This window comes from Nematostella vectensis, chromosome 6, assembly GCF_932526225.1.
Source record: "Nematostella vectensis chromosome 6, jaNemVect1.1, whole genome shotgun sequence".
Classification (NCBI taxonomy): domain Eukaryota; kingdom Metazoa; phylum Cnidaria; class Anthozoa; order Actiniaria; family Edwardsiidae; genus Nematostella; species Nematostella vectensis.
The window spans coordinates 10,635,991-10,770,372 of NC_064039.1; the positions used below are offsets into that span (position 1 = coordinate 10,635,991).

Consider the following 134,382-nt stretch of genomic DNA (forward strand, 5'->3'; position numbering starts at 1 on the left):
CAGACATGTATTGGAAATGAATAGGGAGGAGTAGGGTAAAGGGAACGAAAGACTGGCGTGAAACACACTTATCATATAAATAAATAGTGTGATTCCAGAAAAGTCCCATAAACCCTGGGGACTTAGGGATGGAGAGTCTATCAATTCCCATTTCCGTTATAATAAATGTTTTTTTCAAACAAACACTTGGGAGCTTTGTGTGGGGATGGCGTAGGGCATGGCCCCTTTTCTGACCCGATCTGCCTCATCTCCATACCCTCAGAAACCCTCTTACTCCTCCCCCCCCCCCCCCCCCCCCCCAAACCCTCCCATAGTTTTTTTTAGATCCTCGCCCAAAGATGCATCATCCCACTTGGCCGAGGACTTTTAAGATGCCCGGTAATCGGCGTTAACTATTAATTTTCCAAGTTAAAATCTTGCCGTCCTACCACTGGAGTCGAAAGAGATGACTACGTATTAATTTGGCATAGATTAAAGTTTATTTGATTTTATACTCTGAAGCAGTACTGAAATATTCCTAGTAGAGAGGCATTAAGGGTTTCGCGAAAATCAGTTTTTAAAAATGCGTACACGAAGAAGTTTACAGCCGAGTTAGCGAAGATTAAAATAAGTGATACATCTTTCGTGATTTGGGATACAACGCAAAGTGAATATACACTACAAAACGAGACGTACATGTTGTACGTGTAGCAGACGACAAAAAACGCCACCACGACACCGAGAACTCGAATGGAAGACTTGATCAGCGGAGATCGGCTTTCCCTTTCCCTCGCTAAATTAATCCGACTGTTGTTACCGTTAAAACGCACGTGGGCTATCAGAGATTTTGTCTGTACATGGATCTTATGAACGGTTAGTAGAATATACGCGTACGATGTCACAATAATCACGCAAGGTAGCGCCCCTAGAGCAACATCCATGAATGGCTTGTATACCTTCTCAACATTCCGAGTACTTTCTCTGTCCGAATACAGCCAGGCCAGCCGGACGGCGCACACGACAAAGGGTATAACCCAAGCGGCCGCCACGCCCACAGCCATCCGGAAACCAGTTACGAGTGTCCGGTACCGGAGTGGGTACGTGACGGCTAATAAACGGTCTATAGTCAATGTGAGGAGATTTGCCATGGACGCGTGAAGAAGCGCATTGAAGAACACAGCTTGAATGCGAGGGTCGCACTGTACGAGTCGCAAACAGATAAATCCCGTCGGTGTGATGAACAAACCGACGGAAAAGTCAGCGATTGCCAGAGAAAGAATGAACATGTTTGGTTGATTCCTCAAGCGGCGAGAACAAGAGATGACGGCGATGACGACGCCGTTACCAATAACGGTAATCACAGCGATGATCATTCTAGTTGCCCAGTACCACGGGTGTGGAGACTCTAGATCTGGCGAAGGCTGCGTGGAATTCTCCATCTGGCAGCTATGTACGGACAACCGCAAAATGGCGTGTCCGCTCAGTTCGTATTCGATCAAGTCTGATGATTCAAAGATTGGAGAGACTATAGTTCAATTTGCATACACGTCTAATAAGTGAAATTCTTTAAAGCACCCTGGTGAAGATTAGGCCACTATCAAGCCTATTACGCTGGTAACTCGAGGCGGGATTACTAGATCTCCGAGGTCTGTACGCGAATATGATACTAAGATGCAGCAGGCATTCTTGACGCGATGGATAAATAGCTTCTTGCTCGTGCTAGATCAAGTGTTCTATTTATGCACGTGTCAAAGATTTGTCAAGACTATTTTCAGTTAGAATAATAGAAGCGGAAAAATCTTACTTAAACATTAATTCGATAAAACCCTTTTCCGTTTATTACGGTGGTGTCAGTTTACTAGACTAAAAACTAATCTAGTTATTCCATATCCACTTACAGAATCAGGAATAAAAGCAAGATGACAGAGCTGTGGCATATGGTTCTGGACGTACATACTGATCGTCCTATCCCATTTCTCGCTTTTCATGATATGTATACACAGGAAAAAGGCTGATGTTGTGTGTGCTAACAACTGGAAACTCCATTAATTGAGCTTTACTCAGCTGTCTTCAGTAGTCATAAGTAGGGAGAGGAAAGCTTTTCAAATATCTTAGTGCTGTTATGAGAAACAAGGTTGAGAACAGCGTGTTAGTTAATACTAAAAGAATAAAAAATTAAACCGCACCCTTGGGCTTATTTCCTTTGATTAAGGCTATTGAATATACAGGATTCGGTAGATTTCTCTTTCACTTGGTATCGATATGGGTTGACGCCGCTATACAAAAATTAATTGATGTATATTTACTTTATTTAAATCCACGCAATGTTATCTTTGATGTATGTAAAATTTTACTCTACGAAGATCAATTTTGCAAAGAAATAAAACCAAACATTTTGGACACATCCAAATTACTCTCTTGAATGAATTGCTCTTTCTTGTCTCTAAGCACAGCCTCAGTATACATAGAAGGTTTAAACAGGATATACATAACTTATAGCGTTTAATTAGTGCTAACAACTGGTATACAGAATAATAGCGACTGCCAGTATGCCAGAGTCTCAACCCAAAACAAGGTTACAGTAGCTCGGATTATTTAGCTGGATATTCACAATGGCACATCTGAGATTTCTGTATATTCATGAAAATTTTAAAACAAGGGGTTTGATTTGATGTCAAATGATCTAGAGTATCGGATGATTCGGATAATCTACTGGCATATTTCAAAACAATGAATAAATTTCTTCAAAAGCAGATATTTAATTTCTGTTTGTACAAGAAAAAAGCTAGTGAGCGCTTTTATGCGTTCCTTCGGTTCGTTCTACTTTTATTTAACACATTGACCCCTCAACCGGCCTGTACCGGCCTTGAGAAGTACCCACAACCCAAAAAAACTTATAAATGCAAAATAAACACAACAAGATGAAGATACTCAGGAATCCGTCTAAGGGATAAATAGTCTTGAAGATATGCATCCAAACAAAGGTGATAGCAACTACTTTTTAGCCAAATAATAGCTCAGGTTCTTTGATAAACTTCAAATCGAACAAGGAAAAAAACAGCAGAATCACCCCTCTCAACAAAACGCTCAAAATACCACACAAGGGAGCGAGATACAAGACACAGATACCTTTATTCTGATCCTCCAGGTTCATTTCCAGGGCCTTAAAACACAATGTCCACTCCTTAAGCTTGTGAAACCACTTGGATGCCATTACGGATAGCAAAGCATTCTGGGAGATCCTGGGAAAAATTCACGAGGAAAGGGCCAGTCACAATCCTCTCCCCAAAGTCAGTTTTTTTTATAAGTCTTTTCACCCTGAAGCCAAACAAATCAATTCCAAATCATACAGGCCCAGTAAACAATTTTGGGATCAATTTTGTTTCAGAAAAGACAGCATTCAGGAGAGCTGTGGGGATTCATTAGAAAATTATTTTCTCACCCAGGCAAGACCAAACAAGAAAAAAAGATCACCATGAATTCAACTTTGCTTGCGAATATCCAATCATCAACTTGTGCTCGCATTAACACAACGACAAGGGATTAAAAAAGGGGACCACAAAGCACTGTTGGAAATCAAGGATACCGCTGACAAGGTGCAGCGGTGTTTGACTTTGACGGGCTGTATAAAACTTAAAATAGGGGGAAGGTATCTGTTTTAAGTCTGTTTTTTGTAAATTAAGCTAAAAAATAGCCAGGAGTCAATGGGTTGACAGAGTCGCTATGTCAGATAAAGAAACGTGAGAATGTGGTAATAAATTAGACCCCTTAAATGAGATTCTAGTCAAACATACTGTTTTACACTCTGTTTACGCTCTCTTTCTCAATTTTCATGTCAAGATGATTTAATTGAACAAAAATTGTGTATTTTAAAATATGATGAAACAAACCAATACACAATTAGCAAAGTGAAATTGCCTTTATTGTCTTTATTGTGGTGTTACTGTAGAACATAAGTGATTTGATGTTACATCAGATGATCTACAAAGAAGTATAGCATAGAAATAAACCATCAAACGATTTGGATATCCTATCTGCAAAAAAAAAAAAAAAAGACTCAGAAGTGCCATTGCTGGTTTGTTGATCTACTAAACGATCTGACGTTTATTGAAATTTTTGACAACTTAGTTAGGGTGTTGAAGCGAGGACTGTTTCAAAGTTTAACAGCACCAGCAAATTGCACTGTGGGCAATATTGTAGACATATGGTTATTCATTGTGATTTTTTTTTCTTTAAGTGAGATTTATCTAATGTTCTATAAGTTTTACAGCATGTTCACAGCTTTGGTTAAAATTAAGTACAATGCGAGCAATTGCTTGTTTTTGGATAAGCCAAATAAAAAATGAAACCATCTTGACACCTTCTCTGTCCATTCATGACAATATACAAAAGAAATATAATACACCAAATAAGAAACCCCCAATATGAGCAGCATGCCCTATACCATCACTTGAATAGGCAACAAGGGTCCTTAGAATGCCTTTATCACTACTGGTACTGTCAATCAACCGTGATGCATCTTCGTAAACCACCAAGGTAGTTAAGAACAGGTGAGATAGCTGGTATAGGGATTCCATATATAGTATGTGCTCCCTGTGACGATCATGTACTCCGGTCCTTCTCATAATCCTAAGTTCTTGTAGGTTACTGATGAGAGATCTGATGTTGGCACATGCTTGTATAGCAACAAGTCCAGATAATGCGGCACTTGCCCCTATGCTTGCTCTCCAGGCATTCACACTTGTGTAAACGCTACCAAGTGCTCCTTTTTGCCAGGACTCAATAGTAGAGTTAAAGGATTCTCCAAATATGCTCCATGTGTAAGGCGATGGCAACACCTCTTGCCATTGAAGCTGTTGATAAACATACTCTGCAAGTTGGGCTAAATTCCCAGCAACCCCTCCACCGATGAATGCCGCTAGAAAGTGCTTGCGACCAAATCGGCGGTGGACATCATGTCCAACAGGAATTAATATGCTCATGTTACCAATAAAATGGTCCATCCCTAAAAGTGAGACAAATATTATGTCCAAGACCTTAGTTTTAGGTTTTTCTAAAAACCTATAAACTAGGCAATCAAACAAACCCACATGATGTGTTGCATAACAAAGTGGTTTATTTTCGTAACAATATCAATCGTGTGTTCAAATAGAACACATTCTGCCGTGCTCCCTTGGGCATATGTGTGTGGCAAGCTTTGGGATCTTAGTCACTCAAATTCTGGTTTTTAGCCACTTATACTTTTATACATGTATTAAGCATGTAATCACATAATGTTATCTGGTAATTTGCTTGAAGACCAAAATCATTTTTTTAGTTGCATTGAAAAATTAAAAAAAAGGTAGTGGTACCTATTATCAGACAGTGCCCTATTATCAGACACTCGAAAAAAATTGTAAATATCTCAAACAATAGGAAAACACACCGAAAAATTACCCATTGAGTCGAAAAAGCAACATCCAGAAAACATGTATTCATAAGCTTTTCACGAGTGTTTATTGTTTCGCAAAACTAGAAATAATTTTCTCTCACGCACCGCAAAATGGCGATTGAAATCCTCTCTTTGACTTGAATACGCAAGGACGAAAAGAAGCTGTAAAAAAGCGACTGTGATAAAAGTCGCTCGGGGAATCCACCATTTTGTTGTTGATCTCCCAGGATGCCATTTGGCCTCTGTTTCCATAGACACTTCGGGATAGCTCGAATTGTTTGTAACCAAGCCTAAGTGCCCTATTATCGGACAGTCGAGCAATCATCAAACGATTCAACATAAATTTGAGCGATGGATGAGCAAACTCACATTTCGCCGTGCAGTTTGTCACACGTGCGATGCATGTGTTTTGAATCACTTGCTATGGAGAAGAAAGACTATCAAACTAAAAACTATTGTGAGTTTTGCAAAGTACATATGTCAACAATTATTGTCTGCAGTATTTTAATGAAAATGAAGCATGATTTTCCCTATGTTTTTTGAGAAGAAATCTGTTGTACGATAATAGGGCTAGGGTGTCCGATAATAGGGCTAGGTATCCGATAATAGGGCTTTACAACAAGGCTTACGAACGATTGTTTTCTCCCAAATTTAACCATCGAATTTTTGTTAAATTGGTCGAATTATTATGTTTAATAGTCAGTGATTTCTAGCTGTAAAACCTAAGACTCAATTGTGTTTTGAACGCAAGATATTTTAGCGTAAATCTAAAAAGTCTGATAATAGGTACCATTACCTTAAAGAATAGTAATGCAACTGTTTGATCAATACCTTTGAGCTCTGTTTTATTGATGACTTGATATGCTTGAATTATTTATTGTACGTTTTCATTTCCAATAACTCCCCTCCCTCCCCCCTCCCCCTACCCCCAACGAAGAACAGAGATAAAGTAACTTATAATTGTCTTACCACCATGGTTAAAAATGCTTGTCACAAGCGTGTACAATCGTCCATCTTCGAGATTTCTAGGAGAGAAGGCGAAATGTTTGCCAAGAGTCTCTTTTCGCATCGCAAATGGTCCTCCAAGACTTTGCAAACCGGACAACGGATTGTCCGAGTCGGACGGAAGTCTGGACGCCAGGCATGGTAAACTGAGAGTAAATATCCCTCCTAAAGTGAAGAACGATTCTTTAACTTGCTCCGATATCCCTAACCAAGCCATTTAGAGCCAGAATCGAGTAACAAACCCAAATATTCCAATAATGCAATAAACTTCATTACAACATGGTGGCTCACAAGAGTATAAATAAAACAATCTATAGGATTGGCTGCCCTAGCTGTCCAATCAAAGAACATGTTGTGTACATGACTAGTCACTAGTCTTCCGGTTCTATCCCGTGACAATACTTCACAAAACACAGAAAGTACAAAAGCAATTCTCCGAAGTTTACGTTCCCACGAGGTTTGAATAAAGCTGCGCCGTTGTATTAGGTAAAGCTACGTTGTGCTATGAGCGATTTTTTCTGGCGTTGGCCAAGCTTGTTCCTTGGAAAAAAACAAACTGCCGGCTTTCTCAAAGGTTTGTACCGAGTGTTGTGTAAATGTACAGCCTTCCAATCGGCAATCAAAATCAACTTTCTTGATTGGTTCAAAGTGTTTCTTATCTGTGGTATTTTATTTTATTCTTTTATAGATTAGGAAGGTGTTTCGTTTGCTTAATTTGCTTGTATTGATTTTTAGTGAAGCATTGCAAATTTATCCAACATTGGTATATTATATTTCTTGTGCATAAAATGGGGATTCCCTTGTTTTGTAATAAAAGCATTGGATTTCCTACCTTTATCTCATAAATCCATAGACAGTTGAAGGAAAGGTCTTTAAGGGTGGGGTTCTTTGTCAAGAAACAAATTTGGGAGGGTGCACTCCATCCTCTATATATTGAAGAACCGTTTTCTCTTTTTCACCCAGCGAATTATTGAGTGGGTGGGACAGGGTTGGTACGGGGGGGGGGGGGGGGGGGAGAGGTGAGCAACATAAGGCTCTATCGTCCGTAGAATTTTAACCTACATCAAGCACTTAGTAACATGTTGTTTTCTGTGAATAGTTGATGGACAATGAATGAGATGCAGCACCCAGCGGAAACGTCACCTTTACTGAATGAAGTGGGCCGTCACTACTCACGCCAAGTTTCCAATCAGAATGAAGAGATCCTTAAACGTCAGCAGCTCAAGGATCAACATGCGAAGTATAGGGTTTATACCAGGCGCTGGTTGATGCTTCTTGTCTTGTGTGTGCTTAACTTCTCAAACGCCATGGTAAAGTGAACATCTTTATATCTTTGCATAATATATAGTACCTAGCAAGATGATAATTGGCTTACAGCGGCCTATGGTTTCAATAACCAGGCACAGATCTAGGTGCAGTGGTTGTCGCTAATATCTCCACTGCATGTCTCTCAAGAATATTTAAAAAAATACAAGGAAATGACTACCTAGTAGGGACGAGGTTGTACCCCCAAATATTTCCTAAATGTTTCTGTATTGTACCCCCAATATATATCTAGGTGCAGTGGTTGTCGCTTATACCCCCACTGCATATCTCTCCAGAATATTTATACCTTTGCAAAAGCCTTGGCAAATCCTAGCTACTGTAAGCAGGAGCGTATCTAACATTTTGCCAAAGGGGGGGGGATGGGTTAACCCAAAACTTTTGTCATTATTTTACCTCCGTAACAATTTTGGGATAAACAGACACAATAAAAAAATCAATAAAAAATCTGTCTATGTTAAGCATCTGATACTACAGACCCAAAAAAGTTTCTAAAATAAATTACCGTACTTGTGGTAAGAACAACAAAGTCCTGGGTGCAGAGTCCGCCTTTTGCTACAGAGCTAAGCACTCATGCTTTCAGGCCCATACCCAGGGGGGCTGCAGGGGGTGCGAACACTACCCTCCCCCCCCCTCCCCCCCCCCACAACGACCGAAAGTCCACTTTTGGTTGTCAATTTGGTTGTAGACAAAACTATAAAGTATAAACTAGTTCACTCCGGTATGTCATCAATACATAAGTTAGACTTTTTTTTGGAGCCAAATCTGACAATAAGATATAAAAAAATCCTTTTTTGTTTTTTCCAGGCTGGTAAGATTTTTATCAGAGAATTCCCCCCCCCCCCCCCCCCCGGAAAATTAGGTCCACTTTTTCTGGTTTTGCACCCCCCAAGAAAAATCCTGGGTATGGGCTGATGGGCCTGGTTGTTGTATTTCTGTGCTCTTCTCACATCTTGAAACAAAAAGGATAAAGAATAACTGTTTTTTTGCTAAAACACAGTTTGTAATATGATAAATAAGAGAAAAACATGTTTTCCTTTTTAGATATGGCTGACATTTGCCCCCATTGCTGATAAGTCTGCAAAGTTCTACAACACATCACTAAGTGGTATCAACTGGCTGTCCATCATCTATCTGGTTGTGTGCATGTGCTTTGGTCTTTGTGCCTCATGGATGCTGGACACGTGGGGACTCCGTGCAGGGGTAGGGATAGCATGGTTTATAACTCTTACTTCGGGTGGCTTAGAACCATAGCACTGGCAACAGACACTTGACGCATGACACAGATGCATTTCCAATTTCTCACATGAGCCTTGTATCATGATCAAGACATAATGCCAGCAAAAACCTTGGTAGAATGCATGTGTGTCCGCATCCTTTAGCAACTGTTTAGATATAAAAAAACATTGATTTTTGGTGCTTGATACATTAGCTAAGCTTGGATGCTGGGGCAGGTACAATGTACTTATATAATGCCATTGATTCTTGGAACATGTTACATAAACCCCTGTGCAAAAAAAAGTGCAGTTGTGGTGATGGTCCATATTGGGGGGGGGGGGGGAGCGCAAGGGTTTGTGGTGATGCAGTCTTGCCTTGAATCTGGCACGGTTCTCCGATTTTATGTATTTTATTCCGTGATATTGCGGTTCCTCTAAAGTGTGCAGTTTACAGTTATTGACTTATTTTGACTCAGTCTTATGGATTTTTTACTTTTAGAGCGCTATGTTATGGTGTGAAGAGAGTCCACTGTTTAGGGTTTATGACAATTCGTCTCGCCGTCTAAATCTCTCAATTAGATGAATTTCATTGTGCTTTCGGGTTTCTGGTGTTTTTCTGTGCAGTTTTGCTGTTTTTTGTACCCCGCTTAAGCCCCCCCCCCTCCTTATACTAGACTTGAAAGGAATGTAGAAAACCTATTCTTAAATAGCTTTCATGGGTAGTTCCACATAGGGTTAATGGAGTGGGTGTAGGCAGTTACTCTTAACTTCTTGGTACTGCAAAGTTCGGATAACCCTCCTTTCGTGCAGGTGTTGACAGGGGCGTGGTTGAATGGCACTGGTGCAGGTGTGCGCATCATTGGTAGTCTTCACTTTGTTCCATCCAAGTATAGATTTGCTGTTGTGATGGTTGGACAAGGCCTTGCTTCTCTTGCCCAGCCCTTTATTCTTAACTCTCCCACCAAACTGGCAGCGACATGGTTTGCAGCTAATGAGAGAGCCACTGCCAATATGTTTGCATCCCTTGGTAAGCAGAGCAAATACAGGGTGGGAGGGGGTGGGGTAGTGCAGATATCCACCCTCTTTGAATAGCCTGTTAGGCCTTTGTAATAACATGAGTAGTTTTTTTTTAACAAACAAATTATCTAAACCTATGTTTTATCTTCTCCACCTCCACCCCCTTCCCTCTTAATAAATCTGGGTCGGCTTCAGGTAAGTATTTATTCATAGGATCAAGCCCACCACCCCTACCCCCCTTAAATAGAGTTTCTAGATTCATGAGTGTTTAGCATGCATTTTATGTAATGGAATTCTCCACTATGTATAACACTATTTACGTAAATGATCTTATAACTGTTAATACTTGTTTTTACAGCTAATCCACTGGGAGTATTAGTTGCAAGTGCCATTGCTCCTATTATTGAAAAGAAATTTGATATTGTTTTAGTGGTAAGTTGAGCAGTGGAGACTAAATTGTGCCAATATCTCTCAGCCTAGTCATAGGTACAGTTTTTGATAAGTATTTGTTGATTCTTCAAAAGAAACAATAGACTTTTTTGTGGTCAAAGGGTGGGTGTGTACACATCCTACGCACCCCTCCCCCCAGGTACATGTCTATCTCTGTTTATAATGGCGCACTGTTGTTCTAAACGTAATGCACCTCATATTTATATATAATATATTTTGCGCTACAGGTTGAAGTCTTTGCAATACCAGCTTTTCTTGGTGTTACCATGGCAACATTCGGGTTTTGTAACAGTCTTCCACCAAGTCCACCTACTATGTCTGCAGCAAGCAAGTCTGAACCTTTTTTCTCTGGCTTGAAACAGGTGCTGTTCACTGTGTAGCCTTAATTCTGTTTTGCCACTAGAAATAGATATGTTGATAGATGAGGAGAGTGGGTAGCTTGCTTGTAGAAGATGGTTGATGGTGTCTTGATCGATAGGCCTTTCATACACCATTTTGAATTGAGGCAATGTTTCATCCCACAGGAAAACATTTACAACAAAAAGATATTGATGGGGGCAGAAAAAAATGTACAAGCAGGTGCGATGGCACCCAATTTCACCATCGTAAAATAATGAGTAATTGTATATCACACTGGCCATTCAGGGGCATATAAAGGGGGGGATGGAGAGTCGGTTTGGTGGATATTCACCACATTCCACTCACTCTGATCCACTCTGGATCTGTACCATGCTTTGATGTGCTTACATATGTGGCATTTTTATCTGCAGGTTTTAAAAAATAAGACCTTCTTGATTCTTATGGTAGCATTTGGAGGTGGGATAGGGCTGTTCTCCTGTTTGTCCACACTACTGCAGCAGGTTATCTGTCCTCATGGATACACTGATGTGAGTAATGTGCCACATGTTGACAGGTTAACACAACAGGTTAACACAACAGGTTAACACAACAGGTTAACACAACAGGTTAACACAACAGGTTAACACAACAGGTTAACACAACAGGTTAACACAGTGATTCCTGATTACTGTAATAGGGAGTTTGCCTGATCGATTGTTAGACCTGCCTTTAAAACCAGCAGAAAAGAATTGTTTCAAAAAGAAGAAGTTCAGGAGAAGCCTGAATCTTAGATGTAAATGAATGGAAGGAAGAATAAATAAAAGGTTCTTGAAAAAAAAACGGAAATATGGAAGTTTGCAGTTTTATACTTTCCAATATAAATCTTATCCAATATGAAACTTGGCCTCTGCTGGTCATTGTTTTTTTAAGAATTCATTGAAATTGACACCTGTTTAGTAGCATACATAATGTTTTTAGGGTTTGGTTGATCTGATCAACTTTATTTGCAAACCACTTAGCAAAATGTAGTGGTTTGCACCTAGTTTTTTTTTTGTATCAAAACCCCTAAAATGAGGTTTCATTTGCATGTGCATCGCACTTCCCCAACACTATAAAACACTAGGGGCATTAGAGGCACGTGTCCCCCCTCCCCCAAATTATTTCATCAATTACAAGGAAATGACTACCTAGTAGGGGTGAGGTTGTGCCCCCAAATATTTTCTAAATGTTTCTGTATTGTGCCCCCCAACATTTCAAGGCCTGCTACGGCACTGCCCCAACGCTTTGAAGTTGCTTTTGGATTGGTTTTAATTTGACCGAATTCTTAAAAGCAATTAACCATGAGAGACCTAAAGGCAATAGGTCCAAGTCATTCTAAATCCAGTGTTTTTAGGGGGCACCATTTGAGTCCTCCACACAATTTGAAGAATCTAGAAAGTGTTGAACTCCCTTCGTTTGAAAACCTATCCCTAGACCTGTATCAAATCTAAGATGCTTCTCTGAGTATGTACGCAGCTGCTTTGTCTCCTATTATCTTTGCTCTACAAAGGAGTTCTTTTGTCTCTATTCTTCTCGTTCTTTGTGTCGAGGTGCGGATATTGTTCATTTGCCCAATCAAATTGCAGCTTGTAAGGGCTACGTACTGACCCGCTTCTCTTGTCCTCAGACTCAGGCTGGTGTAGCTGGAGCTGTACTTATTGGCACTGGTCTTGTGGGCGGAGCCATTACAGGCTCGTATGTCGATGCCACCAAGAAGTTTGAGGCAACAGCCAAAGTGTCTTACGGATTTGCAGCAATTGCTTGTATCTTCTTTGCACTGGTAAGGTACAAATTGCCTCTCCATTGATCTCTATCAAACTAACGAGGGACAGCAGAAATGAGATTGGGTCATGCAAGTAGTTCACATCCTTAAAGGGGCTACTTTCGGGAAATGGTCCGGGGTATAATTACTTAATTTGAATAAAAGAGGGAAGGATTGAGATAATGGTAATTTGTATCGTAGACAAAATTGTTAAAATGCAAAGATAGAATCGGATTATTGAGCTTCCCTTTGACCCACAAAATAGTTTCCTACAATTCCTTTGATAACTTTTCCTCTATGCGTCTCAGGTGACAGAGACTACCTAGGACTTTTTGACATTGGGGAAAGTTTGCTTTTCCACCATCTTCCTATGCGTTGACTAGAAATAGATGTTGGGTTTGAAACCATCCTTGTCAGACTGTAGAAATGACAGTCGAATCCATACGTTTGCAGGCATCTCGTGAGAATCACCACGTGGCCGAAGTTATGATCACCTCTGCTGTGTTTGGCTTTTTTGCTTTCTCGCTGATGCCGGTGTGTCTGGAACTTGGCGTTGAGTGCACGTACCCCGCCGCAGAGGCGACGAGTGCCGGGCTTCAGTGGATTTTCGGGTGAGTCATACACTAGAATGGCCAAGCGGGCGCACAGTCATCCACATGGGGATAACTCGCGGGTGAGTCTCACTGTGGAATGATGACCAGTGCATCCACATGGGGATAACTCGCGGGTGATTCTCACCGTGGAATAATCAGGGCATCCACACAGGGATAATTCGCGGGTGAGTCACACTGTGGAATGATCAGGGCATCCACACGGGGATAATTCGCGGGTGAGTCACACTGTGGCATGATCAGGGCATCCACACGGGGATAATTCGCGGGTGAGTCACACTGTGGAATGATCAGGGCATCCACACAGGGATAACTCGTGGGTTTGTCACACTGAGAAATAGTCAGGGCATCCACACAGGGATAACTCGTGGGTGAGTCACACTGTGGAATGATCAGGGCATCCACATAGGGATAACGGGTGGGTGAGTCACACTGTGGAATAGTCAGGGCATCCAAACAGGGATAACGGGTGGGTGAGTCACACTGTGGAATGGCCAGGGCATCCACACAGGGATAACTCGTGGATGAGTCACACACTGTGGGATAGTCAGGGCATCCAAACAGGGATAACTGGTGGGTGAGTCACACTGTTGAATGGCCAGGGCATCCACATAGGTATAACCGGGGGGTGAGTCACTCGTGAGTCGTGGAATGACCAGGGGATACACACGGACACAGAGATGACTAGGTGGGTCACACACTAGGATACCCAGGGCACGAGTGTTTTCTTTACCCTACCATTGGCCTTAAGATCACGTGTTTTCTTTACCCTACCATTGGCCTTTAAGATCACGTGTTTTCTTTACCCTACCATTGACCCTAAAGATCACGTGTTTTCTTTACCCTACCATTGGCCCTAAAGATCACGTGTTTTATTTACCCTCCATTGGCCCTAAAGATCACGTGTTTTCTTTACCCTACCATTGGACCTAAAGATCACGTGATTCCTTAACCTACTAGCCCTGAAGATCACGCGTTGTCTTTTCTCTGCAGACAATTCTCAGGGATCGTTCTCATCCTTGTTTGCCAAGCGCTAGCGACGTACAAACTCCCCGCAGAGTTACCCGACTCACAATGCGACAACAAAGACAAAGAAACTGGTAAAATCCAGGATCTAACGTACTCGATGTACGCGCTTGCCATCCTTGCCGCCGCCATCGCTATCATGTTCATCACGCTGTTCAAACCGACATACAAACGCTTAACCGCCGAGCGGAAAGACGCAATTGAGAGAATTGGGCACATCAATAGTCCGCTGACCAGGGGGCCGACGAGCCCGCCGCTCAACAGACCGGGAAAGCAGACGACCGTAGCCATAGCATAGTGAACCATTTTAAGGCGGGCAATTCCACCACAATTCCCATGATGCATTGTTATGCAGCGAAGGGCAAAACATTTTCTCAAATTCATAGAAGTCTGTTAGTATAAATGTAGTGGCAGAAAATTGTTCCTACGTCTTCTAGGCCAATCACGCCGCCATTTTATGCTCCCGGTCAATGCCGAGTAACACATTTTCATCGGCTATTTCAAGCGATATTTACAATCAAATACCGTCAATAACGTATCAGTCTTGTAGACTGATGTCATTTAGTAGACTGTTTGAGTTTGAGTTTCTGTTTTACGGGTTTAACTGCGGATAAACCGGTTTATTTTCAATGATAATAACAAAGGAGTGGCTGATCGACATTCTTTAAAACGACAATTCAATGCACCATTGGTAGGATGATTTTTTTATGGCGTGGCGTGGAATTAAGTAAAAGGATTTATAAAAGTAGAAATTTTAAAAATATTATTATATACATTATTTTGTGGCCGTCACAGGGACAAAATACAGAAGATATATATTTTATTATTAAAATAATTCGATACAAACTATAAAATTTATAACCTTCAAATTTTGGCTGAGGTTATCTGTGTTGATTATGTAATTATATTTAACATTACAAATGAATGTTACACACTTAATTTCACTGCTATATTATTCCTTTTCTTTCCTTCTGTGTATTAGCACCCTATTTGCCCAGAGGTAATATCCCAGCATATTGGATAAGTGTGCGTCCTTCCCCATTTCCTACGTGACATTTCCCGCTTCTACCGAGCAAATGAGGGGGCATTGAGCGTCACTTAGCAACCGTATGGGTCACTAAGCAACCTGGTGCGTCACTGGGCAACCTGCGTCACTGGGAAACCTTGTGCGTCACTAAGAAGCCTTCTACGTCACTAAGAAGCCTTCTGCGTCATAAGCAACTTTGTGCGTCACTAGGCAGTCTTGTGGGTCACTAAGCAACCAAGTGCGTCACTAAGCAACCTAGTGCGCAACTTTGTGCGTCACTAGGCAGTCTTGTGGGTCACTAACCAACCTAGTGCGTCACTGAGCAACCAAGTTCGGAACCGCCACGTGACTTACTACCTCTCTAAGGGGAGGGTCCCATAGATAGTATTCTTGGGCGGGTTTCTATGCTTGCTCTGTAAACTACCCTTGGACTACCTATGACCTCCCTTGCTCTATGACCTATCCTTTGACTACCCATGTACGTACACCGGACATGGCACTGCTAGCCTCGTTGTTCCTCCAGCTTTAAGGTTTACGTTGTTTTGACGATAATAATTAACTAGGTCCACGATGGTGTTAAATTTCTGTAAAACAACAAAAACAAAAATACTTAGACGATTGAATCGCTTTCATGATGTCAAATTCGATAAAGAGCACTTGAACTAACCTCTAAACCGCTGTCACCAAGGATGTATTTCCCATCTTTTTCAGGAATTCTATAAATGCAAGTTAACGATTAGATTAATACGCGCTCTTGTGCAGATAATAAGATAGACAAAAGAGAGCATTGCGCGTAGATAAGACGCGCGTGAACAATCAGAATTATGAGAAAACAAAGAACAGTGCGCGTAGATAATAAGACGCGCGTGAACAATCAGAATTATGAGAAACAAAGAACAGTGCGCGTATATAATAAGACGCGCGTGAACAATCATAATTATGATGAAACAGAAGTATGCGTAGATAATAAGACGTGCTTGAACAATCGAATTATGACAAAACAAAGAACGGTACGCGTACATAATAAGACGCGCGTGAGCAATCAGAATTATGAGAAAAACAATGAAGCATTGTGCGTAGATAATAAGACGCGCGTAAGCAATCAAGTCAAGACAAAACAGAGCACACGTAAACAAAAAGAATAATGAGAAAACAAAGAGCGCTGCGCGTAGATAATACGACGCGCGTAAACAATCAGAATTATGGGAAAAACAATGAAGCATTGCGCGTAGATAATAAGACGCGCGTGAACAATCAGAATTATGAGAAAAACAATGAAGCATTGCGCGTATATAATACGACGCGGTGAGCAATCAGAATTATGAGAAAAACAATGAAGCATTGCGCGTAGATAATACGACGCGCGTGAGCAATCAGAATTATGAGAAAACAAAGAGCATTGCGCGTAGATAATACGACGCGCGTGAACAATCAGAATTATGAGAAAAACAATGAAGCATTGCGCGTAGATAATACGACGCGCGTGAACAATCAGAATTATGAGAAAACAAAGAGCATTGCGCGTAGATAATACGACGCGCGTGAACAATCAGAATTATGAGAAAAACAATGAAGCATTGCGCGTAGATAATACGACGCGCGTGAACAATCAGAATTATGAGAAAAACAATGAAGCATTGCGCGTAGATAATACGACGCGCTTGAACAATCAGAATTATGAGAAAAACAATGAAGCATTGCGCGTAGATAATACGACGCGCGTGAACAATCAGAATTATGAGAAAAACAATGAAGCATTGCGCGTAGATAATACGACGCGCGTGAACAATCAGAATTATGAGAAAACAAAGAGCATTGTGCGTAGATAATACGACGCGCGTGAACAATCAGAATTATGAGAAAAACAATGAAGCATTGCGCGTAGATAATACGACGCGCGTGAACAATCAGAATTATGAGAAAAACAATGAAGCATTGCGCGTAGATAATAAGACGCGCGTGAGCAATCAGAATTATGAGAAAACAAAGAGCATTGCGCGTAGATAATAAGACGCGCGTAAGCAATCAGAATTATGAGAAAAACAATGAAGCATTGCGCGTAGATAATAAGACGGGCGTGAACAATCAGAATTATGAGAAAAACAATGAAGCATTGCGCGTAGATAATACGACGCGCGTGAACAATCAGAATTATGAGAAAAACAATGAAGCATTGCGCGTAGATAATACGACGCGCTTGAACAATCAGAATTATGAGAAAAACAATGAAGCATTGCACGTAGATAATACGACGCGCGTGAACAATCAGAATTATGAGAAAAAGAATGAAGCATTGCGCGTAGATAATACGACGCGCTTGAACAATCAGAATTATGAGAAAAACAATGAAGCATTGCGCGTAGATAATAAGACGTGCGTGAACAATCAGAATTATGAGAAAAGCAATGAAGCATTGCGCGTAGATAATAAGACGCGCGTGAGCAATCAGAATTATGAGAAAACAAAGAGCATTGCGCGTATATAATAAGACGCGCTTGAACAATCAGAATTAAAACAAAACAAAGCGCAGTGCTCGTAGACAATAAAACAACACACGTAAACAAAGAATTATGAGAAAACAAAGAGCACTGCCCGTAGACAATAAGACGTGCTTGAACAGTTAGTGGAAAAGTGGAGAAAGTTAGATAGACTTACTTTAGATGCCGGACGTCGCCTTTATACAGCAGCGACATGGAATAATCGTTAGGATGTCTCGTGCTGTTTCGCACCAAAAATGCGCCATCCTGGAAATTAAAGATGCCTTTATGTTTCCGTTCTTCTAGTGACTTCACTTGGCACTTTATCATATGAAACCGACAATGTTATAATCGAATGCACAACCTATATTAAAATTAGTAATGGTTGTTCCCTACTCAAACGCAAGTGAAAAACAAGCGAAAATTTGTCAAGCGCAAGTTGATTATAAGCAGTTGCCTTTCACTTGCGTTCCAAAGAGAATCGGAACATTATTTGCGTTGCGCTTGCGTCATAGTAATTTTGCCTAAGCGTCTGCTGACTATGTTTGTTTAAGCGTCAGGTAGAAGTACATAAATTTGGTTTTACTCCATTAAATTGCTAACTATCTATGCCTAAGCGTTACTTACATGCCTTTAGATTGGCCTCTGCCTTTTTGATTAAACTGGTTTCATTACTTGCTTACATTCCTTCAGACTGGCCTATGCCTTTTGATTAAACAGGTCTCATTCCACTTAATTGCTTACATGCCTTCAGACTGGCCTCTGCCCTTTTTATTAAACCGGTCTCATTCCACTTACTTGCTTACATGCCTTCAGACTGGCCTCTGCCTTTTTGATTTAACTGGTTGCATTCTACTTACTTGCTTACATGCCTTCAGACTGGCCTCTGCCTTTTTGATTTAACTGGTTTCATTCTACTTACTTGCTTACATGCCTTCAGACTGGCCTCTGCCTTTTTGATTTAACTGGTCTCATTCCACTTACTTGCTTACATGCCTTTAGACTGGCCTCTGCCTTTTTTATTTAACTGGTTTCATTCTACTTACTTGCTTACATGCCTTCAGACTGGCCTCTGCCTTTTTGATTTAACTGGTCTCATTCCACTTACTTGCTTACATGCCTTCAGACTGGCCTCGGCTTTTTTGATTTAACTGGTCTCATTCCACTTACTTGCTTACATGCCTTCAGACTGGCCTCTGCCTTTTTTAGTAAACTGGTTTCATTCTACTTACTTGCTTACATGCCTTCAGACTGGCCTCTGCCTTTTTGCGGTCGACGGCACCCTGGAACCACGGTGCCTCCTTCATGACATCCAAAGGCGTCTGACACGACATCGGAAAAACAAAATTTGACACTTACAACGCTTACAGCAATGAGAGAGAAAAGAATGAAATGTCAAATTATCTTCAGCGATAATTATCACCAAAAGTTTACCTACAAAATTACCGTATTGTAACCATCAACATTTTCAATAACTGCAAGCCACAAGGGCCGAAAGTCCACTTATAGTTCTCAATAAAAATAAAAAAGCTAGGTCACTCTGGTATGTCATCAATCCATATGTCAGACATTTTGGTAGCCAAATCCGACAATAAACGTCCCTTGGAGATAACTAACCTCCCCCCTCCAAGAAAGATTAGGTCCATTTTTTTGGATTTCGCCCCCCCTCCTCCCCAAGAAAAATCCTGGGTATGGGCCTGTCAACATTATCATAAGAGTTGTTACTATAACCATCATAATCATTATCATCATCATTTTTTTACATAATCAACAGCAACAAATCAGTCATGGTTATGGTATTAATCGTTACCACGCTTGGTTGAAAAACAAAGTTACAGTATGTCTATATAAACGCGAGAATGACAAACACCGCCTATTACCTTTGCCGGGGCAGGAGGCGGAGGGAGAATGCGTTGGCCATGTGAGCCTACGATTTGTGGCAGTGGTATCAGCGGCTCATCCGCAGAACCAGACTCTAAAATACAATCGATTACGTCACTTTTTCTCGACAGCTAATTTGAGAGGAATTGTGTACTTTGATGAGAATACGGAACCTACACTCACCTATACTAGACGCAGAAGACTGTTCGGAACTGCAACAAACATGTGTGACAGTTTAGCTATAAATCAACACAAGCTTGAAAAAGTATGTAGTAAGCCTTTGTGAAACAGCGTAGTTGCGCTGACGTTTCGAGTGTTAGCCCTTCGTTGGGAACTTTTTCCACTCTATATTTGACTACGTGCTCTGAGTGTTTCTTGATTGACTTGGAGTCGGCATTGTAATGAATCACCGCGACAAGCGTAAGAGTTAGGTTAGTTGTTGCATTCACAATAAAACTTTGCAAGTGTAGGGAGTGCGGAGAGGGGTTTGTGTATCTAGGGGGACATGCGGCAGTAAATCTATACAAAAATAATGTACCAATAATGGTGAGTACTCACACTGAGCTGGTCGGGGGTGCGGGGAGTGGGACGCCCTGAAAAACAACGAATTCATAGATAAGGTTCCTGATTGGCCGAGCTGGCATGTGATTGACAGACACGCGCACCGTAACAGCGCAGTCATGGTAAATGCTCCAGTCATCATCATCAAGACCTGCGAATGACGTGCGCCAGATTCGTGACGCAATAGGTGACGACAGCCCGTTCAAGATTCATGAACAACGCCACGATGTAAAATATAATGCATTATACATACGAATTAAAGAAGCTATAAAAAGATCTAGGTTCCAGGACCGTAGCCAGGGGGGTTCGGAAGAACCACCCCACTCGACTGAAAGGTCCGCTCTAATGATGGAAAATTAAGTACCACTACGAGGTAGGACGAGCTACCTAATGCCTAGTGCACACTAGCAACATAACAACATAACGACATGGGCGCATGGGACATGTCCATGTCGTTATGTCGGAGATAACAGTGCGTGCACCCATGTCGTTATGTCGATATGTCGCTAGTGTGCACTAGGCATAAGAGACAATGGTCCGCTTTATGGATAAACGAAACCCCCCACCCCCACCCGCCGATCAAAATCCTGGCTACTGGCCTGGGTTCTTCGTACTTTTTGTCATCATGTTGGGATTGGAATTTTTGCCACCTTGATTCTGTTGGCAGAGCGTAAATTGCACCTTTTTCACATTTCATTTTTACTTATTTGAATAAAGCCACAAAAGCAGTTAGACACAAGGACACAGGAATACGTACATGTTTACCGCCGGAGATTTTCCTTGAAGGGAGTAACTTGTTGGCTGGTGGTAGCCTCGGTGGGGCCTCACTCGGGCAAGGGTTCTGGACAGGAGTGGAGGGCATCGGTCGCTTGGCGGCAACGGGTCTCGAGTGCGGCGGTGCCTGGGCCGGGGTGGGAGAGGGGTGCGGCTTGGAGGGTGGGGTCTGTTTACGAATGGGTGGTGTATGTTGAGGGGTAGGGTGCTGGGGCGTGGTCGAGGGAAGGGTTTTGGTACCAGGAGAGGAGGGGAGTGAGAAATGGGGTTCAGGGGCGGCGCCTTGTTTTGGTGGGCGTGGTGGTGGCGCTGGCTCAGAGACAGGCTCGGGTGGAATTTCTCGATGAAGCCTTCTGCAAAGCGCAAAAGTATAAAATTATACAAATAAAAAATAAAAGGAATAATGAAAATATTAAATATAAAAATATTTTATAAACTTTAAAGGGATTTGCTATTCCCTAAAGTTAGCAGTTCTTCTTTCACAAGTCTGTTCCATGAAATTTCGTGGATTGCAAATCCGTAGTTTCAAAGTAAACCTGATTTTCCTGCGGGGGTTTTTGGTCTATGGCTCATAAAATATAAACCCCCGCTTTATGCGTCATAAAATCATTATCACCTTTGAGGAGTAGGCTAAGCGCTTTATGCGTCATATAATCATTATCACCTTTGAGGAGTAGGCTGAGTGCTTTATGCGTCATATAATCATAATCACCTTTAAGGAGTATGCTCAGCACTTTATGCGTCATATAATCATTATCACCTTTAAGAGTAGACTCAGCGCTTTATGCGTCATATAATCATAATCACCTTTAAGGAGTAGGCTCAGCGCTTTATGCGTCATATAATCATTATCACCTTTAAGAGTAGACTCAGCGCTTTACGCGTCATATAATCATAATCACTTTTAAGGAGTAGGCTCAGCGCTTTATGCGTCATATAAGCATAATCACCTTTAAGGAGTAGGCTCAGCACTTTATGCGTCATATAATCATTACCACCTTTAAGAGTCGACTCAGCGCTTTATGCGTCATATAATCATAATCACCTTTAAGGAGTAGGTTCAGCGCTTTATTCGTCATAAAATCATTATCACCTTTAAGGAGTAGACTCAGCGCTTTATGCGTCATATAATCATAATCACCTTTAAGGAGTAGGCTCAGCGCTTTATGCGTCATATAATCATTATCACCTTTAAGAGTAGACTCAGCGCTTTATGCGTCATATAATCATTATCACCTTTAAGAGTCGACTCAGCGCTTTATGCGTCATATAATCATAATCACCTTTAAGGAGTAGGCTCAGCGCTTTATTCGTCATAAAATCATTATCACCTTTAAGGAGTAGAATCAGCGCTTTATGCGTCATATAATCATAATCACCTTTAAGGAGTAGGCTCAGCGCTTTATGCGTCATATAATCATTATCAGCTTTAAGAGTAGACTCAGCGCTTTATGTGTCATATAATCATAATCACCTTTAAGGAGTAGGCTCATCGCTTTATGTGTCATATAATCATTATCACCTTTAAGAGTAGACTCAGCGCTTTACGCGTCATATAATCATAATCACTTTTAAGGAGTAGGCTCAGCGCTTTATGCGTCATATAATCATTATCACCTTTAAGGAGTAGGCTCAGCACTTTATGCGTCATATAATCATTATCACCTTTAAGAGTAGACTCAGCGCTTTATGCGTCATATAATCATAATCACCTTTAAGGAGTAGGCTCAGCGCTTTATGCGTCATATAATCATTATCACCTTTAAGAGTAGACTCAGCGCTTTATGCGTCATATAATCATAATCACCTTTAAGGAGTAGGCTCAGCGCTTTATGCGTCATATAATCATTATCACCTTAAAGGAGTAGGCTCAGCGGTTTACGCGTCATATAATCATAATCACCTTTGAGGAGTAGGAGGGCTTTCGTCCGATGCACGAGGAGGCTTAGGGGGGCCAGGCAGAGGCGTTTCTGACGGAATCGGCGCGCCCCTTGATGCCCCTTTGCTTTGGGGTGAAGGAAGCGGTTCTCTATTTGCGGGAGAGGAGGCCGGTGTTTTGCCTGATGGAGAGGGTGTCGGCTTTCTGCTTGAGGGTGGAAGGGCTGGGCCTCTGTTGGCCGGCGAGGGCGTTGGTCCTCTGCTCGAAGGAGGACGGACGGGACCCTTACCGGTTGGTGACTGTGTCGAGTGACTACTAGATGGTGGGGATGCCACCCCCCTGCTTGATGGGGTGGCCACTGCGCCCATGTTGGACGGCGAGGGTGTTGGTCCTCTGCTTGATGGGGAAGGCACCGCGCCCCTATTAGACGGCGAGGGTGTTGGTCCTCTACTTGATGGGGAAGTCACCGCGCCCCTATTAGACGGCGAGGGTGTTGGTCCTCTACTTGATGGAGATGGCATCGCGCCCCTATTAGATGGGAACGGCATAGGTCCTCTGTCAGATTGTGGATTTGCTGGTTCTTTGTTCGAGAGAGAAGGTGATGGTGTTGGTTTCCTAACTCCTGGTTGAGCACCAGGAATAGGGCGTGTCCCTAGGGATGGTTTAGGGGCCATACTAGGTGGCTTCCCTGTCCGGTTAGTTGCCCCTGCCGGTATAACGGGCTTGTTAGCGGTAGGACAGGGCTTGCTAGAACCAGGTACTTTACTTGGAAGAGACGATCGGGGTGCTTGGGCTGGTTGATTTGGAGACGGTTGCGCTGGTTGTTATATAAAAAATTGCATATAATATAATTAATAACAACTGCAAAAAATGATCAAGATTGACGAGTAGGACTTTACCTCGGGGCGGTGTAAAGCTGTTAGAGTTCTGTACTCCGCCTCCTCCTTTGGGGGGTCGGGGTGGGGGCGCTGTAGATGTAGAGCAGCGCTGTAAAACTCAACATTCTCTCAATGGCGTTCATTCACGATTGACAGTATTAACACATTCAAACCATTTTTATTTTGTTAGCGTCACATGGCTTATAGCAAGTCATTAATCAAATGAGATTGAAATAATCGTCCACCGAGGGCAAGGAATTTGGAATATTTAAATATGTTTCAGCATGATTGTATCTAATACGATTTCAATACGATGAGCTTTTCTTTACTCGTATTCTAAAACAAGCTGTTTGCACTAATGAAACGTGTGCGTGCTCTTTATAATCATCTTTAGGTGGCACAAAATAAGGGTATCTTTCCCGACCAATCAATGCGCGATACCTTATACATCATTCGCGACAAATCAGCGAGCTATTGCCAAATGGCAGTTATACGACCAAAAGGTGTTTATGTGTAGTAATTATTTGGAAAAATAAAGGTGATAATTAAACTCCAGCGATGTCAGAGCCATATATTAATTAATGGATATTTGTAAATATTATTCGTATTTTTCTGAATTTGGAACAAATATTCTGGGATCCATGGGTCCTGGATTTGTCAATCGCCGTTTGCCATTTGTAATTACAACGTTTTTTTAAATAGGTGTACGTAATTCCAGAACAATGTACGAACGATAAATACGATATATATTTATATCTAATTATCGACCAATCAAAGCACGCTGAATTACCTGGCTCAATATCCGGGACCTCGTAGTTCTGCTCGGCTTGCGGCTCGTCGGATTGCGGGATTTCGTACATGTCATCACTATGCACCTGAGGGGGGAGGCCACGGGAAATTGTTGGCGGCTGAAACAAGATGGTAAGTGTTGTAATCCCTTTTAGTAAATAATTAAATTAAGCTTCAAATCGCTGCCTTGTGCTGGAACCAAGATGGCACAGGCCTCGATTTGAAAGTTATCTATGAGAGTAGCAAATTATTTCCCGAAATTCGGTTATTCAGAAACTTATCATTAGGTAGTCGAAATGTGTCGACATGACACCTTGAGAACAGACGAGACACTAGACACCATATTTGGCAATATTTGGACAGTCGCACGCGCGCGTCGACCCTTTGATTCTGGGTTTTTATTGGCTGGACTCGAAAGCATTCATTTTTCCATATGGTGTTTAGTTGTTAGCATGTTGCCCCATCGCCATCCTTCGTCCGTCACGTTTTAATCAAATTCCTTGTTTTTTGTTTTTTTTTAAATTATAATTAAGACGAGGGGTATTGTATGAAGGAAAGAGGAGCGACACGGGTGAAGAGAAAATAAAAAGATACGGAGCAGCGAATAATGACATGTCATGTCGATTCACCTGAACAACTTCTGTGGCAATAAACGGCCTCTGCATTCCCTGGGAAGGTGACGATATTTCTGCAAGTCAGATTGAGAATATGTGAACGGGATGCATCTAGAAATATAAAAGCTTATTACGTCATCGTTACTTACCTTCGCCCTCCAAGGGCTGCTCGTAAAGCTCGTCGTCACTCCCCTAAACACAACATAAATAACGTATAGATAGACATCAGCACCTTTAGAATTTCTTTATCTATATGTCTATCGTCTCTCTATACGTCTATCTATAACGTATAGACATCAGCACCTTTAGAATTTCTTTATCTATATGTCTATCGTCTCTCTATACGTCTATCTATAACGTATAGACATCAGCACCTTTAGAATTTCTTTATCTATATGTCTATCGTCTCTCTATACGTCTACCTATAACGTATAGACATCAGCACCTTTAGAATTTCTTTATCTATATGTCTATCGTCTCTCTATACGTCTATCTATAACGTATAGACATCAGCACCTTTAGAATTTCTTTATCTATATGTCTATCGTCTCTCTATACGTCTATCTATAACGTATAGACATCAGCACCTTTAGAATTTCTTTATCTATATGTCTATCGTCTCTCTATACGTCTATCTATAACGTATAAACATCAGCACCTTTAGAATTTCTTTATCTATATGTCTATCGTCTCTCTATACGTCTATCTATAACGTATAGACATCAGCAGCTTGAGTCTCGACGAGTGGAAATGGGGGACGGCGTATGGGGGGACGGCGAATGGGGGGACGGCGTATGGGGGGACGGCGAATGGGGGAGGGGCGAGGGGAATAGAAGAGGAGAAAAACAAATGTTTTGGGTCAAGGGCTTGGGGATTGGGGAGGGGCGAAGGGGGAAAAAGGAGGAACGAGAGGGGATGGAGGGGGAGGGGAATAGAAGAGGAGAACAACGAATGTTTTGGGTCAAGGGATTGGGGATTGGGGAGGGGCGAAGAGGGAAAAACGGAGGAACGAGAGGGGATGGCGGGGGAGGGGGAGGGGGAATTTGAGAACGGAGAAAGGGGTATCATTTGCATCAAGGGGTTTGTTTCGTTGCGTGACAAACCTTCCTCTGTCGCGCCTCAATGTACTCGCCGGGTTCTGTCTCTGATGTTCTGATGGTTTTGTCCATGCTTGGCGGCCTGATAACCATGGCTGACACACAAAGATACAAATAAGAACTCGTCAGTGCGAACTCATGGCTCAACCTGCTATTTCTTATTATCTTATCCTTTTATAAGCTTATCCTACTTATTATCTTATCCTATTTATTATCAATTATAGTGTTTTTTTTATGTTTATGATTATTGAATGGCTTATTTCAGTTATTTTTGTTGGTTGAATAAATTCAAGTTAGGCAGCTTCAATGAGTCTGTACATATATCTTTTTCTACACAAGCGTACAATCCTGTTTTTTTTTTATTCCGAGGTTGATTTATAAAGAATATCATTTACTGATATCGACCTTTGGCGCACAACTTAAATATTTAAATATATTTAAATATTTTTTCTTATTAACAAAGATCACATGTTTTTTATTTGATTATTACAACGTAATGTACGACACCATTTAGAACGTCCACTGCAAAATATATATACATATTTGTTTCCACCATAAAAATGTGCTTTGAATAAATTATATGTAATTGACCTTTGGTTAGCCACCTGAATCAACTTCCTGTGAAAAAATATTCTAAAACTTTCTACTTGTACCCGGTATTGGAAAAAGCTTTAACTTTAACATGCGATGCAAAGATGAAAGATCTAGCACTACACTGACTTTTACTTTTAACTGTTCTGAGATTGATCTCAAAAGACAAGCTCGCATGTCCTCAAGAAAGAATTATCGGTTAAAACTCACCGTTTCCCGAACTGTCACTTGGTTCTTCGTACATGTCTGTGAATCGAGACATTTTACCGGAAAAAGAAAATATATTAATTTAGTAATACGGCGAAAATTACCGAAATGATGCCGGTTAACGCCGGCCTGAGTGAGGCGGAGAGAGACAGGTCTCTGCCTGTTTGTTTAATAAAAATGCAAGTGAAAGAATTGAAATCAGATATATTTTAAACAGGTATATCAAATGTCAGTGCGATATTGGTGCGTTGAAGGATGGGGGAGGATAGAAGAACCAAACAAACACTAAAAGAGAGTGTCCATAGAGGGGGAAGAGGGGTCCGGACCCCGCCCTGCTCATGTATGTGATGGTAACCACTGAAAATATTTGACGGTTGACAAATTCGTCGATTAATTTTCGGTGTATGCTCTGATAGAAAAAGTTTTTAGATGGATCTAGCCACATATTATCGGAGATAAGGACGCCACTTTATGAGCATAACAGTTCCGCTAAAAATAATTTACTGCTTTGGACCCCTCCCTGCGTTTTTCTCTAGACACGCCTCTGTACTACGCCTAGTTCTAGCTCGAGACACAAGAGACGATGGGATCTTCTAGTATTTGCTACCCTGATTTATTTAAGTCTGTGGTTGACTCGTTATGATTTACTGTGAGGTTAAGGGAAAAGGTGTGTGTCATACCGTCTTCTTCGGGCGGAACGTCGTAAATGTCATCGATGTGCTCCTCTTGCTCAATAGGCGCTGGCTTCATCTAGTGAGAGAAATACGAGAACATTAACCTACACATAAAACACAGGGCCTAACTGTAAAGGACAAGAAAGCAAGTTGTTCATGCAACTCACGAGCAACAAGAGATAAAACACGAGAAGACAAATACCTAACTTAATGAAAAAGTCATACAAAATACTAAATAAAAGACTCGCGCAAGACACGAATGAAAAGTACAAGATAAGAGATTCTCGCAAGACACGAGTGAAAAGTACAAGATAAGAGACTCGCGCAAGACACGAGTGAAAAGTACAAGATAAGAGACTCGCGCAAGACACGAGTGAAAAGTACAAGATAAGAGACTCTCGCAAGACACGAGTGAAAAGTACAAGATAAGAGACTCACGCAAGACACGAATGAAAAGTACAAGATAAGAGACTCTCGCAAGACACGAGTGAAAAGTACAAGATAAGAGACTCACGCAAGACACGAGTGAAAAGTACAAGATAAGAGGCTCGCGCAAGACAGAGTGAAAAGTACAAGATAAGAGGCTCGCGCAAGACACGAGTGAAAAGTACAAGATAAGAGACTCTCGCAAGACACGAGTGAAAAGTACAAGATTAGAGACTCTCAAAGACACGAGTGAAAAGTACAAGATAAGAGGCTCGCGCAAGACAGAGTGAAAAGTACAAGATAAGAGGCTCGCGCAAGACACGAGTGAAAAGTACAAAATAAGAGGCTCTCGCAAGACACGAATGAAAAGTACAAGATAAAAGACTCTCGCAAGACACGAGTGAAAAGTACAAGATAAGAGACTCTCGCAAGACACGAGTGAAAAGTACAAGATAAGAGACTCTCGCAAGACACGAGAGAAAAGTACAAGATAAGAGACTCGCGCAAGACACAAGGGAAAAGTACAAAATAAGAGGCTCTCGCAAGACACGAATGAAAAGTACAAGATAAAAGACTCTCGCAAGACACGAGTGAAAAGTACAAGATAAGAGACTCGCGCAAGACACGAGTGAAAAGTACAAGATAAGAGGCTCTCGCAAGACAGAGTGAAAAGTACAAGATAAGAGACTCGCGCAAGACACGAATGAAAAGTACAAGATAAGAGACTCGCGCAAGACAGAGTGAAAAGTACAAGATAATAGGCTCGCGCAAGACACGAGTGAAAAGTACAAGGAAATAGGCTCGCGCAAGACACGAATGAAAAGTACAAGATAAGAGGCTCGCGCAAGACACGAGTGAAAAGTACAAGATAAGAGACTCGCGCAAGACAGAGTGAAAAGTACAAGATAATAGGCTCGCGCAAGACAGAGTGAAAAGTACAAGATAAGAGCCTTTCGCAAGACACGAGTGAAAAGTACAAGATAAGAGGCTCGCGCAAGACAGAGTGAAAAGTACAAGATAAGAGGCTCGCGCAAGACACGAGTGAAAAGTACAAGATAAGAGACTCTCGCAAGACACGAGAGAAAAGTACAAGATAAGAGACTCGCGCAAGACACAAGGGAAAAGTACAAAATAAGAGGCTCTCGCAAGACACGAATGAAAAGTACAAGATAAAAGACTCTCGCAAGACACGAGTGAAAAGTACAAGATAAGAGACTCTCGCAAGACACGAGTGAAAAGTACAAGATAAGAGACTCTCGCAAGACACAAGTGAAAAGTACAAGATAAGAGACTCGCGCAAGACACGAGCGAAAAGTACAAGATAAGAGACTCTCGCAAGATACGAATGAAAAGTACAAGATAAGAGGCTCGCGCAAGACACGAGTGAAAAGTACAAGATAAGAGACTCGCGCAAGACACTTGTGAAAAGTACAAGATGAGAGACTCTCGCAAGACACTAGTGAAAAGTACAAGATAATAGGCTCACGCAAGACACGAGTGAAAAGTACAAGATAATAGGCTCGCGCAAGACACGAGTGAAAAGTACAAGATAATAGGCTCGCGCAAGACACGAGTGAAAATTACAGGATAAGAGGCTCGCGCAAGACAGAGTGAAAAGTACAAGATAAGAGACTCTCGCAAGACACAAGGGAAAAGTACAAAATAAGAGGCTCTCGCAAGACACGAATGAAAAGTACAAGATAAAAGACTCTCGCAAGACACGAGTGAAAAGTACAAGATAAGAGGCTCGCGCAAGACAGAGTGAAAAGTACAAGATAAGAGCCTCTCGCAAGACACGAGTGAAAAGTACAAGATAAGAGGCTCACGCAAGACAGAGTGAAAAGTACAAGATAAGAGGCTCGCGCAAGACACGGGTGAAAAGTACAAGATAAGAGACTCTCGCAAGACACGAGAGAAAAGTACAAGATAAGAGACTCGCGCAAGACACAAGGGAAAAGTACAAAATAAGAGGCTCTCGCAAGACACGAATGAAAAGTACAAGATAAAAGACTCTCGCAAGACACGAGTGAAAAGTACAAGATAAGAGGCTCACGCAAGACAGAGTGAAAAGTACAAGATAAGAGGCTCGCGCAAGACACGGGTGAAAAGTACAAGATAAGAGACTCTCGCAAGACACGAGAGAAAAGTACAAGATAAGAGACTCGCGCAAGACACAAGGGAAAAGTACAAAATAAGAGGCTCTCGCAAGACACGAATGAAAAGTACAAGATAATAGGCTCACGCAAGACACGAGTGAAAAGTACAAGATAATAGGCTCGCGCAAGACACGAGTGAAAAGTACAAGATAATAGGCTCGCGCAAGACACGAGTGAAAATTACAGGATAAGAGGCTCGCGCAAGACAGAGTGAAAAGTACAAGATAAGAGACTCGCGCAAGACACAAGGGAAAAGTACAAAATAAGAGGCTCTCGCAAGACACGAATGAAAAGTACAAGATAATAGGCTCGCGCAAGACACGAGTGAAAAGTACAAGATAAGAGGCTCGCGCAAGACAGAGTGAAAAGTACAAGATAAGAGCCTCTCGCAAGACACGAGTGAAAAGTACAAGATAAGAGGCTCGCGCAAGACAGAGTGAAAAGTACAAGATAAGAGGCTCGCGCAAGACACGGGTGAAAAGTACAAGATAAGAGACTCTCGCAAGACACGAGAGAAAAGTACAAGATAAGAGACTCGCGCAAGACACAAGGGAAAAGTACAAAATAAGAGGCTCTCGCAAGACACGAATGAAAAGTACAAGATAAAAGACTCTCGCAAGACACGAGTGAAAAGTACAAGATAAGAGACTCGCGCAAGACACGAGTGAAAAGTACAAGATAAGAGCCTCTCGCAAGACACGAGTGAAAAGTACAAGATAAGAGGCTCGCGCAAGACAGAGTGAAAAGTACAAGATAAGAGGCTCGCGCAAGACACGAGTGAAAAGTACAAGATAAGAGACTCTCGCAAGACACGAGAGAAAAGTACAAGATAAGAGACTCGCGCAAGACACAAGGGAAAAGTACAAAATAAGAGGCTCTCGCAAGACACGAATGAAAAGTACAAGATAAAAGACTCTCGCAAGACACGAGTGAAAAGTACAAGATAAGAGACTCTCGCAAGACACGAGTGAAAAGTACAAGATAAGAGACTCTCGCAAGACACAAGTGAAAAGTACAAGATAAGAGACTCGCGCAAGACACGAGCGAAAAGTACAAGATAAGAGACTCTCGCAAGATACGAATGAAAAGTACAAGATAAGAGGCTCGCGCAAGACACGAGTGAAAAGTACAAGATAAGAGACTCGCGCAAGACACTTGTGAAAAGTACAAGATGAGAGACTCTCGCAAGACACGAGTGAAAAGTACAAGATAATAGGCTCACGCAAGACACGAGTGAAAAGTACAAGATAATAGGCTCGCGCAAGACACGAGTGAAAAGTACAAGATAATAGGCTCGCGCAAGACACGAGTGAAAATTACAGGATAAGAGGCTCGCGCAAGACACGAGTGAAAAGTACAAGATAAGAGGCTCGCGCAAGACAGAGTGAAAAGTACAAGATAAGAGCCTCTCGCAAGACACGAGTGAAAAGTACAAGATAAGAGGCTCGCGCAAGACAGAGTGAAAAGTACAAGATAAGAGGCTCGCGCAAGACACGAGTGAAAAGTACAAGATAAGAGACTCTCGCAAGACACGAGAGAAAAGTACAAGATAAGAGACTCGCGCAAGACACAAGGGAAAAGTACAAAATAAGAGGCTCTCGCAAGACACGAATGAAAAGTACAAGATAAAAGACTCTCGCAAGACACGAGTGAAAAGTACAAGATAAGAGGCTCGCGCAAGACAGAGTGAAAAGTACAAGATAAGAGGCTCTCGCAAGACAGAGTGAAAAGTACAAGATAAGAGACTCGCGCAAGACACGAATGAAAAGTACAAGATAAGAGACTCGCGCAAGACAGAGTGAAAAGTACAAGATAATAGGCTCGCGCAAGACACGAGTGAAAAGTACAAGGAAATAGGCTCGCGCAAGACACGAATGAAAAGTACAAGATAAGAGGCTCGCGCAAGACACGAGTGAAAAGTACAAGATAAGAGACTCGCGCAAGACAGAGTGAAAAGTACAAGATAATAGGCTCGCGCAAGACACGAGTGAAAAGTACAAGATAAGAGACTCTAGCAAGACACGAGTGAAAAGTACAAGATAAGAGACTCGTGCAAGACACGAATGAAAAGAACAAGATAAGAGGCTCGCGCAAGACACGAGTGAAAAGTACAAGATAAGAGACTCGCGCAAGACACGAATGAAAAGTACAAGATAATAGGCTCGCGCAAGACACGAGTGAAAAGTACAAGATAAGAGGCTCGCGCAAGACACGAATGAAAAGTACAAGATAATAGGCTCGCGCAAGACACGAGTGAAAAGTACAAGATAAGAGGCTGGCGCAAGACACGAGTGAAAAGTACAAGATAATAGGCTCGCGCAAGACACGAGTGAAAAGTACAAGATAAGAGGCTGGCGCAAGACACGAATGAAAAGTACAAGATAAGAGGCTCGCGCAAGACACGAGTGAAAAGTACAAGATAAGAGACTCGCGCAAGACAGAGTGAAAAGTACAAGATAATAGGCTCGCGCAAGACACGAGTGAAAAGTACAAGATAAGAGACTCTAGCAAGACACGAGTGAAAAGTACAAGATAAGAGACTCGTGCAAGACACGAATGAAAAGAACAAGATAAGAGGCTCGCGCAAGACACGAGTGAAAAGTACAAGATAAGAGACTCGTGCAAGACACGAATGAAAAGTACAAGATAATAGGCTCGCGCAAGACACGAGTGAAAAGTACAAGATAAGAGGCTCTCGCAAGACACGAATGAAAAGTACAAGATAAGAGGCTCTCGCAAGACACGAATGAAAAGTACAAGATAAGAGACTCGCGCAAGACACGAATGAAAAGTACAAGATAAGAGGCTGGCGCAAGACACGAATGAAAAGTACAAGATAAGAGACTCGCGCAAGACATGAGTGAAAAGTACAAGATAAGAGACTCGCGCAAGACAGAGTGAAAAGTACAAGATAAGAGGCTCGCGCAAGACACGAGTGAAAAGTACAAGATAAGAGGCTCTCGCAAGACACGAATGAAAAGTACAAGATAAGAGACTCGCGCAAGACACGAATGAAAAGTACAAGATAAGAGGCTCGCGCAAGACACGAGTGAAAAGTACAAGATAAGAGACTCGTGCAAGACACGAATGAAAAGTACAAGATAATAGGCTCGCGCAAGACACGAGTGAAAAGTACAAGATAAGAGGCTGGCGCAAGACACGAATGAAAAGTACAAGATAAGAGGCTCGCGCAAGACACGAATGAAAAGTACAAGATAAGAGACTCTCGCAAGACACAAGTGTAAAGTACAAGATAAGAGACTCTCGCAAGACACGAGTGAAAAGTACAAAATAAGAGACTCTCGCAAGACACGAGTGAAGAGTACAAGATAAGAGACTCTCGCAAGACACGAGTGAAAAGTACAAGATAAGAGACTCTCAAAGACACGAGTGAAAAGTACAAGATAAGAGACTCGCGCAAGACACGAGTGAAAAGTACAAGATAAGAGACACTCGCAAGACATGAGTGAAAAGTACAAGATAAGAGACTCGCGCAAGACAGAGTGAAAAGTAGAAGATAATAGGCTCGCGCAAGACACGAGTGAAAAGTACAAGGAAATAGGCTCGCGCAAGACACGAATGAAAAGTACAAGATAAGAGGCTCGCGCAAGACACGAGTGAAAAGTACAAGATAAGAGACTCGCGCAAGACAGAGTGAAAAGTACAAGATAAGAGACTCTCGCAAGACACGAGTGAAAAGTACAAAATAAGAGACTCGGGCAAGACACGAATGAAAAGTACAAGATAAGAGGCTCGCGCAAGACACGAGTGAAACGTACAAGATGAGAGACTCTCGCAAGACACGAGTGAAAAGTACAAGATAAGAGACTCTCGCAAGACACAAGTGAAAAGTACAAGATAAGAGACTCGCGCAAGACACGAGTGAAAAGTACAAAATAAGAGACTCTCGCAAGACACGAGGAAGAGTACAAGATAAGAGACTCTCGCAAGACACGAGTAAAAAGTACAAGATAAGAGACTCTCGCAAGACACGAGTGAAAAGTACAAGATAAGAGACTTTCGCAAGACACGAGTGAAAAGTACAAGATAAGAGACTCTCGCAAGACACGAGTGAAAAGTACAAGATAAGAGACTCTCGCAAGACACGAGTGAAAAGTACAAGATAAGAGACTCGCGCAAGACACGTGTCATGCTTCTTGCTATCGCCCATTTTCTTACCTGTTTCAGGGGGGACGGAATTTCACGTCCTAGGCTCTGCGCAATTCCAGCTCTCAACTCTTCGACCTTTAAAAAAACGGAAAGCTATTAGACCAACAAACACAGCCAAAACAATAAACAAATGGACTTTTGGAATAAGAATCTCGGCCTATCACCCTTTTGGGTACAAGCAACAATCAACGTTAGATTGTCTCTTGTCATATGTCGTTATATCGAAGTTCCACTGTTAGACTTATTATGTTAGGTCTAAGTATCCATATAAAATAACGGTCATCCCTCACAAGTACCCAAGTGCACGTTGATAGAGCGAGATTAGAATGTCGCTACAACATTATTTTGACATAACATTTTGAAGTGCAAATGTCACGGCACACTCGCAATAGGAGGTCTCCCGACCAGATCAAACAGAAACAACTTGTAACCCCAGTTTAAAGCGGAAATGGATGCTTTTGAAAAATATAGCGTAGCGCAACAGGATATTACAGAAGAATTTAGGGAAAGACAATAAGATCCTAAGACACTTTTTTAAGGCGGAGCAGCTGTGTCTGATTCCTTTTTTTGGCGGGTATCTAAATTGCTCGATTTGTTTTTTGCTTTCGGAGCCGTACTCGATATATTTATGGGAGGTGTAGTAGCGCTGTGAGGTTATTTTTAACGTCTCAAAGAGCTTCACACTTTGCTACGCTGAAAAATGTTGTTTTACTGCATAGCTGTATATTGGGTTATTTTTCTGTTTTATTCTTAGAGATCTACACTATCAACCTCGCAAAGAAGGTGATTATCTCTTGGTACAGGACGTAAGGCATAGAGCGTAAGAGAACATAGCGAAGAAGAATATCGTGACGAACAGGACGGACAAACGGACGGGTGGGCGGAGAGAAGATAGTGATGCTAACATATAGGACATAAAATTATCTTGTGCTGTGAATTAGTACCACAATAAGCGGTGAATACTTACCAATCCTTTTCTTACGACCGGCGTCTCCTTGATATGTCGAGCTAGAACGAAACCATACATATAATCATGCTATTATCGATTAAAAATAACAGCCTCTACTTTTTGGGGTAACGGATTCGATATGTACAGCAGCGGATGTGACGCCCAAATATTGGCTCGCGCCACAACCAAAAGCAACTTATTTAGCGCATACAAAAGTTATTATGGGATTATTTTCATTGAAAGATTGTATTTTTTTCGTCGCTGTTTGAAGTGACGGCCGCAGCTATTTATGTGTCTATTCTGGCGTGAATTTGCTACTCCACCAAAAATGTTGTGTGATTTCTTACTCAGTCCGGCAGGCGAGGCCTTCTGGCATATGATGTTAAAGCCGCATTATGAAGAGTTTACTTCTGGAGGTCCGACGGAAACCTCAACCGTTAAAAGACAAAAGAATCTATTAAACCCGAGATATTAAACAGGCCATCCGCTCTAAATTATCAATCACATCCTCAAAGAAACTTCCAATAAACACACTGCTTTCAATATTTTGAAATATTTGTAGCATCGGAGATTGTTACGTAATCGACCGGAAGTAAACTGGTGACAAGCATCGACAAAGAAATGTTTCTCGGATAGATGAAAAAGCTTTTCGTGTCGCGCTCTACAAAATTAGTCGCGCACTACATGTTTTTGGTAGTGGCTTTACTAGGAAACACTTAGGAGACATGTCGCACGCTATATGTCCCCTAGTTTAGCCAGGCTTTAAGTGTCTGGATTGTCAGTCACGTGGGTGGTCAAGGTATGTAATAGTGGCACACAATTCCTACCTGGCTCTTCTGATTCCGGCTCGACGTACTCCCCGACTTCGTCATCGGAGCTAGACTCCTGAATCAAAGCAGTGACATGTAAAAACTATACTAATTAGGAAAAATCTAAAAACATATACAAAATGGGTTGAATGTAGCTGGAGACTCAATACATTACCGGAAATTCGACACTTCTCAGCACACATTTCTTTTCTTTAAAATTTTTTCCTGACTTTTTTGTTGTTGCAAATTGCAATTTTTTAAACGTCGAATGCAAAGGCTTACCAACACCTCAGTCAGTCTACAGTCAATCTCAGTACCTAGCTCGGACTTACTTGATCAAGTGTCGCAAAACTCCCCAACTGCCTAATTATACCGCTTATTCTGAATAACCACAAAGCATTGACAGTATTTTGTGGCCTTTATTTTAGGATTTAAGACAATTACCAGCTACCAGGTACTGAGAATGACTGGAGACTGACTGAGAGGTTGGTAAGTCTGTGGTCAATGTAATGGCGGACATCTTTACCTTTGGGGGACATCTTGGAATTAAAACAAAATAGCTATTCCTGCCAGAAGCATTATAGCTGAAACTCTTACTTACTAGTGTGTAATGTTATTCTAGTTTAATGGTACTATTTATAAATCGCAGCACACTGCCTTTTTTGCATATTTAAGGGAATTAAAGTATGTTGGCCAACTTGGAATTTTTGGGTGGGTAGTCGGTGCAGCTCACAAAATTGCTGACATGACATTCTTTGTGTTCTTGTAGGTCAAAATTACAAAACTAGATAGTCGGTACGCTTTCGCCAGGAAAATCCACGGGATTCAATTTCAGGGTGTTTTTCACTTCTGGCTCCGATCAGTTTGTTTAAAAACACGAACAACTCCAAGAAATAGTTCAGTAGAAGGCGTCTTTCATTGTTCAATAATAAAAAAAAGAGAAACTTGTCGTAGTTTTGTTTTGTTGCGCTTTGTTTTGTTTTGTTTGCTCCCCCCTCGTGGGGCGGGGAGAATTTTTGCGTGACTCCGACCTCGGGCGGCTGCAAAGAAGACTAGGGTTAAAGGGGAGGGCGCTTATTTGAAGGGGCGCTTATTTTATATTTTGCGTCTTAGGGGGCGCTATTAGGAAGGCTGGCGCTAAAACGAGCATTTGGGGTATTTGATACTTTTTAATATAAAACCTACATCACCAGCATCATCATCAAACTCATCAGATTCCCACCCGTGATAGTCATAAGCTGCAAGAAAAAAAAAACACGCCTCATTTTAGCTACAAATCACAACACATGCAGCACAAAAATATGTTATTAGAATTTTTGAATCGTGTACCTGTTTGAAGACTTTTTTTTTCTTTGGCAAATTATCTTTAACATCGTTTTGAAAACGCTTCCTTTTCATTTTATACCTCTGTCTTTAATGATTATCTGCCATCTGTAGACCCAAAATAGAGTACTTACGGTCCTCCTCTTCTTCCTCCACCTGCTCGTCATCATCTTGACAAATGGATGGTTTCTTAGTGGTTGTTATTCTCTGAACTTGAGTGCCATCATTGAATTCCTGGAACATCCTAACAATAACATGAAAGTGTTCAATTAATTCTAGTTTTTTGGGGCTCCATCAAAAAATGGTGCAGTTTTTGGGCTCCCATTGTGTTGTGCTAAGTAAAACACTGAGTTACAGATAGCCATTGCAAGTGTTTTTTTCAACCCTTCTCATGGTATATTGCACCTCTCTTGTTGCGCTATGGGAGTAGTCTAGCTTTTAATGATATAAGAATTCTATGATATAAGAATTTAAGTCATATTAAGGCACTAACCTAAAAAAGATTAAATTTTTAAAAAGGTGGAGAATTAGGCCACGGAATTAATCTATAAGACTTTTTCCTGATTGGAATAATAATGTAATAATAAGAGATGTCAGAGAAAAAACTGAATATCTTACCTGTTTACCATTCCCTTCCTCTTGTTGCGATACTGTGTAATTGCCTTTAAAAGTTTTCTGTAAAAAAATTAGTGCAGAGATGTAGATCCAACCTAAAACATCTTTCTAGCCGTTGGTTTCTTCAAATATGGTATACCCTAACATGGCACATCAGCCACTAGTCTCTCAATATATGGTATACTCCACCATAGCACATAAGCCTCTGGTCTGTCCATATATGGTATACCCTACCATGACACATCAGCCTCTGGTCTCTCCATATATGGTATACTCTACCATGACACATCAGCCCCTGGTCTCTCCATATATGGTATACTCTACCATGACACATCAGCCCCTGGTCTGTCCATATATGGTATACCCTAACATGGCACATCAGCCCCTGGTCTCTCCATATATGGTATACTCTACCATGACACATCAGCCCCTGGTCTCTCCATATATGGTATACTCTACCATGACACATCAGCCCCTGGTCTCTCCATATATGGTATACTCTACCATGACACATAAGCCTCTGGTCTCTCCATATATGGTATACTCTACCATGACACATCAGCCCCTGGTCTATCCATATATGGAATACTCTACCATGACACATAAGCCTCTGGTCTCTCCATATATGGTATACTCTACCATGACACATCAGCCCCTGGTCTCTCCATATATGGTATACTCTACCATGACACATCAGCCCCTGGTCTGTCCATATATGGTATACCCTAACATGGCACATCAGCCCCTGGTCTCTCCATATATGGTATACTCTACCATGACACATCAGCCCCTGGTCTCTCCATATATGGTATACTCTACCATGACACATCAGCCCCTGGTCTCTCCATATATGGTATACTCTACCATGACACATAAGCCTCTGGTCTCTCCATATATGGTATACTCTACCATGACACATCAGCCCCTGGTCTATCCATATATGGAATACTCTACCATGACACATAAGCCTCTGGTCTCTCCATATATGGTATACTCTACCATGACACATCAGCCCCTGGTCTGTCCATATATGGTATACCCTACCATGGCACATCAGCCCCTGGTCTCTCCATATATGGTATACTCTACCATGGCACATCAGCCCCTGGTCTGTCCATATATGGTATACTCTACCATGACACATCAGCCCCTGGTCTGTCCATATATGGTATACCCTACCATGGCACATCAGCCCCTGGTCTCTCCATATATGGTATACTCTACCATGGCACATCAGCCCCTGGTCTGTCCATATATGGTATACTCTACCATGACATATCAGCCCCTGGTCTATCCATATATGGTATACCCCACCATAGCACATCAGCCCCTGGTCTCACCATATATGGTATACTCTACCATGACACATCAGCCCCTGGTCTGTCCATATATGGTATACTCTACCATGGCACATCAGCCCCTGGTCTCTCCATATATGGTATACCCTACCATGACACATCAGCCCCTGGTCTCTCCATATATGGTATACTCTACCATGACACATCAGCCCCTGGTCCTTTCATATATGGTATACTCTACCATGGCACATCAGCCCCTTGTCTCTCAATATATGGTATACTCTACCATGACATATCAGCCTCTGGTCTCACCATATATGGTATACTCTACCATGACATATCAGCCTCTGGTCTCTCCATATATGGTATACTCTACCATGACACATCAGCCCCTTGTCTCTCCATATATGGTATACTCTACCATGACATATCAGCCCCTGGTCTCTCCATATATGGTATACTCTACCAATGGCACATCAGCCTCTGGTCTCTCCATATATGGTATACTCTACCATGACACATAAGCCTCTGGTCTGTCCATATATGGTATACCCTACCATGACACATCAGCCTCTGGTCTCTCCATATATGGTATACTCTACCATGGCACATCAGCCCCTGGTCTGTCCATATATGGTATACCCTACCATGACACATCAGCCCCTGGTCTCTCCATATATGGTATACTCTACCAATGGCACATCAGCCCCTGGTTTCTCCATATGGTATACCTGGTCTGATATGGTATATCAGACCAAGGAAAGTCTTTGGAGCCAACCACATCCAAATGTACCTTTTGCTTTCTTGGGAAATGTGAAGAGATTTAATTTCAACTTCTGAGAAGTTCTACAAAATAATATCATGAAATCAGATAAATTAATCTTAGAATGTTACTAGAATTACATTAGTAAAACCAAGTTTGCTGTACCACCAAGTGATTCCCCTTTATATTCTTGAGTTTGAATGTTCTTATGCAATCATGCATACCCATCTGGAATGAAAAAGAGCACATTTAGCATACCATTCTCAGGGCTGTAATGGGCCTGGTGGGGGTGGGGGGGGGGGGGTTGTGTTACAGAGACATTAAGAAAATTGAAGGTGGGGAGGCACAATCACTCTCGTACCAGCATTTGTATAATTTTAGAAAAAACTAGTGACCCGTCCCCTATAGTTAGTATTTCACTAATCATAAAAGTTAACTCCTTCTCGCAACTATTCATAATGCTAGGCTTAGTAGGTACTACGGTTAATGTTTACAGTGTAAAATAGTGTAATGCAACATGGCATCCAATTCCATCTAGTAGGTCAGACCCTCCAGGCTTTGTTTCACAGTTGCACCCATTTTATAGCAAATTATATAGAAATATAACAGAAAATTATCAGTCTACCAATAAGGAAAAATAATATCAAAATCAAACTATGGCCCTATACATTGAAAGCATTACCCTAGATTATATGTAATAGCAAAGCAGCTGATTGCAATTACATTCAAACATCTCTCTAAGATGTGGTCCCAACGAATTCACAAAATTCAGTGATTGACAGCTACATTATAAATTGACATAATTTATTATTCGACATGTTTAAGATTGAAGCATGTAATCTAATGAATAAGATAAGATACATGATAAGATACATGAAAAACACTTATTTTCCGTATTATATCATAGAGCGAAGCAAACATTCCTGTGCATTACATGGTTGTCCGTGTTTACATACAAATTTACTCAGGGTGCATTTATGTTTGATATATGCATATGGCTGAAAGTCATTCAGCGCAATACATTTTTGCAATTTAAAGGTAAATGAAGCTATGAGTTTATTTCTTTTTTACCTAGTCAAAAAGCAAATAACATTATTTTATTGGACGTGATGTAAAACTACAAAAAGCCTGTGGATCATATCAAAACTAAGTATCTTGCTTATTCATGCAAAGCAGCACGAAAGAAGTCAAGGATACAAAATGCGGTGTGTTATACACACTGAATAATGATTCTAAAGACCAATAAAATCTTAAGACTAGTTTGCAAACCTTTTTATGTACTACAAAATCTGTTCGGTCTGGCGCCTGTTATTTTAGGTTAAACAATAGCGGTGCATTTACGACCAAAACATGGCGAAGATAAAACACATACCTCTTCAAGCCATTCTGCAACCCGATCTACACTCCATTCTATCACATCATCGCCAATCTTTGCCATAATTCACAAGCACTACTGCAAATTTGTTATTTTTTTCTGTAGTTTATAGCATCAGCCAGACAATATTTGCTTTGTCCATCTCTCGTTCCAGCCCAACTCACCCGGAAGTTGTAAGAGAAACTAGTCAGGGTCACGTGACATTGGGGCCTTCGTGCATTCCTGAGCAGACATGGAGAACTAGATACAATAAATGCTATAAGGACCGCTACAACGGTTTATTAATTTGAGCGCATCCGGATAAATGTTCGCATCTGATCTTACCTAGAGCACGGAAAACCATCGTCATCCGAAGGGAGGGGGAGGAGGTGCGAAGTGGTTTGCCGTGATTAGCGGCCCGACCATTTGACTTTCGAGGGGGGTGGGTTATTTTGAAAAAAAAATATCCTGCACCAATTAGTTGACGAGAAAATCATCCTGCACCAATTAGTGGACGAGAAAAAATATCCTGCATCGGTAAAAAAATTCTTGCACACCAAATGCTTTGAAAGAAAATACCCTGCGCACCCAAAAAAGCGCCCTCCCCCCCTCAAAAGTCAAATGGTCGGTCGGTATGGTAAAACGAGCAGCAAAATCGTACAACTTTTGTGTCAGCATTGCCGCAAATCTGTTTCGACAAAAGTTTGATCGCCGGTGGTAAAACGCGAAACATCGCTCAAGTACTTTTTTTGAAGCAACGCTGCCAAAAAAAACCTTACAATTTTGCTGTTTCGTATTACCGTACCTTGGGACAAATTTAATGCTTTGTTTATTCGTGATAACAGTAAAATTGTGGCCGTGATGTGAAATCATGTCATGTGACCTGGATCGTGGTTTTAGACCTTGAAACTCTAAAAAGCATGTGCAAGACTTGAAACTCTAAAAAACTTGTGTTAGACATCGTTGGAAGGAAGTTGAATCAAGGAATCAAAGGGACGTAAAAGAACCACTTGGAAAACACCCCTCTGGCAGTGACCTCACTCAGTGAATAGAGTTGTTTTCAAGATCCCGCTGCAACAAAATGTAATTTTTAATGTGCAATAGCCAAGCCAGAACAAAAGAGAACAAATACATTACAGTGTATTGGTACTAAATAAACTAAACAGTATTTCACGGGTTTTTGAAAACCACTCTAACAATACACACACTGCTTTGAAGCGTAGCTCTGTTGTGCCTTCCGCACCATAGTAGAACTGGTCAACCATACCCAATACCCAAATAGCCGAGCTCGTTAACCAGATTTTGGTGAACAGGGTGCAGTATTATTGTCTATTGCCCTGTCTTAGGAGTGTAAATGCTTTATTAATTTTATGACAATTTTATTCGGGTTCGAAATAGCTGGAGGTTCAAGTTTTCAGCATGCAACCAGCATTTATAATATACACTTTCATCTATATTTTATCTGTACTCAATGACAAAAGTATTATATGTACATATACATTATATAATATAAATATAAAATTCTATGTTTAAAATATCCAATATTATTCAAAATTGTCAAAATTGAATTATTTCAATTATCAAACATTTATGGCCGGCTCTGTGCCGTACGGTTGTGTGGACGTGGTTGTAAGGTCTTCAATCTCTTGAGTCTGAAATCTCTTTAATTGTTTCTCCTGCTCGCGGATCTTCGACGCTAACATTTTAGTCGCTACTTTTTGATGTGCCAAGGCCTCGCTTTTGTCACTCAGCTAAAACGGCAGAGCCAATAAAATTAGTAAGTCACGCACATGTAGCCCCAAAGATAAGCTCCGTAGCTACTCTACCACAAGTGCTCCACTAAATACCGGGCAAAGCACTTATTCAGGGAGGTGCTTTTTTCAAAATCCTACCTATTTCTAAATAAAATCTGCTTTTTTGCAGAACGTTCAATATTCATAATCTATATCAAAGTGACGACTGAAATTATTGAAATATTCTTCTAACAGTAAACCTCATTCGAGAGAGGCGCTTTTTAGAGGGAGGAAATCACGGTATCAGTAAAATCACTATAGTTCAACAACAAATCCATTCATTGGTTAACCACGCACAAATATATCTATCCCAGCCCAAACATTCTTCTTTTATATGGGGGATGGGGGGGGGGGGCATTTCCGAAACCATACCCTCTCAGCCTTCGGGCCTGACTAACCGGGGGATCTGGGATCTAAGAGATCTGGGACTTACCATATCCACAAGCTTCTGTACGAGCTCGTCATTTCTGTCACGCATGCGCTGTAGAAAGTCCTCCTCCGTACCAGTGTCGCTGGTCTGATGTGACGTCAACTGCAGTTTCCGCTTCCAGGGCAAGTGAACAGACTTGTGCAAGAGTTCGTGAATCAGGGAAGAATTCCGCGTCAGCTGCTGCTCGAAGGCTACGCGATAAGCGTCCGCTGACAGGAGCGCGTCTTCCTCGTTTCGGCGCGCGGATTCCAGCTAAGGACGATAAGAAGGACAACAACATCAAGAATTTGACAAGTCTCATTAACAGCGTGAAGGTAGTGTGTGAAGGTAGTTTGAGGGCTGTGGTGCCGTGGCCGCGCCCGAAGGGGAATGAGGAGGAGGTGGATCAGCCACATGGACCGTCCCCCTCGCACACACTCCCCTTTTCCATTTGGGTGTGCAAATTCTACCGATGCCCTGTATTGCTCAGTCCAACTTAGTTCTATTTCGTCCCATACTACCGTGGTCGTGGCTTAAACGTTTTACTACATACTACCCATGGCGCCTATGATGCTGAATCAATTTAACTAACGAGCAAGTGTGTATGCTGTGGCTTTTATCTTTATCTCAATGATTTTTTAATTAGCTTGTGCGTGTTGATTTTTATTGCTGAAACTCCCGTTTGCGTAACTGATTTTTTAGTCTATTTAACGCCCGTTTGCGCAACTGATTTTTGAGCCTAAACGCCGGTTTTTATCTGATTTTTGAGTCTGCTTAACTCCCGTTTGTGTACCTGATTTTTGAGTCTGCTTAACTCCCGTTTGCGCGACTGAGTTTTGAGTCTGCTTAACTCCCGTTTGCGCAACTGATTTTTGAGTCTGCTTAACTCCCGTTTGCGCGACTGATTTTTGAGTCTGCTTGACCCCTGTTTGCGGAACTGATTTTTGAGTCTGCTTGACCCCTGTTTGCGCAACTGATTTTTGAGTCTGCTTAACTCCCGTTTGCGCAACTGATTTTTGAGTCTGCTTTACTCCCGTTTGCGCGACTGATTTTTGAGTCTGCTTAACTCCCGTTTGCGCAACTGATTTTTGAGTCTGCTTTACTCCCGTTTGCGCAACTGATTTTTGAGTCTATTTAACGCCCGTTTGCGCAACTGATTTTTGAGTCTGTTTAACGCCCGTTTGCGCAACTGATTTTTGAGTCTGCTTGACCTCTGTTTGCGCAACTGATTTTTTGAGTCTGCTTGATTCCTGTTTGCGCAACTGATTTTTGAGTCTGCTTGACCCCTGTTTGCGCAACTGATTTTTGAGTCTGCTTTACTCCCGTTTGCGCAACTGATTTTTGAGTCTGCTTTACTCCCGTTTGCGCAACTGATTTTTGAGTGTATTTAACGCCCGTTTGCGCAACTGATTTTTGAGTCTGTTTAACGCCCGTTTGCGCAACTGATTTTTGAGTCTGCTTGACCCCTGTTTGCGCAACTGATTTTTGAGTCTGCTTGACCCCTGTTTGCGCAACTGATTTTTGAGTATGCTTAACTCCCGTTTGCGCAACTGATTTTTGAGTCTGCTTAACTCCCGTTTGCGCAACTGATTTTTGAGTCTGCTTAACTCCCGTTTGCGCAACTGATTTTTGAGTCTGCTTAACTCCCGTTTGCGCAACTGATTTTTGAGTCTGCTTTACTCCCGTTTGCGCAACTGATTTTTGAGTCTATTTAACGCCCGTTTGCGCAACTGATTTTTGAGTCTGTTTAACGCCCGTTTGCGCAACTGATTTTTGAGTCTGCTTGACCCCTGTTTGCGCAACTGATTTTTGAGTCTGCTTAACTCCCGTTTGCGCAACTGATTTTTGAGTCTGCTTTACTCCCGTTTGCGCGACTGATTTTTGAGTCTGCTTAACTCCCGTTTGCGCAACTGATTTTTGAGTCTGCTTTACTCCCGTTTGCGCAACTGATTTTTGAGTCTATTTAACGCCCGTTTGCGCAACTGATTTTTGAGTCTGTTTAACGCCCGTTTGCGCAACTGATTTTTGAGTCTGCTTGACCTCTGTTTGCGCAACTGATTTTTTGAGTCTGCTTGATCCCTGTTTGCGCAACTGATTTTTGAGTCTGCTTGACCCCTGTTTGCGCAACTGATTTTTGAGTCTGCTTTACTCCCGTTTGCGCAACTGATTTTTGAGTCTGCTTTACTCCCGTTTGCGCAACTGATTTTTGAGTGTATTTAACGCCCGTTTGCGCAACTGATTTTTGAGTCTGTTTAACGCCCGTTTGCGCAACTGATTTTTGAGTCTGCTTGACCCCTGTTTGCGCAACTGATTTTTGAGTCTGCTTGACCCCTGTTTGCGCAACTGATTTTTGAGTCTGCTTAACTCCCGTTTGCGCAACTGATTTTTGAGTCTGCTTAACTCCCGTTTGCGCAACTGATTTTTGAGTCTGCTTAACTCCCGTTTGCGCAACTGATTTTTGAGTCTGCTTAACTCCCGTTTGCGCAACTGATTTTTGAGTCTGCTTTACTCCCGTTTGCGCAACTGATTTTTGAGTCTATTTAACGCCCGTTTGCGGAACTGATTTTTGAGTCTGTTTAACGCCCGTTTGCGCAACTGATTTTTGAGTCTGCTTGACCTCTGTTTGCGCAACTGATTTTTGAGTCTGTTTAACGCCCGTTTGCGCAACTTATTTTTGAGTCTGCTTTACTCCCGTTTGCGCAACTGATTTTTGAGTCTATTTAACGCCCGTTTGCGGAACTGATTTTTGAGTCTGTTTAACGCCCGTTTGCGCAACTGATTTTTGAGTCTGCTTGACCTCTGTTTGCGCAACTGATTTTTGAGTCTGTTTAACGCCCGTTTGCGCAACTTATTTTTGAGTCTGCTTGACCCCTGTTTGCGCAACTGATTTTTGAGTCTGCTTGACCCCTGTTTGCGCAACTGATTTTTGAGTCTGCTTGACCCCTGTTTGCGCAACTGATTTTTGAGTCTGCTCAACTCCCGTTTGCGTACCTGATTTCTGAGTTTACTAAACGCCCGTTTGAGAACCTTATTTTTGAGTCTGCTTAACTCCCGTTGGCGTACCTGCTTTTTTTAAGTTTGCCAAATTCCCGTTTGTGTACCTGATTTTTTGGCCTGCCAAACGCCCGTTTGCCCCTCTGATATTGGAGTCCCCCCAACTCCCGTTTCCGAACCTATTTTTGGAGTCTGTTTAGTGTACCTGTTTTTTGATTCTGCCAAACTCCCTTTTTGCGTCCACAGCCGCTCTTGCGCACCCACATGGCTCTTGCTTGTGCCCTCTGCACTGACAGGCTCCCAGTGTGGCAAGCTGCCAACAGATAAGCGCTCTAGTTATCACCATTCTTCACTAGTAGCTCAACTAAAGACAGTTACCTAGGCATGTAATAGACAGTTACCTAGGCATGTAATAGAATGTTACCAAAATGCGATCCCAGAAATATTTGACTAGACAACTCCTCCATGGAGCAGTAAGTTTGAATCTAGTTTCCTCACCTCTACAATCATTTCTTCGCTGGAACATGGACCGTCATCATCAGGGGTGCAAGCTTCGCCTTGAATCCGGTCTTTGACTTCTAAGGCTGCAGCCAGCTCATCACGCTCCCGTATCAAGGCTAAAGGATCAAAATCTTAGAGCTCGTGGCTGTGATGGGAGGGGATGGTGAGGCCCTCCCTAGTATTTTCAAAATCTTTAGGAAAATGACTAGTATAATGACCAGAATAAAATGACCAAGCGTTGCTGTGCTTCAAGTTTTTACAATGTTTCTATATCGCCATCCCCCTGCTCCTCCCCCTCTCAATACTTCTAGGCCAGCTACGGCCCGGCAATTAGAAAGACTACAGACAGCTGCAGTACAACTAGGTGGTCTGTATGGAAAATAAAAGAAATAAAACAAAACAAAGTGGTATGTCATACACTGCTACTACATACTGTTTGCTACATGTAAACAGATTGGTTTTGCTGACATTTTAAACATGAACCATTTTTTCGAGCAAAAAAGGTTTCCAGGGGTGGCTCTAGGGGTGAGCCAAGCGGGCCCCGCCCCCCTAATTTTGGCTTAAAATCAATAAGAAATATAAGGAAATTTAATGGCAGAACAATGAAACTGCCCCCCCCCCCCTTTCATGAAGCCCTTTGGAACTCCATCACTGGTTCTCCACCACTGATGTGCTAACACTTGAGTTGTTAAAGAAACACTCTGTTTTCCCAGTTGCAAAACAAAACTCTTCAACCTTGTGCTGGTTAATTTCCCTAAAGGATTAAAAACATGCCATCTTCTTTCAGTTTAAACTCTCTTTTCTAGACAACAATAAGCAGAGAGCTAAGTACAGAAAAACGTACCCATTTTTTCAATTGCTAGCTTGCGTAGCTCATCTGAGCGGGCATGAAGAGCAACCAGAAGTGCAGCATTCTCTGTAGCCACCCGGTCAAACCTCTCAGCCCACGTCTGCTCACTGTCTAGCAAGTAGCTCTGCTTCAATTCAAGTTCCCATTGGAGCATGTTCACTTCCTACACAAAACATTACCCAAATGTTGTGAAGAAAGACATGTGTCACATGAAACCTTTTTTATCCAAACAAATGACGGATGCCAAATGACATGCACCTTATGCTGCCGAGAAAGACATGGGTCCTATGAAATGCCTTTCTCATTATATGTCATAACTGAAACGTTTACATATGCCACTGTGGGTGCTAAGAGCAGCTTTATGAAGGGTTTCTGATGAGTGTTTATGGGTTTATAATGATTGACTAGTTTCATATGGGTGTCCCCACCCACTTCAGACTGAAACATTAGAAGATAATGTATGGGAGCTTAAATCTGCAAATTCACCTTTTACACTTATTTGAATAAAATGGAAGTTCAGTGACCTGCAGGTGCCATTATATTTCTTCCAATCGAGAGAATATGGATCAATCACACAATAATTCATCCAGATGCCAGGCCATCAATGTCTGGCTCTGGCATCGCTTGAGCTCATTTATAACCTTTATATTTGCAGATAATTTGTACCCCAAAAACACTTTTTTATATTGAATCACCATTTTCTGTTTGCTCGTCCCCTCTTCCCATATGAAAACTAACCTGCTCCAGCTTCTTGCTTGCCTCAAGTGCTTTCCGTGTCATCTCTCTGCTACAAGCCTTTTCCAGGCGGGACTGTATATGAATGCTCTTAATGGTGCCATATTTGTACTGAAGCGCTTCCTGGCAGTGTTCCAGATCAGAATTCAGAGTCTCAATCTCCTGTAAAATAAAAGCCATTGTAAACCTTTCTTGGTCTTATAAGACAAGCACAACAGGATAAACACAGACAGAAAGACAGATTACTTTATTGGTACAGTGTAAAGACTTTTACATCAGTGTGAATCCAATAAATTCAAAATTATAGGCCTTTCAAATTTTCAAAAAAAAAATATTAAATACAGACAAAAGAACATAGAGAAGATACAACACATGGGCCATGCATGGGCCAAGCCCAAGATAAGGCGCATGCTAGGGAGGGAGAAAGTAATGAAGGGCCTGCCACTGACCCTGTTTTTTCTGGTGTGCACTAGTTACAAAATGACATAACATTATGGGTGCAAGCACTCTTATCTTCGTATGTATAAGGGTGAATGGTTTGACATTTTGACATAAACCCGACATAACGACATGAACATAAGAGAAAAAACTATGTCATGCCCATGTTATGTCACTAGTGTGCACTAGGCATAATTGAACATCGTATGCTAATGAGGTACATCATATTTTGATCAGCTGAGAAGCCTTGCGCATGCTAGTTGAGGTATCAATCATTTTCGAGCTATTGTCGGTAAGTTTAGCAGGAAGCATTTCTGGCATTTTCAATGAAAAGCATTATCAGTATCCGTTCTTATTGAAATTTAATTAGCTCCGGAAGCTGAGTAATTTTCCCATTTAAAGTGATTTTTATTGCCTATTCTAAGGGCACAAATAAACCTTTTAGAAACATGATAACACGTGCGAACGGCAATCTTGAGCAAGCCAGGGTGAACAGTAGAAAAACATTAGGTCGGCTGCAAGCACTCCCTTTTTCAACATTCACTCCATCGGGTGCTTGGTCTATATCTTATCTCCATCGGGTGCTTGGTCTATCCCTTATCTCCATCGGGTGCTTGGTCTATCCCTTATCTCCATCGGGTGCTTGGTCTATCCCTTATCTCCATCGGGTGCTTGGTCTATCCCTTATCTCCATCGGGTGCTTGGTCTATCCCTTATCTCCATAGGTGCTTGGTCTATCCCTTATCTCCATAGGTGCTTGGTCTATCCCTTATCTCCATAGGTGCTTGGTCTATCCCTTATCTCCATCGGGTGCTTGGTCTATCCCTTATCTCCATAGGTGCTTGGTCTATCCCTTATCTCCATAGGTGCTTGGTCTATCCCTTATCTCCATCGGGTGCTTGGTCTATCCCTTATCTCCATCGGGTGCTTGGTCTATCCCTTATCTCCATCGGGTGCTTGGTCTATCCCTTATCTCCATAGGTGCTTGGTCTATCCCTTATCTCCATAGGTGCTTGGTCTATCCCTTATCTCCATCGGGTGCTTGGTCTATCCCTTATCTCCATCGGGTGCTTGGTCTATCCCTTATCTCCATCGGGTGCTTGGTCTATCCCTTATCTCCATCGGGTGCTTGGTCTATCCCTTATCTCCATCGGGTGCTTGGTCTATCCCTTATCTCCATCGGGTGCTTGGTCTATCCCTTATCTCCATAGGTGCTTGGTCTATCCCTTATCTCCATCGGGTGCTTGGTCTATCCCTTATCTCCATAGGTGCTTGGTCTATCCCTTATCTCCATCGGGTGCTTGGTCTATCCCTTATCTCCATCGGGTGCTTGGTCTATCCCTTATCTCCATAGGTGCTTGGTCTATCCCTTATCTCCATCGGGTGCTTGGTCTATCCCTTATCTCCATAGGTGCTTATCTCCATAGGTGCTTGGTCTATCCCTTATCTCCATAGGTGCTTGGTCTATCCCTTATCTCCATAGGTGCTTGGTCTATCCCTTATCTCCATCGGGTGCTTGGTCTATCCCTTATCTCCATCGGGTGCTTGGTCTATCCCTTATCTCCATCGGGTGCTTGGTCTATCCCTTATCTCCATCGGGTGCTTGGTCTATCCCTTATCTCCATCGGGTGCTTGGTCTATCCCTTATCTCCATCGGGTGCTTGGTCTATCCCTTATCTCCATCGGGTGCTTGGTCTATCCCTTATCTCCATCGGGTGCTTGGTCTATCCCTTATCTCCATAGGTGCTTGGTCTATCCCTTATCTCCATAGGTGCTTGGTCTATCCCTTATCTCCATCGGGTGCTTGGTCTATCCCTTATCTCCATCGGGTGCTTGGTCTATCCCTTATCTCCATAGGTGCTTGGTCTATCCCTTATCTCCATCGGGTGCTTGGTCTATCCCTTATCTCCATCGGGTGCTTGGTCTATCCCTTATCTCCATAGGTGCTTGGTCTATCCCTTATCTCCATAGGTGCTTGGTCTATCCCTTATCTCCATCGGGTGCTTGGTCTATCCCTTATCTCCATCGGGTGCTTGGTCTATCCCTTATCTCCATCGGGTGCTTGGTCTATCCCTTATCTCCATCGGGTGCTTGGTCTATCCCTTATCTCCATCGGGTGCTTGGTCTATCCCTTATCTCCATAGGTGCTTGGTCTATCCCTTATCTCCATCGGGTGCTTGGTCTATCCCTTATCTCCATAGGTGCTTGGTCTATCCCTTATCTCCATCGGGTGCTTGGTCTATCCCTTATCTCCATAGGTGCTTGGTCTATCCCTTATCTCCATCGGGTGCTTGGTCTATCCCTTATCTCCATAGGTGCTTGGTCTATCCCTTATCTCCATAGGTGCTTGGTCTATCCCTTATCTCCATCGGGTGCTTGGTCTATCCCTTATCTCCATCGGGTGCTTGGTCTATCCCTTATCTCCATCGGGTGCTTGGTCTATCCCTTATCTCCATCGGGTGCTTGGTCTATCCCTTATCTCCATCGGGTGCTTGGTCTATCCCTTATCTCCATCGGGTGCTTGGTCTATCCCTTATCTCCATCGGGTGCTTGGTCTATCCCTTATCTCCATCGGGTGCTTGGTCTATCCCTTATCTCCATCGGGTGCTTGGTCTATCCCTTATCTCCATAGGTGCTTGGTCTATCCCTTATCTCCATAGGTGCTTGGTCTATCCCTTATCTCCATCGGGTGCTTGGTCTATCCCTTATCTCCATAAGGTGCTTGGTCTATCCCTTATCTCCATAGGTGCTTGGTCTATCCCTTATCTCCATCGGGTGCTTGGTCTATCCCTTATCTCCATCGGGTGCTTGCTCTATCCCTTATCTCCATAGGTGCTTGGTCTATCCCTTATCTCCATCAGGTGCTTGGTCTATCCCTTATCTCCATAGGTGCTTGGTCTATCCCTTATCTCTATAGGTGCTTGGTCTATCCCTTATCTCCATAGGTGCTTGGTCTATCCCTTATCTCCATCGGGTGCTTGGTCTATCCCTTATCTCCATCGGGTGCTTGGTCTATCCCTTATCTCCATAGGTGCTTGGTCTATCCCTTATCTCCATAGGTGCTTGGTCTATCCCTTATCTCCATCGGGTGCTTGGTCTATCCCTTATCTCCATCGGGTGCTTGGTCTATCCCTTATCTCCATAGGTGCTTGGTCTATCCCTTATCTCCATCGGGTGCTTGGTCTATCCCTTATCTCCATAGGTGCTTGGTCTATCCCTTATCTCCATCGGGTGCTTGGTCTATCCCTTATCTCCATCGGGTGCTTGGTCTATCCCTTATCTCCATAGGTGCTTGGTCTATCCCTTATCTCCATCGGGTGCTTGGTCTATCCCTTATCTCCATCGGGTGCTTGGTCTATCCCTTATCTCCATAGGTGCTTGGTCTATCCCTTATCTCCATAGGTGCTTGGTCTATCCCTTATCTCCATAGGTGCTTGGTCTATCCCTTATCTCCATAGGTGCTTGGTCTATCCCTTATCTCCATCGGGTGCTTGGTCTATCCCTTATCTCCATCGGGTGCTTGGTCTATCCCTTATCTCCATCGGGTGCTTGGTCTATCCCTTATCTCCATCGGGTGCTTGGTCTATCCCTTATCTCCATCGGGTGCTTGGTCTATCCCTTATCTCCATCGGGTGCTTGGTCTATCCCTTATCTCCATCGGGTGCTTGGTCTATCCCTTATCTCCATCGGGTGCTTGGTCTATCCCTTATCTCCATAGGTGCTTGGTCTATCCCTTATCTCCATAGGTGCTTGGTCTATCCCTTATCTCCATCGGGTGCTTGGTCTATCCCTTATCTCCATCGGGTGCTTGGTCTATCCCTTATCTCCATAGGTGCTTGGTCTATCCCTTATCTCCATCGGGTGCTTGGTCTATCCCTTATCTCCATCGGGTGCTTGCTCTATCCCTTATCTCCATAGGTGCTTGGTCTATCCCTTATCTCCATCGGGTGCTTGGTCTATCCCTTATCTCCATAGGTGCTTGGTCTATCCCTTATCCCTATAGGTGCTTGGTCTATCCCTTATCTCCATAGGTGCTTGGTCTATCCCTTATCTCCATCGGGTGCTTGGTCTATCCCTTATCTCCATCGGGTGCTTGGTCTATCCCTTATCTCCATAGGTGCTTGGTCTATCCCTTATCTCCATCGGGTGCTTGGTCTATCCCTTATCTCCATAGGTGCTTGGTCTATCCCTTATCTCCATCGGGTGCTTGGTCTATCCCTTATCTCCATCGGGTGCTTGGTCTATCCCTTATCTCCATCGGGTGCTTGGTCTATCCCTTATCTCCATCGGGTGCTTGGTCTATCCCTTATCTCCATCGGGTGCTTGGTCTATCCCTTATCTCCATAGGTGCTTGTTCTATCCATCATCTTCCCCAGCTAGCTGCACTTGCTATGTACGCAGACTACATTCCTTCCCCCTGTATGTCAGACTTCTACAAAGAATTCTATGAATTCTTCGTAGATCATGACACACTCTCAATTTTAGCCCTCCAACCAATATATGCTGCATGGTGAAAGTTTTTGCATTATTACAATATAACAATATTGTAATTAGTCATATGATAAAAGAAAAGTGATATGGCACAGATTCCAACTATACATCAACTCTATAGCGATAGAAGTAATAATGGTGATGATTACGATTAAGATGACAATTGAGAAGATAAAGAAATGAGAGTGATGATAATCATGCTGTGATATGATGACAGTGATGACATGGTGATACTGCACTATCAAATTCCTCACAAACCTCTTTTGCTTTCTGTAGCTTCATTTGAAGGGATCTATAATCTTCATCTTGAAAGTAGTTCCATGGTTTGGCTGAAGTGTGTTATACATAAAAGGGTAATCTCTTAATATATTTTTTTTAGTTTGTTAATTTATCTATTTTATTTCATAATAGCATCATCACTTCAAAAAGCATTTAGTTAGCTCAGTGAGTAAATTTCTTTGAATTAAGTTTAATTTCGAAGAAAAGGGGGAAACGTATAACAGAATTAGCCCCACCCGCAAGATGACATTCCAAAACAATAACAAATAAAATTACTTATACATCATTTAAAAACAACAACATAATTCAATGAATATCACAAACCTTTGAGCGACTTAGATCGCTGTAAAGACTCTTTATTTTTGGCATTCTTCTCGTCCAGTATAGTATCGCTGTTTCGTCTTGTCCTGTGTTTTGTCCTTGGGAGGGAATTCTGGCATTTCCCGCAAGAACCCTGACAATGGTCACCCGTCGTCGCGCAGCCAAACAATATGTCCTTTGATTCACCTCTCAAAATATTTGGCGCTAGTTTACGAAATAATTTTGCTAGATTCCAATGTCCTGAATCCTCGAATAACTGCTCTATTTGTTCCTTCCCGGTGGAGTAGTCTTCAAGAACAGTTGTTACTGGACTACCAGGCGAAGATGGCAACGACAAGGATTTTCGTGGGGAGACGGGTGAAAGTTTCGGGAGTCCACCTGGTTTTAGACCTTGTCCTAGGCCTAAATCACATGAATCTAAATCGTCGGAAACGACAACATCCTCCCCTTCCATGACAGTAACCCTTGTAGTCACCAGCCCACTATGATATACAGCTATGTCCACGCAAATAGACGGGAAACGACCTGCGAACAGCCGCCATATTGTTTGTTGTAAAAACTACGTAACCTCGCCAGGGGTATCGATGCGCTTCCCTGGGACGATTGTTTTGGCGCCTTTTTTAACTCGGGAATAAGACGCATGTAAAAGTTTTTGTGGAGACTCCGATGTCCCTCCATCATTGGATCACTAATCCGTAAACTTTTTAAGGTCTTTCTGTGCTTTTGCAACACAAAACCTTAGGTCATCCCGTAAACTTTCGGTGTTCAACTTCCGGTTAAAGCTTAGTACATAAAATGGCTATGGCATCGACCTGTATCCGCTAAGATCATTTATTTGTATTGCCGTAAATATATATAAGCTAGTATTTTCAGAGAAGTCTTCCATGTGGGTTGAGCATGCGCATGCGTCACCGACGTCAATCGATCTTCTACGGTTCATTCCAATTCAAGTTATTATTTTGCAAACAAAACAAGTAAAATGCTAGCAAAGCTTTTTGAATTCTCTTTCTTATATGAATTAGAAGAATCGGTAAAATACTTTTTATGTGGCTAAGGGAAAGTTCATTTATTATCTCGAGGAGGGGGGCGTGAGGATACTGTGGGGGTGGGCTTGAGAAATTTTTGAGGTCTAAAGGAGGGTTTGGATTTTAAAAGAGGGGTCACTGATTCCTTTGGGTGTTGTCTCTACTATATAATTTGACGAAGTTTCTAATCAGACTTCTTGGTTTATGTCTATTATAAAGCGCTTATGTTCCATAATTATCTAAAATATAAACAGAACATTTTAATGCTATAAGCGCTTATTCTCCATCATCAAAATCCTCGCTCATATCTGATTCCCGCCTTGTTTCCTTGCTCTATTTCTTTTCTCTTTTCTCATGCTGCGCTTTTCTTGCAAGGAGAAGATCGAAAAGCCTTTTTGCTTCTTTTACGTCATCTACATATAGCATCAACCATTATCAGGTTGCTATTATTTTGCTCTCTCAAAGCTTTTGTTAAAAACGTCACTAGATTTACTAGATGACACTTTAAAAGCTAACAATATGCATTTATCATTACTATGAGCAGTAATACATACATGCAAATACTTTTTTTTGTAATAATTACAGATTTTTTTTTTTTTTTGCAAAAATCATAAGAATCCAAGATGGCGGACCAAAGATGGCGGGAATTCTTCCCAATCAAAATGATTATAAACGTTTTTATGGCCTTTTCTCATTGTAATCCGTTTAAAGGTTGATTTTAACATATCTAAATGATGTAAAATGATTCAACCCGATATCTGATAATTTAGGCAATATTCGAAAGAATATCTACACATATTCTTACACATATATCTTACACATATATTTTGATTCGACCTCACCCAAAATAGGGCGTGGCGATTCTTTGCATGCTGGTGCTCATTGTCTGTAAGATTGATGGTCATAGCCTAAGATGTTCATGAAATACAGGGGGCCCTTTGAGCCCCCCACCCCCCCCCCCCCCCCCCAGACAGCTAAAAATAGCCCAGGTCTGAATAGGGAATGTTTTCAGCCAATTTCTTTCCCTCCACTTTCTGTCTAGCTTGCAGCTAATCTGTTCGCTCGAAACTCCACAGAAACGATTGCTACGCAGGCTATCGTTCATCGTAAGGCAGCCATTTGCCGAGTGCAAATGGCTGCCTGAACTGAAAACTGAGTGTTCATCATGTCTGGTGAACACTCAGTTTTCAGTTCCTTACCAGTGCATTGACGGGGCTTTTTCGCCCCTCCCGCCACCCCCTAAGTATATGTAAGAATTCCACTGACAACAGTGTGACAGGTTGCAGTGTGGGACAGTGACCTCTGGATGACACTCGTAGGCCCACTTTGAACCTAGCCGCCAACTGATCTAGTGTTAATGAGTTTAAGCATCGGATAAGGTACCGGGAGAGTCTCCGGATACTGTACTTTTCCGGGCGAGTAAGAGCAGGGGGCTCCAGATGATAGCAGCGAGGCTTTTACACTCTCTGAATGGACTACCCTGGGAGAGCAATATGCTTAATTTATTCCGCTGAAAATATTAGGGAAAACATTGTTTTGGGGTGTTTTTCTTTTCCAAAAAAGTTTACTGGAGTTATTGAGCTCCCGTAAGTTAGACGGCAAGTTACCAAACTGAGCGGGAGACGAGAAAAAGTTGGGTGGTACTGTATGGCCGCCGACTCTAGGGTTGAGATCGCATAGGTAACGTCCACCATCCTCTGTGAAGATTGCCAGATGGTGACGCACCAAAGTAACCATTCTCGTGTAGGTAGTCTATCTCCTTGGAACAAGCGTTTGTTTTTCTCCCCTCACCCCTAAACAAGGAAATCTGTTCACAACAGGAAACCCACAGCTGTTTCTATTCACTCTCGAGCTTTTAACGTCTGCGCTTTCGGAGGAAGCTACTGTAAAAGTGAAAAACTATATTGTATAATCTGGGCTCCTAATCCTGCAGCATGCGCACAGTTCCTAGCTAGCTGAAACCTAGAGCTAATGGGAACTAATTCATAATTCATTTTCTCATCCAATTGGCCTAGGTGAACAGTTAAGTCCATAAAAGCAATCTATTTCAATTTACTTTATTGAATTTTAAGTTTACTTTAAGTTTACTTTTTATTCAACACTATATAGTCAATAACCCAGAAACGTATGTGAGTACTTTAAAATGTCAATTAAAATATGACCCCCCTCAAAATTCTTTGTCATCACACCTTTTCAAATTACCGTTATCTTGTTTTTTTTTTGTTGTTCCATAAAGTATTCTCGAGCGATCACTAAAAAAAGTATTATTTAGAAAAAAAAAAAAACATCACACCCTCTCAAACTAGGGAGGGTAGGTTGCACAGTACATACAAGGGAAAAAAGGAAACTAGGGGGCACAGCCACGCCACTCTTGGTCATTTCACTAAGATTTAAGGAAAAAACTGGAAGGGAAAAAGCCCCTTGGCCCCTATAGGAATTGGCACTGAACCTTTTTTAAAATTACGAAATATTTATAGCCTATTTACAACAATAATAAATAATTGACCCTTACTGATATTTTTAAGGTCGAAATATAATACCAAGAAGTTCGTTCACACTGTCTACAACAACATCAGAGTCCTTCTCAAGTGACTTTCTGGACCCAGCACCTGAAAGAACCCCAACTGTAAGCCCCAGTCCTGCAGATCGGCCCATACCTGTGTCAGCAGTGGTATCTCCGATTACTACAGTTTTTGTGGGGCACACGTTAAGGTTCCTGCAGATGTTAAGGGCATTATCAGGGGCTGGTTTAGGTTTAGAGATCTCATCATCACCACACACAACCATGTCAACCATTGAGGTTAGGCCCAGCCGATCCAGTGCTGACATGGTGCCACTTCTCGAGTCTGCAGTGCACACCGCAATCTTCACATTGTTGGATTTGAGGGTGGAGAAAATGTTGTTTAGGTCACCAAGAGGTTCAAGCATCTCTTCATTCCCAGTGTCAAAATCATTACAGCAGTTTTCCACCAGAACATGAGCTTCCATGCTGTCTAACCCACACTTGACCAGAACCTCTTTCACTTTATTCTTGATGTCGGCAATAACAGCATGAGCTAGGAGTGCATCTTCATGGTATTCATTCTTCACTGGGCAGTAGCCAACAGCTTCGTAGAGCTTATCTGCTAAATCCATCCCAGTCGACCTTTCAATCTCATCAACGTGTGCCTTGAACCAGGGTATCCACACTGAGTTGCAGTTGATCAGGGTGCCGTCTTTGTCAAATATGACAAGGGAGGTGGGGATGTCCTTGCCCTTAGAGCTGTAACCATCACCGGCGAGGCTGGAGAAGGTAGCAGCACCAGCAAACTGTGGCCCACGCCTAGGAACCACTGGCCTATACCAAGGGGTACCACCTAGGACAGTGGCATTCATTAGAACCTAAATATGGGGGCCCTCCCAGGGATGCGAATTCCCTCTGGTTTGATATCCTTACCAGAAAAAAGTGACCTCAGAGATACTTAACAATTTGAACAAGTTATGCTTCTCACAAAAGGATGTGGACAAAAATGGAATTTGATTTCCATGTGTTCTTAATTGACAGATAGGAGGAAATTGAACAGTATCTCAAAAACAAAAATCTAATTCTCAATAACCAAAAAAAGATAACAAGCCCCATTACAAACAGATCAGCCATCATCAGCACAAGAATGCTGATTGTTGTACAACTCTACCTCGTGTTTTTGTGTGCCCTTCAACCCAGAGATCATGATCTCTGATGGGCTTAAGCAGTAGATCTGTAGATGTCTCTGAAACATCAGGTTTGTTGAACAGCAAACCATAATTGTGCCCATTGACAATCACCCTGCAGATGGACTACATTTAGCACATCATAATCATCACATATGATGTTAAAATCTAAATTCTTAATTTTTTTGAGTCACCTAACTTCAAATTAAGATGTCTTTAACATTTTACAGTGCCTATTTTACAGTGCCCATTTTACAAATCTCATTCTGCTGATTTTACATTGGAATCTGATAACGAGATCATAAATTTTATAATGACTTCCAGTAAAAAGCTTCTAAATGAGACATTGCACAAATATATAATACTATAATGAACAATATATATTCAGCAGCTACAAAACATGCCACGATGAACGTACATACCAGGTTTACCTAAAAGAATGTCAAACAAAGCAGTCCTGTGAGATTTTATCTTCACAGAAAACAAGAATATTATAGTATTTATTGAAGATAGTGCATAATAAAGCTTCGCTGTTGAAATTAGCTGAGTGGTCAGTTGAAAGGATATAAAGTAAATCAATCACATGAAATCACAGAAACAATGTAAGTTTTGTTAAACAAAGATAAAATATATCTCCCACCTTTCCTCTGGTATTAATAATAACAACTTAAGTTCACTTTGCATTTTATAAACATGGAAGTGTAGAGTAAGTGAGTAACAGCATGCATAATATTGATCAATTTCATGTTTTCTCACCCTTTTCTTTGAGGTCCCACAATAACTATCTCCCCCTTTCCATTATAGCCAAATCCAAGGTTACTATCATACACAGCAGCTGCTCTCAAACCTGCCAATGAAAAAAATATTAGAATTAAAAAATAAATAAAATGTATATTATAATAATCTCCAAGGTTAGTCCCTCAACGTTCTTTTTACCTTTGTTTTCGTAAAATTATGTTATTATATCTCATAACATTAGACTTGTTGAAATAATTTATATGCATATGGATAAATGTTTGTGAGGCCTGAAGGACGAGCTATGACCTCTTTTGAATTTACATGGTTGAAAATTAGTCACGTGAATCCAAAGCCCTTGAAACCATGTTGGCCTAGCTCCCGCCACTGACTTCTATGAACTTTTCAAATGAAATTGTAACGATACAGTGCTAAAATTAAAAAGGTTAATGATTCTGTCGCCTTTGGTCAATTTTGAACTTTTAGTCACACAACAAATCATAAAAGCTTAGAGTGCTATGTATACCTGAAAAGTCAGCTTGGGTGTTAATCCCTCGTAAAAGCTTCAACTTGCTTGCACTACCGGCGAACAACCTTCTTGTAGATATATTCACAGCCATTCTGAGGTTCTGTTGACAAATAATATGTCGGGCACTGGAAATAAAAGCCTAAGTTCATAGCAAATAAATTTATTGATCGAAGTGCGTCAATACCAACGTCAAGATATTGATAAACAAAATCCCACACAGGAAGAGTGAGGCGAACAAATGCTTAAAACGCAAATACGATCGAATAAATTTCAACGAATATTTTGTAAACAAACCGCGAAATGGGTTCTGCAAAACACCATAATATGCCGTAAAACCTAAAAATACAGCCGAATTAAAAGCATAATAACTTTAATGTTATTAAACGAAAAGACGCTGTAAAACCATATAGGGGTTCTCAAAGCAGGATTTAGATTCCGTCAAAAAATTTCGGCGAGAAAAGGAACCGAAATACCCAGGCTTTGGCGGTAAAACCCCAAGAAGGTGAAAGAATGACCGTGGACTGACTTTTGAGCCAAAAATATATAAAAGAGAGTATCTATGAAGAAGGAACTATCACCAACAAAGGATTGACATTAAACTCGGGAATAATTTGTTGTTGATAAATATGATCCGTTGCTACAGTCGAAGTTAGTCTTGAAGCGCGTCTTGAAGTTTCGCTTATCAACGGAGTTACAAGAGCGTTCTAGACAGGCAAAATATCACACAAAAAATACAACAAACATACCTTGAGGCTGACCTGAGCAATCACAAAGGTATCTTGGAGATTCTGCGATATATACTAAAAACAAATTCTATCCTTTGCTGTTTTGGTGGTTGGATAACTCGTTTGAGAGGTCAGCCATTAAAAAAATGTCGAACGATCCCTCCACCCAGGTTTTATACCATGCAATCACGTGGCGTGACGTCAAACGTATGCAATCACGTGACGTGACGTCAAACGTGGACTTTGAACCCAATAACAAGGGAGCACGATCTACTCATGCAGTCGTTTGACAAAAGGTTGTCATCAACCGGCTTTGCGACTACGCGACAAGCCCGCATGTAAGCATGGGTAAAAAAACACTGAAGCGCTTAGCTTTACAAAGGCCCCTATTGTATACTCTCCGGAGAGCCGGTTAAGCAGGCTAGTATACTATGGTCCCCAAGCCGCTGTAGCAGGTTGACCAACCGGTTTAGATGCCAATCCACCCACAGGGTTTGGAAAGAGTTTGATTTTTCAAGCCATGCCGAAAATGTGCGAGGGGAGCCCGATATATCTTGTATCTTGTCTTCTCCAGTCGATAATCCGTGACCAGTTGGCCAATCTGAAATCAATCGGGATACGTATCGCCGATATTTCCAACCCAGGACACTGACATTCTAGTCAAGGGAAAAGAGAGGATCGTGCTCGGTGGTCCGAGTTATTGTTTGGTAATGAAGCGAGCTGGCGAAACGGCAAAATATATCTGAACGCGTAAGATTTCCCACAGTGATTTGTCTCCAAAAAAGATTGATCGATGACAACTTTAGACATGTTTTTTAACTTTTTTAAAATCCCCAAGGGACCCAGGCGCCGTGACGGCTTTTTTGCCAAGTTTTCAATTTTCAGTTCCAGTCTCGAATTACATGCCTAAACCGGTTTTGCGGTTATGACGTCAGTCACACAACCCGATGTTATTTTCATACCCGAGTCAAGTGATTAAAAGTTTTTCCGAATAGCACATGCATAATATGTCCCACACTAACTTCTGTCATATCTGCAACAACACTTCTTTAGGCAAGTTTAAGTTAACTGGCTCTAAGACGAAGAAGGAGCGATACGTAGAACCAGACCTGTCAACTCTTCCTGATAAACCACAGGTAGCCCAGGCAATGGTTTTACAGCTTGTTCCTAGATCGAATCGGCTGTTCATTTGTTTTTGTCAAATGTATGTCTAATAATTATTGAGTTCCCCGCTGCTTCCTGCTGACATTTACGAGCTTCTGTATTTGGATTTGATCACATTCACGGTGCAGGCCCGTACCCAGGGGGTGTGCGAACACCCCCCCCCCCCCCCCTACAACGACCGAAGGCCACTTTCGGTTGTCAATAGACATACTATTTGTAGATATCTCCCGTGGAGATAACGCAAAAGCATAAAAAATCTCTTTTTGTTCTTTCGGGGGTGGCCAGATTTTTATCAAGAACTAAACCCCCCCCACCCCCCCCCCCCCACCCCCAAGGTCCACTTTTTCGGATTCCGCACCCCCCCCCCCCCCCCTCCCCCAAGAAAAATCCTCTGTACGGGCCTGCGGTGTGGGCACATCTTCGGAGCACAGTTCCAGGTCGGTCGTTTGACGACACGGTGCATTTTTGCGAAAAAAAAATCGTTTATGAGCGAAGTTGGTGTCGTCGTGAGCGTGTCGAGGCGCTCCGTGTGCTTCCTTCTCATATAATATGTAGAGTGAGGTAGGGCTGACCAAATGTTACGAAACTTTACGGAGGTAATTAAAATTATCACTTCTAACCGCTCCGTAAAATTCGTGTGTTTTGCTTTCTCACGTACAGAAACCCAAAAACCACTAAGTGTGAGCTTGGCAATATGAAGAAAACGTTGTCGTTTTGGGGGCCTGGTACCGAGGAAACTTAGTTTCTTTTCAGGGACCTTCTCAACTAACTAAAGATGGTCACAGTAACTGTTTTTCTCTTCTGGTTACAAGTCATAAATTTTACGAAGCCCCTGGGGTACGCTCACCTTAAAAATTACAAGAATCATGCAGATTTTCCAAATAAGGAATATATTAGTTGCCTTATATGGGAGTGACCGCGTTTGGCAAAAACGACAATTTTTGGCTCAATTTGCTTGATGTGTAGTCTCCTGCGCAGCCGTCCTTAGTGTCAGTCTCGAATCCCTCCCAACGATTGCAATCCTTTCGTAGTTCGAGCATTAAACGAACCCCTTTCGGGTGTAGCATCTCCGTATAGTCAGCATGATAGAGTTCCCCCCCCCCCCCCCACCCCACCCCCGTCCTCCTGGTGTCCAATGGCTGAAGAATAACAAACCCAAGTGCAGTGGAGTTTTAGTCTCAGTCAGGATTACGTAGCGTAGCAAGCATTTCTTGACATTAAGCAAGTCTCACACAGTAGAAGCCAAACTACTATGCCGTTTGTTTTTAAGCTGGGAGGGAGGGAAGGGACGTTCAATAGAGGGGGTGTTTATTAGAAAGGGGCGTTCATTTCAAACTTGTAAGTTTAGTGGGGGCGTCCATTAGATCGGGGGCGTAGCAAAAAAAAATTAGCATAACCCAGCGTAAGTTTTGCCGTGAAGAAATAAGTTTTGCCGCCCTAGAGCATGAATGACTTGATAGCCGATAGGCTGAATGGGCTTAGGATTTATATGCCTTGAAACCGAAGGTTAGAGGTATAATAGGTGGGGGGAGTATTCATGTATAAACTTGATGGAATAGGGTCCAACAGAGCTCAAAATGTCAGACACCCAAAAAGGATGGAAATTTGCCACCCCAAAAATTCACAAGCCTGATGATAAAATGTTTAATTCCAAAGAAATACAGTGGACATAAAAAATAGTTATTTACAGCATATGTATAATGCAAAATGTCTAGAAAACAAATAATTTTCATGAGCTTATCATTCTTTTTGTTAGAAAATTTTTAATAAATGTCTAGAAAACAAATAATTTTCATGAGCTTATCATTCTTTTTGTTAGAAAGTTTTCAGTCAGTCAGTAAATGGGAGAATAGTTAAAATCATACAATTCATACAATCAAGCACCATGCAAAAAAGTGATATGTGAAATAATCATAGCTCCCCTCATTTCAAAATCCCATCGCACCTTTTGAATGCACAGTATGCTGTGTCTTATGTTTTAGTGCGAATTAAAAAAAACAGTAGTATAATACTCTGGGGATTAAAGACCATGTTCTTGATTCATACTCGGATCCTTACTAGAAGTAGAAACACTTCCCTCGCTGTTATTACATGTTATTACTAGAAAACCTATTTTCAACAAGGGGTCCATAGTCCGGCAGGGCCGTAGCAGAGGCTGGGGTGCAAATCTCCATTAACGTTGAAATCTCAGACCATTTGTCCACCAAGCAGTGTTCTTCAAGCAAGCAGTGTCTTTGTAAATATAAAGGGGGTCCCCCTATATTTCTTGACAGTGCTACAGACCTGGAGGGTCAGTTTGTAACCATACTGTCAAAAAGTGTAATAGTCAATAACACATAGCTTGAACAAATAAAACAAATATAAAATGAAATAATAATACTGATGAAAATAGTGATGAAAATAATGATGCTAATAATAATAATAATAATAATAATAATAATAATAATAATAATAATAATAATAATAATAATAATTTATTTTCAATAATAATAATGGATCAAATCGATTGTTTTACCTTTTTTGTGAATTTGCATTGAATACGGCTCATGGATAATACGTTTGAACTTAGCCATAGTTATTATTATTTGTATTATAATAAATAAATCATTATTATTCTTATTATTCATTTATTATCATTATCATTATCATTATCATTATCATTATCATTATCATTATCATTATCATTATCATTATCATTATCATTATCATTATCATTATCATTATCATTATCATTATCATTATCATTATCATTATCATTATCATTATCATTATCATTATCATTATCATTATCATTATCATTATCATTATCATTATCATTATCATTATCATTATCATTATCATTATCATTATCATTATCATTATCATTATCATTATCATTAGTAGTAGTAGTAGTAGCAGCAGCAGCAGCAGCGTCTGGGAGAAACGACAATTTGTGGCTAAATTTTCTTGATATGTATAATTATATCAGAATTATAATTATCATTATTATTATTATTAGCATTAGAATTATTATTGTGATCATTATCATATCATTATTATTATCATCATCAGCAGCAACAGCAGCCTGCAGACGGTTCGTCATCAGGTTATTGGCCTATTGAGCAGCCGTAGAGCTCCAGCCTGAATGAACAGTAGACGGAACACGACTTAGCAACAATCCTGAAGTAACGGCCCACCACAGGGGGACTGAATGTTGTAGTGATGGTCCCAAAATTGTCCCTGTTACCGGGAAAAACCTAGGATAAAAAAAGATTAATTAGACTTTCGGGAGACTGTCGCTGCCAAGGGATTGGTGTGTAAAACATGCCATACAGAAATGTACTTTTAGGTACATTTAGGTGTGGATGCAAAATGATAAAATAAAAACATTTTTTTATAGCTTTGTTGATAAGCAAAGGATGAATTCCCCGAAAGAATGCAAGATTTGAAAGAATAGCGACAAATCATAATTATGACGTCAATGCTGGAAGAGGCCTATATAGAGGACCAGAAAGATTGTAGCAATACCAGGAAAATTAAGAACAGCTATGAGCTGAAATGTCCTACCAAACTAAATGGTGCGCATTTTGCTTTAAGACTGCCTTTGAGGGTAAGAATTTGTCAGTGGAGTCTTTGCCTCCCCCTCCCCCGCCTTTTTCGGGTCAAACTCCCATTTCAGCCAAAAGCTGAAACCCGTACTTACACATCTGCACAGTATATGCGAGATAGGGACTACGCCGTCTTTATCTTATCCTATTGGCGTCTCCGCAAATACGCCATGGTGTACCTCTAGAATGTTGTTGGGAAGATCTACTCATTGAAAAAAAATACCCAGGATTTTTCTGGTAGATTGCGTTGCATTTCATACAAAAGATATGTATCTAGTTTATACAAGACAAATAGCATTGCGCGCGAAACACACCAGTTTCGTTACAAAATCTTTACCTCCGTTGGTTAATAGTTCACACACCTTTGGGACGCCTGGTGCCTCTTCCACAAAACTCCATGTGGCATTATTGTTTGATGTGGAAATCTGGAAGGTCATGGTCATTGAACCGCCGTTATGACCGTACGCTTGCATTGCGAATGACGTGAAAATCATAGGCCTTAGCAGGTCGATCATGATCCATCCACCGTCCATGTCAGTGTCGCTAAGCAACGCACCTGGAGGCCAGGATGCGAGGCCCAGACGTGCACGATGCGCACCGAATTGTGGGTTGTCATCTCTAACAGATGACTGTGAGAGTTGCACGTCTTTGATGCGACCATCTTTTAGTCCCAAGGCTTGGGATGCAACACAGCCACCTGCACCGGAAGTCAAGAACATTATAAGTTTGAGAAGATACGAGTGATCGATAGAAAGGCAGAAAAGTTTGAGCATATACGAATGATCGATTGAAAGGTAGAAAATTGTACTACAGGATAATATCACTTAGTAAATAACACCTCAGGAATTCCCAGACCTCTACTGGCATTTTTTCCCTTTAAACGCGGCATTCAAGCTCCCCACCCGGCATTATCTGTTTATGATAACGAAATGTCTGCGATATCAAAGTGTTGGTGAGTAGTAGGATTTTGGCGCAGCTGGCGCAAAGTTTTCATCATCCCAAATTTCATTCCAAAAATGGCGCAAAAGTCTCCACACACCTCCGCCAAGCCTCGCGACCTGCGCATGCGCGAGTTTGCCAGAGATCTCTTGCACGACCAAGCCCACCTGTCAATCACTTTGTCACGTGATAGCCAAGCCCACCTGTCAATCATTTTGTAAAAAACCTGTCAATCACTTTGTCACGTGATAGCCAAGCCCACCTGTCAATCATTTTGTAAAAAACCTGTCAATCACTTTGTCACGTGATAGCCACGCCCACCTGTCAATCATTTTGTAAAAAACCTGTCAATCACTTTGTCACGTGATAGCCAAGCCCACCTGTCAATCATTTTGTCAAAAACCTGTCAATCACTTTGTCACGTGACGGCCAAGCCCACCTGTCAATCATTTTATCGAAAACCTGTCAATCACTTTGTCACGTGACGGCCAAGCCCACCTGTCAATCACTTTGTCACGTGTCGCACCTAGGGGGAGCTCGAGGGGGCTATTCTGGTCTAAAGACGTACGGGGTCCTAGATAAAATGACATTAAAGACGGAGGTGAAGATTAAAAACGATGCGGCTACAGCCGGCGGTTGTTCGGTGCTGGAGGTGAATGTGAGTAACACTGCGGATGCGGAGCCTGAACACTGCTGTTGTGACGCTGATTACTATGAAGACTCAGAATACGGGAGCTTCGACCCCGTTGGGTTTGTGGCCGGAGCGGCTACAATTGTCCTTGGTGTTCTAGCAATGTTAGTCTCCATGCCACGGTGTGGCGAAAAAAGATGGGTAAGATACCAGTCCACGGATGTGGTGCGGAGGCTTTAGACCGCACCGCCCCCACGCGGACCCCTTCGGAAGTCTTAGCAACCACACACATCACACCCAGAGGGAGCTCGGGGGGATAGCCAGGCTGTGCGAGGAGTGGACGCGCACGGTGGAGGTCTGAGCGGGAGCCGGAGGTGGTGGGGCTGTCCTTAAATCTTTGAGAATTGATTTAAAGACGTGGGCGTACTGGTTGTAGAAAATGTTTCACTTGTTGGGTTTCTTAATGAGGAAGCCTGAGGAAGATCGTGGCGGGATCTGTGGAGTTTGCGGGTCGGCGTGCGACCCAGGCCAGGCTCTGGATGAGATTAGGGGCCTTGGAGAGGGTGGTCTGTCGGGGTTGGATGTTAGCAGGCTCAGGTATTTAGCCTATAATATAGGGCTCAAAAACTTTGGCAAACAAGGCAGGGCCAAACTCGTAGAGCGTATAACAGAGAGCTTAGACAGGTCCAGGGATGCGTACGTATTGACCTCATTGGGGGAGGTCAGGTCATGCGTCAGGGATATCGTGAACGACTGGAGGACTCGTGATTTTAATTGGTGTCTCCACTGCGCGGCCATTCTCCATAGATCTGACGTCATCATGTCGTGTTTAAGGTTGGGGGCCACCAATCTAAAATGGATATCATGGCTGGCGACCCGGTCGGACACGCCAGGCGATGCGAGGGTGGTCCATGAGGTCAGGTTCAAGGGGTTGGAGGCCGAATTGCTCCAGGCGGCCCGGCGCTCGGACAGGTTCCGTAATTGGTGTCTGGACGAGGACGAGAGGAGGGCCCTGAAGGAGTTGGAGGACGAACTTATCCAGGTGACCTGGCATCCTGACAGGTTCTGGGACTGGTGCCTGGACGAAGACGAGAAGAGGACTCTGGAGGAGTGCTTCGCTAGGTAGGCGTGAGAGACATGCTTTGGTGTGTGATGTAAAAAAATTGAAAAGTGGTTTAAAGACATAAACAGTTTAATAAAATGGAGGAACGAACAGTTGAACGTACGGTTGAAGATCGGTCACCACCACCATACAATATCCCCGGCGGACCGGCGCCTGAGATTAACGTCCCCACCCTCATGCCGGAATTTGCACTGTTTGACCGAGCCCTCACCGAATACGAGACTAGTAGAGCCTCCTTGGGAGACGAGGATAGTAGTAACACCCTTTGCAATCATGACGACCTAGTCACAGAAGACGGGGTCACTAGTTGCTTAGAGTGCGGGGAACAGATGCAGCGCGTGATCGCGCACGAAAGGGAATGGGGTTTTTACGGACATTCCGACGGCAAACGGTCTTCGAACCCAAGTCGGGTCCAGGTACGTAGGTCTGAGGACAGGAATATTGACAAGGATGTGGAGAACATGGGTTTTAGTGGGGTGATTGTAGCCAAAGCTAACGAGATATACACTCAGGTGACGAAAGGCCAGATTTTTCGCGGCGACCCACGGAAGGCGATCGTCTTTGCGTGTATCTACTACGCCTACAAGATGTCCGGTAAGTGTCAGACACCGAAAACCTTGATGGAAACTTTTGGATTGAGCAGGAAGAGTTGCCTTAAGGGTCTAAAAATCTTTAGTATTAACGCGCCTAAAGATTACTTACTACACGGAACGTCTCCCACCGTCGTGGACCACATTCGCGATGTGATGGATAGATTCTCGGCGTCCCCCGCACAGAAGGGGGAGGTGGTCCAGCTCTACTACAGATCTAAGAACCGCTCGTCTGAGTTGAATCGCGCTCGCCCACAATCCTTTGCGGTCGCTTTAACCTATTACTGGGTACGGCTAAAGGGGGTTGATATTACACTTAAAAAATTCTCCGAAAGAACGGGCGTCTCCGAGTTAACCATCAGTAGGAAAGCGAGAGAAGTGGCCACAGTCCTGGGTACGCCTGGTGTGGTATGATATTTCCTGATTTCCAGAGAAATCAGGATTTCCAGAAAACTGTTAGTTCAGAGTAGATGTGAATTAACACGTCTAAAAAAATTCGAAAAAAGTGGTTTAAAGACGTGGATGTAATAACAAAATGGATATGCAAAGTGCTGGAAGTCTTACAAATCTCACCGTGGAGGATCAAGCCGCCACCTTAGCGAGGTGGGGAGCCGCAGACTTTGACGCCGTTATGGAGCGCGCGGCGTGGGAGGGGTGCGTCGAGACCGTGAGGTTGTGTAAGAGTTGGGGTGCGACGGATTTCGAAAAGCCGATGGTCAGGGCCGCAATGAACGGCCACACCGAGATCGTTAAGATGTGTTGTGAGTCAGGCGCCTGCGACTTCGTGTATCCAGCGTCCATGGCCGCGAAAGGCGGGCACGTAGAGGTTTTGAAGGTGATGGGCGAGTATTGTGCCGACGGAGGAGAGGCTATGACCGAGGCCATGGGTGCTGCGGCGGCGGAAGGTCAGGTGGGGGTTGTTGAGTTGTTGATAGATCTAGGTGCCGATGTCGATGTCGGTTGGGCCACCGCTGAGGCGGCGTACAATGGTCACGTTGAGGTTCTAAAGTTGCTGAGAGAAAACTTCAGCGAGTTTGACCCGGACTATGCTATAACACCGGCCACCGAATCTGGCAACCTCGAGATTGTGAGGTTGTGCTTGGAGTGGGGCGCGACCGATCTCATTGTACATATGAACTACGCACGGTTTTGGGGTCTACACGAAATTGTCGCGGTGCTACGTGCGGCGTGGAGGTGGGGCCTCGTGCATGAGGAGCTCCCGGAGAGGCTACACAAGGTGAGATTCCGTAGAAAGCTGGAGGACGAACTAATGCCAGTAGCTTGGCATCCAGACAGGTTCTGGGATTGGTGCATGGATGAGCAAGAGAAGGAAATGTTGGGAGAATGCTTCGCCAGGTAGACGCCGACCGGCTAGAAGGCGGGTATCGCGTGTTGGATTGAAAAGTGATTTAAGGACATGACCGGTTTGATAGAAATGGAGAACCAAACGGTGAAAGACCCGAAAGTATCCCCCGTAAAGCGAACAACGGATTATAAGTGTCTTCATGGCAGAGTGAAATATTATTGCAAAGATTGTCACGGATCGCAAATCTGCCCTCACAACCGGAGAAAAACGCGGTGCAGAGAATGTAACGGCGGTAGCATTTGTGAGCACAGACGAGCAAGATATGTCTGTAAAGACTGCAAGGGGAAAGGGATGTGTGAACACGGCAAACAGAGACCCTTTTGTAAGTTATGCGGAGGGTCTCAAATATGCGAACACAATAGACAAAAGCATCATTGCAGAACGTGTAACGGAAATTAACATTGACACACTCAGTTTTGTAACGCGTCTCACGTTACAAAACACATACATTCCTAATCACCCTAACAACTAGCGATTCTGAAAATAGGTTTTGTATTTACATTGAGAGTTCGCGGTCGCCAGGGTGGTCTGGTATGCGCATGTGAACAGGTATTGTCTTCTTGCGGTACGTCACATCCGTCCACATGCATCCCGCATGTTACCGGAATAGATACCAAGCTAAACCAGCCGTAAAGGCTGTGATCGTGACAAGGTTATTTTCGTGCTGCGTGTCCGTGGGTTTAATCACGTCCGGCTTTGGGTTAGTTTTCGCCTCCGGTTCCGGTTTGTGAGCCGTGACTGACTCGGTATGAGGTAACACGATCTTTGAATGACCCATATTATGTTTTGGGATCGTTTTTATCTCGTTATTTATCGGATTCAGCCCCAGTTTCATATCAGTGGTGGCTTTTTGTAACTTGTTATTATAGCCAGCGATCGAAGTGTTGTTATTTATCACAAGATACGATGGACTTAACCAACAACCGAGGGCGAAAGCCAGGTCTAGTTTTTGTCTCGCCTGTTGTAAAGCAAACTGATACCGTTGTATACTTTTCGATATACTGTTTTCCACCACCGCGCTTTCAAAGAGTTTCGTGAAGACCTGTTTCGTTTCCTGAGCTGAACCGCTATCACCGACGATTGACGACCGGGTCTGAACTTGCGCGCCTAGAATACAGTAAACAAAGGCTTCGATGCTCTGGTTTATCCTAGACAACCCAGCTTTGGTTAACCCCAGTGATTTTTCCGGAAAGAACCACTCATACTGAAACCCAGTTCTAAGGTCTTTCAGGTACTCGATCTCAAAGTGATTCATGTGTTCGTGGTCGCTTTTGGCAGCGTCCCATTCGTCATGTAATTGATCAATGGTGCCATAGGGTTTATACTTGTCGTTAGAAGATGACAAGCCGTGATAATCGTAGTTATAAACATTTCCCAACCCATGGTTTATCGGTCCAAGGAACCGGAAATCGCTGCCAGTTCGGAACTCTGTCCTTAATTTTTGGTAAGCCGCTTCGCTGTAAAAGTTTTTATTCCAACTAAAGAGCCTATCTTTCGGAAGAGGGCATTGTAGCTCGTTTAATATTCGTCTGATAGTGAAAATGATGTGAAATCTGTAGAATGACCCCACTTGAGAGTCGTCAATCATGTCACGCGTCACACCACATCCAGCAGTCGCGCAAAACATAGCAAAATTTAAGGCTTGACTCCAATAACTGAGGTTCGGGGCGTCGAGCCACCTACTAGCCTCCTTTGCTGTTCTGAATACAAGCTCGCTGTCAGTGAATATGTCCCTAAAAACAAAGTGTGTCTTCAGCTCTGGTGTTATAAAAACATCGAAAGAGACGTAATTATTTCTCGTAGGGTTTTCGTCCCACGGCAATATCTTGTACTCTGCACGCGCGTCTAGTCTGTATTGTTTTGGGAACCCAAACAGTTGCTGGATCGTTTCCTTGTATGCTTGTGTGTCGTCGGCGACTAGAAAATCCTGGATATTCTCGGGTTTCCAGCTATTACCAGGGAAGTGATATAACGTTTTGACTAGATTCCCATTCTTGTCGAATGGATCGTATTCGTCCCCATTGAAAACGAATTGCACATTGCCGTGCTCGCCGGCAGAGAACCTGAAGCGTGAGTAGTAGGGGTACCTTTTCACAAATTCTGTAAACTTCATCTTATATGACATATAAGATGTTTTTAAATCAGTCCTTTACGCATCTCAATTCATAGATCCATCCGACGGGAGTTCTCTCGTACAGAAATTTCACCGAGCGGGTCGACTCGCCAGGTCTTTCAAAATCTCTTCTCTTACTGTTTCCCTCAGCTTGGTAATGTTTACGTTTTTTTCGTCCTCTCTTACCGACTTTTGACGGATCTGGAGCTTTAGAGCCTCAAACTTGTCCAACTCGTTCAAGATTAAAGAGAACTCTTCGTCTGATATTTTGTTGTCTTTAAAAGCTTTAGAGACCAGGTCGCGTATGCTATTTACTTTTGCCTTTGCCATCGCCGCTGTTTGGTCGTGCTTGGAGACTTTTTGCGACAGCCGTTTAGAAACCGCCGCACAGCCTACAGACGTAAGACCGAAAACACCGGCCAAAGCACCCAACGGAACTCCGACGACGATACCAAAACCCGACAAAGAAGTCCCCAAACCACTAGACCCAAGAATGACGGATAAGAGTCCTAAGACCACACTTAACTTTGAAAACACGCTCTGCCCTCGTTTATACTTTTTCCTCACGTTCTCGTAATGTTTAACTTCTTGCTCCAAACTTCCCAAAACATCGTGGGTCTTTTGGAGTCTGAAGTTATCACCCGAGGGGCTGACCCCTCGGGGTACGTTCGGGTAGATTGAGTTGTACTCTTCCATAGCTTTATTATGGGGAGAGTTTATTCTTTAAGTGATTTCTAAAATTAGACGTATCGGGTAGAGACCGCGCTCTATTGTGTTTCCGTCACCGCCCTTTATACTAAGACGGAGACTACTCACATAACCGACTGATGTGGTGCTAACCCGTACCGGATCGCTTGGATTGAGGTATATCTTTCCTTCATCAAGCTCTACACTTGCTAGGATTTGTGAGGGCGCCCCTTGTTGGAGGGAGTCAGACGCGTTCACAAGATCGCAGTGGATAAAAATAGCCTCGTGACCTATCATCTTTATCTCGTGGCGAGTGTTTGCTTCCAGCTCCCTGGTCTTGAGTCCTAACAGGCAGGCGAGCGGCTCATTCAACACAACGTTTCGATGAACTTCGAGTGACGAGTCTCTAATAGAGATTGGCTTTTCACCGAGACGCAAACCCTCGTCTATTTGACGTTTTAGCGTCTCGACCGTATGCCGCCCCGCGGGGATCCTAAGGATAATGTTCTCACCGTCGGAGACCGTTCCCTCGCTTGAGAGACTGTTACAACGATTATGAAACGCACATCCTCGCAGCGCGATAAACCGCGGCTTTTCAATAGGGTGTTCTAAATAGACGGTAAAGTCACCAACGTTCCCTTCAATGTAGAGTAATACCATTTGTTATGATTTCCGTCTCCTTTTAAATCGTTCTACGAAATACAGGACGACAGCGACGATGAGAAGCCATGCGTTTTTAGCTAAAAAGCCTACGACTTCACCCGCCGTTCTAAAGATGAAACTGGCTATCGCACCAACCATTCCTGGGAGTATTTCTCCTAATTTCTTGCCTATTGTTTTAAGACCGTCTCCAACGCCTTTTGCAACACTTGTCAAACCCGTCTTCAGGTTAGAGACAATAACACCGATAACAACACCCACAGCGGTGACGACAGCCACGGTGGTGAATCCGTATTTCTTAAAGATCGCCTTGACACGATCTTTCAACGACATTCTCTCTTCAAGATTTTCTCTCTCCAATTGATTCTCTTCCAAAGTCTCATCTATGACAGAATTTCTTTCGCTGAGCTCTTCGTTTTTACGATCTATAACTCTTAGTCTTTCTTGGTTAGTTGTTTCACTTCGTTCCTCATTATTTTTTCTCATTTGCTCGGTGTTTCTCTCTTCTTCTTCTCTGAGTGTATTACCTGTAGCGTCTAGTTCATCGAGTTGAATCTGAATTTGCTTGTACTTTCCGGATCTGATTTTGTCGTCAACACTCTTCCGCACCGTTCTATCCTCATTATACAACCTTTCTGGTCTAGTCCAACCACCTTTTCTCGCAGAATAGAAGGAAATGAATTGTTTTCCTCTTTCATCCGTTGAAATCTGAACTAAATTTTCATCAAGATCTGGATATTTCGATAACAAAAGGTCTACCCTAAGTGCGTCCGTTGAAGAAGAACCCCCCATATTCTGTAACTCCATGTACTCGGGGACAGCCTTCCCAGGGTTTCGTGTTTTCCATAAATCACGCAACCTCCCTATCACGTGGCTTGTAGCTCTACCGAATCTGGTTGAGATCCTTTTAATCCATGGTTCTACTCCCTCATCATCGTTCGGAAGAAGAGAATCATATTCTTCGTCCACGGTAGTATTCAAATCTTCTCTACCTTCTTCTGTTGTGGGATCAAAATCTATATCCATTTCTTATTTTGTTTGAAAATAAGAAATCTTTAAGTCGTGCCGGCTCATATCCACCTACTCGCTACATAGCCAAGGGCTAACATTCCACCCCCAACGTACGCCATCTCTCCCATCTTTTGGTTGCTACTTGGTCTGTAGTAATCTGAGAGCTCAGGCTCTTTCAAATCAAAATCTGGATGTGTTTGAGCGTATAGTTTGAAAGCCTGATCGGTCTCCTTATCATTCTGGTCTGCACGAAGTTTATTATTATATTCTTCCCCCAACCAATCCTGATATTCCTGTCGTTTTTTCTGCCAATCACCCATTGCTTGTTGATACTTTTCAAGCGCTTTATCGTGTCTTATTTTTTCTTTATCAACATGAGTAGCGTCAGAAGATAAGTATCTCGCTAGGTAACTCCCTCCAACGAATGCCGTCGCATTAAGAATAGCTCCACCAATCATAAATGCTATACTCGCCATTTATTAATCAATCTATAAGATCTTTAAGTCGCCTACAGCGCTTTCGGCAAAATCTTTTGTGTTTCCAGATAATCTTTCAGATACATACTACCGGACAGGACAGCAACCCATTTAGCATAGTTTGTGACACTCGACGAAGGGTCGCTGATAAACGATTCTTTCATAGCCTTTTTAGCAACATAACCCATACCGGCGGCTAATCCGATGATGACTGCTGAGTCGGTGATCGTTTTCACAAGTTTGTTTTCAGTTGACATGATTTTATTTATTACAGATTCAGATAATCTTTAAATCACAACATTCCTATTTTTGGCGTCGCGTTCGGGAGGCTAGCCCCTCGAGCGGCAGGCCTCTCGAAAGTTTCAGTCTCGTTGGCGTTGATCTTGGGCGTCTTTTTGTAAAAACGCATATACATATCCAATGCGGTGAGCCCTATTCCAACTAGAGCCAGTACAGTTGTAAACGACAGCTCTGGAATCCAAGCGTCCGAGAGGCTAGCCTCTCGAGCCCCCTCTTGGTGGGGTGTCTCTGCTCGTGCAGCGTCTTCTGAACTCGCCTCCGCCTCGCGTTTCATCTCCCTAGCGAGCGCTTCTCTACACCTCCTATTATATTCGGCAACTCTCTTACCAGAAGCGACTTTTATAGGATCTTTCTCCTTAGCGGCACTCTTCTTCCTGGGGGGAGGGTCCTTTGTAATTTGTTCAACCTCTTGATTTTCGTCAGACATGATTCTTTACTCACTGAATAAAGAATCTTTAAATCACATCGTGCTCAAGAGGTTGCTCAGGTGTGCTCAAGAGCTTGCTCAGGTGTGCTCAAGAGCTTGCTCAGGTGTGCTCAAGAGTTTGCTCAGTTGTGCTCAGTTGTGCTCAAGAGTTTGCTCAGTTGTGCTTGGAACTTCTTGAAGTTTGTTGGAAGTCTCCTGTGAAGGTGTTAGTTTAACATGCTTAGCGACTCGGAAGAGACCGCTAGCAAGTGCCACCATCCTTCCTCCCTTCAACACCAAGAGACCTGCAAAGTTCGACAATTCGCGTTTAACCAACTCGTCGTTCTGTAAGTCTTTGCTAAGCGCTTCGGTGTCATCTACAGGAACCACGTAGGAAATGACTTGAGACACCACTTGAAGTGCTGATTCTACTAATCCATCAGTAACTTGTTTGCCTAAGACAGTCTGGTAGCGAACAAAGTACTTTTCGACGTCTTTCGCCGGGAGCTTCTTGATATCCCCTAAACTCATGTCCACACCAAGAAATTCCTTCGTAGTCCCAAGAGATGCGAGAATAGCCAGCGATTCTCGTTTGACTTCAACATCGTCTTCGAGAGGCTCACCCTTCGAGCTCCCCTTAGACTTAGGCTCCTCTTCCATATAATCCTCAATGCTTGCCATCTTATTTTGTAAGTAGACCAAGATGTTTTTAAACCACTTCGAGGGGCTAGCCCTAGAGCTCACCGCGTGGCAGGAATCTCCAAATAACGTTGGAATGGATGCCGTAGACAGAAACAGAGTCTGGAATACTTTTCAGTTTTCAGCAGTTCTACGAACTTTCTACGAGTCTCGACGTCTAAATCACCTCCATAATCTTCAAACAGTGTTTTGGTGCCAATTTGAGATGGATTATGGAATGTGACCACACAGGCGACGTTATCACGGAAGGGCTTTGCTATGGATGTTAATTGTTGCGTCAATACCCACACTGATAATCCTTCGTGTCTCCCTGAGAACGCTAGATTGATAAACTTGTTCGAGCGTTGCTTTAGATCTTTCGATACAGCACAGTCATCCAAAACGAGTAACGTATTTGTACCAGAAAATAGCACCGCACAATCTGTTAGTAACTCGTTAATCTCATCGGTGTTACTAGCGTCCGGCGATAATACCAAGAAACGTTTATCTCCGTGAGCAAATCTACGATAGGACTTGTTTTTCGCATAAGTCGGACAAATCAACACAATGTATTCAAACACATGCCGGAACGGCCCTCGGAGCTGTTCCGTGAGGTACTTTGTCTTCCCACAATTAGTAGGTCCTGTGATAATACAATGAAAAGGAACTTTTTCCCGTAATTCTTCCATTCTTTTTGTATTATCACACAAGTCCTTTTTAATACATGATTGCTCTCAAATTCGAGTTCATAACCTCCATCAACGCGTCGGCTACTACAAACATGTAGCAGGTGATGTTTCCCGTTCCTCCAACTTTTCGTTTCATTTCTAGTTTTACTCCGTCCCGCGTGTTGTTCAAGACCAGACCTCCTCCGTGAATGCTGTTATCTGGATGTGCCCTCAAGTCGACCCACAGAGCAAACTTGTTATTAGCGTAAAAATCCTTTTGCTTAACACCCTCTCTACCGAAACGTTTCTTTACCGACTCCCAGAGGTCCGGCGGTGTCATCCCCTTGGAGTAGAGACGGTTTGGCATGCCATCCACATTAATGTTGATCGATGTGATACTTGGATTGACAAACTTTTCGGAATCCCTTGCTCCTCCTGTGTAGCTCTCTGTGAACAGACACAATATCCCTGTCATTGACCTCCTCGGCAGATTAATGTGCTCGTTTATGACACCATCATTAGGTTTGGAAATGGTGAACGTTTTGTGGAGAATGACGTTCTCGTAAAAGAATCCTCTACCAACCTGATAAGCCGACAACGCCTCACGAGCCAAGTATTCACTTGAGATGCAAGCATATTCCAACTCGAGGTTTGTGATTGTGTACGTTGGAGTCTTGACCGTGTCAGCATAAACAACGACGTCGGAAACTGGGGCTAGAGTAATTTCAAAGATTAGCGGATGAGGTAACGCCTTTGGATAAAAGACCCCATGCTCGCCGAGAATAGGATGGTCGAGTGGAATGCAGTACTTGGTGTTGTGAACTGCTGCAAGAGCTACTTCCTTAGCATCTGATGTCGCTTTGTCACCTGCATTTGTCCTGAGCTTCCTCATGTTTTCAGAAGAGATACCTTGTTTTATTCTATCCTCACGATCTTCAGCTTGTAAGTATAAGTCGTGATAGGTTTGGAAGAGATCATATCTTTGAGTATCCTGTAGTGTTTCTCCACCGAAAAGAATCTTGAGCCTTGACACTAGGTTCCGGCCAACGTTGTTGACGAGAGTATTATTCGCGTGTCCTGTGACGTTTAAGTCAAATAGTAAGGATACACTACCTGGAACAATCACTACATTTTCAGCAAGTTTTGGAATATTTATATAGAGGGTTTCTCCAGGACTTGCCGATGAGGGATTGAATGTAATCCGATTCAGCGACGATTCCGCTTTCAGGCCGAAGGGTTCCCGTGGGATCCTGTTTGGGTTAATTTTTTCTGATATCGCTTGTGCCATCTTTTATTTTAAGAAAAGAGAGATAATCTTTAAATGAGTAACGAAAGCAGGTTATCAAAAATATACTATTCCACCGATGGATACTGGAAAGGGTATTCAGCTATTTCTAAGTTAGCTAGTGTCGCTAAAGTCAGTGAAGGCGAGGCTAAGAGGTGGCTTGAAAAACAGGCGTTGTGGCAGATCTACCTCCCAGCCCCAAAGTATGTCCCCAGACCGCATTGGACTGTGAATAAACCTAATCAGATCCACCAAGCCGATCTGTTGTTTATGCCCCACGATAACGTAGGCAGAAAAACCTACCGTTACGCGTTGGTCGTGATTGATATTGCCTCGAGATATAAAGATGCAGAAGCACTGACTACCAAGGATTCGAGTGGAATTGCTAAAGGGTTTGAAAAGATATACTCCAGAAAACTTAAATGGCCTCATACGGTGATTGTCGACCCGGGGACAGAATTTAGGGGAGAGGTAACGAAGATTATGAAAAAGAAGGGTGTCACCATCCAGCGAAGCGAAGCTGGGAACCATCGCGCACAGGCTTTTGTCGAACGCGCCAATAGAACACTGGCGGAGAGGTTGTTTTCTCATCAGTATGCTCAAGAAATGATTAGCGATGATCGGTCCAGAGTTTGGGTGAAACGATTGCCAGATGTTTTGAAAACTCTGAATAGTCAACCCATAAGAATTACTGGCAAAGAGCCTGCAAAATCTATTGGTTTGAAAGAGGTTGATATTGATCCTCCAACGTATAAGCGGCCTGTTGGACTTGATGAAGTTAGACTACCACCAGGGGTTAGAGTTAGATATCTATTAGCTCCTGGAGAAGAGGAAGGAGGTGAACGCAGACGAGCCACAGATCCTATTTGGAGATTAAAAGTGTTTGATCTATCACGCAGTGTTGTTTCAGTTGGACAGCCTGTGTTGTACTACCTCTCCGAAGACGCTCCAAGGAGGTCGTTCGTTAGGGAAGAACTTCAAGTCGTCCCTGAAGATACTGAGCCACCACCTAATAGCGTTCTGAAATGACCGTGAGCGAAGGTGTGAATACCATCATCACAGATGACCCGTTTATCATCCTCATGAGATAGAGCGACCTTGTTCACTGTTTCAGTGTAAACATCATGCTTATGACTTCTGATGACATTCATAAGTCTCATCTGAGGTTTCTTACCAAATAAGCAATCCTTGTAGTCATCGAAACCGATGCTCTTCTTGACGACTGCTCTCTTGACGCCCTTGCATTTCTTTTCTTCTTTACCTTCATCCATCTTGTACGAGTAAAGTTTGGCCCTCAGTCCTACAAATTCTGTAATTTGCTGGCCCCCAGCCTCATCTTTAAACATTCCGATGACTTTCTTGTTCACACCCACCTCAATACCAGATGGGTGACCCTTCGGAAAGTTGCTGGTGTCGAACATGGACCTCACATCCCCGCTGATGTCCTTGTAAAAGTCTTTCGTCTCGATCTCATACATCAGGCTGTCAGTATCAGTGAATAAGAGCTTTGCATCCTCACCGTACTTGGGCTTGACGAAGTTGTAGTGGAAATCGTACATGAGCGTCTTACTCAGGTCCAGAATGGACATGCCCAAGTAGACAGGCTTGTTGAAGATCAGCTTTGTCTTCTTCATGTGGATGGCGGCTAGATTCTCGCAAAAGATGGTGCGGTGTTGATAGTTCGGCTTTGATATGAGCTTCTTGGCCTGCTTCTCGTCCGTCACCAACCGAATGTCCACCCTGTTCCTAATGTTCTCCATAGTCTTACCAAAGACGGAGTTGTTCATTAACTTGAAAAAATCTTTCTCAAAATCGTTTGTCGCCTTGGCTCTCAGATCGGTGTTCAAGTCAATGTAGGGCTCCAGCCAAGCAGACTCCTCAAAAGTGACACCCCTATGAATCTTGGTGACTTTTAGCCCAAAACTCACATAAAGTCTCAGAGTCTCATGGTGGATAACGTACTTTGTCTTGTCGTTAAGGTTGGGGACCAACTTGTCCACATTGCCTAGCCCGATAGATTCCGGGGCTAGTGGGTAATCGTTGTGTAAGTCATGTAGGTGATGAGGGTACTCCAAGTCAACCTCCAGAATGCATGGGCGGTCTCTCCAACCTGACAGCTCTTGGTCACCCATCCACCTGAAACCGTGAGTCGGTAAAGGGTTGCTCATCGCCCAGCCATACAAATTGTTAGCATCAAGGTAGGTGATATATTTTGTGGGTAGGTTAGGGTCATACTCCTTCATGTAAGGGTTATTTGCCTCCCCATGTCTGTTGCTTATCATGGAGACACCCCCACGGATGCCCTTCTCAATCATGAGCAACATGTCATAGTCCGTTAGAAGCTCTAGCCTCACCTTGGTGGTCTTCAACGCTGCATCCCAAGCCAACCCTGGCGCTGTGTAGTACCAAGCGGGGTCCAGACCGTAATTCTTGAGACAAACGTCCCTAAAGTTCTCGAAAACGTCAGCTAAAAGCAACACATCCGACTCTAGGTACAGATTGTGGTAATCCCTCATGGTCCCCATCCCAAAGACCTCCCACACTCTCCGCGCGTGCAGGTGATCCTCCTCCGATATGTCGGTGTCGTTGAGTTTGGAGTGGAATGCCTCTCTCTGTGGGAGCTGTGTTGCGCCGAGCTTGCTAAAGCCGTCGAACCAGTCGTAAGGGAAAACACCCTTCCTCAACAACAGCTGGAGCTCCTCACCCTCATAGTACTTCGCCATGTTTTTGAAGCACTCCCTTGACATATTACCTACTAGACTGTCGAGACTGGCCGACATAAACCTGAAACTGTCGATAAATCTGATATCACGTTTAACATCAATCTTGTTGCCCTCCTTGTTCGTGAAACTGTCGACTACAATCTGTTTTGTGAAAGAAATATACTTTTCCTCGTTATTAGGTATACAGTTTATTTTACCTTCCGATGTACCAAGGTTCTTGATAAATAGATGGCTGTCGTACCCAGACAGATTGTGAAAGATAACAGGAAAGAACTTTGGAATTTTGTGATCTAAGTTGCATGCGTTGTGAGCAGCACCTCTGTACTTCCCTGTAAGGTGGCAATGGTCCAAAACCTTGTCTTCCCCTAATCCACCCTCACAGATGTGGCAGTGAGTGGCGTCGTTATAGACGATTTTGTCCTTCGGAGTCATTTTCACCTTCTTAGGGAACCTGAACTTATCGTAAATTTTCTTAATGTCTGACTCCAAAGACTCTACGAAAAGCTGTGGGATATCTTCGTCTGGAGATTCAGCTGTGTATCGTACAAGCTCGGGTGGGGATATATCTCCGTCGAAACACTTGATGAGATAGCAGAAACCAGACGGTTTGTGTTTCTGGTATTGCTTAGTGAAGCTTTTACTCCCATCTGGGGAGCAAGTGTCTATATTCTCTGTGAAGCTCTCAAAGTCGGCATAGACAACAAAGGGGACACGCATTTTTCTGTTGTAGTTTTTGAATTTAATGTGGGGTAGATTTCCATCCTTATCTATCTTAGGCATCTCTATTCCAACCGCTTCATGATTGCCGCAGCATTCAGAATGTTTTTCTAATGATTGTTTGCACCGAAACGAGTTCAGACATCTACAGCATAAAAAACGAGTATGATGAAACTCATCAATTTGAGTAGATACTAATCTCATCATATTCTTTATCCAGCAGTAATGATTCGTCTCATCATCCGAGATGAGAAGTAAGTTGATTGCATTATCTGGATCCTTCTCACTGATTCTCAATGGATATATTTTGGTTTCGTATCCAAACACATTAACCGTATACTGGTTCTGTTTCTCGAACTTGTCGATCTGTTTTAGTGAGACGGGGAACTCTATCCCTGACCAGTCGAATTTCTCAGAGTTCTCTATCATTTGTTTACTGAACCTTTGAGGATCTTTCTCCCTAGGATACACAGCAGAGGTTACTGCCCACTTGAAACATTCGTGATCATTCTCGTTCTTAACATTGATGATCGCCTTCTTAGACGCTAGTTTCGGCGGCAGCGGAATATAGGAAGACCCAGAAAGCGGTTCAAAGGGATCTATGTTGATGTCAAAGTATTCCACTTGGTCAAACTGCCATCCGGAGCCTTGCTTCTGGAACAGCTCAACTAATCCGAGTAAATAATTTGTCATCGTATCGAACAAATCAGAGAGATCAGTCGACTCTGTCACAATCTCGGGCTTCTCTGTATGAAAATATCCCAGTTCTTCTTCGATCTGAGCTGTAGCCGGATCCTCTTTTATAAACCCGCAAGTAAAGATAAACTTCACTTTGATAGGCTTTTTTTGTCGACTGATGAGCTCTAAGACTTTCGGTTTGATTCTGGCGATGAATGTCTTGGGGTCGTAACCTCTCTGCCCGGCTATTCCGTGAGTTTTAAGATACCCCTTCAACGCCGTCTGTTGTTCCTTGGGTGTGAAGCGATCTTCCACCTCCTCGTGTAGACGCTTAATCCTCTCCTTCAGACGTTCAACCCGTTTATCTGCAGCCTCTTTGACGGTCTTTTTGATGGGCTCAGGGACATAAGATAGTATCCAATCCGCAAACTTGTCTAACTCGCTCTTGATCGAGTCGACCGCCCTGTTCGCAAAATGCTTGAGTGATTGGACGCGGGAACTCCGTGGGGGTTGGGAGGGTTTTAGAATAGGGACATTAATCTCAGGTATCGGGCCGTCGAGAATACTCTCCGACGTGTTGGACGGGGTAATGCGGGGTGGTCGTGGCAGCCCTTTGACAAGTTTGGGTAAAGGAACCCGTCGGGGTGGTGGTGGTGGTGACGTGCTGGTCAGCGCCCCGACGAGCTCGTCTCTCCGCATCCAGTAATATCTTGGGATACCCCGCTCCTTGGCGAGGGCTTTCAGATCTTTCACCTTCAGGTTCTCCATTTCTATCAAACCAGCCATGTCTTTAAACCACTTTTCAAAAGCTTTTTTAGATGTGAAGCTGAGAGGCTAGCCCCCTCGAGCTCCCCCTAGGTGCGACACGTGATAAAGTGATTGACAGGTTCTTGACAAAGTGATTGACAGGTTTTCGACAAAGTGATTGACAGGTGGGCGTGGCCGTCACGTGACAAAGTGATTGACAGGTTCTTGACAAAGTGATTGACAGGTTTTCGACAAAGTGATTGACAGGTTTTTTACAAAATGATTGACAGGTGGGCGTGGCTATCACGTGACAAAGTGATTGACAGGTTCTTGACAAAGTGATTGACAGGTGGGCGTGGCTATCACGTGACAAAGTGATTGACAGGTTCTTGACAAAGTGATTGACAGGTGGGCGTGGTCGTGTTCGTGTGTGCAAGGAGTCTTGGGCAAACTCGCGCATGCGCAGGTCGCGAGGCTTGGCGGAGGTGTGCGGAGACTTTTGCGCCATTTTGGGATGAAATTTGGGGAGATCAAAAAGTTGCGCCAGCTGCGCCAAAACCCTACTACTTGGTGACAAGGACTTAAATAATCCATGTGCATTTCACCCAAAATAACTGAATCACTTCAAATAACGATAATTTTTATCCTAATAGTGTAGAAATATATATATCTAGTAATCTATAGTGGTATAAATTCCTTTTTCGTGATTTCCATGAATTGGGAACCATGTGGTTTTTCATACAAGCCTTGTATTTGAAAATTCGATCCCGTTTTTCTGGGTGTTTGTCTACTCCAATTTTTTCAGACTTTTAGTATGTTATAGAGGAATACCTTCTGTGCATGAAACCGTTTAAAAACCTTGTGTTGCAATTAGTCCGATGTTGGCCCCCTTTTTGACCAAGACTGACTGGACTATTGGGGTTTCTAACATTTGAGCCAAATTCATTAATTCTAGGTGTATATTTTCTGTCATAGAAACAAAAGTAAAAATTGAAGAAATGTGGATTGATAAGCATATAAGGTTACTTCTTTTAACCATATTTCTAACATTTTTCTTAAAATAACAATTATTTCAAATGAATAATTCACTCATAATAAATAATGAATAACTGAATTTCGTATACTTCTACTTACCAATACTTTCTTTCATACTGCCAATATAGAGCGAAAGAGCTTTTCTCACAAAAGCAGATGGTTGCCTGTGTCTTGTTTCGTAGTTGAATTCACAAATCTGAGAATGAAGATGGTAGTTGACACTCAGGCAGTTCGGCTCATCTTGGCAGGCTTGAAAGCAGTCCCAGAATGTGTTTGAGATCAAACTTTTGAAAGTAAATCCCTGCAGATTGGACTCTGCGTCTGAGCTGACCGTTTCCCCGCATTTTTTAGACGCCCCTGTTCTTAGGTATAACAGAAAATACGCGAAGAGAAACACAGTCAGTTGAAAAGGCATTTCTGATACTGGCGAGATAACATAACGCTTCTCCTTTTCTTTCAAAACAGTGGGTGCAATCCCGCTGTACTATTATCCGAGTACTGAATTGCAAATAAGGAAGCATATAGCAAATAGGGACATTGTTATTTTAATAATAACATTAAAATGTTCTTTGCGAACACCTTTTTTGTTGTCAGAATAATAGAAGAATATATGATAATTTACAATAATCACAATAATGATATGCTATAATTGTGCTATAAATAGACCGTTCTCGATTTATCATACTAGTAAAACTGGCATTTAATGCTATAAATGCTAGAAATTCTCGCATAAAGCCAAACAAATGCTAATAAGTTGCCTGATTTCTTTAAAAATATGCCACCTGAATTACAAAGAATGCTTTCTTTTATTTCAAACAAAACGTACTCTTACATTATCATAAATTTCTCTAGAATTTCCGTTCGACCCCTCTGGCCTTCCCCCTGTCTATCTTGCAAGTTTGAAGCCGACGTCACTTCGCTGAGCAAGAAAAAGAGTTACCTGCTGACCACTCATACCTTTTCCACACAAGTAACCCAACGAATACTCAAAAACAGTTAGACAGACAGAAAACAATCTTTAGGATTATTTATCCTTCTAAGTGCCAGATCTGGATCAAAGTGATGAAAAAAAAAATGCTAATCGAGAAAGGCCTAGCTATGAAGCGGTTACATCACGTTCCCTTCTAAGGACTAGTACACCTCTCGACATATTCAGTTATGTTTTCCTCTTAACTGTGAATGCTTTCGTGTTAAGATACTTTTCCGCTAGATTTGATGATTCCGCCACAAAATAGACACTACAAAAAACTACATTGGAATGGAGTAAATTTACCCCAAATGCGGTGATTTTGATTTGCTATCAGGATTTTTGTAATATGTCAAAATAGTCCAAAGTGTGAATGCTTCGTTATGTGTTTTCTTGTTCGTGGGAGCTCCAGCCTATTACATATTAAAAAGCTTGGAACAAGACGACGGTGAGTCACGCAACCACGTAAATACATGAAAAAAAAGCGTCACGCTTATCGATTTATACATGTACGATTGATACATATTTATACATATTTAGGTAATGTAACCGCGAGTTCATGTCATACACACACACATACACATCCGCTCAGGAAAAAATAATTAAAGTAAAAAAGCCGCCAAGGGGGGGTGCGCGCATCCTGCTCACGCCCCCCCCCCCCTCCCTGTGTACGCGCCCTGTATCGTGCTGAGTCGTGATACAAGACCTGGGATGGGTGGATGAGCAGCAAAATGATTCTAGTGTTGCATGTCACTTGACCCGGATGCATATAATAAATGTCACACCACGACCACAGACGCAAGAAAATGCGAAAAGTATGGGTACGAGAGGCTCCGAGCTTCGCGGGGACAACTCGCTGCGAAACTCGGAGCCTTTGGTACCCAGGGTAGGGTGTCAAGATATGGCGACCAAATTTCCTATCAGTCCTATGTCCTAACCCCTTGGTGTAAATTACAGTGAGCCCACCGTGTAGCGTTTGCTCTATCTGTAATCTCTCACCTACGAAGCCAAACCCAAACTCCCAATCCCAATATGTTATATTCTTATTGCTATGCACGCGCGGCATTAGCTATTGCAATCCTCGGTTGTTGAAAGCATGGCCTAGTTCATCCGAGCAGATTTCAATTGCGGATTCATTGTTTGCTGCAGTGTTGGATAATGTAATGCCGTTTGTGGGGTAAGCCTTTTTCTATTTATCTATATATCGAGAACATGAGACACCGTAACACCTAATTTGAGTCTGTCGCTACATCAATCGAGCCTAGAGATATTTCCTTTTCCCTTGGCTTTGTCAATTTTTTTCCAAATTATGTGCGTTTAGAGATGCCTATTCACTAACTTCTCAAAGTACTTGCCTTGTTCCCTTAGAATTGCGATATTCTAAGAAATACTTTTCTAAACGTTTAACACAGTCACGGAAAATCGGCTCCTTTGAAGTAAGAAATAATACCTTCCCCTTCCCCTCCCCCACCAATATCCGATTATGAAGATACGCTGGAGGCCTGGGGCAAACTTAGTGAATAGAAGACGAGCGGACTAAACATCGAGCTAATGGACAAAAAGATTAGTTCTTTTCAAGACCAGCTGGAGTACCTGCTATTTTACGCTAACATAACAAAGTAGTCACCCAAGCGAAGCATTGAATATTGGCGATAACGCTTCCTTGGAAGTTTTTGCGTAGTTTTAAGAGGAAAACAAGAGCTTTTGATGATTTCCCGTCGCGTTTGAAAGCGATACCGTGATCTGATCAAGACGGCCTACTACAAAGTAGCAATTGACGAAGAAATTGGACTTCCTTCCAATCGAATTTCGCTATCTAGGATGGCCACCGAGGATTCTAAAGAAACATCAGCCCTACTCGATCCTACGGCATCCATATCCTCACTAGGGCCATTAGAAGACGAGGATTCAATCCCAAATAAACCTGAGATCAAAACGTATCCGCAAAGATGGTACATGCTGATCGTATTCACCCTCCTAAACGCCACAACAAACCTTCTTTGGAATACATGGCCGCCGATTCAAGAGACATGCCAGCTTGTGTTCGGCTGGACCAAGACTAATGTCTTAATAATCGGGGCTTTGCAAGCCGGGGGGTCGATTCTCAGCGTCATCCCGTCCTCTTGGTTTATTGATACTAAAGGTAACTTGCTCTTTTTCACACCTTTTGTGTGACAAAATCATTGAAGGATTCAAATTGAATTAATATGTATCCTGGGGTCTTCACGAATGATTGTTAAAATTGTACATTGTACATGAACTGTTCAGGTTTATTTTTTTAAAGGTCACTGTGGGACTTATATGTTTTGTTTTTATCGCACGATATACTCAAGCTGCTGACTCATCTTAGTTTATTCAATCATTACAAATGACATATGACTATTACCCTTATATAGAAGGTGATGACAGTCTCTATCATTATACTCTTTTTTCGTTGTTTATAAAAATCTACTTTTTACACTTAGGGCTTAAAAAGGCAAATAATATAACAACCAGCCAGGAATCGTCTTGGTTTTTATCATCAAATGTTTTACTTGACATTTACAAATAAAAAAAATGCTTAGACATAATACATTTAGCTTATCTTGAAACAGTTGGCCACCTATAAGGTTGGCTGTTTAATAGATCTTAATTTTGTATGTCATAAACAACAGTCACAGAACTGGACTGCATCTTTCATGCAACTCAACTGCTTCTTGTTGTATACTTTTTTGTTTATGACATGCTGACATGTTTTTGTCATTGATTGAGCTTATTTTTGTCTTCAAACATTCACAGCAGCAGATTGTGATGTTAATGCACACTTTAACACTTTCATTACTATAACGTCCCCATACGCCCTTAAAATATAGGCCCAAATCCAAAACGTCAGAAAGCTAAAGCGAGCTAAACATCACCAGACCGGGATACCCATGGATTCCTCTTAGACATATACGACCTTCAAAAGCGCATCCAAGCAATTTAATAAAATTGACTCTATTGTTGAACTCGTAAACAAATGCTTAAACATTTCAGAAACATTTCTTACCAAAAAAAAAATAAAAAATTCTGAACTACAAATAGAGACAAGCAAACACAGATCAAGCCACAAATAGATACCTTTATGGTGCTCTGTCAGGTCCCATTTTACAGCCATCAGCCACAATAATCAATGCTAAAACCTCAATTAGAAGTGAGTCGCCATGTTAAGGCTGTATTGCATGCCTGCACTGCATCATGGGAGCCTTGGAAACACCTTGACAGAGAGGCAGGCAAACTCCTCCCCCACAATCATAACATTTTTTTATGTCTCTTTGCCCCAAAGACAAACAAAACATTTCCAGGTCCAAGGAACCCAAAATAAGTCTGAAAATAATTTTTGAATAAGGTTGGGTAGCAAATATGGCCCACATTGGAGAGTATGTGGCCATTCACTAGAAAATTCCTTTCTCACTCGGTGAAACTCAAACAAGGAATTATCCCATTGAATCAACCTCAGATGGCAAACATCCATAAGTACCCAGAAGTAAAAGGGATAAAACACACTAGATAATGATTCTGTATCTGATCCAGCCCATGCCATGTCTCACACGTATTCACTGCCTATCCTTGTATTTTGTACAGAGCAACCCCTTAGATATCCTGTATTAAGTGTGCTTTTAATTAAGTGCTACCCTTAAAATAAAATTTTCACTTGTTTTGAGGTTGTTTAAGTCTTGTTTTTGTTTTCTATAAAGCCACATAGATTTATCTTATTTTCAGGTCTGCGTGTAGCAGTTGTAACGTCCTTATCAGTGCAGCTAGTAGGTGTGGTACTAGAGATCCTCCCTGTTCATCCGTACTGGGCACGAACAACTCTCATCACATTTGGAGAGTTTCTTATCGCCATTGCAGCTCCAGTGGTCCAGAATGTTGGTGTACTGGTCCTGTCAGCCTCATGGTTTCCACCAGAAGAGCGTATGACTGCTACAGCTTTCGCCACTCTGGTCTCATACTTGGGCTCTGCTTCTAGCTACGTTATGGGGCCATACATGGTGCCTGATGTAGAAACAGGGAACATTACCTACACTACTGGCCACAAAATAGATATTGACAAGCTGAGGAACCTGACTTCACCAGCACAGCTCAAATTAATGGAGTCCAAAATCAATGAGTATATCCTGGTCGAGTGTGTGCTTACAGGAGTACTGTTCTTCCTTGTCTGGATTTACTTTCCAGAAAAGCCACCAACTCCGCCAAGCATATCATCATCCAAGCCAAGACTTGACTTCATCCCTGGCGCTAAGACCTTGATGACCAATAAACATTTCTTACTGTTACTTGCTATCTTTAGCATCAGTAATGGAGTGAACTGGGGATGGTCCAGTGTGCAAGATCTGATATTCTCTCATGTCGGGATCAGTCAGAAAGCTGCAGGCTGGCTTGGTTTCTTTGGCAACATAGCCTCTACTATTGCTATAGCTTTTTCCTGGTAACTATGTTTAAAAAATACATGTTCGTGGACAAATCTAGTGATGGCCTTGCCTGAAGAGGGCCCAGCCTCCCACCCCCTGTTAAAGAGATTTTAATGAAATCCACGAAAGAACAACAAATCATGCCCCCTTAAAATCTTTCTTTGCCCCCATCCCCCTATCCATTGTTCAAACTCTTGGATCTGGCCTTGATGTTAAGTTTTCAGAGAGAGGTTATTTAGACATTATTAACATGCAATACCTTTTTTTTTTCTGATGCTCCACACATCTGAAGTAAAAGTGAAAGCATATGTGTTTAAAGGAGCTCATGATCTGGTGATGTTTTTGGATCCATAATTTTCTGTTAATTTTGGAACTTTTTTTTGTGCTATCCAAAAATAAGAGTTGTGAGCTTTAATCTTCTTTTTATAATAGTATCATAACTTCTTAAATTTCTTCTGTAGGTATGCTGACCGAATCAAGAGGTTTACCAAGCGCATTCTGATGGGTCTCTTTGTGATGACCGTGTGTTGCCAGACAGTACTCACCCTTGCTTGTGAACAGGTCTTCCCTCTCACCACAACAATATTCTACATCTCAGGTATCTCTGCCATGGTGTTCTATTGTGGTACGGTGCCATTGGTGATGGAGATGGCGGCCGAGTGCACTTATCCAGTTGCCGAGGGCATTACATCTGGTGTCCTTATCCTGTCTGTCTACACATTCAACTTGTTCTTCTTCATTGGCTTCATGTTCCCTCAGGCCAGCCCTCTTTGGATGAACTGGCTTCTTGTTAGCTCTTCAGCGATCTGCATTCCACTCATCGCTTGCTTTAAAGGAAAATACAACCGCTTGGATGTTGACACAAAGGAAAATTAATTTATAATTGGTGTAATGCAAAAATGCATTCGCTTATTTGACATAGGCGAAAACAAGAACTAACAAATAATTGGTGTCATGAATAAGATAGGCACAAGCTGCAAATGAATGTAATGCACTTGCAGAATACAAATTTCAGTACCCACTTGTTTCAAGTTTGGTCACTGACGCCAGTGATCAAAGAAGAACACACCTATTATCAGTGCAGCCATTTATGACTTTCCAGTGAGGCTCATGTAGTGAATGAACACATTTATACAGTTTTTCAAACCTTATTGAAATAGGGAAGGGAGCAAGGACATGAAAAATGAACATAGACAAATGACATGTAATACTTCAAATAAAGAAGATAATACATAGATTTCTATCGGTCGATACTTGAATATAGGGATATCTTTAAAAAAAAATAACTGGCTGGGTGTATGTATTTATAGATTCAGCTGTTTTTTTGTTTCCTTCCTTGACAATACAGCATGAATATTTAATGTCTTTAATTTCGTTCCCAAGACATCGTGTACGAAAACTGTATAGAAACCGTGACAACCATATTTCGTAGAAAGAAACCTAGTCATGGGTCGTGATAATTATAATGGTGGCTAAATTGAACATACTACACACTCTAGAAAGCGCCTACAGTTAACGCAAAGGTTTGTCCCAAATTTTTAATGTTTTGAGTGTACTCGATATTCTGTTTATTTTTATCTTGTGTCCTGATATGACTAGAAAGATATCTGACTCGGGAAATTTCCCCACGAAGAAAAGAAAACAATTAAGACAGACAGCATATTACTGCATAGCTTTTAGTATTTGTAATTTGTGAAGCGCGCGTCATATTTTACTGACAAGAATTCTCTAAAGTGGATCTACTTTGTTTTGTTATCTGACGGTACCTAAACGATAAGTAAGTTGTTTTGCATAAATAGTACGTTAATCTTTCCTGTAGCAACCAGCGAAACGACAATCTCAGCAAATCCCATTGGACCTTGCTTGCAACATAAGTGTAAAAGTCGAGAAACAACATACCGTAGTACAAAAAAAAAAATAATCGGGAAATCATATTTCTCTTGTCTCAAATCAGTGACGCAAGGCCAACTACTAAACGCCAATCTAAAATAATTGACGTGAATATCATGCTAGGCTTTTAGTGAAGGATGTCGGGATCAAGCAAAGAATCAAGGATTCAAGAAATCACACTGGACTTGACAGGGGCTACGCAAAACACCATGTCTAGTGGAGCGGATGCACGGAAATCAAGCTCTGATTCTCCAGAGAAAAAAGGCGATCGAACGTACAGGACCGGGAGAATAAGCAGTGGCAAAACCCTAAATAAAGGTAAATGAAATAATAGATAATAATATATTAAGATATAATAGATATAAAATAAGGATGAAACCGTTTTTCATTTTGATTGAAAGACGATAATGTAAGCCCTGGTCCCCTGATTCGCTTATTTTATTTGTGTACAACTCATCACACCAGTTCAATCATAAGTCATAAAGGCATGGACAGCTGTAACTGACCCGTATAACAGGTTGGAGGACCTATCAACCACAAAGAAGGAAGAATAGAGCGATATTACTTTTGTACAAAGAATCCCCCCACGAAACAATTTTTTCTGGACAAGGTATCCGCAGCATTTTTTCGCTTTCGCCGTCTAAAAGCATGTTATTTGCAAAGTTCTCGTTCAAGCATAATCCTTGTTAGCTTGCTAATTAGAAGTGCGCGCGTTTTTTTGAACGCATTTCTTTTAGTACAGGGCCTTACTGTGATTTTGAGTAGTATGCGAACTCACCCTCATAAAATCCAAGCGAAAAATTACTTTTTGGCTCTTGTCAGTCAAAGCCTTGAACTGCATTCATTGGCTTTTCACTGATGGCTTTCCAATCAATCCATCTCACGAGGGCACAAAATTTCTCCTGTTATACTAGATTGACGAAAATCAATTTTTGGGGATCGTTGGCGATGAGAGTTATCAGAATACACAAATTTGCATTTGAACTCGGACGTTTCGCGTAGGGTAGTGTGGCGCATTTAACAAAGGTCGTTCGTCAACTTTTGAATGCTGTTCCTAAAAAAGTTGAATTCTCCTTTCTGCAGGTGATGAAAACGGGGAAACTAAGTCGTGCACTCCATTGCACAAGAACGCTCGGTCGTATACCAACGTCACATTCCCTCGTGGATTCTCACCTGAGCAGTGCCATTTGCTCGCATCTAGACAGCGAGCTGCGAACTACCTCTACTACAATTTCACAGAATACGGCGATAGCATAACTACCAGACTATGGGAGCCTGGCAAATCACAAACTCATTGTAGCAACGCCTCGAGTAAGAAGAAACGGGTTCAACGGTCAACAAGCAGAATGAGGAATAGAGCTAGTAAGATCAGCTCAGCGACTTGGAAATCGAAAGAGGAAATTGAGGAACATTTGTCTCCTAGCAGCAAAACTATATCCCCATGGTTACAACAAAGGCGAAAACCCCCGGATGATAAGAAACCTGTTTTGATGGAATGTATAGCTACCAAGCGGGGGAGGCTCGAGTTAAGGTCTCGGTTCCCCCCACACCCACCTGTCTACCTGTTCAACAAGTACATTTCTAGCTCGCCTATTAAAGCGTGGGAACACGGTACTAAAGCTCCAGTTCTCGGCCGAGAGTCAAACCAATCTCTGTAGATCATTGCAATAAAGCCAGCATCATCAATGAAGCATGTTGGAATTTTTTTGTGGGAAGGGACAACAACGGATCAAGCATCTCGCTGACACGGGGGTTCGACCGAAATGTTTATTTTTTCGGGGGGGGGGGGGGGGTGGGGCTACTCACAATGACAAAAGACAGAAACACGTAAGTGGGCAGTTTTATCGATAAAATGTGCGCCACAAGGAGACACTTGATGGTACCCTATACTGTGGTTAGCTATAGGTACAGTAGTCATCTTCTGCTACCCTAATGTTTGGTTAGCTAGAGGTAGGCATCTTCTGCATGAATCATTTTTTTTGGCAGTCATGAACGGGGGGGGGGGGGGGGGGTACTAAACCCCCCAGCCTTTAAATAAACTCTCTACTGAGAAGTGATCAGTTGTGCTGTTTTTCTTTTCGTATTTGATGTTCTATATAAGATGGCTGGGTACTGGTGGGTATTTACATTTTCTATTTTCAACGTTCTGTTCAACGGCGTCAGAAATAAAGACGCACTTTTCTCTTGCATTTATTTAAATAACATTTTCTTGAATAAAAATAACAAATTTAACATATAAAATAAAAATCTAAAACATCATATATTAAGATTAAAAAATACACACAACTGATTCCCAAAACAATTTTCTTTTAAAATCTTAAATTTCTCTTAAATTGCTTATTCTTGTGGCACAAGACATGGGCGTGCACTCCGATCTTCATATGTTCAAGTGTGAATGGTCCGACATAAACCCGTCATAACGACATACACATAACGACATACCATGATATTATATCGGGCTAAACGGAGTTATGTCAACACCATGTAAGAGTTACTAGAAAGTATTACTCCTTGGTCACATCATTGGCGATTCAAGGATGTTTAAAAAGATAGTTTATTCCATGAACCATAGGAAAAAAACAAGGGAACAAGGGTGGTTTGGGCTACTAAGAACATTCTTACAGCTCATTTCCTTCTAAAGAATGTCACCCATAATACCTTGTGACCAACAGGCAAGCAGTACATGTGCCGATCTCCTGCACGTTGACACTGCATTGACTGTACCAAATGTTACTAGCTACAATTGGGTTTGATGTCATATGAAATGAAACATTTCTTTGCTGTTTCTAAAATTATTCAAATAAAAATTCTTATTCCCACATTAACTCAAAAATCTATATTCATTGGGCCCCAGATAATGGGGGTCCTGTGTTGAGCAAAAGAAAGGTTTCAGCTGGCCATAGTCTGTTTACAGCATCTTTCCACTTATTAAAAACCTTTTTTCTTAATTTAAAATAAAGCTTGAAGCTAAAAGGGAAACTGATATAATCACATCACAAACTCTGACCTGTCAAAGCTTTTTTTTGTGCTCAAATTCCACAGGATTAGAAAATAGCCTATTATTGGTATCACTTCATATTATATGAAAATTTCATGATCAGTACTACGCACTGACTGGTGAGTCTATTCTGTGATTTTCAGGGAGCTTTCTATCTTCTACTATAATACCATTATCTAAAGTTCCATATGTTATTGGACCATGTGTGGGCACATAAGGAACCTTTTTATCAACTGCAGATCTGTAGTACTTAGCTTTCCAGACAACTAACAGGGGTATAGATGTACCACATGAGATAAGGGCGGCCCAATTTATCCACCGTGTGCCAAAACGAGGAACCATAGGGAAAATATAAAAGATAACTTGTAGAAAATTATTAGAAAATGTAAGACATCCTGATGTTATTCCTTCTGCTATTGGGTATGTTGATTCTACACCAAGCTCAAAGAACAAGGGAATTGAACCATTGACAAAAAAGCCACCTAGAATACTTGTTATGTAGAGGAAAATGGTTGATCTTGAATGCAAGATCTTGGCACAGACAAGGGTGAATATGAGAAGGGAGGCCGTGGCTCCCATCATTAGCGTAATGATGATTGTCTTCATGTATCTTGTGAAATGATCTGCAAAGCTGTGAAATATAAAATATCACTTAGATATTTTGAGCTTTTAATGAAATGTTTATACAACATTAAAAAAAAAAACAATGATATGGGCATAGCTCTAAAGCTTTATTATGGGGTGAGATGCTCAGATTTTAATCGTTATTAATTCATTGTTGTGTGACCTTGGTAACTCCAAAATCCTTATCTTATTTGGGGATAGTTGTAGTCAGTCAACCAAAAAAAAAACAATTGCTGGCTTTCATGTTTTTGCTGTTGCATCATAAACTATTTGACTGCACACAGCAACGTAAATTAATTTGGTCACTGTGGTTTGATGGACTCCATGCTATTTTCAGACTAGAAATGGACTTGAATTCTCAGCAGTCATGCAACAACAAATTTGGCTATAAGCATATTAGATCATACATACTATGTGTATGTTTTGCACTCTATATGTAATAAAATTATCAATATTTTTATCATTCATCAAATTTTTGAGGGAGTACAGATACAGGTTTTTCTGCCCATAGTCCTACTTTCTGGGTACTCCCCTGGCTAGACCTAAAACAAGACAGTGCAATTCATTTTAATACACAACAGCTGAATTAGTTCTGCTCAAATGTATACTTACATTGACAACGAAATCCCAGACAAAGATCCAGCGACCACAGCACCAAAGCCTAGCCAGCCTGCAGTCTTCTGGTCAATGCCAAACTTGGAAAGATTCAGGTCAAGAACTGAACACCACCCGCCATATACTCCTGTTGATAGTCCATAGATGAACACTAGCAACCAGAACTGCTTCTTTCTGAGCAGTGCCTTGGCACCCACCATGAAGTCAAGCCTGCCGATAGCTGCTGTGATACTAGGGGGTGACTTCGGCTTCTTGGGAAAGTAAATGAGGACACAGAGAAACACGAATGTTGTTACTCCAAACTCTAAATACATAAGCCTCATGATTTCATCTTTATAATCTTGAATTGTGGTGGCATTCAGAGTTTCTCTCAGTTGATCATAATCTACATTCTGTGTGCTATTTGCTCCAGATGGGTCGGATACAAGTAAAGGTCCAATCACAAAAGAGAGTGCAGTTCCACTGTAGCAAGCTAATGAGGAGATGGCTGTTGCCGTTGTGCGCTGGGATGGAGGGAACCATGCTGCTGATACTAATGGGGCTGCTGCCATAGCAACAGGGCCTCCTAACCCTGTTACAAACTGCCCAATGTGGATTAGCAGAGATTGAGAGGAAGCGTCAAGGGGGATGCACCGTAATCCTGAGCCAATGAATTCAAAGAATGCTGCAAGCACCACTGAAGTTCTTAAACCTTAACAAAAAGAAAATAAAGAACAGTCGGTTCATATCAATTCAAATAAACTCTAATGCCTGGTGCACACTAGTAACATAGTGACATAACGACTTGGTCGTGCACACTCTTGTCTTTGTGTGAATGGTTTGACATCTTGATATAAACCTGACATAACAACATAAGTTTTTTCTTTTATGTCGTTATGTGTCATTATGTCCATGTCATTGTGTCAGGCTAAACAGAGAGCGCCTACCCATGTCGTTACGTTGTTTTGTCCCTAGTGTGCACCAGGTATAACTAAAACAGGGATTCCAAACTCCTGGTTAGCAAATCAGATGGAATAACAGTGTATGAAAGAATATTGAAGACTTCAGCTAAATGAAAAATAAAGCTAATAAATAAAGCTAGTAGCTAATAAATCTTAAATTCTTATAGTTGCTATTTTAAGTTTACAGTGTGCATCATAAGCATGGTGAATTTTGACCGGGGAAAGGGAAACGATAAAACAGGGAATACTAAAACAGGGTAAAATGGAGAATATTAAAACGGGGAATTACTAAAACAGGGAATACTAAATCAGGGAATCTCTAAAAGGGGGAATACTAAGACAGGGAATCTCTAAAACGGGGAATACTAGAACGGGGAATCTCTAGGGGCAAGCTGTATCGATCGATCACAACAGTTTGAAATACACCTCAGATTTGTCCATCTCTTTTTTCCCCTTTAGTCCACTGCCCCTACCCTAGGCTCTCATCAGTTTTTACCTCCCTAACCACATCTGACTAGCCGTCGATCTTGCTCCTGGACGATAAGTCACAGCTAGATTTAGTGTGGTGGCACATTTATTTCTAATAGCTCTTAAGAAATCTTTCACATTCTTGTTTTGTTTATATATCTATATTTAAATTATTATCCCGCCAAATACCTGATGTACAACTTGTTCGCTGCTTTGTCTTCCTACTGTTCCTGCTACCTCTCTTCGCGTATAATTTTCACTTAACATGTATCACACTATGATACTTGCGCTAGCTTGGTACCATTGTTTCTTGGCCCGGCGCTTAACAGTTACAATCTTCTAGCGCGCATCCCTTCACACTCTCTACACGGCATAATACAACACTCCTATCATGTATCATTGGTTATAATGTATATTATAATGGTGATCATGTGGAGGTAAATTGTGGGAATTGTGGGAATTTTATACCTGCAGTATAAAAGTCGCGTGCCAGTGGGCAAAATGGCTTTAGTTGTCAGTAGACCTCTTTAATGCAACTATCTCAAAATATTTTCTATCTTAAAATAAATAAAAAGCCCATAAAAAGACTGTATTATCAAAGGATATCAGTCCCAAATAACATAAAAATGTGACTTTATGATATCTCAAAATACTAAAAATAGACGGTAAAATGAATTAGAAGTTGGTAAAAAGGCCATTTTATCTTTCTGAAAAAAATATCAATCATGTGCGCGGTTAATCAGGTAAAATACAGTACTTTCATTTGTGGTTTTCCATCAAATTTATGAAGAAGGCTTCCTATGCTACAAGATGTAAGAGGGGATTTAATAAGAATATGCCATGCTTTTGAGGAATTATTTAACTAACAACATTTGAATGAACTAGATCCACAAACAGAGCGGGTGTCAACAAAACGAAGACCTAAAACCTAAAACCTGTGACCCCAAAAGCTACTACCCCAAAAGCAACGACCCTCAAAATTTTGCCGTTATTATTTAGCCTACCTTGTTTCCCAAAAGGGCTACACAGCGTGGAAGTTTCATGTGGAATCAGTGATCCTTATGAGATAATAAGCTTATTCAATTTTTTTTTGGGGGGGGGGGGGGGGAAGGGAACTACTTGTGTTTCCAGGTGGTCGTTTCTTAAAACGCCGATAAACTCAGAAACCGGAATGTCACCCGGTAAACAGTTTCTTCCAAAATCTTAATTGCCCGCTAACTTACGGGAAATCGCTCCATGTTCTAGTTGTGTCGAGTTGTAGAAAGTTTTCATCACAGAGAAAACCATTCCACTGCCCAGTAAAAAGTGGGCCAATCAAGGCTTACATCATTTTATCAGATTTCCTTCCAACCAATCAGGTTTCATCTCTGTCAAATGATTTGACTTTTAGCTGTCACAGTGCTCCTACAAATATAAACAGCTTTGCGAAATTATTAGTTTTTCTACAAAATGAGACTTTATTTACTTGCTCTTTGCCTTTCTTTCAAAAAATGTTGATGCCACAGCAATTGTTGGGGTGCAAGTTGTCTACAGACATCGACAAAACTAGGATTTCAATAACTATTTAGCCAATCTATTCATAAACTTTGGAAATTATAATTTACTTGTCGGGAACCCGTATCGGTGCGCTATGCAAAAGCTTTGTTTTGATAAACACTCTTCCTCGCCAGGGAGTTCGAAAACTTTTCTAAATTACCGGTAATTGCCGGGTCTGTTAGGTTACCGGGAGAGTTTTTGGGATAATTTTTCGGGCAAAGGAGCATGTCTGAAAAATGTGTGCAGCTACAATTTTTAATTGGACAAATAAACGACGATTAAGAATAGTTTATTGGCGTGCACATGAGGATACTTCCTCCATGAAAAGCCCACAAAATTCGCTGGATTACCTCATTAGGATCACTGATTCCATATGAAACTTTCGCGCTGTATAGCCATTTGGGAAACAAGGTAGACTAAATAATAACTGAAATTTTTGGGGGGTCGTAGCTTTTGGGGTCACAGGTTGTAGGTATTAGGTTTTAGGTCTTTGTTTTGTAGACACCCCAAACAGAGCAACAAAATGTCAAAAGACATCTTAAATTAATAAACTCATCATCAAGTATGAATACCTTCTTTGCCTTTTTAATCTCCTTTTCCTTCCCATTCAAGCTAGGTATCAAGTGCACAGGTCTTGGAGAAGTCAATAAAGCGCCATTTGCTTTCCAGCGTGTTTTAGGAAAATCCTCGCTTTAGCTTATCAGCATCTTCACCATGGGAAGATAACCTCATATAAAATATCAGATTTTAACAGTTTCTTCCTACAGTTTCATGATTCAGTGGGCTTTGATGGATTCCATAAAAGTTTAGTGAGCTTTCAAAACGATTCATCCACGGCAAAACCCAACGAACGACTGTAAAATCCAACTCTGCAATCTCTATTCTTCACAATTTTGACACAAGAGCTGCTGTTCTTCTACTTCTTCAAAAGACGAATTCACTTTGATAAGTTTTCTGCTCAAAACAAGCAGGAAGAAAACAAAAAAGACGAGCTAGAAAGTAAGAGCAAGTCTTTGTTCAGCAAATTTTGATTTCAAATCTCCCGACTGTGCAGAAATTGTGAGCATTGTTTGATCTGAGGTGTATTTCAAACCGTTGTGATTGATCGATACAGCTTGCCCCAGAGATTCCCTGTTTAAGAGATTCTCCATTTTAGTATTCCCCGTTTTAGTAATTCTTCGGTATTAGAGATTCCTCGTTTTAGTTTTAGAGATTCCCGGTTTTAGTATTCTCTGTTTTAGAGATTCCCCGTTTAAGAGATTCCCCGTTTTAGAGATTTCCCGTTTAGTATTCCCTGTTTGATCGTTCCCCGTTCCTCGTTTTACAGATAGCCACTAACAAAGTGCTTGACCTCTTTCGTTGGATTTCAGATCATGCAATGAATCACGTCACACCTACCCTTGTCAAAACCAAGAAAATAAAAAAAAAATCGGAAACCAAAAATCACTCAATCTAAAGAATAATAAATAATGCAGTTATTGTCATAAACAAAAATTGCCATTTACCTTTCTCGTCCATTAACCAGGACATGGGCACAACAGCAACAACATAAGAAATCGGGCCCCAGTCCGCCAGTAGCGTAATTATCGTGTCATCCCAGCCAAACACGACTTTAGAAGTACCCTGAATAGGGCCCCATGAGTTCCAAATGATGTTATTCAGGGTAGCAACGATAGAAAAGATAAATAAAATGTACCATCGACGCTTGTAAACTTTGCAAGTTGACTGATGAACAGAACCAAGCGATAGATACGGTCGATCTGACGACTTCAGTAGCGAAGCTCTCTCCTCAAACGACTTTACCATAGGACTCGACATTTTCAGGAGTAAATCAAGCGTTTAGAGAAGTTCCTGCCGTTGGTGATCTAATACTTCGCAATAAAAAGATTGGAGGTTTCCGTGTATAAATATCGACAAGGCGATAAATAGTTTTCGTTTATACGACTTCCTTGGCGTTATTAACGCTGCGATCTAAAATATTTTGTACGATCCTCACTGCATTGCATTCTCACATCATTCTCCTCTATATATATAGAACGACGGAATGGCCAGGGTTTTTCTAGATATTCATTTCTATTCCAGTTCGTGTCGACCCTTTGCTTGTTGTACCGGTTTCCGACTTTGCGTACCGAAACCCATGTAATCATGTGACTAACACATGCACCGGAAGTACATACATCTTCTAGATATGTTGGGTAGCCTGTGTTTCGGTTAAAAAAAATGAGAGGGGGAGGGAGGGATAGAGCTCGTGCAAGCAAACATTAGTAAAGTCGTAGGCTAAATTCAACAAAAACAAAAACTGCGAACGAAGAATATAAGCGTAGATATTGATCCCATATAAAAGGAAATGTATATGAAGACATAAAAGCGATTTTTGAAATCCTCGACCTCTGATGATTGCCTGACACAGCAGCCGCGCGCGATAACGGCGTGATCTCGAGGCTGCCGCCAACGTCATTTGTAATTATGACGTAACAAAAGAAATTGCCATGAGAATGCCAGAAGTGAATGAAAGAGAAACGGAAAGCAACACTGAAAAAAAAAAATTAAGAAACGGTGAAGAAAAGACAGGCAATCACCAAAACCATTGTGAAAACCAAGTTAAACCTTGCAAAACCAAAACAAAACAAAAAATTCAAATTCAAAGAAAACGGCAATCGACCGACAACGACAAGCTGTGATTGATAACCATATCAACAAACGAGAAAAGTATTGAAACATTTAAGCTTCTTTCCAAAAAATTGCATTCATTCAATGGCATGCCATTCAATAATGTGCATTAAGACAAGCATTTAATGGAGTGTCATCATCTACTATGTGCATTACGGAATGCATTCAATGGCGTGTCGTCATATACTATGTGCATTACGGGATGCATTTAATGGCGTGTCATCATCTGATATGTGCATTACGGGATGCATTCAATGGCGTGTCGTCATCTGATATGTGCATTACGGAATGCATTCAATGGCGTGTTACCATCTTCTATGTCCATTAAGGGATGCATTCAATGGCGTGTCATCATCTACTATGTGCGATACGGGATGCATTCAATGGCGTGTCGTCATATACTATGTGCATTACGGGATGCATTTAATGGCGTGCCATCATCTACTATCTGCATTACGGAATGCATTCAATGGCGTGTCATCATCTACTATGTGCATTACGGGATGCATTCAACGACGTGTCATCATCTACTATGTGCATTACGGAATGCATTCAATGGCGTGTCATCATCTACTATGTGCGATACGGGATGCATTTTATGGCGTGTCATCATCTACTATGTGCATTACGGGGTGCATTCAATGGCGTGTCATCATCTACTATGTGCATTACGGGGTGCATTCAATGGCGTGTCATCATCTACTGTGTGCATTACGGGATGCATTTAATGGCGTGTCATCATCTACTATGTGCATTACGGGATGCATTTAACGGCGTGTTATCTACTATTTGCATTACGGGATGCATTCAATGGCGTGTCATCATCTACTGTGTGCATTACGGGATGCATTCAATGGCGTGTCATCATCTAATATGTGCGTTACGGGATGCATTCAATGGCGTGTCATCATCTACTATGTGCATTACAGGATGCATTCAATGGCGTGTCATCATCTACTATGTGCATTACGGAATGCATTCATTGGCGTGTTATCTACTATGTGCATTACGGGATGCATTCAACGGCGTGTTATCTACTATGTGCATTACGGGATGCATTCAACGGCGTGTTATCTACTATGTGCATTAAGGGATGCATTCAACGGCGTGTCATCATCTACTATGTGCATTACAGGATGCATTCTATGGCGTTTCATCATCTACTATGTGCATTACGGGACGCATTCAACGGCGTGTCATTATCTACTATGTGCATTACGGGATGAATTCAACGGCGTGTTATCTACTATGTGCATTACGGGATGCATTCAACGGCGTGTCATCATCTATTATGTGCATTACAGGATGCATTCAACGGCGTGTCACCATCTTCAATGTGCATTACGGGATGCATTCAATGGCGTGTCATCATCTACTATATGCAATACGGGATGCAATGGCGTGTCATCATCTACTATGTGCATTACAGGACGCATTCAATGGCGTGTCATCATCTACTATGTGCATTACAGGATGCATTCAATGGCGTGCCATCATCTACTATGTGCATTACGGGATGCATTCAATGGCGTGTCATCATCTACTATGTACATTACGGGATGCATTCAATGGCGTGTCATCATCCACTGTGTGCATTACGAGATACATTCAATGACGTGTCATCATTGACTATGTGCATTACGGGATGCATACAATGGTGTGTCATCATCTATTATGTGCATTACGGGATGCATTCAACGGTGTGTCATCATCTACTATATGCAATACGGAATGCAATGGCGTGTCATCATCTACTATGTGCATTACAGGACGCATTCAATGGCGTGTCATCATCTACTATGTGCATTACAGGATGCATTCAATGGCGTGCCATCATCTACTATGTGCATTACGGGATGCATTCAATGGCGTGTCATCATCTACTATGTACATTACGGGATGCATTCAATGGCGTGTCATCATCCACTGTGTGCATTACGAGATACATTCAATGACGTGTCATCATTGACTATGTGCATTACGGGATGCATACAATGGTGTGTCATCATCTATTATGTGCATTACGGGATGCATTCAACGGTGTGTCATCATCTACTATGTGCATTGCGGGATGCATTCAATGGCTTGTCATCATCTACTATGTGCATTACGGGATGCATACAATGGCGTGTCATCATCTACTGTGTGCGATACGGAATGCATTCAATGGGGTGTCATGATCTCCTTTGTGTATTACGCGATGCATTCAATGGCGTGTTAAAATTTACTATGTGCATTACGGAATGCATTCAATGGCGTTTCATCATCTACTATGTACATTACGGGATGAATTCAATGGCGTGTCATCATTGACTATGTGCATTACAGGATGCATTCAATGGCGTGTCATCATCTACTGTGTGCATTACGGGATGCATTTAATGGCGTGTCATCATCTACTATGTGCATTACGGGATGCATTCAATGGCGTGTCATCATGTACTATGTGCATTACGGGATGCATTCAATGGCGTGTCATCATCTACTATGTGCATTACAGGATGCATTCAATGGCGTGTCATCATCTACTATGCGTATCACGGGATGCACTAAATTTCAACATCCGCTGTATATATTTGAAGACAATACTAATCTCAAGTTGGCTGTCAGATGGGCTTTTATAAAAGTAGAAGCAGCCAAATCTTTCAACATTGAAACCTTCTTCTATAAAAAGTTTGCGCATTTTGTCAGTCTTTGCGAGGTTCGATTTGACCTTCAAATATCTACAGATTGAGTTGCCATTTTTGTACTATGTTCATTACGGGATGCATTCAACAGCGTGTCACCATCTTCAATGTGCATTACGGGATGCATTCAATGGCGTGTCATCATCTACTATGTGCGATACGGGATGCATTCAATGGCGTGTCATCACCTACTATGTGCATTACAGGACGCATTCAATAGCGTGTCACCATCTACTATGTGCATTACAGGATGCATTCAATGGCGTGTCATCATCTACTATGTGCATTACGGGATGCATTCAATGGCGTGTCATCATCTACTGTGTGCGTTACGGAATACATTTAATTGGGTGTCATCATCTCCTATCTGCATTACGGGATGCATTCAATGGCGTGTCATCATGTACTATGTGCATAACGGGATGCATTCAATGACAAGTCATTATCTACTATGTACATTACGGGATGCATTCAATGGCGTGTCATCATCTACTGTGTGCATTACGGGATGCATTCAATGGCATGTCATCATCTAATATGTGCATTACGGAATGCATTTAATGGCGTGTCATCATCTACTATGTGCATTACGGGATGCATTTCATGGCGTGTCATCATCTACTATGTGCATTACGGGGTGCATTCAATGGCGTGTCATCATCTACTATGCGTATCACGGGATGCACTAAATGTCAACATCCGCTGTATATATTTGAAGACAATATTAATCTCAAGTTGGCTGTCAGATGGGCTTTTATAAAAGTAGAAGAAACCAAAGTTTTCAACATTGAAACCTTCTCCTATAAAACGTTTGCCCATTCTGTCAGTCATTGCGAGTTTCGATTTCACCTTCAAATATCTACAGATTGAGTTCTCTTTTTCTACTATGTTCATTACGGGATGCATTCAGTGGCGTGTCATTATCTTCTATGTGCATTACGGAATGCATTTAACGGCGTTTCTTCATCTACTATTTGCATTACGGAATGCATTCAATGGCGTTTCATCATCTACTATGTGCATTACGGGATGCATACAATGGCGTGTCATCATCTAATATGTGCGTTACGGGGTGCATTCAATGGCGTGTCATCATCTACTATGTGCATTACGGGATGCATTCAATGGCGTGTCATCATCTACTATGTGCATTACGGGATGCATACAATGGCGTGTCATCATCTAATATGTGCGTTACGGGGTGCATTCAATGGTGTGCCATCATCTACTATCTGCATTACGGGATGCATTCAATGGCGTGTCATCATCTACTGTGTGCATTACGGGATGCATTCAATGGCGTGCCATCATCTACTATCTGCATTACGGAATGCATTCAACGACGTGTCATCATCTACTATCTGCATTACGGGATGCATTCAATGGGGTGTCAACATCTCCTATCTGCATTACGGGATGCATTCAATGGCGTGTCATCATGTACTATGTGCATTACGGGATGCATTCAATGGCGTGTCATTATCTACTATGTGCATTACGGGATGCATACAATGGCGTGTCACCATCTACTGTGTGCATTACGGAATGCATTCAATGGCGTGTCATCATCTACAATTGCATTACGGAATGCATTCAATGGGGTGTCATCATCTTCTATGTGCATTACGGAATGCATTTAACGGCGTTTCTTCATCTACTATGTGCATTACGGGATGCATTCAATGGCGTGTCATCATCTACTATGTGCATTACGGAATGCATTCAATGGCGTGTCATCATCTACTATCTGCATTACAGGATGCCTTCAATGGCGTGTCATCATCTACTATCTGCATTACGGAATGCATTTAATGGCGTGTCATCATCTATCTGCATTACGGGATGCATTCAATGGCGTGTCATCATGTACTATGTGCATTACGGGATGCATTCAATGGCGTGTCATTATCTACTATGTGCATTACGGGATGCATACAATGGCGTGTCACCATCTACTGTGTGCATTACGGAATGCATTCAATGGCGTGTCATCATCTACAATTGCATTACGGAATGCATTCAATGGGGTGTCATCATCTTCTATGTGCATTACGGAATGCATTTAACGGCGTTTCTTCATCTACTATGTGCATTACGGGATGCATTCAATGGCGTGTCATCATCTACTATGTGCATTACGGAATGCATTCAATGGCGTGTCATCATCTACTATCTGCATTACAGGATGCATTCAATGGCGTGTCATCATCTACTATGCGTATCACGGGATGCATTCAATGGCGTGTCATCATCTACTATCTGCATTACGGGATGCATTCAATGGCGTGTCATCATCTACTATGTGCATTACGGGATGCATTCAATGGCGTGTCAACATCTCCTATCTGCATTACGGGATGCATTCAATGGCGTGTCATCATGTACTATGTGCATTACGGGATGCATTCAATGGCGTGTCATTATCTACTAGGTGCATTACGGGATGCATACAATGGCGTGTCACCATCTACTGTGTGCATTACGGAATGCATTCAATGGCGTGTCATCATCTACAATTGCATTACGGAATGCATTCAATGGGGTGTCATCATCTTCTATGTGCATTACGGAATGCATTTAACGGCGTTTCTTCATCTACTATGTGCATTACGGGATGCATTCAATGGCGTGTCACCATCTACTGTGTGCATTACGGGATGCATTCAATGGCGTGTCATCATCTACTATGTGCATTACGGAATGCATTCAATGGGGTGTCATCATCTTCTATGTGCATTACGGAATGCATTTAATGGCGTGTCATCATCTACTATGTGCATTACGGTATGCATTCAATGGCGTGTCATCATCTACTATCTGCATTACGGAATGCATTTAATGGCGTGTCATCATCTATCTGCATTACGGGATGCATTCAATGGCGTGTCATCATGTACTATGTGCATTACGGGATGCATTCAATGGGGTGTCATCATCTTCTATGTGCATTACGGAATGCATTTAACGGCGTTTCTTCATCTACTATGTGCATTACGGGATGCATTCAATGGCGTATCATCATCTACTATGTGCATTACGGAATGCATTCAATGGCGTGTCATCATCTATTATGTGCATTACGGGATGCATTCAATGGCGTGTCATCATCTACTATCTGCATTACGGGATGCATTCAATGGCGTGTCATTATCTACTATGTGCATTACGGGATGCATACAATGGCGTGTCACCATCTACTGTGTGCATTACGGAATGCATTCAATGGCGTGTCATCATCTACAATTGCATTACGGGGTGCATTCAATGGCGTGTCATCATCTACTATGCGTATCACGGGATGCACTAAATTTCAACATCCGCTGTATATATTTGAAGACAATACTAATCTCAAGTTGGCTGTCAGATGGGCTTTATAAAAGTAGAAGCAGCCAAATCTTTCAACATTGAAACCTTCTTCTATAAAAAGTTTGCCCATTTTGTCAGTCATTGCGAGGTTCGATTTGACCTTCAAATATCTACAGATTGAGTTGCCATTTTCTACTATGTTCATTACGGGATGCATTCAACAGCGTGTCACCATCTTCAATGTGCATTACGGGATGCATTCAATGGCGTGTCATCATCTACTATGTGCGATACGGGATGCATTCAATGGCGTGTCATCATCTACTATGTGCATTACAGGACGAGTTCAATGGCGTGTCACCATCTACTATGTGCATTACAGGATGCATTCAATGGCGTGTCATCATCTACTATGTGCATTACGGGATGCAATCAATGGCGTGTCATCATCTACTGTGTGCGTTACGGAATGCATTCAATGGGGTGTAATCATCTCCTATCTGCATTACGGGATGCATTAAATGGCGTGTCATCATGTACTATGTGCATAACGGGATGCATTTAATGACGTGTCATTATCTACTATGTACATTACGGGATGCATTCAATGGCGTATCATCATCTACTGTGTGCATTACGGCATGCATTCAATGGCATGTCATCATCTAATATGTGCATTACGGAATGCATTCAATGGTGTGTTACCATCTTCTATGTGCATTACGGGATGCATTCAATGGCGTTCCATTATCTACTATGTGCATTACGGAATGCATTCAATGGCGTGTCATCATCTACTGTGTGCATTACGGCATGCATTCAATGGCATGTCATCATCTAATATGTGCATTACGGAATGCATTCAATGGTGTGTTACCATCTTCTATGTGCATTACGGGATGCATTCAATGGCGTTCCATTATCTACTATGTGCATTACGGAATGCATTCAATGGCGTGTCATCATCTACTGTCTGCATTACGGGATGCATTCAATGGCGTGTCATCATGTACTATGTGCATTACGGGATGCATTCAATGGCGTGTCATTATCTACTGTGTACATTACGGGATGCATTCAATGGCGTGTCATCATCTACTGTGTGCATTACGAGATACATTCAATGACGTGTCATCATTGCCTATGTGCATTACGGGATGCATACAATGGTGTGTCACCATCTTCAATGTGCATTACGGGATGCATTTCATGGCGTGTCATCATCTACTATGTGCAATACGGGATGCATTCAATGGCTTGTCATCATCTACTATGTGCATTACAGGACACATTCAATGGCGTGTCATCATCTACTATGTGCATTACAGGATGCATTCAATGGCGTTTCATCATCTACTATGTGCATTACGGGATGCATTCAATGGCGTGTCATCATCTACTGTGTGCGATACGGAATGCATTCAATGGGGTGTCATGATCTCCTTTGTGTATTACGCGATGCATTCAATGGCGTGTTAAAATTTACTATGTGCATTACGGAATGCATTCAATGACGTGTCATTATCTACTATGTATATTACGGGATGCATTCAATGGCGTGTCATCATTGACTATGTGCATTACGGGATGCATACAATGGTGTGTCATCATCTATTATGTGCATTACGGGATGCATTCAATGGCGTGTCATCATCTACTATGTGCATTACGGAATACATTCAATGGGGTGTCATCATCTCCTATCTGCATTACGGAATGCATTCAATGGCGTGTCATCCTGTACTATGTGCATTACGGGATGCATTCAATAACGTGTCATTATCTACTATGTACATTACGGGATGCATTCAATGGCGTGTCATCATCCACTGTGTGCATTACGAGATACATTCAATGACGTGTCATCATTGACTATGTGCATTACGGGATGAATACAATGGTGTGTCATCATCTATTATGTGCATTACGGGATGCATTCAACGGTGTGTCATCATCTACTATGTGCATTGCGGGATGCATTCAATGGCTTGTCATCATCTACTATGTGCATTACGGGATGCATACAATGGCGTGTCATCATCTACTGTGTGCATTACGGAATGCATTCAATGGCGTGTCATCATCTACTATTGCTATCACGGGATGCACTAAATTTCAACATCCGCTGTATATATTTGAAGACAATACTAATCTCAAGTTGGCTGTCAGATGGGCTTTTATAAAAGTAGAAGCAGCCAAATCTTTCAACATTGAAACCTTCTTCTAAAAAAAGTTTGTCCATTTTTCATTCATTGCGAGGTTCGATTTGACCTTCAAATATCTACAGATTGAGTTGCTATTTTCTACAATGTGCATTACGGAATGCATTTAACGGCGTTTCTTCATCTACTATTTGCATTACGGAATGCATTCAATGGCGTGTCATCATTTACTATGTGCATTACGTGATGCATTCAATGGCGTGTCGTCATCTACTATGTGCATTGCGGGATGAATTTAATGGCGTGTCATCATCTACTATGTGCATTACGGGATGCATTCAATGGCGTGTCATCATCTACTGTGTGTATTACGGGATGCATTCAATGGTGTGTCATCATCTACTATGTGCATTACGGGATGCATTCAACGGCGTGTTCTCTACTATTTGCATTACGGGATGCATTCAATGGCGTATCATCATCTACTGTGTGCATTACGGGATGCATTCAATGGCATGTCATCATCTACTATGTGCATTACGGGATGCATTCAATGGCATGTCATCATCTAATATGTGCATTACGGAATGCATTCAACGGCGTGTTCTCTAATATTTGCATTACGGGATGCATTCAATGGCGTGTTACCATCTTCTATGTGCATTACGGGATGCATTCAATGGCGTTCCATCATCTACTATGTGCATTACGGAATGCATTCAATGGCGTGTCATCATCTACTTTGTGCATTACGGGATGCATTTAATGGCGTGTCATCATCTACTGTGTGCATTACGGGATGCATTCAATGGCGTGTCATCATCTACTATGCGTATCACGGGATGCACTAAATTTCAACATCCGCTGTATATATTTGAAGACAATACTAATCTCAAGTTGGCTGTCAGATGGGCTTTTATAAAAGTAGAAGCAGCCAAATCTTTCAACATTGAAACCTTCTTCTATAAAAAGTTTGCCCATTTTGTCAGTCATTGCGAGGTTCGATTTGACCTTCAAATATCTACAGATTGAGTTGCCATTTTCTACTATGTTCATTACGGGATGCATTCAACAGCGTGTCACCATCTTCAATGTGCATTACGGGATGCATTCAATGGCGTGTCATCATCTACTATGTGCGATACGGGATGCATTCAATGGCGTGTCATCATCTACTATGTGCATTACGGGATGCATTCAATGGCGTGTCATCATCTACTATGTGTATTACGGGATGCATTCAATGGGGTGTCATCATCTCCTATCTGCATTACGGGATGCATTCAATGGCGTGTCATCATGTATTATGTGCATTACGGGATGCATTCAATGGCGTTCCATTATCTTCTATGTGCATTACGGAATGCATTTAATGGCGTTTCATCATCTACTGTGTGCATTACGGGATGCATTTCATGGCGTGTCATCATCTACTATGTGCATTACGGGGTGCATTCAATGGCGTGTCATCATCTACTATGTGCATTACGGGATGCATTCAATGGCGTGTCATCATCTACTGTGTGCATTACGGGATGCATTTAATGGCGTGTCATCATCTACTATGTGCATTACGGGATGCATTCAATGGCGTGCTACCATCTTCTATGTGCATTACGGGATGCATTCAATGGCGTTCCATCATCTACTGTGTGCATTACGGGATGCATTCAATGGCGTGTCATCATCTACTTTGTGCATTACGGGATGCATTTAATAGCGTGTCATCATCTACTGTGTGCATTACGGGATGCATTCAATGGCGTGTCATCATCTACTATGCGTATCACGGGATGCACTAAATTTCAACATCCGCTGTATATATTTGAAGACAATACTAATCTCAAGTTGGCTGTCAGATGGGCTTTTATAAAAGTAGAAGCAGCCAAATCTTTCAACATTGAAACCTTCTTCTATAAAAAGTTTGCCCATTTTGTCAGTCATTGCGAGGTTCGATTTGACCTTCAAATATCTACAGATTGAGTTCCCTTTTTCTACTATGTGCATTACGGAATGCATTTAACGGCGTTTCTTCATCTACTATTTGCATTACGGAATGCATTCAATGGCGTGTCATCATTTACTATGTGCATTACGGGATGCATTCAATGGCGTGTCATCATCTACTATGTGCATTACGGGATGCATTCAATGGCGTGTCATCATCTACTGTGTGCATTACGGGATGCATTTAATGGCGTGTCATCATCTACTATGTGCATTACGGGATGCATTCAATGGCGTGTCATCATCTACTATGTGCATTACGGGATGTATTCAATGGCGTGTCATCATCTACTGTGTGCATTACGGGATGCATTCAATTGCGTGTCATCATCTACTATGTGCATTACGGAATGCATTCAATGGCGTGTCATCACCCACTATGTGCATTACGGGATGCATTCAATGGCGTGTCATCACCCACTATGTGCATTACGGGATGCATTCAATGGCGTGTCATCATCTATTATGTGCATTACGGGATGCATTCAATGCCGTGTCATCATCTATTATGTGCATTACGGGATGCATTCAATGGCGTGTCATCATCTACGATGTGCATTAGGGGATGCATACAACGGCGTGTCATCGTCTACAGTGTGCATTACGGGATGCATTCATTAACGTGCCCATTCTGTCAGTCATTGCGAGTTTCGATTTGACCTTCAAATATCTACAGATTGAGTTGCCATTTTAAACTATGTGCATTACGGCATGCCTTCAATGGCGTTTCATCATCTACTATGTGCATTACGGGATGCATACAATGGTGTGCCATCATCTATTATGTGCATTACGGGATGCATTCAACGGTGTGTCATCATTTACTATTTGCATTACGGAATGCATTCAATGGCGTTTCATCATCTACTATGTGCATTACGGAATGCATTTAATGGCTTATCATCATCTACTATGCGTATAACGGGATGCACTAAATGTCAACATCCGCTGTATATATTTGAAGACAATACTTATCTCAAGTTGGCTGTCAGATGGGCTTTTATAAAAGTAGAAGAATCCAAATCTTTCAACATTGAAACCTTTTTCTATATAAAGTTTGCCCATTTTGTCAGTCATTGCGAGGGTCTATTTGACCTTCAGATATCTACAGATTGAGTTGCCATTTTCTACTATGTTCATTACGGGGTGCATTCAATGGCGTGTCATCATCAATTATGTGCATTACGGGATGTATTCAATGGCGTGTCATTATCAATTATGTGCATTACGGGGTGCATTCAATGGCGTGTCATCATCAATTATGTGCATTACGGGATGTATTCAATGGCGTGTCATCATCTACTATGTGCATTACAGGATGCATTCAATGGCATGTTACCATCTTCTATGTGCATTACGGAATGCATTTAACGGCGTGCCATCATCTACTATTTGCATTACGGGATGCATTCAATAGCGTGTCATCATCTACTGTGTGCATTACGGGATGCATTCAATGCCGTGTCATCATCTATTATGTGCATTACGGGATCCATTCAATGGCGTGTCATCATCTACTATGTGCATTACGGGATGCATTCAACGACGTGTCATCATCTACTCTGTGCATTACGGGATGCATTCATTAACGTGCCCATTCTGTCAGTCATTGCGAGGTTCGATTTGACCTTCAAATATCTACAGATTGAGTTGCCATTTTGTACTATGTGCATTACGGGATGCATTCAATGGCGTGTCATCATCTTCTTTGTGCATTACGGGATGCATTCAATGGCGTGTCATCATCTAATATGTGCATTACGGAATGCATTCAATGGCGTGTCATCATCTACTATGTGCATTACGGGATGCATTCAATGGCGTGTCATCATCTACTGTGTGCATTACGGGATGCATTTAATGGCGTGTCATCATCTACTGTGTGCATTACGGGATGCATTTAACGGCGTGTTATCTACTATTTGCATTACGGGATGCATTCAATGGCGTGTCATCATCTTCTTTGTGCATTACGGGATGCATTCAATGGCGTGTTACCATCTACTATGTGCATTACGGGATGCATTCAATGGCGTGTCATCATCTACTATGTGCATTACGGAATGCATTCAATGGCGTGTCATCATCTACTATGTGAATTACGGGATGAATTTTATGGCGTGTCATCATCTACTGTGTGCATTACGGGATGCATTTAATGGCGTGTCATCATCTACTATGTGAATTACGGGATGAATTTTATGGCGTGTCATCATCTACTGTGTGCATTACGGGATGCATTTTATTGCGTGTCATCATCTACTATGTGAATTACGGGATGAATTTTATGGCTTGTTATCATCTACTGTGTGCATTACGGGATGCATTTAATGGCGTGTTACCATCTACTATGTGCATTACGGGATGCATTCAATGACGTGTCATCATCTACTATGTGCATTACGGGATGCATTCAATGGCGTGTCATCATCTACTATGTGCATTACGGAATGCATTCAATGGCGTGTCATCATCTACTATGTGAATTACGGGATGAATTTTATGGCGTGTCATCATCTACTGTGTGCATTACGGGATGCATTTAATGGCGTGTCATCATCTACTATGCGTATCACGTTATGCACTAAATGTCAACATCCGCTGTATACATTTGAAGACAATACTAATCTCAAGTTGGCTGTCAGATGGGCTTTTATAAAAGTAAAAGAAACCAAAGTTTTCAACATTGAAACCTTCTCCTATAAAAAGTTTGCCCATTCTGTCAGTCATTGCGAGTTTCGATTTGACCTTCAAATATCTACAGATTGAGTTGCCATTTTAAACTATGTGCATTACGGCATGCCTGCAATGGCGTATCTTCATCTACTATGTGCATTACGGGATGCATTCAATGGCGTGTCATCATCTACTGTGTGCATTACGGGATGCATTTAATGGCGTGTCATCATCTACTATGTGCATTACGGGATGCATTCAATGCCGTGTCATCATCAATTATGTGCATTACTGGATGCATTCAATGGATTGTCATCATCTACTATGTGCATTACGGGATGCATTGAATGGCTTGTCATTATCTACTATGTGCATTACGGGATGTATTCAACGGCGTGTCATCATCTACTATGTGCATTCCGGGATGCATTCAATGGCGTGTCGTCATCTACCATGTGCATGGCGAGATAAATTTAATGGCGTGTCATTATTTACTATGTGCATTACGGGATGCATTCAATGGCGTGTCATCATCTACTGTGTGCATTACAGGATGCATTCAATGGCGTGTCATCATCTCATATGTGCATTACGGGATGCATTCAATGGCGTGTCATCATGTACTATGTGCATTACGGGATGCATTCAATGGCGTGTCATCATCTACTGTGTGCATTACGGGATGCATTTAATGGCGTGTCATCATCTACTATGTGCATTACGGGATGCATTCAATGCCGTGTCATCATCAATTATGTGCATTACTGGATGCATTCAATGGATTGTCATCATCTACTATGTGCATTACGGGGATGCATTGAATGGCTTGTCATTATCTACTATGTGCATTACGGGATGTATTCAACGGCGTGTCATCATCTACTATGTGCATTCCGGGATGCATTCAATGGCGTGTCGTCATCTACCATGTGCATGGCGAGATAAATTTAATGGCGTGTCATCATTTACTATGTGCATTACGAAATGCATTCAATGGCGTGTCATCATCTACTGTGTGCATTACAGGATGCATTCAATGGCGTGTCATCATCTACTATGTGCATTACGGGATGCATTCAATGGCGTGTCATCATGTACTATGTGCATTACGGGATGCATTCAATGGCGTGTCATCATCTACTATGTGCATTACAGGATGCATTCAATGGCGTGGCATCATCTACTATGTGCATTACGGGATGCATTCAACGGCGTGTTCTCTACTATTTGCATTACGGGATGCATTCAATGGCGTGTCATCATCTAATATGTGCATTACGGAATGCATTCAATGGCGTGTTACCATCTTCTATGTGCATTACGGGATGCATTCAATGGCGTGCCTTTATCTACTATGTGCATTACGGAATGCATTCAATGGCGTGTCATCATCTACTGTGTGCATTACGGGATGCATTTAATGGCGTGTCATCATCTACTGTGTGCATTACGGGATGCATTTAATGGCGTGTCATCATCTACTATGTGCATTACGGGATGCATTCAATGGCGTGTCATCATCTACTATGTACATTACGGGATGCATTCAATGGCGTGTCATCATTGACTATGTGCATTACGGGATGCATACAATGGCGTGTCACCATCTACTTTGTGCATTACGGGATGCATTTAATGGCGTGTCATCATCTACTGTGTACATTACGGGATGCATTCAATGGCGTGTCATCATCTACTATGCGTATCACGGGATGCACTAAATTTCAACATCCGCTGTATATATTTGAAGACAATACTAATCTCAAGTTGGCTGTCAGATGCGCTTTTATAAAAGTAGAAGAAACCAAAGTTTTCAACATTGAAACCTTCTCCTATAAAAAGTTTGCCCATTCTGTCAGTCATTGCGAGTTTCGATTTGACCTTCAAATATCTACAGATTGAGTTGCCATTTTAAACTATGTGCATTACGGCATGCCTTCAATGGCGTGTCTTCATCTACTATGTGCATTACGGGATGCATTCAATGGCGTGTCATCATCTACTGTGTGCATTACGGGATGCATTTAATGGCGTGTCATCATCTACTATGTGCATTACGGGATGCATTCAATGCCGTGTCATCATCAATTATGTGCATTACTGGATGCATTCAATGGATTGCCATCATCTACTATGTGCATTACGGGATGCATTGAATGGCTTGTCATTATCTACTATGTGCATTACGGGATGTATTCAACGGCGTGTCATCATCTACTATGTGCATTCCGGGATGCATTCAGTGGCGTGTCGTCATCTACCATGTGCATGGCGAGATAAATTTAATGGCGTGTCATCATTTACTATGTGCATTACGGGATGCATTCAATGGCGTGTCATCATCTTCTTTGTGCATTACGGAATGCATTCAATGGCGTGTCATCATCTACTATGTGCATTACGGGATGCATTCAATGGCGTGTTACCATCTTCTATGTGCATTACGTAATGCATTCAATGGCGTGTCATCATCTACTATGTGCATTACAGGATGCATTCAATGGCGTGTTACCATCTTCTATGTGCATTACGGGATGCATTCAATGGCGTGTCATCATCTACTATCTGCATTACGGAATGCATTCAATGGCGTGTCATCATCTACTATGTGCATTACGGGATGCATTCAATAGCGTTCCATCACCTACTATGTGCATTACGGGATGCATTCAATGGCGTGTCATCATCTACTATGTGAATTACGGGATGCATTTTGTGGCGTGTCATCATCTACTGTGTGCATTACGGGATGCATTTAATGGCGTGTCATCATCTACTATGCGTATCACGGGATGCACTAAATGTCAACATCCGCTGTATATATTTGAAGACAATACTAATCTCAAGATGGCTGTCAGATGGGCTTTTAAAAAAGTATAATAAACCAAAGTTTTCAACATTGAAACTTTCTCCTATAAAAAGTTTGCCCATTCTGTCAGTCATTGCGAGTTTCGATTTGACCTTCAAATATCTACATATTGAGTTGCCATTTTAAACTATGTGCATTACGGCATGCCTTCAATGGCGTGTCTTCATCTACTATGTGCATTACGGGATGCTTTAAATGGCGTGTCATCATCTACTGTGTGCATTACGGGATGCATTTAATGGCGTGTCATCATCTACTATGTGCATTACGGGATGCATTCAATGCCGTGTCATCATCAATTATGTGCATTACTGGATGCATTCAATGGATTGTCATCATCTAGTATGTGCATTACGGGATGCATTTAATGGCGTGTCATCATCTACTATGTGCATTACGGGATGCATTCAATGGTGTGTCATCATCTACTATATGCATTACGGGATGCATTTAACGGCGTGTTCTCTACTATTTGCATTACGTGATGCATTCAATGGCGTATCATCATCTACTGTGTGCGTTACGGGATGCATTCAATGGCGTGTCATCATCTACTGTGTGCATTACAGGATGCATTCAATGGCGTGTCATCATCTACTATGTGCATTACGGGATGCATTCAATGGCGTGTCATCATGTACTATGTGCATTACGGGATGCATTCAATGCCGTGTCATCATCTTTTATGTGCATTATGGGATGCATTCAATGGCGTGTCGTCATCTACTATGTGCATTACGGAATGCATTCAATGGCGTGTTACCATCTTCTATGTGCATTACGGAATGCATTTAACGGCGTGCCATCATCTACTATTTGCATTACGGGATGCATTCAATAGCGTGTCATCATCTACTGTGTGCATTACGGGATGCATTCAATGCCGTGTCATCATCTATTATGCGCATTACGGGATCCATTCAATGGCGTGTCATCATCTACTATGTGCATTACGGGATGCATTCATTAACGTGCCCATTCTGTCAGTCATTGCGAGGTTCGATTTGACCTTCAAATATCTACAAATTGAGTTGCCATTTTAAACTATGTGCATCACGGCATGCCTTCAATGGCGTGTCTTCATATTCTATTTGCATTACCGGATGCCTTCAATGGCGTGCCATCATCTACTATGTGCATTACGGGATGTATTCAACGGCGTGTTATCATCTACTATGTGCATTACGGGATGCATTCAATGGCGTGTCATCATCTACTATGTGCATTACGGGATGCATTCAATGGCGTGTCATCATCTACTATGTGCATTACGGGATGCATTCAATGGCGTGTCATCATCTACTATGTGCATTACGGGATGCATTCAATGGCGTGTCATTATCTACTATGTGCATTACGGGATGCATTCAATGGCGTGTCATCATCTACTGTGTGCATGGCGAGATAAATTTAATGGCGTGTCATCATTTACTGTGTGCATTACGGGATGCATTTAACGGCGTGTCATCATCTACTGTGTGCATTACAGGATGCATTCAATGGCGTGTCATCATCTACTATGTGCATTACGGGATGCATTCAATGGCGTGTCATCATGTACTATGTGCATTAAGGGATGCATTCAATGGCGTGTCATCATCTACTATGTGCATTACAGGATGCATTCAATGGCGTGTCATCATCTACTATGTGCATTACGGGATGCATTCAACGGCGTGTTCTCTACTATTTGCATTACGGGATGCATTCAATGGCGTGTCATCATCTAATATGTGCATTACGGAATGCATTCAATGGCGTATTACCATCTACTATGTGCGATACGGGATGCATTCAATGGCGTGTCATCATCTACTGTGTGCATTACGGGATGCATTTCATGGCGTGTCATCATCTACTGTGTGCATTACGGGATGCATTTAATGGCGTGTCATCATCTACTATTTGCATTACGGGATGCATTCAATGGCGTGTCATCATCTTCTTTGTGCATTACGGGATGCATTCAATGGCGTGTCATCATCTTCTATGTGCATTACGGGATGCATTCAATGGCGTGTCATCATCTACTATGTGAATTACGGGATGCATTCAACGGCGTGTCATCATCTTCTATGTGCATTACGGGATGCATTCAATGGCGTGTCATCATCTACTATGTGAATTACGGGATGCATTCAACGGCGTGTCATCATCTTCTTTGTGCATTACGGGATGCATTCAATGGCGTGTCATCATTTTCTATGTGCATTACGGGATGCATTCAATGGCGTGTCATCATCTACTATGTGAATTACGGGATGCATTCAACGGCGTGTCATCATCTACTATGTGCATTACGGGATGCATTCAATGGCGTGTCATCATCTACTATGTGAATTACGGGATGCATTCAATGGTGTGTTACCATCTTCTATGTGCATTACGGGATGCATTTCATGGCGTGTTATCATCTACTATGTGCATTACGGGGTGCATTCAATGGCGTGTCATCATCTACTATGTGCATTACGGGATGCATTCAATGGCGTGTCATCATCTACTGTGTGCATTACGGGATGCATTTAATGGCGTGTCATCATCTACTATGTGCATTACGGGATGCATTCAATGGCGTGTTACCATCTTCTATGTGCATTACGGGATGCATTCAATGGCGTTCCATCATCTACTGTGTGCATTACGGGATGCATTCAATGGCGTGTCATCATCTACTTTGTGCATTACGGGATGCATTTAATGGCGTGTCATCATCTACTGTGTGCATTACGGGATGCATTCAATGGCGTGTCATCATCTACTATGCGTATCACGGGATGCACTAAATTTCAACATCCGCTGTATATATTTGAAGACAATACTAATCTCAAGTTGGCTGTCAGATGGGCTTTTATAAAAGTAGAAGCAGCCAAATCTTTCAACATTGAAACCTTCTTCTATAAAAAGTTTGCCCATTTTGTCAGTCATTGCGAGGTTCGATTTGACCTTCAAATATCTACAGATTGAGTTCCCTTTTTCTACTATTTGCATTACGGAATGCATTCAATGGCGTGTCATCATTTACTATGTGCATTACGGGATGCATTCAATGGCGTGTCATCATCTACTATGTGCATTACGGGATGCATTCAATGGCGTGTCATCATCTACTGTGTGCATTACGGGATGCATTTAATGGCGTGTCATCATCTACTATGTGCATTACGGGATGCATTCAATGGCGTGTCATCATCTACTATGTGCATTACGGGATGTATTCAATGGCGTGTCATCATCTACTGTGTGCATTACGGGATGCATTCAATTGCGTGTCATCATCTACTATGTGCATTACGGAATGCATTCAATGGCGTGTCATCACCCACTATGTGCATTACGGGATGCATTCAATGGCGTGTCATCACCCACTATGTGCATTACGGGATGCATTCAATGGCGTGTCATCATCTATTATGTGCATTACGGGATGCATTCAATGCCGTGTCATCATCTATTATGTGCATTACGGGATGCATTCAATGGCGTGTCATCATCTACGATGTGCATTAGGGGATGCATACAACGGCGTGTCATCGTCTACAGTGTGCATTACGGGATGCATTCATTAACGTGCCCATTCTGTCAGTCATTGCGAGTTTCGATTTGACCTTCAAATATCTACAGATTGAGTTGCCATTTTAAACTATGTGCATTACGGCATGCCTTCAATGGCGTTTCATCATCTACTATGTGCATTACGGGATGCATACAATGGTGTGTCATCATCTATTATGTGCATTACGGGATGCATTCAACGGTGTGTCATCATTTACTATTTGCATTACGGAATGCATTCAATGGCGTTTCATCATCTACTATGTGCATTACGGAATGCATTTAATGGCTTATCATCATCTACTATGCGTATAACGGGATGCACTAAATGTCAACATCCGCTGTATATATTTGAAGACAATACTTATCTCAAGTTGGCTGTCAGATGGGCTTTTATAAAAGTAGAAGAATCCAAATCTTTCAACATTGAAACCTTTTTCTATATAAAGTTTGCCCATTTTGTCAGTCATTGCGAGGGTCTATTTGACCTTCAGATATTTACAGATTGAGTTGCCATTTTCTACTATGTTCATTACGGGGTGCATTCAATGGCGTGTCATCATCAATTATGTGCATTACGGGATGTATTCAATGGCGTGTCATCATCAATTATGTGCATTACGGGGTGCATTCAATGGCGTGTCATCATCAATTATGTGCATTACGAGATGTATTCAATGGCGTGTCATCATCAATTATGTGCATTACGGGGTGCATTCAATGGCGTGTCATCATCAATTATGTGCATTACGGGATGTATTCAATGGCGTGTCATCATCTACTATGTGCATTACAGGATGCATTCAATGGCATGTTACCATCTTCTATGTGCATTACGGAATGCATTTAACGGCGTGCCATCATCTACTATTTGCATTACGGGATGCATTCAATAGCGTGTCATCATCTACTGTGTGCATTACGGGATGCATTCAATGCCGTGTCATCATCTATTATGTGCATTACGGGATCCATTCAATGGCGTGTCATCATCTACTATGTGCATTACGGGATGCATTCAACGACGTGTCATCATCTACTCTGTGCATTACGGGATGCATTCATTAACGTGCCCATTCTGTCAGTCATTGCGAGGTTCGATTTGACCTTCAAATATCTACAGATTGAGTTGCCATTTTTTACTATGTGCATTACGGGATGCATTCAATGGCGTGTCATCATCTTCTTTGTGCATTACGGGATGCATTCAATGGCGTGTCATCATCTAATATGTGCATTACGGAATGCATTCAATGGCGTGTCATCATCTACTATGTGCATTACGGGATGCATTCAATGGCGTGTCATCATCTACTGTGTGCATTACGGGATGCATTTAATGGCGTGTCATCATCTACTGTGTGCATTACGGGATGCATTTAACGGCGTGTTATCTACTATTTGCATTACGGGATGCATTCAATGGCGTGTCATCATCTTCTTTGTGCATTACGGGATGCATTCAATGGCGTGTTACCATCTACTATGTGCATTACGGGATGCATTCAATGGCGTGTCATCATCTACTATGTGCATTACGGAATGCATTCAATGGCGTGTCATCATCTACTATGTGAATTACGGGATGAATTTTATGGCGTGTCATCATCTACTGTGTGCATTACGGGATGCATTTAATGGCGTGTCATCATCTACTATGTGAATTACGGGATGAATTTTATGGCGTGTCATCATCTACTGTGTGCATTACGGGATGCATTTTATTGCGTGTCATCATCTACTATGTGAATTACGGGATGAATTTTATGGCGTGTCATCATCTACTGTGTGCATTACGGGATGCATTTAATGGCGTGTTACCATCTACTATGTGCATTACGGGATGCATTCAATGGCGTGTCATCATCTACTATGTGCATTACGGGATGCATTCAATGGCGTGTCATCATCTACTATGTGCATTACGGAATGCATTCAATGGCGTGTCATCATCTACTATGTGAATTACGGGATGAATTTTATGGCGTGTCATCATCTACTGTGTGCATTACGGGATGCATTTAATGGCGTGTCATCATCTACTATGCGTATCACGTTATGCACTAAATGTCAACATCCGCTGTATACATTTGAAGACAATACTAATCTCAAGTTGGCTGTCAGATGGGCTTTTATAAAAGTAAAAGAAACCAAAGTTTTCAACATTGAAACCTTCTCCTATAAAAAGTTTGCCCATTCTGTCAGTCATTGCGAGTTACGATTTGACCTTCAAATATCTACAGATTGAGTTGCCATTTTAAACTATGTGCATCACGGCATGCCTGCAATGGCGTATCTTCATCTACTATGTGCATTACGGGATGCATTCAATGGCGTGTCATCATCTACTGTGTGCATTACGGGATGCATTTAATGTCGTGTCATCATCTACTATGTGCATTACGGGATGCATTCAATGCCGTGTCATCATCAATTATGTGCATTACTGGATGCATTCAATGGATTGTCATCATCTACTATGTGCATTACGGGATGCATTGAATGGCTTGTCATTATCTACTATGTGCATTACGGGATGTATTCAACGGCGTGTCATCATCTACTATGTGCATTCCGGGATGCATTCAATGGCGTGTCGTCATCTACCATGTGCATGGCGAGATAAATTTAATGGCGTGTCATCATTTACTATGTGCATTACGGGATGCATTCAATGGCGTGTCATCATCTACTGTGTGCATTACAGGATGCATTCAATGGCGTGTCATCATCTACTATGTGCATTACGGGATGCATTCAATGGCGTGTCATCATGTACTATGTGCATTACGGGATGCATTCAATGGCGTGTCATCATCTACTGTGTGCATTACGGGATGCATTTAATGGCGTGTCATCATCTACTATGTGCATTACGGGATGCATTCAATGCCGTGTCATCATCAATTATGTGCATTACTGGATGCATTCAATGGATTGTCATCATCTACTATGTGCATTACGGGGATGCATTGAATGGCTTGTCATTATCTACTATGTGCATTACGGGATGTATTCAACGGCGTGTCATCATCTACTATGTGCATTCCGGGATGCATTCAATGGCGTGTCGTCATCTACCATGTGCATGGCGAGATAAATTTAATGGCGTGTCATCATTTACTATGTGCATTACGGGATGCATTCAATGGCGTGTCATCATCTACTGTGTGCATTACAGGATGCATTCAATGGCGTGTCATCATCTACTATGTGCATTACGGGATGCATTCAATGGCGTGTCATCATGTACTATGTGCATTACGGGATGCATTCAATGGCGTGTCATCATCTACTATGTGCATTACAGGATGCATTCAATGGCGTGGCATCATCTACTATGTGCATTACGGGATGCATTCAATGCCGTGTCATCATCAATTATGTGCATTACTGGATGCATTCAATGGATTGTCATCATCTACTATGTGCATTACGGGGATGCATTGAATGGCTTGTCATTATCTACTATGTGCATTACGGGATGTATTCAACGGCGTGTCATCATCTACTATGTGCATTCCGGGATGCATTCAATGGCGTGTCGTCATCTACCATGTGCATGGCGAGATAAATTTAATGGCGTGTCATCATTTACTATGTGCATTACGGGATGCATTCAATGGCGTGTCATCATCTACTGTGTGCATTACAGGATGCATTCAATGGCGTGTCATCATCTACTATGTGCATTACGGGATGCATTCAATGGCGTGTCATCATGTACTATGTGCATTACGGGATGCATTCAATGGCGTGTCATCATCTACTATGTGCATTACAGGATGCATTCAATGGCGTGGCATCATCTACTATGTGCATTACGGGATGCATTCAACGGCGTGTTCTCTACTATTTGCATTACGGGATGCATTCAATGGCGTGTCATCATCTAATATGTGCATTACGGAATGCATTCAATGGCGTGTTACCATCTTCTATGTGCATTACGGGATGTATTCAACGGCGTGTCATCATCTACTATGTGCATTCCGGGATGCATTCAATGGCGTGTCGTCATCTACCATGTGCATGGCGAGATAAATTTAATGGCGTGTCATCATTTACTATGTGCATTACGGGATGCATTCAATGGCGTGTCATCATCTACTGTGTGCATTACAGGATGCATTCAATGGCGTGTCATCATCTACTATGTGCATTACGGGATGCATTCAATGGCGTGTCATCATGTACTATGTGCATTACGGGATGCATTCAATGGCGTGTCATCATCTACTATGTGCATTACAGGATGCATTCAATGGCGTGGCATCATCTACTATGTGCATTACGGGATGCATTCAACGGCGTGTTCTCTACTATTTGCATTACGGGATGCATTCAATGGCGTGTCATCATCTAATATGTGCATTACGGAATGCATTCAATGGCGTGTTACCATCTTCTATGTGCATTACGGGATGCATTCAATGGCGTGCCTTCATCTACTATGTGCATTACGGAATGCATTCAATGGCGTGTCATCATCTACTATGTGAATTACAGGATGCATTTAATGGCGTGTCATCATCTACTTTGTGCATTACGGGATGCATTTAATGGCGTGTCATCATCTACTATGCGTATCACGTTATGCACTAAATGTCAACATCCGCTGTATACATTTGAAGACAATACTAATCTCAAGTTGGCTGTCAGATGGGCTTTTATAAAAGTAAAAGAAACCAAAGTTTTCAACATTGAAACCTTCTCCTATAAAAAGTTTGCCCATTCTGTCAGTCATTGCGAGTTTCGATTTGACCTTCAAATATCTACAGATTGAGTTGCCATTTTAAACTATGTGCATCACGGCATGACTGCAATGGCGTATCTTCATCTACTATGTGCATTACGGGATGCATTCAATGGCGTGTCATCATCTACTGTGTGCATTACGGGATGCATTTAATGGCGTGTCATCATCTACTATGTGCATTACGGGATGCATTCAATGCCGTGTCATCATCAATTATGTGCATTACTGGATGCATTCAATGGATTGTCATCATCTACTATGTGCATTACGGGATGCATTGAATGGCTTGTCATTATCTACTATGTGCATTACGGGATGTATTCAACGGCGTGTCATCATCTACTATGTGCATTCCGGGATGCATTCAATGGCGTGTCGTCATCTACCATGTGCATGGCGAGATAAATTTAATGGCGTGTCATCATTTACTATGTGCATTACGGGATGCATTCAATGGCGTGTCATCATCTACTGTGTGCATTACAGGATGCATTCAATGGCGTGTCATCATCTACTATGTGCATTACGGGATGCATTCAATGGCGTGTCATCATGTACTATGTGCATTACGGGATGCATTCAATGGCGTGTCATCATCTACTGTGTGCATTACGGGATGCATTTAATGGCGTGTCATCATCTACTATGTGCATTACGGGATGCATTCAATGCCGTGTCATCATCAATTATGTGCATTACTGGATGCATTCAATGGATTGTCATCATCTACTATGTGCATTACGGGGATGCATTGAATGGCTTGTCATTATCTACTATGTGCATTACGGGATGTATTCAACGGCGTGTCATCATCTACTATGTGCATTCCGGGATGCATTCAATGGCGTGTCGTCATCTACCATGTGCATGGCGAGATAAATTTAATGGCGTGTCATCATTTACTATGTGCATTACGGGATGCATTCAATGGCGTGTCATCATCTACTGTGTGCATTACAGGATGCATTCAATGGCGTGTCATCATCTACTATGTGCATTACGGGATGCATTCAATGGCGTGTCATCATGTACTATGTGCATTACGGGATGCATTCAATGGCGTGTCATCATCTACTATGTGCATTACAGGATGCATTCAATGGCGTGGCATCATCTACTATGTGCATTACGGGATGCATTCAACGGCGTGTTCTCTACTATTTGCATTACGGGATGCATTCAATGGCGTGTCATCATCTAATATGTGCATTACGGAATGCATTCAATGGCGTGTTACCATCTTCTATGTGCATTACGGGATGCATTCAATGGCGTGCCTTCATCTACTATGTGCATTACGGAATGCATTCAATGGCGTGTCATCATCTACTATGTGAATTACGGGATGCATTTAATGGCGTGTCATCATCTACTTTGTGCATTACGGGATGCATTTAATGGCGTGTCATCATCTACTATGCGTATCACGGGATGCACTAAATGTCAACATCCGCTGTATATATTTGAAGACAATACTAATCTCAAGTTGGCTGTCAGATGGGCTTTTATAAAAGTAGAAGAAACCAAAGTTTTCAACATTGAAACCTTTTCCTATAAAAAGTTTGCCCATTCTGTCAGTCATTGCGAGTTTCGATTTGACCTTCAAATATCTACAGATTTAGTTGCCATTTTAAACTATGTGCATCACGGCATGCCTTCAATGGCGTGTCTTCATCTACTATGTGCATTACGGGATGCATTCAATGGCGTGTCATCATCTACTGTGTGCATTACGGGATGCATTCAATGGCGTGTCATCATCTACTGTGTGCATTACGGGATGCATTTAATGGTGTGTCATCATCTACTATGTGCATTACTGGATGCATTCAATGGATTGTCATCATCTACTATTTGCATTACGGGATGCATTCAATGGCGTGTCATCATCTTCTTTGTGCATTACGGAATGCATTCAATGGCGTGTCATCATCTATTATGTGCATTACGGGATGCATTCAATGGCGTGTCATCATCTACTATGTGCATTACGGGATGCATACAACGGCGTGTCATCGTCTACAGTGTGCATTACGGGATGCATTCATTAACGTGCCCATTCTGTCAGTCATTGCGAGGTACGATTTGACCTTCAAATATCTAAAGATTGAGTTGCCATTTTTTACTATATTCATTACGGGCTGCATTCAATGGCGTGTCATCATCTTCTTTGTGCATCACGGGATGCATTCAGTGGCGTGTCATCATCTACTATGTGAATTACGGGATGCATTCTAAGGCGTGTCCATTCTGTCAGTCATTGCGAGGTTCGATTTGACCTTCAAATATCTACAGATTGAGTTGCCATTTTGTACTATGTTCATTACGGGATGCATTCAATGGCGTGTCATCATCTTCTATTTGCATTACCGGATGCCTTCAATGGCGTGCCATCATCTACTATGTGCATTACAGGATGCATTCATTACCGTGCCCATTCTGTCAGTCATTGCGAGGTTCGATTTGACCTTCAAATATCTACAAATTGAGTTGCCATTTTAAACTATGTGCATCACGGCATGCCTTCAATGGCGTGTCTTCATATTCTATTTGCATTACCGGATGCCTTCAATGGCGTGCCATCATCTACTATGTGCATTACGGGATGTATTCAACGGCGTGTTATCATCTACTATGTGCATTACGGGATGCATTCAATGGCGTGTCATCATCTACTATGTGCATTACGGGATGCATTCAATGGCGTGTCATCATCTACTATGTGAATTACGGGATGCATTCTAAGGCGTGTCCATTCTGTCAGTCATTGCGAGGTTCGATTTGACCTTCAAATATCTACAGATTGAGTTGCCATTTTGTACTATGTTCATTACGGGATGCATTCAATGGCGTGTCATCATCTTCTATTTGCATTACCGGATGCTTTCAATGGCGTGCCATCATCTACTATGTGCATTACAGGATGCATTCAACGGCGTGTTATCATCTACTATGTGCATTACGGGATGCATTCAATGGCGTGTCATCATCTACTATGTGCATTACGGGATGCATTCAATGGCGTGTCATCATCTACTATGTGCATTACGGGATGCATTCAATGGCGTGTCATCATCTACTATGTGCATTACGGGATGCATTCAATGGCGTGTCATCATCTACTGTGTGCATGGCGAGATAAATTTAATGGCGTGTCATCATTTACTGTGTGCATTACGGGATGCATTTAACGGCGTGTCATCATCTACTGTGTGCATTACAGGATGCATTCAATGGCGTGTCATCATCTACTATGTGCATTACGGGATGCATTCAATGGCGTGTCATCATGTACTATGTGCATTACGGGATGCATTCAATGGCGTGTCATCATCTACTATGTGCATTACAGGATGCATTCAATGGCGTGTCATCATCTACTATGTGCATTACGGGATGCATTCAACGGCGTGTTCTCTACTATTTGCATTACGGGATGCATTCAATGGCGTGTCATCATCTAATATGTGCATTACGGAATGCATTCAATGGCGTATTACCATCTACTATGTGCGATACGGGATGCATTCAATGGCGTGTCATCATCTACTGTGTGCATTACGGGATGCATTTCATGGCGTGTCATCATCTACTGTGTGCATTACGGGATGCATTTCATGGCGTGTCATCATCTACTATTTGCATTACGGGATGCATTCAATGGCGTGTCATCATCTACTATGTGCATTACGGGATGCATTCAATGGCGTGTCATCATCTACTATTTGCATTACGGGATGCATTCAATGGCGTGTCATTATCTACTATGTGCATTACGGGATGCATTCAATGGCGTGTCATCATCTACTGTGTGCATGGCGAGATAAATTTAATGGCGTGTCATCATTTACTGTGTGCATTACGGGATGCATTTAACGGCGTGTCATCATCTACTGTGTGCATTACAGGATGCATTCAATGGCGTGTCATCATCTACTATGTGCATTACGGGATGCATTCAATGGCGTGTCATCATGTACTATGTGCATTACGGGATGCATTCAATGGCGTGTCATCATCTACTATGTGCATTACAGGATGCATTCAATGGCGTGTCATCATCTACTATGTGCATTACGGGATGCATTCAACGGCGTGTTCTCTACTATTTGCATTACGGGATGCATTCAATGGCGTGTCATCATCTAATATGTGCATTACGGAATGCATTCAATGGCGTATTACCATCTACTATGTGCGATACGGGATGCATTCAATGGCGTGTCATCATCTACTGTGTGCATTACGGGATGCATTTCATGGCGTGTCATCATCTACTGTGTGCATTACGGGATGCATTTCATGGCGTGTCATCATCTACTATTTGCATTACGGGATGCATTCAATGGCGTGTCATCATCTACTATGTGCATTACGGGATGCATTCAATGGCGTGTCATCATCTACTATGTGCATTACGGGATGCATTCAATGGCGTGTCATTATCTACTATGTGCATTACGGGATGCATTCAATGGCGTGTCATCATCTACTGTGTGCATGGCGAGATAAATTTAATGGCGTGTCATCATTTACTGTGTGCATTACGGGATGCATTTAACGGCGTGTCATCATCTACTGTGTGCATTACAGGATGCATTCAATGGCGTGTCATCATCTACTATGTGCATTACGGGATGCATTCAATGGCGTGTCATCATGTACTATGTGCATTACGGGATGCATTCAATGGCGTGTCATCATCTACTATGTGCATTACAGGATGCATTCAATGGCGTGTCATCATCTACTATGTGCATTACGGGATGCATTCAACGGCGTGTTCTCTACTATTTGCATTACGGGATGCATTCAATGGCGTGTCATCATCTAATATGTGCATTACGGAATGCATTCAATGGCGTATTACCATCTACTATGTGCGATACGGGATGAATTAAATGGCGTGTCATCATCTACTGTGTGCATTACGGGATGCATTTCATGGCGTGTCATCATCTACTGTGTGCATTACGGGATGCATTTCATGGCGTGTCATCATCTACTATTTGCATTACGGGATGCATTCAATGGCGTGTCATCATCTTCTTTGTGCATTACGGGATGCATTCAATGGCGTGTCATCATCTTCTATGTGCATTACGGGATGCATTCAATGGCGTGTCATCATCTACTATGTGAATTACGGGATGCATTCAACGGCGTGTCACCATCTTCTATGTGCATTACGGGATGTATTCAATGGCGTGTCATTATCTACTATGTGAATTACGGGATGCATTTAATGGCGTGTCATCATCTACTGTGTGCATTACGGGATGCATTTAATGGCGTGTCATCATCTACTATGCGTATCACGGGATACACTAAATGTCAACATCCGCTGTATATATTTGAAGACAATACTAATCTCAAGTTGGCTGTCAGATGGGCTTTTAAAAAAATAGAAGAAACCAAAGTTTTCAACATTGAAACCTTTTCCTATAAAAAGTTTGCCCATTCTGTCAGTCATTGCGAGTTTCGATTTGACCTTCAAATATCTACAGATTTAGTTGCCATTTTAAACTATGTGCATCACGGCATGCCTTCAATGGCGTCTTCATCTACTATGTGCATTACTGGATGCATTCAATGGCGTGTCATCATCTCCTATGTGCATTACGGGATGCATTCAATGGCGTGTCATCATCTACTGTGTGCATTACGGGATGCATTTAATGGCGTGTCATCATCTACTATGTGCATTACGGGATGCATTCAATGGCGTGCCATCATTTACTATGTGCATTACGGGATGCATTCAATGGCGTGTCATCACCCACTATGTGCATTACGGGATGCATTCAATGGCGTGTCATCATCTATTATGTGCATTACGGGATGCATTCAATGCCGTGTCATCATCTATTATGTGCATTACGGGATGCATTCAATGGCGTGTCATCATCTACTATGTGCATTACGGGATGCATACAACGGCGTGTCATCGTCTACAGTGTGCATTACGGGATGCATTCATTAACGTGCCCATTCTGTCAGTCATTGCGAGGTACGATTTGACCTTCAAATATCTAAAGATAGAGTTGCCATTTTTTACTATATTCATTACGGGCTGCATTCAATGGCGTGTCATCATCTTCTTTGTGCATCACGGGATGCATTCAGTGGCGTGTCATCATCTACTATGTGAATTACGGGATGCATTCTAAGGCGTGTCCATTCTGTCAGTCATTGCGAGGTTCGATTTGACCTTCAAATATCTACAGATTGAGTTGCCATTTTGTACTATGTTCATTACGGGATGCATTCAATGGCGTGTCATCATCTTCTATTTGCATTACCGGATGCCTTCAATGGCGTGCCATCATCTACTATGTGCATTACAGGATGCATTCAACGGCGTGTTATCATCTACTATGTGCATTACGGGATGCATTCAATGGCGTGTCATCATCTACTATGTGCATTACGGGATGCATTCAATGGCGTGTCATCATCTACTATGTGCATTACGGGATGCATTCAATGGCGTGTCATCATCTACTATGTGCATTACGGGATGCATTCAATGGCGTGTCATCATCTACTGTGTGCATGGCGAGATAAATTTAATGGCGTGTCATCATTTACTGTGTGCATTACGGGATGCATTTAACGGCGTGTCATCATCTACTGTGTGCATTACAGGATGCATTCAATGGCGTGTCATCATCTACTATGTGCATTACGGGATGCATTCAATGGCGTGTCATCATGTACTATGTGCATTACGGGATGCATTCAATGGCGTGTCATCATCTACTATGTGCATTACAGGATGCATTCAATGGCGTGTCATCATCTACTATGTGCATTACGGGATGCATTCAACGGCGTGTTCTCTACTATTTGCATTACGGGATGCATTCAATGGCGTGTCATCATCTAATATGTGCATTACGGAATGCATTCAATGGCGTATTACCATCTACTATGTGCGATACGGGATGCATTCAATGGCGTGTCATCATCTACTGTGTGCATTACGGGATGCATTTCATGGCGTGTCATCATCTACTGTGTGCATTACGGGATGCATTTCATGGCGTGTCATCATCTACTATTTGCATTACGGGATGCATTCAATGGCGTGTCATCATCTACTATGTGCATTACGGGATGCATTCAATGGCGTGTCATCATCTACTATGTGCATTACGGGATGCATTCAATGGCGTGTCATTATCTACTATGTGCATTACGGGATGCATTCAATGGCGTGTCATCATCTACTGTGTGCATGGCGAGATAAATTTAATGGCGTGTCATCATTTACTGTGTGCATTACGGGATGCATTTAACGGCGTGTCATCATCTACTGTGTGCATTACAGGATGCATTCAATGGCGTGTCATCATCTACTATGTGCATTACGGGATGCATTCAATGGCGTGTCATCATGTACTATGTGCATTACGGGATGCATTCAATGGCGTGTCATCATCTACTATGTGCATTACAGGATGCATTCAATGGCGTGTCATCATCTACTATGTGCATTACGGGATGCATTCAACGGCGTGTTCTCTACTATTTGCATTACGGGATGCATTCAATGGCGTGTCATCATCTAATATGTGCATTACGGAATGCATTCAATGGCGTATTACCATCTACTATGTGCGATACGGGATGCATTCAATGGCGTGTCATCATCTACTGTGTGCATTACGGGATGCATTTCATGGCGTGTCATCATCTACTGTGTGCATTACGGGATGCATTTCATGGCGTGTCATCATCTACTATTTGCATTACGGGATGCATTCAATGGCGTGTCATCATCTTCTTTGTGCATTACGGGATGCATTCAATGGCGTGTCATCATCTTCTATGTGCATTACGGGATGCATTCAATGGCGTGTCATCATCTACTATGTGAATTACGGGATGCATTCAACGGCGTGTCACCATCTTCTATGTGCATTACGGGATGTATTCAATGGCGTGTCATTATCTACTATGTGAATTACGGGATGCATTTAATGGCGTGTCATCATCTACTGTGTGCATTACGGGATGCATTTAATGGCGTGTCATCATCTACTATGCGTATCACGGGATACACTAAATGTCAACATCCGCTGTATATATTTGAAGACAATACTAATCTCAAGTTGGCTGTCAGATGGGCTTTTAAAAAAATAGAAGAAACCAAAGTTTTCAACATTGAAACCTTTTCCTATAAAAAGTTTGCCCATTCTGTCAGTCATTGCGAGTTTCGATTTGACCTTCAAATATCTACAGATTTAGTTGCCATTTTAAACTATGTGCATCACGGCATGCCTTCAATGGCGTCTTCATCTACTATGTGCATTACTGGATGCATTCAATGGCGTGTCATCATCTCCTATGTGCATTACGGGATGCATTCAATGGCGTGTCATCATCTACTGTGTGCATTACGGGATGCATTTAATGGCGTGTCATCATCTACTATGTGCATTACGGGATGCATTCAATGGCGTGCCATCATTTACTATGTGCATTACGGGATGCATTCAATGGCGTGTCATCACCCACTATGTGCATTACGGGATGCATTCAATGGCGTGTCATCATCTATTATGTGCATTACGGGATGCATTCAATGCCGTGTCATCATCTAT

At 42.1% G+C, this 134,382-nt stretch overlaps 10 protein-coding genes and 1 long non-coding RNA gene across 13 annotated transcripts; 3 read left to right on the top strand and 8 right to left on the bottom strand.

The window, feature by feature from the left end:
• Window positions 1–456: 456 nt before the first annotated feature.
• LOC5519920 (histamine H2 receptor) lies at window positions 457–2,118 on the bottom strand. The gene has a single exon (XM_032364613.2). It carries the CDS (start codon window positions 1,416–1,418, stop codon window positions 489–491), a length of 930 nt encoding a protein of 309 aa, XP_032220504.2. The 5' UTR covers window positions 1,419–2,118; the 3' UTR covers window positions 457–488.
• Window positions 2,119–3,879: 1,761 nt separating this feature from the next.
• On the bottom strand, window positions 3,880–6,735 carry LOC5519921. Its single transcript, XM_001639744.3, has 2 exons — window positions 6,380–6,735; window positions 3,880–4,984 (listed from the first exon to the last, which is right to left on the bottom strand). The coding sequence occupies exons 1-2, from the start codon at window positions 6,630–6,632 to the stop codon at window positions 4,353–4,355; spliced, it is 885 nt and encodes a 294-aa protein (XP_001639794.2). The 5' UTR covers window positions 6,633–6,735; the 3' UTR covers window positions 3,880–4,352.
• Window positions 6,736–6,791: 56 nt separating this feature from the next.
• Window positions 6,792–15,068, top strand: LOC5519838 (solute carrier family 49 member A3). Its single transcript, XM_001639656.3, has 10 exons — window positions 6,792–6,989; window positions 7,515–7,725; window positions 8,783–8,941; window positions 9,766–9,982; window positions 10,331–10,404; window positions 10,650–10,784; window positions 11,193–11,309; window positions 12,428–12,580; window positions 13,016–13,173; window positions 14,167–15,068. Exons 2-10 carry the CDS (start codon window positions 7,525–7,527, stop codon window positions 14,495–14,497), a joined length of 1,545 nt encoding a protein of 514 aa, XP_001639706.3. The 5' UTR covers window positions 6,792–6,989; window positions 7,515–7,524; the 3' UTR covers window positions 14,498–15,068.
• LOC5519839 (basic proline-rich protein) lies at window positions 15,003–41,732 on the bottom strand. Of its 2 annotated transcripts, XM_032364682.2 has the most exons (25): window positions 41,530–41,732; window positions 40,323–40,385; window positions 40,188–40,240; window positions 38,100–38,156; window positions 37,616–37,725; window positions 37,344–37,396; window positions 36,177–36,234; window positions 35,368–35,408; window positions 34,410–34,475; window positions 27,655–27,724; window positions 26,978–27,013; window positions 26,183–26,271; window positions 25,229–25,271; window positions 25,095–25,153; window positions 24,467–24,584; window positions 23,698–23,766; window positions 22,823–23,615; window positions 20,903–21,272; window positions 20,143–20,177; window positions 19,768–19,796; window positions 19,584–19,678; window positions 18,936–19,025; window positions 17,882–17,970; window positions 15,894–15,942; window positions 15,003–15,810 (listed from the first exon to the last, which is right to left on the bottom strand). In XM_032364682.2, exons 1-25 carry the CDS (start codon window positions 41,593–41,595, stop codon window positions 15,697–15,699), a joined length of 2,715 nt encoding a protein of 904 aa, XP_032220573.2. In that variant the 5' UTR covers window positions 41,596–41,732; the 3' UTR covers window positions 15,003–15,696. The 2 variants fall into 2 exon arrangements, with proteins under 2 accessions (XP_032220573.2, XP_032220574.2); XM_032364683.2 differs by lacking the exon at window positions 40,188–40,240 and having other exon boundaries at window positions 40,298–40,385; window positions 41,530–41,582.
• Window positions 41,733–42,873: 1,141 nt separating this feature from the next.
• LOC116603467 (coiled-coil domain-containing protein 125) lies at window positions 42,874–54,950 on the bottom strand. Its single transcript, XM_032364680.2, has 8 exons — window positions 54,326–54,950; window positions 53,981–54,051; window positions 48,797–48,955; window positions 48,053–48,221; window positions 47,206–47,324; window positions 46,913–47,020; window positions 43,738–43,986; window positions 42,874–43,262 (listed from the first exon to the last, which is right to left on the bottom strand). The coding sequence occupies exons 1-8, from the start codon at window positions 54,774–54,776 to the stop codon at window positions 43,092–43,094; spliced, it is 1,497 nt and encodes a 498-aa protein (XP_032220571.2). The 5' UTR covers window positions 54,777–54,950; the 3' UTR covers window positions 42,874–43,091.
• Window positions 54,951–57,388: 2,438 nt separating this feature from the next.
• On the bottom strand, window positions 57,389–61,248 carry LOC5519924 (putative pyrophosphatase PpaX). The gene is made up of 5 exons (XM_032364681.2): window positions 61,048–61,248; window positions 60,299–60,401; window positions 59,794–59,884; window positions 59,022–59,152; window positions 57,389–58,703 (listed from the first exon to the last, which is right to left on the bottom strand). Exons 2-5 carry the CDS (start codon window positions 60,390–60,392, stop codon window positions 57,868–57,870), a joined length of 1,152 nt encoding a protein of 383 aa, XP_032220572.2. The 5' UTR covers window positions 60,393–60,401; window positions 61,048–61,248; the 3' UTR covers window positions 57,389–57,867.
• A 3,772-nt stretch (window positions 61,249–65,020) lies between these two features.
• LOC116603487 (coagulation factor V) lies at window positions 65,021–86,208 on the bottom strand. Its single transcript, XM_032364757.2, has 3 exons — window positions 84,710–86,208; window positions 66,140–66,474; window positions 65,021–65,426 (listed from the first exon to the last, which is right to left on the bottom strand). Exons 1-3 carry the CDS (start codon window positions 85,023–85,025, stop codon window positions 65,277–65,279), a joined length of 801 nt encoding a protein of 266 aa, XP_032220648.2. The 5' UTR covers window positions 85,026–86,208; the 3' UTR covers window positions 65,021–65,276.
• Window positions 86,209–87,080: 872 nt separating this feature from the next.
• On the top strand, window positions 87,081–91,247 carry LOC5519840 (solute carrier family 49 member 4 homolog). Its single transcript, XM_001639658.3, has 3 exons — window positions 87,081–87,720; window positions 89,319–90,027; window positions 90,472–91,247. The coding sequence occupies exons 1-3, from the start codon at window positions 87,399–87,401 to the stop codon at window positions 90,884–90,886; spliced, it is 1,446 nt and encodes a 481-aa protein (XP_001639708.2). The 5' UTR covers window positions 87,081–87,398; the 3' UTR covers window positions 90,887–91,247.
• LOC125568111 lies at window positions 87,887–89,879 on the bottom strand. The gene is made up of 2 exons (XR_007312106.1): window positions 89,737–89,879; window positions 87,887–89,594 (listed from the first exon to the last, which is right to left on the bottom strand). It is a non-coding gene; the product is annotated as an uncharacterized LOC125568111 (long non-coding RNA).
• Window positions 91,248–91,400: 153 nt separating the features above from the next.
• Window positions 91,401–93,590, top strand: LOC5519925. Of its 2 annotated transcripts, none has more exons than XM_032364758.2 (3): window positions 91,401–91,533; window positions 91,965–92,218; window positions 92,984–93,590. In XM_032364758.2, exons 2-3 carry the CDS (start codon window positions 92,038–92,040, stop codon window positions 93,556–93,558), a joined length of 756 nt encoding a protein of 251 aa, XP_032220649.2. In that variant the 5' UTR covers window positions 91,401–91,533; window positions 91,965–92,037; the 3' UTR covers window positions 93,559–93,590. The 2 variants fall into 2 exon arrangements, with proteins under 2 accessions (XP_032220649.2, XP_001639709.2); XM_001639659.3 differs by having other exon boundaries at window positions 92,024–92,218.
• A 600-nt stretch (window positions 93,591–94,190) lies between these two features.
• Window positions 94,191–101,225, bottom strand: LOC5519926 (solute carrier family 49 member 4 homolog). The gene is made up of 3 exons (XM_001639748.3): window positions 100,588–101,225; window positions 96,135–96,828; window positions 94,191–95,529 (listed from the first exon to the last, which is right to left on the bottom strand). The coding sequence occupies exons 1-3, from the start codon at window positions 100,898–100,900 to the stop codon at window positions 95,004–95,006; spliced, it is 1,533 nt and encodes a 510-aa protein (XP_001639798.3). The 5' UTR covers window positions 100,901–101,225; the 3' UTR covers window positions 94,191–95,003.
• Between the last annotated feature and the right edge of the window lie 33,157 nt (window positions 101,226–134,382).

Excerpts from the sequence above, each read along its gene's own strand:
- LOC5519920 (XM_032364613.2), bottom strand. The coding sequence starts at position 1,418 with ATGGAGAATTCCACGCAGCCTTCGCCAGATCTAGAGTCTCCACACCCG.
- LOC5519921 (XM_001639744.3), bottom strand. The coding sequence starts at position 6,632 with ATGGCTTGGTTAGGGATATCGGAGCAAGTTAAAGAATCGTTCTTCACT. Across the intron at positions 4,985-6,379 it reads AAGCATTTTTAACCATGGTG|GGATGGACCATTTTATTGGT; the intron begins GTAAGACAATTA and ends TCTCACTTTTAG.
- LOC5519838 (XM_001639656.3), top strand. The coding sequence starts at position 7,525 with ATGAATGAGATGCAGCACCCAGCGGAAACGTCACCTTTACTGAATGAA. Across the intron at positions 9,983-10,330 it reads CAATATGTTTGCATCCCTTG|CTAATCCACTGGGAGTATTA; the intron begins GTAAGCAGAGCA and ends TTGTTTTTACAG. Across the intron at positions 10,785-11,192 it reads TTTTCTCTGGCTTGAAACAG|GTTTTAAAAAATAAGACCTT; the intron begins GTGCTGTTCACT and ends TTTTATCTGCAG.
- LOC5519839 (XM_032364682.2), bottom strand. The coding sequence starts at position 41,595 with ATGGCAAAGATTGGCGATGATGTGATAGAATGGAGTGTAGATCGGGTT. Across the intron at positions 38,157-40,187 it reads ATTTCCCAAGAAAGCAAAAG|AAAACTTTTAAAGGCAATTA; the intron begins GTACATTTGGAT and ends ATTTTTTTACAG. Across the intron at positions 15,943-17,881 it reads GGCGACGTCCGGCATCTAAA|AATTCCTGAAAAAGATGGGA; the intron begins GTAAGTCTATCT and ends TTGCATTTATAG.
- LOC116603467 (XM_032364680.2), bottom strand. The coding sequence starts at position 54,776 with ATGGAAGGGGAGGATGTTGTCGTTTCCGACGATTTAGATTCATGTGAT. Across the intron at positions 54,052-54,325 it reads GCGATCTAAGTCGCTCAAAG|CCAAACCATGGAACTACTTT; the intron begins GTTTGTGATATT and ends AACACACTTCAG. Across the intron at positions 43,263-43,737 it reads TACAGAAGCTTGTGGATATG|CTGAGTGACAAAAGCGAGGC; the intron begins GTAAGTCCCAGA and ends CTGCCGTTTTAG.
- LOC5519924 (XM_032364681.2), bottom strand. The coding sequence starts at position 60,392 with ATGGCTGTGAATATATCTACAAGAAGGTTGTTCGCCGGTAGTGCAAGC. Across the intron at positions 59,885-60,298 it reads CACCCAAGCTGACTTTTCAG|GTTTGAGAGCAGCTGCTGTG; the intron begins GTATACATAGCA and ends TTTCATTGGCAG. Across the intron at positions 59,153-59,793 it reads GTGGGACCTCAAAGAAAAGG|GGTGATTGTCAATGGGCACA; the intron begins GTGAGAAAACAT and ends GTCCATCTGCAG.
- LOC116603487 (XM_032364757.2), bottom strand. The coding sequence starts at position 85,025 with ATGCCTTTTCAACTGACTGTGTTTCTCTTCGCGTATTTTCTGTTATAC. Across the intron at positions 66,475-84,709 it reads CAGTATGAAAGAAAGTATTG|GTGGCTGTGTTGCATCCCAA; the intron begins GTAAGTAGAAGT and ends CTTCCGGTGCAG. Across the intron at positions 65,427-66,139 it reads AGGCACCAGGCGTCCCAAAG|GTTTTTCCCGGTAACAGGGA; the intron begins GTGTGTGAACTA and ends TTTTTATCCTAG.
- LOC5519840 (XM_001639658.3), top strand. The coding sequence starts at position 87,399 with ATGGCCACCGAGGATTCTAAAGAAACATCAGCCCTACTCGATCCTACG. Across the intron at positions 87,721-89,318 it reads TTGGTTTATTGATACTAAAG|GTCTGCGTGTAGCAGTTGTA; the intron begins GTAACTTGCTCT and ends TCTTATTTTCAG. Across the intron at positions 90,028-90,471 it reads ATTGCTATAGCTTTTTCCTG|GTATGCTGACCGAATCAAGA; the intron begins GTAACTATGTTT and ends TTTCTTCTGTAG.
- LOC5519925 (XM_032364758.2), top strand. The coding sequence starts at position 92,038 with ATGTCGGGATCAAGCAAAGAATCAAGGATTCAAGAAATCACACTGGAC. Across the intron at positions 92,219-92,983 it reads TGGCAAAACCCTAAATAAAG|GTGATGAAAACGGGGAAACT; the intron begins GTAAATGAAATA and ends TCCTTTCTGCAG.
- LOC5519926 (XM_001639748.3), bottom strand. The coding sequence starts at position 100,900 with ATGTCGAGTCCTATGGTAAAGTCGTTTGAGGAGAGAGCTTCGCTACTG. Across the intron at positions 96,829-100,587 it reads CTGGTTAATGGACGAGAAAG|GTTTAAGAACTTCAGTGGTG; the intron begins GTAAATGGCAAT and ends CTTTTTGTTAAG. Across the intron at positions 95,530-96,134 it reads TCTGGGATTTCGTTGTCAAT|CTTTGCAGATCATTTCACAA; the intron begins GTAAGTATACAT and ends TATATTTCACAG.